At 43.1% G+C, this 144,179-nt stretch overlaps 7 protein-coding genes and 1 long non-coding RNA gene across 10 annotated transcripts; all 8 read right to left on the bottom strand.

Annotated features, from left to right (window-relative positions):
• Nucleotides 1-6,891: 6,891 nt before the first annotated feature.
• On the bottom strand, nucleotides 6,892-103,927 carry LOC115130343 (collagen alpha-3(VI) chain-like). 3 transcript variants are annotated; one of them, XM_029661526.2, is made up of 45 exons: nucleotides 103,663-103,927; nucleotides 76,357-76,473; nucleotides 71,837-72,433; nucleotides 69,296-69,889; nucleotides 68,500-69,129; nucleotides 67,774-68,361; nucleotides 36,150-36,761; nucleotides 32,528-33,145; nucleotides 31,024-31,623; nucleotides 30,244-30,861; nucleotides 29,583-29,917; nucleotides 29,296-29,374; nucleotides 29,044-29,189; nucleotides 28,638-28,730; nucleotides 27,920-27,973; nucleotides 27,524-27,595; nucleotides 27,374-27,400; nucleotides 27,200-27,244; nucleotides 26,830-26,883; nucleotides 26,644-26,706; nucleotides 26,225-26,290; nucleotides 25,931-25,984; nucleotides 25,722-25,757; nucleotides 24,593-24,655; nucleotides 24,196-24,258; nucleotides 23,318-23,380; nucleotides 22,916-22,978; nucleotides 21,734-21,784; nucleotides 21,500-21,535; nucleotides 21,154-21,216; nucleotides 20,791-20,853; nucleotides 20,199-20,231; nucleotides 20,039-20,075; nucleotides 19,313-19,818; nucleotides 18,914-19,022; nucleotides 17,880-18,581; nucleotides 17,472-17,580; nucleotides 16,507-16,562; nucleotides 16,059-16,319; nucleotides 15,546-15,629; nucleotides 13,058-13,243; nucleotides 12,584-12,634; nucleotides 9,067-9,252; nucleotides 8,099-8,215; nucleotides 6,892-7,771 (listed from the first exon to the last, which is right to left on the bottom strand). In XM_029661526.2, the coding sequence occupies exons 2-45, from the start codon at nucleotides 76,445-76,447 to the stop codon at nucleotides 7,731-7,733; spliced, it is 9,015 nt and encodes a 3,004-aa protein (XP_029517386.1). In that variant the 5' UTR covers nucleotides 76,448-76,473; nucleotides 103,663-103,927; the 3' UTR covers nucleotides 6,892-7,730. The 3 variants fall into 3 exon arrangements, with proteins under 3 accessions (XP_029517386.1, XP_029517297.1, XP_029517714.1); XM_029661437.2 differs by having other exon boundaries at nucleotides 67,774-68,364; XM_029661854.2 differs by lacking the exon at nucleotides 71,837-72,433 and having other exon boundaries at nucleotides 67,774-68,364.
• Nucleotides 36,773-44,348, bottom strand: LOC135573951 (collagen alpha-3(VI) chain-like). Its single transcript, XM_065024308.1, is given in 8 exon segments — nucleotides 36,773-38,264; nucleotides 39,964-40,545; nucleotides 40,838-41,416; nucleotides 41,524-42,120; nucleotides 42,258-42,662; nucleotides 42,665-42,856; nucleotides 43,158-43,769; nucleotides 43,877-44,348. Coding segments are annotated over 8 exon segments (3,789 nt in total). The 5' UTR covers nucleotides 44,133-44,348; the 3' UTR covers nucleotides 36,773-37,698.
• Nucleotides 44,288-47,318, bottom strand: LOC135573675 (collagen alpha-3(VI) chain-like). The gene is made up of 5 exons (XM_065023198.1): nucleotides 46,965-47,318; nucleotides 46,231-46,827; nucleotides 45,512-46,123; nucleotides 44,610-45,209; nucleotides 44,288-44,472 (listed from the first exon to the last, which is right to left on the bottom strand). The coding sequence occupies exons 2-5, from the start codon at nucleotides 46,748-46,750 to the stop codon at nucleotides 44,288-44,290; spliced, it is 1,917 nt and encodes a 638-aa protein (XP_064879270.1). The 5' UTR covers nucleotides 46,751-46,827; nucleotides 46,965-47,318.
• LOC135559639 (collagen alpha-3(VI) chain-like) lies at nucleotides 48,583-52,793 on the bottom strand. Its single transcript, XM_065013065.1, has 6 exons — nucleotides 52,569-52,793; nucleotides 51,667-52,266; nucleotides 50,936-51,529; nucleotides 50,217-50,828; nucleotides 49,316-49,915; nucleotides 48,583-49,178 (listed from the first exon to the last, which is right to left on the bottom strand). The coding sequence occupies exons 4-6, from the start codon at nucleotides 50,749-50,751 to the stop codon at nucleotides 48,583-48,585; spliced, it is 1,731 nt and encodes a 576-aa protein (XP_064869137.1). The 5' UTR covers nucleotides 50,752-50,828; nucleotides 50,936-51,529; nucleotides 51,667-52,266; nucleotides 52,569-52,793.
• Nucleotides 53,286-55,273, bottom strand: LOC135572178 (collagen alpha-3(VI) chain-like). The gene is made up of 3 exons (XM_065020767.1): nucleotides 54,921-55,273; nucleotides 54,019-54,618; nucleotides 53,286-53,881 (listed from the first exon to the last, which is right to left on the bottom strand). The coding sequence occupies exons 1-3, from the start codon at nucleotides 54,979-54,981 to the stop codon at nucleotides 53,286-53,288; spliced, it is 1,257 nt and encodes a 418-aa protein (XP_064876839.1). The 5' UTR covers nucleotides 54,982-55,273.
• LOC135573962 (uncharacterized) lies at nucleotides 55,284-56,630 on the bottom strand. Its single transcript, XR_010465043.1, has 3 exons — nucleotides 56,373-56,630; nucleotides 55,639-56,235; nucleotides 55,284-55,531 (listed from the first exon to the last, which is right to left on the bottom strand). It is a non-coding gene; the product is annotated as an uncharacterized LOC135573962 (long non-coding RNA).
• LOC135573956 (collagen alpha-3(VI) chain-like) lies at nucleotides 66,598-67,727 on the bottom strand. The gene has a single exon (XM_065024369.1). The coding sequence runs from the start codon at nucleotides 67,708-67,710 to the stop codon at nucleotides 66,955-66,957; it is 756 nt and encodes a 251-aa protein (XP_064880441.1). The 5' UTR covers nucleotides 67,711-67,727; the 3' UTR covers nucleotides 66,598-66,954.
• LOC135573959 (collagen alpha-3(VI) chain-like) lies at nucleotides 73,634-76,267 on the bottom strand. The gene has a single exon (XM_065024415.1). The coding sequence runs from the start codon at nucleotides 75,621-75,623 to the stop codon at nucleotides 75,009-75,011; it is 615 nt and encodes a 204-aa protein (XP_064880487.1). The 5' UTR covers nucleotides 75,624-76,267; the 3' UTR covers nucleotides 73,634-75,008.
• Nucleotides 103,928-144,179: the final 40,252 nt, after the last annotated feature.

The raw sequence follows: 144,179 nt of genomic DNA on the forward strand, positions 1-144,179 counted from the left end.
AGAACATTAATATCGACGATATGTTCTGAGAACATGGCAACTATGTCCTGTGTATGTTTGGTGGGGTGTAGATGGAATATTCTCCCAACCCACAGAAAACTGGACACATGACTGTTCTTGCAACGTTCCCATTAACATTAATATCGTTCTAGAACATTAATATCTTAAATTCTGAGAACATGGTAACCGTGTTCTGGATAAGATGTATTTGACATTAAGGGGATGATCTCTTGGAAACATTCCTTGCACATCTTGGAAACATTCCAAAGATAGCGTTATTAAATGACCTACTGTAAGGAAATTCCCTCTTAAGGGAATGTTCTCTAAAGTTATGGGAATGCTTCCCAAAAAATTTATTCACTCATTGTCCCGGGTTGGAGCGAGCCGGTCGCATCCGCGCTTCGGTCTGCAGGTTGTATAACTTTTTCATTACATTTCATTACATTTCATTATAGTACAACGGTCTGATTTGTCTAATCTTAGCAATTTCTTCTTAGCTAGCTACATAGTCGTCGTTGTATCAAAGATAATTGCGTAATTATCGTATTTCGTCGTCCTCCTATCTGCCCAACACGTTCACCGTCTACCGTAGCACTGTAGTAACTATCACACTCAACTGAACGACTTGATTAGTGTAGTGTTAGCTAGCTACATAGTTGTCTTTGCTGTCTTCGTATCCAAGATAATTGTGTAGTTTAGAGTGTGGAGTCTTAGAGTGATAATTGCGTTATTATCGTATTTCGTCGTCCTCCTATCTGCCTAGCAGCTAGCCAGCTAGCATACGTTCACCGGCTACCGTAGCACTGTAGTAACTATCACACTCAACTGAACGACTTGATTAGTGTAGTATTAGCTAGCTACATAGTTGTCTTTGCTGTCTTCGTATCCAAGATAATTGTGTAGTTTAGAGTGTGTAGTCTTAGAGTGATTATCTTAATTTACCGAGGTTAGCTAGCCAGCTATTTTGTCGTCCTTAACGTAGGAGACACTCCTAGCTAGCCAACAGCCAGCCAACGTCTACTGAATAGAACTTTCGCATTCCGGTCGCATTCCGCTTCGCTCCACAGGTAGTATCACATTTTCATTTCATTTCATTACAGTCCCAACGGTGTGATTTGTTTGATCGTAGCTAGCTACATAGCTAGCTACATAGCCACCTTTGTTTCAAAGATAATTGTGTAGTCTAGAGTGATTTTCTAGGTTAGCTAGCCAGCTATTGTCGTTCTCCTAACGCAACGTAACGTAACCAACACTTCTAGCTAGCCAGCTAGCCCCCGAAAAGCAGCATTGTAGAAACTTCACAGTCAACGGAATGACTTGATTAGGGTAGTGTCAACAACGCAGCTAGCCTACCTCAGCAGTACTGTATCATTTTAATCATTTTAGTCAATTAGATTCTTGCTACGTAAGCTTAACTTTCTGAACATTCGAGACATGTAGTCCACTTGTCATTCCAATCTCCTCTGCATTAGCGTAGCCTCTTCTCTAGCCTGTCAACTATGTGTCTGTCCATCCCTGTTCTCTCCTCTCTGCACAGACCATACAAACGCTCCACACCGCATGGCCGCGGCCACCCTAATCTGGTGGTCCCAGCGCGCACGACCCACGTGGAGTTCCAGGTCTCCGGTAGCCTCTGGAACTGCAGATCTGCGGCCAACAAGGCAGAGTTCATCTCAGCCTATCCCTCCCTCCAGTCCCTCGACTTCTTGGCACTGACGGAAACATGGATCACCACAGACAACACCGCTACTCCTACTGCTCTCTCTTCGTCCGCCCACGTGCTCTCGCACACCCCGAGAGCTTCTGGTCAGCGGGGTGGTGGCACCGGGATCCTCATCTCTCCCAAGTGGTCATTCTCTCTTTCTCCCCTTACCCATCTGTCTATCGCCTCCTTTGAATTCCATGCTGTCACAGTTACCAGCCCTTTCAAGCTTAACATCCTTATCATTTATCGCCCTCCAGGTTCCCTCGGACAGTTCATCAATGAGCTTGATGCCTTGATAAGCTCCTTTCCTGAGGACGGCTCACCTCTCACAGTTCTGGGCGACTTTAACCTCCCCACGTCTACCTTTGACTCATTCCTCTCTGCCTCCTTCTTTCCACTCCTCTCCTCTTTTGACCTCACCCTCTCACCTTCCCCCCTACTCACAAGGCAGGCAATACGCTCACCTCATCTTTACTAGATGCTGTTCCTCCACTAACCTCATTGCAACTCCCCTCCAAGTCTCCGACCACTACCTTGTATCCTTTTCCCTCTCGCTCTCATCCAACACTTCCCACACTGCCCCTACTCGGATGGTATCGCGCCGTCCCAACCTTCGCTCTCTCTCCCCCGCTACTCTCTCCTCTTCCATCCTATCATCTCTTCCCTCTGCTCAAACCTTCTCCAACCTATCTCCTGATTCTGCCTCCTCAACCCTCCTCTCCTCCCTTTCTGCATCCTTTGACTCTCTATGTCCCCTATCCTCCAGGCCGGCTCGGTCCTCCCCTCCCGCTCCGTGGCTCGACGACTCATTGCGAGCTCACAGAACAGGGCTCCGGGCAGCCGAGCGGAAATGGAGGAAAACTCGCCTCCCTGCGGACCTGGCATCCTTTCACTCCCTCCTCTCTACATTTTCCTCCTCTGTCTCTGCTGCTAAAGCCACTTTCTACCACTCTAAATTCCAAGCATCTGCCTCTAACCCTAGGAAGCTCTTTGCCACCTTCTCCTCCCTCTTGAATCCTCCTCCCCCTCCCCCTCCTCCCTCTCTGCAGATGACTTCGTCAACCATTTTGAAAAGAAGGTCGACGACATCCGATCCTCGTTTGCTAAGTCAAACGACACCGCTGGTTCTGCTCACACTGCTCTACCCTGTGCTCTGACCTCTTTCTCCCCTCTCTCTCCAGATGACATCTCGCGTCTTGTGACGGCCGGCCGCCCAACAACCTGCCCGCTTGACCCTATCCCCTCCTCTCTTCTCCAGACCATCTCCGGTGACCTTCTCCCTTACCTCACCTCGCTCATCAACTCATCCCTGACCGCTGGCTACGTCCCTCCCGTCTTCAAGAGAGCGAGAGTTGCACCCCTTCTGAAAAAACCTACACTCGATCCCTCCGATGTCAACAACTACAGACCAGTATCCCTTCTTTCTTTTCTCTCCAAAACTCTTGAACGTGCCGTCCTTGGCCAGCTCTCCCGCTATCTCTCTCAGAATGACCTTCTTGATCCAAATCAGTCAGGTTTCAAGACTAGTCATTCAACTGAGACTGCTCTTCTCTGTATCACGGAGGCGCTCCGCACTGCTAAAGCTAACTCTCTCTCCTCTGCTCTCATCCTTCTAGACCTATCGGCTGCCTTCGATACTGTGAACCATCAGATCCTCCTCTCCACCCTCTCCGAGTTGGGCATCTCCGGCGCGGCCCACGCTTGGATTGCGTCCTACCTGACAGGTCGCTCCTACCAGGTGGCGTGGCGAGAATCCGTCTCCTCACCACGTGCTCTCACCACTGGTGTCCCCCAGGGCTCTGTTCTAGGCCCTCTCCTATTCTCGCTATACACCAAGTCACTTGGCTCTGTCATAACCTCACATGGTCTCTCCTATCATTGCTATGCAGACGACACACAATTAATCTTCTCCTTTCCCCCTTCTGACGACCAGGTGGCGAATCGCATCTCTGCATGTCTGGCAGACATATCAGTGTGGATGACGGATCATCACCTCAAGCTGAACCTCGGCAAGACGGAGCTGCTCTTCCTCCCGGGGAAGGACTGCCCGTTCCATGATCTCGCCATCACGGTTGACAACTCCATTGTGTCCTCCTCCCAGAGCGCTAAGAACCTTGGCGTGATCCTGGACAACACCCTGTCGTTCTCAAATAACATCAAGGCGGTGGCCCGTTCCTGTAGGTTCATGCTCTACAACATCCGCAGAGTACGACCCTGCCTCACACAGGAAGCGGCGCAGGTCCTAATCCAGGCACTTGTCATCTCCCGTCTGGATTACTGCAACTCGCTGTTGGCTGGGCTCCCTGCCTGTGCCATTAAACCCCTACAACTCATCCAGAACGCCGCAGCCCGTCTGGTGTTCAACCTTCCCAAGTTCTCTCACGTCACCCCGCTCCTCCGCACTCTCCACTGGCTTCCAGTTGAAGCTCGCATCCGCTACAAGACCATAGTGCTTGCCTACGGAGCTGTAAGGGGAACGGCACCTCAGTACCTCCAGGCTCTGATCAGGCCCTACACCCAAACAAGGGCACTGCGTTCATCCACCTCTGGCCTGCTCGCCTCCCTACCACTGAGGAAGTACAGTTCCCGCTCAGCCCAGTCAAAACTGTTCGCTGCTCTGGCCCCACAATGGTGGAACAAACTCCCTCACGACGCCAGGACAGCGGAGTCAATCACCACCTTCCGGAGACACCTGAAACCCCACCTCTTCTAGGATAGGATAAAGTAATCCTTCTCACCCCCCCCCCCTCCCCCCCCCTCCCCCCCCCCTTAAAATACCTAGATGCACTATTGTAAAGTGGCTGTTCCACTGGATGTCATAAGGTGAAAGCACCAATTTGTAAGTCGCTCTGGATAAGAGCGTCTGCTAAATGACTTAAATGTAATGTAAAAAAAAAATCATCCTGTTGTCCCACATTCGGGTAGTGGTCATCCTCGTCAAAAATCGTAATCAAACATGGGCTTGTCTTGAGAGTCTTGCATGGCCCAATCAAAAAAGCGGTTATCTTTTGATACAGCAAATACTCCCAAAGGGGTTCAAGGAACGTTCAGTCAAAAAGTTGGGACGCTGTTGCTTGTTGATTCGAGTTAGCATGGCGATCAACATTAAAAAGATTGGGGTAGTTAAATGCTTTTCCCTCCCTCCCTGATCCAAATGTCTCATTTGCATATGACTTTAGGAACGTAGTTGTGAAGGGTACAGTCCTGTCTTGGCCATCAAAACTACTGCAGAGGCAGGACATCTGGAGATACTGTGCTGAGTTGGAGAAGGGGGCCAGTGACCCCCTAACAGTACTAAGTCCAAATCCATAGTTCACCTCTTCCTCCACAGTCCACAGTTGGAGCTCCTTGGACGTGACTTGTGAATGTTCAGGATATTCTTTGTAGCCAGCATGAAAGTGCAAGACAAAATATGCAGACTTACAGTGTTTCAAAGGTGAGAGACTCACTGTAAATTATTTGGACAATGCCACCATTATCCCTGCCTATGACATGAAAGGGTCAGTGTTGCTTTCATACACACAAAGGGATACTCTGGGATTTTGGCAGTTTTTATCTACTTTCCAGGAGTCAGATGAAGTCGTGGATACCACTTTTATGTCTCTGCGTGAGGATTACTAACTAGCATTTGCGCAGTGACTGGAAGTCTATGGGTATCTGCTCATTGCGCTAATGCTAGTTAGCATTAGCTTGCGAAACTACCTCTAATTTCCTTCATACTGGACACAGAGACAGAAAAAGTATGGTGTACAAGTCCTACTTGGCGAGACAGGTCAAGACAAGTTAATGCTGTAATGAAGAACAATAATAGACCACAGATAAATACTTTCTCGTCACAATGAACGTGAACTTGATCACTTAGAAGATGAATGCATCAACTTAATGAGTACAGTAGTAAGCCAATCATATACATTTACATTTAAGTCATTTAGCAGACGCTCTTATCCAGAGGATGAACGCAGTGCCCTTGTTTGGGTGTAGGGCCTGATCAGAGCCTGGAGGTACTGAGGTGCCGTTCCCCTCACAGCTCCGTAGGCAAGCACCATGGTCTTGTAGCGGATGCGAGCTTCAACTGGAAGCCAGTGGAGGGAGCGGAGGAGCGGGGTGACGTGAGAGAACTTGGGAAGGTTGAACACCAGACGGGCTGCGGCGTTCTGGATGAGTTGTAGGGGTTTAATGGCACAGGCAGGGAGCCCAGCCAACAGCGAGTTGCAGTAATCCAGACGGGAGATGACAAGTGCCTGGATTAGGACCTGCGCCGCTTCCTGTGTGAGGCAGGGTCGTACTCTACGGATGTTGTAGAGCATGAACCTACAGGAACGGGCCACCGCCTTGATGTTAGTTGAGAACGACAGGGTGTTGTCCAGGATCACGCCAAGGTTCTTAGCGCTCTGGGAGGAGGACACAATGGAGTTGTGCATATCACGGCAATTCTATTTTCAACAGTGGAATATAATACTTAAATGGTGCTAGTAGTCCCATCTCAACTTCTTTACTGGTTAGATGATCAATCCCTAAACTCAAGTGACTTCTGTAAGTGCTTTGCTGGACCTTTTCCTACTCCTCTCACAAATGATACAAAATTACCCTATGTTGTGTCAGTATCAGATGCACACACACACTCTGTTAAAGATGCACTCACAAACTTTTGTATAATTTCAGACAGTCGTTTTGAAAGTGGTGCTCACGAGCCAAAACTAGCCCCCTTTATTTGTTTACTAAGTCATCCAATTGTGTACTACACCATTCATTTGGTGTGATATGAATGTAACAATTTGTATGATATCATACAAATTTTGCAATTTGTGTGATATGTTACAAATCCAATTCATGCAATATGGTAGAATTTGTTGTGCTTAAGATCTTCCTTTTTCACTTTTGGCCTTTGTCTCTTTCTTGGTCACTCTGACATTTCACAGGCCCCAAGGAACAGTCAGTACTTTACAAGGGCTTTGCTCTCAAACTGAGTCATGTACCAGATTTCCTTCAGCCTTGCAGCCCAGACCCTGAATTTCCTCTTTTACACAGTCCTGTCCATTTGATTCCCATGTTCAAAAATAGAGTTTCATTGGTTTAATTCCTTCCCTCTGCATTTTCTCCAGTCTTTTGCTCTTTGATTCTACGTTTTGATGTTAGATACACAGCGTGTTGCATAGTTGGTGATTCAAGAGATCAAAAAGAAGAAATTCAATGCTCGAGTTTATTAGAAAGTCTAATTCATTTTTATTTCCCCCGTTCCCAGATGAAACACAAAGTTTAGTAAAACAAAACAAAAAACAGCTTGACAATTACATTCCATATTCAAAAACTGGAACATGTGTTTGAGGCAGTGGTTCCAGAAGTGCATTGACGTTACATGATGAATTCCTTTTGATGCTGAGAAATTGGTTTAACTCATTATATACACACTGCCAGGTAGGACTTGTGTTAGCATCAGCGTGAACTCTGCAACTAGGAGAGTATTTGGCATGGTGAGGGAAAGTAAATTGGGGGATATATCAAATCAAATGTTATTCATCACATGCTTTGTAAACAACATGTGTAGATTAACAGTGAAATGCTTACTTACTTATATAGTGAAGTAAAATAAACCTATGATGACCCTTTCAAAGTCATTGTGGACCTGTGTGTGTGTGTAAATAACGATTTATTGATCATCTCTGTCCCAAGATGGTCATACACATACATTTTAATTATACAACCTTATTCTCATGAGTTTATTATTTTATGTTAAACATATGGTGTAACTGTTGCAGAATGTTTTACATTACAAACACTGGATGTACTCTGCAACTCCATCAGAGAACTAAAAAACACTATGTAGCACCAGTAGGAAAAATCATGCAGCAAATTGTGTTGCTTTCATTTTGTGAAAAAGACTACTTCAAGATTGTTTTTGATCAAATCCTGTTCATGGAATCCAGTGCAGCCACCTTTCCTTTGGTATAGCTTTTCTTTGGCCATTTGAATTGGTTTTCTTCCGAATCTCAGAAGAGGAATATGTTGACAATGAGTCAATGTCCTCCTATGTTCGTATTGCGGCAATGACTCCTTGGTTGACAGGTGCTGTCGGTGAGAAGCAGGAAAGAAGACAAACATGATTTTAACACAACACCAATTCTCCCTGCATTTTGGAGTTTCCCTTATTTGATCTTGTTCTGAGGGCAGGTCTACCTCGAGGGCAGAATCAAATGTGATTGGTTAACGTTAGTAGTGAAATGTGACTGGTTAAGTTTAGACACGTAATCCCAATTGGCTAAGGTTAGGGTTAGGTGTTGGGTTAAGTTTATCAAATAAATGTTATTGGTAAAGGTTAGGGGTTGTGGTAAGATTCGAAAGAGCAACTTTGCATATAGAAACCTTTGTTATGCCCCCATTCTACCACCAACCTACCACCTAGCGAGCCTTTTCTTCTCTTTCCTTTCATTCTCACTCGTCGCTGTGAGTGCCGCTCGGGGTTTGCGCGGCTTTCATCCAACCAATCCCATGCCTTTTGCCCTCGAGGCAGAGCTGCCCTCAGGACAAGATTGAAGGAAAACTCCACTGAGCATTTATTTACACATACAGAATATTTGCAATAGCATGTCTGTCCCTGAGAAATTAGTTTTAGGTGGATTGACAGATGGAACATGGAACAGGTTTTCAGTAAGGCTATTCTACTGCCAATGTTTGTCTATGGAGATTACATGGCTATGTGCTCGATTTTATACACCTGTCAGCAACGGGTATGGCTGAAATAGCCAAATCTACTAATTTGAAGTGGTGTCCACATATTTTTTTATATATAGTGTATATCTAACTACAAGGAGGTGAGTTGACAGCCGACGGTTAAATTACTAGATAAATACACAGAGTATACGAAACATTACGAACACTTTCCAAAAAATTACGTTACATTTTGGGTGGTGGAACAGTCTTGATACACACGTGAAACTGTTGAGTGTGAAAAACCCAGCAGCGTTGCAGTTCTTGACACAAACAGTTGCACCTGGCACCTACTACCACACCCGGTTCAACGGGACTTAAATCTTTTGTCTTGCCCATTCACCCTCTGAATGGCACACACACACAATCCATTTCTCACTTGTTTCAAGGCTTAAAAATCCTTATTTAACCTGTCTCCTTCCCTTCATCTATACTGATTGAAGTGGATTTAACAAGTTCTTAATGTTTTGTATACTCAGTGTATACAGACCGATGACTAAATAGATGGACATATCGACAGTTCGACAGACACCAGCAACTAAATATAATTATTGTACAAATAGACAGACTAGATGAATGAATGGAAAAATAGATGGACAGGCAATAGCAGAGACAGACAAAGACACACACAGATATATATGACTAGCTAGACCCACCTGCTTTTCCACAGGCCTTCTCACACTCCTCTTGAGTTTCGAAGCGATTCTGGTTGCCGCCACAGCCTCCGTACCAGAAGCGTGAGCAGCTCTTGCTGAGTGCATCGTAGTGCCACTTGAGAACAAACTTTGCGCATGCCCCTTCCTCTTTGGGGAGCTGACAGATTTCCACTCCTGTCAAGGCCGCTGTGAGGGAGGTGAGAATAGGCAGGCCAATGAATATGTGTCTGACATGGTTCGAAAACCAGGGTTAAGCCGTTTAGCCAAAGCCTATGCATTGTGCACATAGGAAAGCAAGGACACCGCAGAACACTCTGCTCTGAAAAGGTACACTGTTAGGATATAATACAATGGTGTAGCTAAGGACATGTTTTTGCAGGTGTAGTGTGTACAGAACATGCTTCATGCAGTGGGAATGAACATCGAATGACATCCAACGTCAATAAACATGTTGTCAGTTTTTGTTTGTGGAGACATGTTGGAATTCATTTCAGGATAACACAGAACAGGGACATCTGTTATCCATTGACATGACATCTGTTTATGTTGAATATTTGTCCACGTGTTTTTGGGGATGCCTGTATGATCCAATAGTTGATCCAAATGGATATTAATTGTAACATAATAGAGGGGAAAAATGATATACAACTTGAGAGAAAGCACTCCCCACCACAAGCCATTCCTTCTTCAAACTAAAGATCTCGAATATAGTTTACAGTATTACAGATCATAATAAGAACTCTCTGCTGCCCATTTAGGCCAAGACCTAGGAAAACTAAGTCTGACAGTGAACCACTTAATCAGGCTCATTTTTGCAAAGTTCACTAGTCCAAAACACAATGAACCATGCAAAGAATAGCCCTCTTCATTAATTTGCTCCACGCTTATGACTTGGCCCGGTCTCAGCAAAGACTAAAGTATAACTTTCCCTTTCTCCATGCTTGGCTTTTCACTCATTCCATACTTCATTCAGAGGCAATGGAGGGTTTATAGCCAGACACAAAGGGAATCTTTGTTTCCAAAGTGAACACAGACCGAGGAAATTGTGTTACGCAATGTATATAACCTGCTACAGTAGAGATTATATATCACTGTTTTCAACGGATCTGGGCAAGAGGACTGAATTTAAATCATGTTTCAGTTGAGAGTCAGAGTTGCCTGCCTGAAACCTAGACATGTTGGTTAGGAGGAAATGCTTTCATGTTTATGTCAGCTGAACCGCAAAGCATTTGGATGACGCACTCAACAGCGATCAAAGCCGGTCATATGTTCTACAGAGGTAGTTGGAATGGATCAGGCTGTAATGTATTAAGATGAGAGACCACAACTAAATGTGAGGCATGTTTTTTCCACCATAGTCTGAGAATAGTGGTCCTTTGTAGCTCAGTTGGTAGAGCACGGTGCTTGTAATGCCAGGGTAGTGGGTTCGATTCCTGGGACTACCCATGTGTAAATTGTATGCCATATCGACTAAGTTGCATTTGATAAAAGTATCTACTAAATGGCATATATGTACAACACATTAGGAATATTGTGTTGTACCCACTTTTGGCCTCAGAACAGCCTCAATTCATCGGGGCATGGACTCTACAAGGTGTCAAAAGCATTCCAAAGGGATGCTGGCCCATGTTGACTCCAATGCTTCCCACAGTTGTGTCAAGTTGGCTGGTTGTGGATCTCTACTCCGAATAGCTCGTTCAATCTCATTCCACAGATGCTCAATTGGATTGAGATCTGGTGACTGGGAAGGCCACTGCAGTAATCTGTCGTCACTGTCATTTTCGTGGAACCATTCCTGGACAATCCTAGCGTTGTGGAATGGGGCATTATCCTGCTGAAAAAAAATCTATTTGTAGATGGATACACTGCTGCCGTGAAAGGATGCACCTGGCAATGATGTTCAGATATCCTATGGTATTCAACCGTTGCTCCACTTTTATCAAGGGGCCCAATGTGTGCCATGGAAACATACCCAACACCCTCACACCACCAGCCTGCAATGTTGACATGCGGAATGATGGATGCATGTACTCATGTGGTTTTCTCCATAGCCTAGTCCTCCCATCAGCATGAAACAGCAGGAACTGGGATTCATCAGACCAGGCAATGTTTTTACAAACCTCCATGTCGAGTGTTTTCGATCCACTGCAACTGCAATTCCTTGTTTTTTGCTGAAAAAAGTGGAACTATGTAAGGTCGTGGGCTGCCATACCGCTTTTGTGTAAAGATATTATTTTATGGGTCTTTGGGCACCAATGTTGTACTGGACTGTCAGTTGACTAACTGTAGCCGGTCTGTTGCTTTGTCAGCCTATTTTTTCCTCTTTCATCAATGACCCTCTTTGACTACTGGCCTGCCATTAGCTGGGTGTCCTTTGGGTGGAGGACCATTCTTGATAGCAGATGGGAAACTGTTGAGCGTGAAAATTGGCAACTCAAAAATGTCCACCAGAGCTGTTGCCAGGTAATGTATTTTTAATTTCTCTACTATAAGCCACCTCCAACATCATTTTAGAGAATTTGGCAGTACATCCAACTGGCCTCACAACCGCAGACCATGTGTAACCACGCCAGTCCAGGACCTCCACATCCAGCTTTTTCACCTGTAGAATGTTTGAGACCAGCCACCTGGACAGCTGATGAAACTGTGGCTTTGCACAGCCAAAGAATTTCTGCACAAACTGTCAGAAACCATCATCTGCATGCTCATAGTCCTCACTAGGGTCTTGACCTGACTGCAGTTCGGCGTTGTAACCATCTTCAGTGGGCATATGCTCATCTTCGATGGCTACTGGCATGCTGGAGAAGTGTGCTCTTCACAGATGAATCCCGGTTTCAACTGTACCGAGCAGATGGCAGATGTGGGCGAGTGATGTGGGCGAGTGATTTGTGCCCCATGGTGGTGATGGCGTTATGGTATGGGCAGTCATAAGCTACGGACAATGAACACAATTGCATTTTTTTCAATTGCAATTTGAATGCACAGAGATACCGTGACGATATCCTGAGAACCATTGTCGTACCATTCATCCACTGCCATCACATTATGTTTCAGCATGATAATGCACAGCCCCATGTCGCAAGGATCTGTACACAATTCCTGGAAGCTGAAAATCTCCCAGTTCTTCCATGGCCTGCATACTCACCAGACATGTCACCCATTGAGCATGTGTGGGATGCTCTGGATCGACGTTTATGACAGTGTGTTCCAGTTCCCGCCAATATCCAGTTCGCACAGCCATTTAATAGGAGTGGGACAACATTCCACAGACGACACTCAACAGCTTGATCAACTTTAGGCGAAGAAGATGTGTTGTGTGCTGCATGGTTTTCTTATCCATGCCCCTACCTGTTTTTTTAAGGTATCTGTGACCAACAGAAGCATATCTGTATTCCCAGTCATGTGAAATCCATAGATTAGGGCCTAATTTCCATATATGGACTCTAACTCAGTCAAATCTATGGAATTGTTGCATTTATATATATTGTTTTCAGTGTATATTAATGGCTTTACTTACCGGGAACTGAAAGGATCTCAGTCTGAAGCTGTTCCACTTGTTGCTCAGGTTCTGGTGATGTAGAATAAGAAAAAAAGAGTTTCTGAAGTCAACCTTTTACCAACTGATCTACAACAACCCATAACACTTTAATTGAACTATATGTCATAGAGCTGTTTTTACAGTGTGATAGCATGATATAATAGATGTTGTGTACAGTCATGATAGGTGACTTTGGTGTATGTCACATGAAATAACACTCAAGTAACAATATACAAAAGTACCATGGTTAGCTTATCAGCTAGCTAACCAGGTAACATAATATGCATTTGCTTTCAAAAGCATGACATGAGCTATCAGGACTGCTTAAAACAGCTGTTATTAAGCAAAAGACAGTCAACAATTGGCTACTTAGTTAGTTTTGTCAAAGTAGACCAGTCAGGTGCAAAGAGCCTCTATAAGCTTTCAGAAAACCTGGCAACAAGGACCACTCACCTGACCTCATGCAGCATTTCAAGCACTGGGCTTCAGTCTCGAACCTATTGCCATTGCCTTCACAACCACCATACCAGAACTGGGTACAGATCCCATTCTTTCTGTCAAAGAACCACTTAGCCTGATGGTTTTTGCACGCCAATCCAGGGTCAAAGTCAAGAGAGCATGGGTCTGTGAGCTCGTTAGCTAGAACATGCAAAAACAAGACCAGTCACAAGAGGGGTAAGAGAGAGGAGAGAGGTATTAGTATGGTTATGATGAACATCACCCATCTAAAAGCATATTTGAGTTACTGTGAGCCAGTTGTCAGCCATCACTAAACAGTAAGTCATTAATATGTAATGAAATTGTTAATGGCTAGAAGTGTTTGAAAAGTGAAAGCAGAACATTTGTTAGGAAATTACATTTATCTCATTGCTGGTAAATGAAACTCGAGAAAATCAATTAGTAGGACTATTGCACATTACAGTGGTTAATCTGTAATCTCTAATCTGCAATTAATATTGTGAGTAGTTTTGAACAGTAAATTGTTAATTGTGAGTCGAGTGGAAAAGGTAGAAGTTGTACAGGAGCATAGGTTTCTATTGGTGAATTGTTGAGATGAAAGAACAATAGCCATATTCAATAAACTGTTCTTCCATTAACGATGTTGCTATCAGAGTTCATACATATTAATGTTAGTACATTTTAGTAATTTATTAGGTCTGTGGCTGTGGGATCTCTGTGATATGCAGCGAAACCACCATCTGTACCTAATCCTGTTGAGCCAACTCCACAAGTACCTCTCGGGTAATACTGAGAAAGTACATGAATTGATCCACAGTCTTGGACTCAAGCGAACCTGTCAAAACCACGCTACGATAAAGTCCTTTCTGCTTTGCACATTACATAGTGCTAGTATGGCATGTTCCTATTGACAATCAACACAACAGTTTTCAGCTGTGCTAACATAATATAACATAAGGGTTTTCTAATGATCAATTAGCCTTTTAAAATGATAAACTTGGATTAGCTAACATAACGTGCCATTGGAACACTGGAGCGATGGTTGTTGATAATGGGCCTCTGTACCCCAATGTAGATATTACATAAATAATCATCAGTTTCCAGCTACAATAGTCATTTACAACATTAACAATGTATACACTGTATTTCTGATCAGTTTGATGTTATTTTAATGGACAATTTCTTTTCTTTCAAAAACAAGGACATTTCTAAGTGACCCCAAACTTTTGAATGGTAGTGTATTTATATAATATATACAGTATATATCATATGACATGTACATAGATCATGAATATATACAGTATGTCTATAAATAAAACATCAGCAGTCACTATGACAACTATTGTAGATGACCTCACCTCTTAGCTATTACTACCTTATATTTCTACCATAAGGGAGCGCTTGCAGTGGCCTCACTCCAAGGCTCAACATGTGAGCAATAAATCTTCATCAATGAAGTTATTTTCCACAAGACATGTTAGACTTTGTAAGTTTTGCACTGAAAAATAGACTGCAGATATTGCAAGTTTACAGCTCTGATGGTCCTGCAACCTACTTATTTTAAGACCGTTTTCGGTCTCTCACTGTAAAAGCTAAAGGCACTAAAATAATACTGAAGATATTGTCTGTCAGTGAACAGTTCTGTTGTTTATTAAGTCATATTCTCTGGATTTCTTGGCGCCACACTGAGTATACAAAATATTAGGAACACCTGCTCTTTCCATGATATAGACTGACCAGGTGAAATCTATGATCCCTTATCGATGTCACCTGTCAAGAACTACAACGCTCCAAGGTTTTTCATGCTCAACAGTTTTCCATGTGTATCGAGAATGGTCCACTACCCAAAGGACATCCAACCAACTTGGCATAACTGTGGAAAACATTGGAATCAACATGGGCCAGCATCCCTGTGGAATGCTTTCGACACCTTGTAGAGTCCCATGCCCCGACGAATGGAGGCTGTTCGGAAGGCAAAGGGGGGTGCAACTCAATATTAGGAATGTGTTCCTAATGTTTTGTACATTCCCGTGTATATTAAAAGCCCATTTGTTATTTTCCTTAAGGCCCACTCTGTGATATTTACAGACATATTTCATATTTTAAACTAATTATATATGAGTGGGCTTTTAACTTGAAAATAATGGAGCATCATGTGTGATAAAACTTAATGTGCTTTAAAGAGTGATGCTGCTCCATACTGTTGGATTAATTGTAGTAACAACAATGCTGCCAATGAAAATCCAAACACAATGAATTCTCATTAGAGACCATTAGATAGAAACAAAGGGGAAAGCTTCTCAAATGTAGAGGCTGGCTCTTTTAGAGTTTGAAATGCAAGTTCCCATGGGACAAATCATTTATCCTCAATGCCTAATAAATCAGCTAACTGTTGAAAGAAATCCTGGTTTAAATTACGCCGACCATCTTTCTCGCTCGCTCGCTCACACACACAAATACACACACGACAAGTGTCACTCACCAATCTCTGGTTTGTCCAGTGGTGTAGTGGCTATGATACCAGTCACCTCCATGGGAGAAGCGATCTTATGCTCTGCTGCTGCTTCTGTCCAATCAGGCATTACATAATAATGGTCAGTGGATTCAGTTAAAACAATATTTATGGATGTTGTGTGGCTTTGTCTGCCAACAGGTGACTCGTTTTGTTTTGTCTTACATTACAAAAAGGTACAAATTCCAATGAAATATATGAACGCCAAAAAGACATTGACGAAACAGGAAAAGTCCCTTTAATCATTGCTTGGATGTTCCACAACAATAAACCAATAGTCATTTAATTATCATAATAACAATCATTTTGAAATCTTATTTTTCAGAATAATAAAGGCCTACTGAAAAGTATACACATAACAATCAATCGCTCTGGCGAAACTGTGATCATTGACTATGGATTTCAGGTTGACATCACCATTGCAGAGTAAAACAGGTAACCTAAGCACACCAGACAATCATTGTGGTGTGTTCATGGACTTACTGGTGGTAATAATGCCTTTGTGTGTGGCCGCAACGTGGCCCTGGGCGGTGCGTGTGGTCACCACGGCGTGGTAGGTCTGGGCGCTCTCCAGGCCGCCTACAGTGAGCTCCGTGCCTGTCACATTCCTCCTCAGCACCAGTGTGTGGTCGCGCAGGCGCGTCACCACCACCTCGAAGTAGGCTATGAGCTTGGGGTCTGGGCTGGCCCAGCGCAGGGTCAGGCCACTGGAAGTGGTGTTGGCTACGTGCAACTCCTCTTGGTCTAGTGGTCAAACCGTGTGGTATTAACACACACGCAAAAATAACACACAAGCAGACAATAAAATCACAGTCAATAAACAAAAGAGACATTGACAATTGATTAGTCTTTGAACCACCACAGGAAATGGGGATTGATTTATTGAACTGGATGTAAACCCTGCTATTTCATTTTATATTTCATGTCTTACCTTTGTGCTTTCTTGGATGGACTGCCTGGTGATTTTCATGGTGTTTTTGATGTTTCCTACACATAGAGTGGATAATTGACACAGCATATATAACATTCTACCAGTGGAGGCTCCTCAGAGGAGGAAGGGGAGGACCATCCTACTCAGTGAATTTCTGAAACATGTAATATAATGAAACCTTAAAAAAGTTATCCTTTTAAGATAAAACTATACGAAATATATGTTGCCAAATACCTGATTAAAAGACACTGTTTTGAAATGAATGTCTACAGTAGTCCTCTCTAGGTTTCTTCCTAGGTTTTGGCCTTTCTATGGAGTTTTTCCTAGCCACCGTGCTTCTACACCCCCATTGCTTGCTGTTTGGGGTTTTAGGCTGGGTTTCTGTACAGCACTTTGAGATATCAGCTGATGTACGAAGGGCTATATAAATACATTTGATTTGCTTTGATTTGAGTAGTCTCAACAGCACCCTCTAGGGTAGCACCATGTTGTACCCGGAGGACAGCTATTTTCCATCCTCTTCTGGCTACATTGACTTCAATACAAAACATATATTGCTCATGCTGCTCACCCCCTTCCCCTTCTTCTCCAACACCATCCATCCATGATGAGCCTGTCCTGCACTGAAGCCTCAACACCTCAACCCCTGTACTGGACTGAAGTCTTGCCTCTGAACACCAACTCATGCCTCATACCCTCATTAAATCACCTCTGTGATCCCTTCCCAACACTGTAAGGAGCCTTCTCATTCCCTTTCCCCATTATATTTGACTTAAAATGTCTTTATTAAATTAGACGATTTTCGAAACACGCTTTGTTGTCTCCGTGTGGTCCGCGCCTATGCCGTGGGTCTCCAGCCTCTGAATTCTACCAATACATCAACTATAGTGATTTACATGACAATCATGATGAGCAATGTCATAATATGATACAAATGTATTATGTAACATGATCTGAATACTCACTCTTGGCTGTGGTGTGATTTGGGGAAGGGGAACTTGGGGAATGGCTGGTCACTCTGGTACCAATGACAGTTTTTGGAGACTTCAGGGGACATGTAGAAAGCGTTCTCAACTGCAGACACAAGAGGAAAAGGACAATCTTCACCTATAGTGTCAACCTGACTCAAAGGCCCTTACAATGCGTTTGTAAGTGGTTTCAACAATGTCAACCTGAACGACTGTCAATGTGTTAACAAGTATGTGCATTCAAACTAATTATTGAATTAGCCAGTGAATAAAAGGTGGACATAAAAGGTGAATAAAAGGTGGACATATAAGGTGAATAAAAGGTGGACATAACAGGTGAATAAAAGGTGGACAGGTACTAACAGGTACTCAAAATACGGCAACAGTGTGAAATAGAGCACTTACTGCTGAGATACTTGGGCAGCAGTCGGCCAAAGTTCTGAATGTGCTTGTCGTAGAAGTGTGAGGTGCTGGTCAGCCTCTTGAAGAAGACGTCGGAGGGCTCACTGGCCATGCGCATCATCACGCGGGCGTCCCCAGCACTAAGTTTCTCGCCAACGCCCAGGATGACCAAGAAATAGCCCTTGCACTTGGCATCGGTGGCCACGGCAACCAGCCGCTCCTCATCCTCCTCCACTGGGCCTGTCACGAACAATGTCAGCACCTTGAGGTCACGCTGGTGGGGCGCCCTTTCAAACACCTGCTCCACCGTGTGCTCGATGGCTGCCGCCAGCGCCCGCCCACCCTCCAGTTGGGGCGTTTTGTCCAGGAGGAAGTTGCGGATGTCTTGGGCCGAGCGGTGGTCGGTCAGACCCACGTCCACGCGGATCGGCGAGCCGCTGCTGTTGCGCAGGAACTCGTAGGGTGCCTGCTGGATCACAGCCACACGAGCGTGGTGGATGGATGCCATAGGGTCTGACGAGACTTCAAGTTGCTCTACAATGTGAGCAACATAGCGTTTAATCTCGGTGAAGACAGTGGGGTAGGTGGTCTCGGAGCTGTCCATGACGAAGGCCATGTCAATGTCCACGTCGGTGGTGGAGGACCTCCTGTCTCTCGACTGCTGAGGGGGGACGTAGTCACACATTTGGTCTGGAGCACAGGAGTCTGGAGAATAAATGAACACAGATTGAACACAATTGTCTCAAGCATTTTGGCTTGTTATGGTTTTCATTATGTCTTACTGGATTTTTTTTGGAAAGCTATTTTCGTTTCGTATGTAACTGTCAATGGCACCAAGAGGCAATGTGCATCCAATAAGCTTACAATAGAATAACTATGATCAGAAAGAAAGTTTGGACTAATCAGTTACACCATCATAAATAAATAAAAAATTTAGAACACAAGAACGCACAATGTCTTGGGTGTTGAATATAAATAACAATTCAATGCAGCATTTGTGTGAAGTCAATCTCTGAAGATATGAGAAAAGCTCTTACCCAGGCAGATGTGGCAGCTCATGACCTTTTGGATAGCCGAGTTGTACTGTGCACTTCCGGGATTAGGCAGTACGATCACCTGACCCAGTGCTGACCCAGTGTTGTTCATCTGACACACAGGGAGGAAGCAATGACAATTCAAAAACATGGCCAGGTCAGCTGACAATAAGACAGCTCTGTAAATTCATTTTTAAGTGTTGTACACTGCTTTCAGGAACCAGAGCAATAGCTACATTCCAATATCTATACTTCCACATTGCATGCCAACACTTTCTTCTAAATACTATGGTAGTGTAGATAATGGAGCAAAGCCAAAATTATTCCCTACTTTGTGTTATGGTATCAGAGCAAAACTTTACCCTATGGAAGAGGGGTCTATTTCGGCATCCTTTACATTACCTTCAGGGCTCTGGTAAGCTGGCCATCCTCTTTGTTGACCAGAAACACTGAGGCGATGCCAGAGTCATAGAGACGGAGGGCCGCGGCGCTGACTGCCCGCTGATCCTTCACTGGCCCGTTGACAAAGAATATGGCGACCTTCCTCATGAGGAAGCCGCTGCGCACCCTCTTGAAGGTGTTCTGTGCCAGGAAGTTCATGGCCGTCTCCAGGCTGCGCTGTTTGCGCGTCTGTAATGCCTGCAAGCCTTCCACACGCTGCACCAGAGAGCGGCGCTTCAGCGCATCGGCAAAGCGGATCTCGGTGGTCACCTCGTTGTTGTAGAGGGTGAGGGCCACGCGGGCACCGCGTGGGCAATTGCTCTCGGAGATGGTGATGTTGCCGACCAGGCGGAGCACGGCGTCACGCATGTTGTTGAAGGCAGGCCGACCCACGCCGTCTGAGGCGTCCAGGGCGAAGGCTAGCTCAGTGGGGTAGAGAGGGCACTCCTGTTGACCATAGCAGCAAGCTGAGAATAAAATGAAAAAGAAGTTTAGGGGCATTCGTACTCATATGTCAATAAATGTTGACATTTTGGGGCTAGGGAGGGAGGTCGGTTATGCAGTGTGTATCTGAGGTGGTTTTACATGACATACAGTTGTGGGTGCCCCTACCGCCTCTTCTAGTGCCAATTAATACATTAAATATGGTATATTACATGGTGATCAGTGTAAGCATTTTGTACTTACGACAGTTGTCTCTGATTTTCTTCACAAGGTCACATTGCTAAGGAGAAAACAGACAATTTCAAACCGATGTTAAGACATTGTACAGTACATATTCCACACATGTAAACTTTGGTCAATTTTCCTATACAAAATGACTTCTGTATGATAAATGGATTCCTACCACAACGCCAGGTCCTCTCGGTCCTTTCTGGCCCTGTGGAAAGACAAACAGCAGAGTTGAACAGATGGACACAGCTGGAAGGAGACAAAGCACTAGGCTACTTTCTCAGGCCTGGCACCGCTCCAGATAACAACATCATTATTTGTGTCCATTATATAAACAGTGAACAGTTTGTAATGACGTTATATACAATACATATACTACTTCGCAAACCTCCAAAGACTGTGAATGTTACAAAATTATGTATGGAGATTTTATAATGTGACATTATGTGGGAGGTCAAGATATTTCATTTTATGGGTAAATATTGATAGCCTCTTCCTAGAGCTGAATTAAACTGCTAACAATGTCTTAGACTATAAAGTCATGACTATGAATATCTATACAGTTATGGATTATTATGCAGGGCCAAGGAGAGAATATAAGGTTTATAAAGTGTTGTGAACACATGCGGCTGGTTTCCTGGATCCAGATTAAACCGGGACTAAAACGCATTATAAGTAGAGAATCTCAATTGGACGTGCTTTTTAGTCCAGGACCATGATTAAATATGGGTCTGAGAAAGGGACCCACTGTAAAAGTCAGTACTTACATAAGGCCCGGGGTATCCAACCTCTCCCTTTTGACCCGGAGTACCGATTTCACCTGAAACACCCTAGAAAAAGCAGTATAACAACATTAAAAGTCAGATTTAAAAAGTTGTATGATTTTATTCCAAATGTATGCATCAATTTACCCATACTGTATGGTACACTCTACTTTGATATTTTTACATTTCTATTTGGCAATTTAGCAGACACTCTTAGCCAGAGTTACTTACAGTCAGTGCATTCAACTCGGTTAGGTAAAACAAACACATACCACAGTGCTTGTTTTAGTTATATTATCAGTTAAGAAACACCCATTGCACACAGCACCCCTCATCCCAGTCTCCCACCCCAGCTAAAGCACTCACCCTCTGGCCACGGTTTCCTATGGGTCCTGGTCCGCCATTGTTTCCTCCATCACCTGCCGCCCCCTGCATGGTGACAGAAACATCAGTGTGGGAACTGTCACACGGAACAATAAGACAGACACCTGTCTGAATTTGACCAATATGAAATTGGTGATTTTGAAAATTGGTGATTTTGAAAATGACTAATTTTTCATTTTTGTTGCAAAACAAATTGGAGAGGCTACTCTCTACAGACATTACATTTCCACCTGAGATCCTTTGAATGAAACAGTGCGCTTTTCTTCATTTCAGCAATCCTTGAATTGAACTGAGTAAGCTGTGACGGTGATGATGTACTTGACATTACCTTTGGTCCTGGGAATCCCGGGAAGCCCTCATCACCCTGTAAAGGAAGACATTTGTCAGTTCATTTGAGCATGGGTTGATAATGGCAATTTAACATCATGCAAGCTCATTATAACATCGGACATTGATGTATTGGTTGAATTTGTTGGATATTAGTGATTGCATTAATTATGTAGGTGCAGATTGGACTAGTACATATGAATATGAGGGACAAACAGACATATTGATTATTTACCTTTCTTCCTTTGGGCCCTGCGATACCAAATCCATCTCGACCATCTTCACCCTGTAAGAAGAGAATACTGAGCTTACCGCAAAGCGAATGACCCAATCTTAGTTAACAGTACCATGTGTGCTAAACAATGAACAATGTCACTATGTACAGCTGACCGGGGTTCAAATAGTATTAAAAATCGTTCAAATACTTTTGCTGTGCTTGATTGAGCTTGCCTGGCACAAAGGAACGGTCCAATGGTATGGTTCCAAAAGTTCAAACCCCACCCATCTGGCACTCCAGGCAGACACAAGCAAACACTCAATCTATTTGAAAGCTGTGAAATACTATTTGAACCCAAGTCTAATGTACAGACTGAGATAATAGTTGGGAAGTAGAACTGTATGCACTGATCTAAACTGATCATTCCAGTACCAAGACACTATGCACTAGTACCGTGTACTAAGTCACTGCATTGGGACAGATCATGTATGAGGCTAATGAAATGAGACAGAACGTACGAGCACTTCAGCAAAATTATACCAGTTAAGAGATTAAAGACACATGCTCCAGGTTCTAAGAAGTGAGAGGAGTTCAGAGACAGACATAAATCTTGCTGCTCTTTGAACTGGCCGTGATGATGATGTCCAGATTGCCATCAGAAAGCCCAAGAGACTGGAGCATGTCTAAAGTTGACTACTTGCACATTCCCTCTCATGGATTTAACACTGGACCATGACCAGGTTAACAAAACCAAAGCATGGATTTCTGTCCATAGACTGCTTACAGGGTAAATAAACCAATATATACATTTGTAATTTGGGTGAACTATCCCTTGAACATTGATGGACAATCCCTACAACCAATGTTTATTCCTTACTTACACTATGCTCAAATCTGTAGTGGGGAGTGTGCAAGTGCACACTTCAGGAGAAGAGTAGAGAATCTGTGTCTCACACTGTCACAAGCCTGGGCTCATATGAGCAGAATGTCATAGGGCTACAATAGAAACAATTCATCTCAGAAATGTATCCACTAAATAGGATAAGAATGGGAAAAGATGATTCGAACTCCAATAACATACTGTAGATTATGATGTATTGCACGTGTGTAGTCTACGATCTGATTAATAGTCAGTCTGTTTGTTAATCTTCCCTAGGTGTCAATTGCGTTTAGCTGACAGAATGTGATGTAATGACTTACAGGCTCACCACGAGGTCCCAGAGGTCCCACGATGCCTTTTGGTCCGGGCTCTCCTGGCTCACCCTATAATGCAGATATACAAGAAATGAGAAGCAGAGAGAGGGAAAGAGAGAGAAAGAGAGAGAGAGCACACTTCGAAAAAACATTCCTTCTGAGTCGCGCAGAGATTTCCTCCAGATTTAATTGCATTCACCCCCGTTACTTGAAGTAAATGTGACACAGGGCCTGGAAGTTTTGTTAGGGATCATTCTCTGTTGACTCTAATAGGCCGTGTATGTGTGTCCAGTAACGGGAGAGTGGGAGGCTTAGGCCATTGTGAATATACTGCAACCTAAACAAGGCTGGGATGACTTTGAGGCATAGGCTAGACAAGAGCGTTGCCAATGATGATCAGTTCTGTACCTTGCGACCCAGAGCTCCTCTCCTGCCCTTGTCTCCGGGGGTTCCCTGGGCTCCTCCTGGACCCTGGAATAAAACAAACAAATCAGAGAAAATCTTCTCACCATTGACACCATGGCACTGTCAGGTTACAGAGATGCTGAAGCAACGCGTGTTGTCGTATGTCATGATTACAAAGCAGATTCACTCCTACAGACCCTACATGTGAAATGTGCTCTTAACAGTGTCAGCATTTTTTTTTCCTGTTTGTCACCTGGGAGGCACATGCATTCATTTTGTCTGTGTTTCTTACAGAACATGTGTTACTTCTTTCCAACCGCACATTGCTTGTGTTTACTGTGATTCCCAATTAGATGCCTTTTCATCAAGTTATATGGCGCTGTGCAGTACATCTCAAAGTCCAAACTTAAATGTCAACAAACAAAAAAAACGTCTAATATCAAAGAGGACACGAAACCCTTTTGTGATTCATCACTCTGTGGCACAATCAATTAGGTTAAAGATTAATGATTAGATAGATCTACTATAACTAGGACCAACGTTTTAGGGGCTAATATTGGCACTGTTCGTTTGAGAAGCCTACATATGTCCAATCTTTTGTTGTTGAGAATTTTTACATTCGTAATTTCCACTTTAAAATGTCAGACTTAATTTGCCCTAACGACAAATGTTTCAACCCCTACAAAAAAATGTCCATTAATTATAATCCACATAATAATTCACATTTCCTGTTGCTAAAGGATTATTTTTCTGACTCAAATTAAGATCCTACATCTATCTGTATGTCTTGATACAAAGAAGAGACTGAGGTCTTAACACGCTGCAGAAGCTTCAATATCAGAAGTGTGCCACATTTCAAACGGAGCTGGTAGTTCACTTACCCTTGGTCCAGGGTTTCCGTCCTCACCTCTGGTTCCAGGTGCACCGATTGGTCCAGCTTGGCCCTGAATAGGACAAAAAGCATCACAAACACACGTCTACATCAGAGACGGGTCTCCTGTAGAATCAAAGTGACCAATAGATTTGGTGGATAAAAAATTGTGTTTAGTTACAGAGTGAGTGTGATTTGAATCTGAAGTTGAACTGCCTGTTGGACTTAGTTCAGCCCCTTAGCTTCAGTATAAACATGGCTACTATGAAAGCCCATGTAATGACTGATACCAATAAAAGTGTAATGACAGTAATGGATTTTTTGGCAAGGGACGATAAACATGCACACCGCAAACTACACAATGTTCTGTCAACAAGTCTAGAAACACAGTGTATGGAGGCACTTACTCTGGATCCTCCAATACCAGGCTCTCCCTGCACACCATCGCCTCCGGGTTTGCCAGGGTTTCCCTATGACACAGGAGAAACCCATGTCTCGGTTAAATACGACGTGATTAGACCTCAGTAAACATGATCAGTTTATTGAGATTAGATGAAGTGAGTTTACTGTAGATAATTGAGTAGCGTATTTAAAGGACAGTCGCTTGCTAGATATGCTACGTTTGATCACAGAAAGTAATGGAGAGGGGGATGCTATGTCTGCTAATTATGGTGGCCCCACACTATAGTACATGTATGTGTATTATGGTGGTGTCGGGTTCACCTAGGGGTCATGATAAGGATTGTACCAAAATGTTTGATGTATTAGAATAATTGATTATACTTATGTTGTATTAAGGGTTATAAAACCCCTCTCTCCTTACATTTATAGGGTCCTAGACAGATTAACAATACATATACATTGAGGTTTTAATATTTTTCCACAGTTGTTTTCTAATTCTCTCTCTCTGCCTCATTATAAAGAGGTCCCTCTGAGAAATGTGTGACTGTGAAGAAGGAGCTCTGCAGGGGAGTGAAGGAGATAAGACTAGTCAAACATTCCACAATAAATCAACTTTGGGGAGTGGATGTTTACTGCTAAGTTTTTAGATGGCACTAAAAGCCATTGTTTATATAGCTTGGTAGGCAGGGTTTTGTTCTCAGGAGTAAAAAGGTAGTGACCACCAGGCTAGCCTGAGGGTTTAATAAAACAACTGGAGACCTTTTGTTTGATGCAGAACTTACTCTTAAACATGCTATGCTATGTTCCTGATTGTCCATTTCTGTCTGCAATTGCATTAATAAAGGTTTTTGAATGATTTAATTAAAGATCTTGTCATGATGCTAATTTCACCAATGAGCCAATAATGATTGACAAGAACGAAAGGAAAGAACCCTAACAGTGGCCATGATTTAAGTCTGATGACTGCATGGGAAGTGCTGTCAATGTGCAGATGGCAATGGGTAATTGGGTGTGGAAGGACTGGTTACCCTGATATCAGGCACAGTAATGTAGCCTGGTTATGCAACATTAGGCCTGCTAATGTAAGGCATCAAGACTGGGTATGTTCAGAGGTAAGGTTCAGGGTTCACTTACAGCTTGTCCAGGTGGGCCTCTTCTACCATCAGAACCCTAATACAATCCAAACAGGGAATAAATACATTATACAGACACAGTTATTACTGAGTTACCTCATAATGTGGTGGTGCATAGATAAGTGAACTATTCGGTATAAAGAAATATTCAGCCAAATATCAGATAACACCGTTTTTAGTAATAGAGAAGAAGAGAGAGAGTAGTCATACCGTCCTGCCTGGTTCACCGGGGCCTCCCTTCTTACCATCCTCCCCTGGCTCTCCCTAGGATTCAAGACAAAGTACATCGAAGACAATAACAGGAAGTGACACCAGTGAAAGAAACAGAGTGACGGCTTAAACAGGAAAGGAGGTGTGAAGATGCTCACTCCTACTCACTGTGCAATTGCAAATCAGCACACAAAACGTTAAGAATAGAAGGATACTTGATGGTTAATTTCCTATACAAACACTGTAATCCCCACAGGCAGTTAACACACTAGCTTGGTGAGAGGAAGACATTACCACTGGGCCGACATCGCCTGGGTCTCCTTTAGGTCCAGCCACATTGTTATCTTGACCTGTGGTTCCCTAGCAAACAGAAAGCAAATGGAATCAGATTCAGAATCAGTATGGCTGTTAATGATGTAGTACAAAAGACTTTGTCGACAAATTTGGTTGGTTTCTCTGTTATATCTACCATATGAATCCCAATGATTGGGATTCCTGCTATCATTATAAGGTAACACCAACTGAAGACTGAACCAGTATCAGTTTTCCCATCCCTGGCCCTGAACTAAATCATTCTGTAATGAAAACAAGCACTGATCTGTTGAGCAAGGCACTTAAACCTAATTGCTCCTGTAAATCGCTTACATTACTGAAATGTAAAATGTAATCTGGAATAAGGCTGTACTGTATTTCAGATGTTAATATATACTTACAGGATCTCCTCTGATTCCTGTATCCCCGATGTCTCCTGCATGTCCTTTAGTTCCTTTGGGTCCCTGAACACAGAAACAAACATTTGTGAGTGGTAAGCACATCAGAATAATTCAAATGAATGAATGCATGGAAAAGTAGCCAGAAATGGATGTTTATGAGGTTGCAATGACCACATGAGGACTCACCCTTCTCCCAGAGTGCCCTCTGTCTCCTGGGGGTCCAGCGACTCCACTCTTGCCCTGGTGGAAAACAATACATCAGTCAGCCACACATTCAAGAGTGGTCTAAAAGTCAATCATAAGTCATTATATTCACCTTTACTACTGTGGGTCTGTCTTGTAAGCGTAAGCATTCAAAGCTAGATTGACTGTACATTTTGCTTTGTAAAGTCGTAGATTAAAGGGAGGATTTCAAAAGAACTTCTGATATGAGGCCAATATGTAAAAAGCTGTAACTGTTCACGTAAAGTTCTGTATGACTTAACTTTAGGATACATTTTCAGCAAATGCCATAGAAAAACAAATCTTATTGTAAAATAAATTGTGTTTTTCTTACCTCTTCTCCGTTTATGCCATCCAGGCCGATCTCTCCATATTCCCCCTGACAGAAGACAAGGGTTATTGAGGGTAATGCTCATCACTAACATTTAAACAAGCTATTATGTGATCAATATATTATCTATTATCAGGTGAAGTAAAGTATTGATTTTTATATATTTTTTAAACTCACCTTTTCTCCAGAGTATCCACGACCGCCCTGATCAATTGAGAAAAAGGAGATACATTCTTACATGTTTTATGCAAAAAAATATTACATTCTGTTTTGATTTCACATCAGCTAACCTTTTGATTGATACAGTAGTGCTAAATGGGTACGTACCTTGATGCCCCTCTGTCCAGGACAGCCCTGGAAACCTTGCGTTCCATTGACACCAGGAGGACCTCTGTCTCCCTGTCACAGGATGAGAAGAGAGAGAGAGATGTCCTGTTACACAACATTTACACTATATTGAATAGCATTGAGGTTGATGATGGATGCCGTTCATCACTCTAAGATGCTACACATTGGTGGTGAAATGTGTAGCAATGTGTTACAGCACTTTGAGCACCGGATAGGCTCTATATACTGTAAATCCAACTATTATTATTTTGAAACTTCAGAGCAGGTGCATAGTGTGGCCTGAGGGTACAGTCTTACTAAAGAAGACAGGAAGAAAGCTGAACAGATATTTGTGAGCTTAAAGTTGTTTCAGATATGAACAGAAATCTGACTTACGGGTCCTCCCTCATCTCCGGGATGTCCTGCTCCGCCTGCTCCACCTGGGCTGCCCTGCAAGATAAGAAGCGTATTATGCATAAATCTGCACTGTATAACTAACTCATGACAATAGTCTTTCACAAGGCATTTATATTTCCCAAGACATTTTTACACACTTAAGTACACTCTTAGAAAAAAAGGTACATTTAAAACCAATAAGGGTTCTTCTGCTGTCCCCATTGGAGAACCTTTTGAAGAACTAACTAACTAACTAACAAACTCCCTCACGACGCCAGGACAGCGGAGTCAATCACCACCTTCCGGAGACACCTGAAACCCCACCTCTTTCAGGAATACCTAGGATAGGATAAAGTAATCCTTCTCACCTCCCCCCCCTTAAAAGATTTAGATGCACTATTGTAAAGTGGCTGTTCCACTGGATGTCTTAAGGTGAACGCACCAATTTGTAAGTCGCTCTGGATAAGAGCGTCTGCTAAATGACTTAAATGTAAATGTAAATGAACTATTTTTGGTTCCAGGTAGAACCCTTTTGGGTTGAATGTAGAACCCTTTCCACAGAGGGTTCTACATGGAACTCAAAAGAGTTCAACCTGGAACCAAAAATAGTTATCCTATAGGGTCAGCTGAAGAACCCTTTTGGAACCCTTTTTCCTAAGATTGTGTATTAGTATACCGTAGTTAAGTTCAAGTAATAATAACAAAGCACATTAGTAACCTTGGATCCTCCAAGCCCGACTGCTCCTCGGTCTCCCCTTGTGCCGGTGCATTTACATGGCACTGCACAGCACTCCCTCTCAGCAATGTTGTCCTGTAAATTGGAATGAATATAAAGTTGGAATTTAAGATGGGACAAAACATTTTCTATGTACAGCCAAAATTGGTTGATTATCCACTCAATCCAAAACTGCATATCTGTGACTTTACTACGACGTCAAGTATCTTCCTAATGTTCAACGTGGTCATACTGTACAGTAGATTAGTCCTTAGACTTTATCCAGGTTCTTTCCTAAAAGCATGTGTGTGGCACAGTTGGGTTACATGGCTGAGTTGGACTGTATGGTACAGGTACAAGTACGAGAACATGTACCGTTTCTGTAGTGAGTGACAGTGACAGCACTCACCAGTTCCTCCAGAAGCTCGTAGTCCAGGTCCATGACATTGACTCGGAGGGGTCTGGTGTACCTGAAGCCTCGGCCAAACTCCAGCAGCACAGCCTCCTCAAACCTGGGTACCCGCTCCAGACCCACCAGGATGAAGCTGTTCACACCTAACATGGCACAAAACACATATTTAATTATCTTTGTCCAGGATCTTTCTCAGTAGTTTCAACAGCCATAGCAATCCAATAATCCAGCCATAAGACGTATCCTCACCTGAAATCTTAAGTTCTTCAACTCCTCTCTTCATTTCGTTATACTGGCCATCCAGACCGTCAGTCAGATGGATCACAACCTGTGCATGGTTGGGGGGGGGGGCAATCATGTAATTTAATTTTACTAATAATGAATGGCATTTATTTCAATAAGTTTGCTTCACTCTCAAGTCGAACTTAACCAAAAAAGATAAATTACAGACTTCAATCTACTCTACTCACACCGTTCCCTGTGTGTGAAGATATTAATTACATTAATTTATTAAAAAAAGAGACATGCAGACACACCTTGACTGCGTCTGCGGCTCGGCTTTTGAACCTCGAACCGTATGCGGAAATGGTCTTGGCATTGAGGACATAGGGGCCGCGATTGCGCAGGGCCCGGAATGCCTCAAACAGCATGTCGGCGTTGTCCGTGAACTCCAAGTGGACAGGTTCCGAGGCGCTATCCATGGCCAGGATGCCCACCTGGATCGAGGGGATCTGTCCCGATGAGCAACTGATGCCCGTCATCTTGGTGATCCTCTGGAGGATGGCACCCATCTTGGACTCCAGGATCCTCTGGGCCTGGAAGATGTTCTGCGAGGACACGTCGAAGCCCACCAACACCTCCAGACTGCAGGCTGAAAGAGTGAGAGAGAGAGCGAGAGAGAGAGAGAGAGAGAGAGAGAGAGAGAGAAAATATGGGGAGGTTGATTGGTGGTTGGTGTTTGGAGCTTCACTGTACTATGTCTTGTAATGTAGATGTTTACCAGATGTTTACAATCCATATGCGGTCTGCTATTACCTGAGTCATTCTAAAGCATAGCCATTTTTTTTATCAATGTTCTATATGAAAGTAAAGGATGTAAGTAAAACAAGCATGAGGAATTGACATAGATTTGCCAAGATATGTCCTCCTAACACCAACACTAGGGGAAAGATAGGGTCAAATGTCTGTGATCCTCACCTTTCGAGGGTTCCTGGCTCACGCCAGTGCACAGCTTGATTCCCTTCACCTCGTCGTCCAATGTTTCCAAGATCTGCTCGTTGAGCTCAGAGAGCTCCATGAACGTGCTCGCCCTGGCCACCGTGGAGGCCTCGCTTGCCAGGTTGTTCAACTCGTCCTCAATGTCGCCCACGCCAACGGCGTAGATACGGACACCGGTGGCCTTCAACCCCAGAGCGGCAGTCTTGCCATCGTCAGATGACTTTCCGCCAGTGACGATCATCAGGATCTGGGGGATGCCCTCATCCTTCCTGCTGCCTTTATCTTTGATGAAGTGGTTCTCCTGCACGTGGCGAATGGCAGCACCCGTGTTGATCCTGCGGCCACCCTTGTACTCTGTGCGACTAAGGGCGTTGATGATGTCATCCTTGGTCTTGTAGGTGTTGAGGTAGAAGACGTCGGTGACGTCGGTGGCATAGTGGGCCAGGCCAATCTGCAGGTTGTCACGCTCGGTGAAGAAGAGGTCTACAAGGTTCAGGATAAACTCCATCACTTCCTTGAAGTTGTCCTTGCCAAGGTTGATGGAGCCATCCACCAAGAACACGATGTCAGCAGCCTTGGCTTTCGGGAGTCCTGAAGCTGAGAGAAAACAGAGAGAGAGAGTGACGGAGAGGGATGGAGTGAAAGAGAGGTGCCATGTTGAATCCTATTCACAGAATTTATTTGGCTATTATTCAATATTTTTCAGTACATTTCTTAAACAGAATAAGGCGAGAATGCATTCTTTGTGGTTTCACTTACTTGGGTCATCAATTTCTGTAGGGGCCTCCTCGGGGATTGTCCCATTGAGCCTGGCAATGAACCTCTCCTTAATGGTAGGCAAGCCGGGGAAAGTAGGTACCTGAAGAACATCGGCAGAGCTGGTGGCAATCTGGTTGAGCTGCCTGGAGTCTGCTCCGCCAGCCCCAATGCCAATGCAGTTGACCCGAGAGCCTTTGAGCAGAGGGCCATACACAGAAACGTCAGTGGGGGACCTCCCGCCGGTGAGGACCACTAGATGCTGGGAGGCCTCCGCAAGCCGGACACCCGCTGAGGATTTCAGCTCGTTCCTGATCACATACTCGATGGCTTTGGCTAGATCGGACGATCTGCCACCCTGCTGGCGTAATCTTTTGATGGCAGAGAGCACAGCTGGCTTGTTGTTGTGGGAATTGAGAGAGAAATCCGTCTTGACCTTGTCAGAGTATTGGACAACAGCGATCCGAACCTGGTCAGGTTGCACATCCAGCTGCTGAACGATGTTGAGGATGAAGTCACGGATGTGGGCGATGCCACTGGACCCTGTGGTGTCCGAGCCGTCTATGAGGAAGATGATGTCCTTCCTCCCCATGTTGAGGTTAGCTGAGAAGTAGAACAGAAAAAAAGGTCAAGCAAGTGGGGTTTTACTTTTTATGTTGGCAAAAAAGTATTTAAAAATGTAAACAAAGGGGATTGTAACAGTTGAGGCGATACCATACAAAACATAAAAAACAGGTTTCCATCCAACCTTTTTATTCAGGGAAAAGTACATGTTGGAAAAAACATGTCACAACCGGCCTGATGGAAACAGCTATTTTGTCGCTAGACTTTCCAAATGTTGACAAAACAAAATACGCTAGTCAGGGTGGGATCTTTCTGTGTCTGTAAAATGAACTATTTGAGAAAAGGAGGTGGAAGTTGACCTTTACGCGCAAGTATTGATATAACCATCATACCAAAAGTAAACTTGGAGTCACGCGATTATATGTTGTGTAGTCCTTCCACGACGACTTGGGAAAGCATGTAGTTTATTAAGCTACAGATTAAATAAATGATGATGAACTTCACATGGTGGTGAAAGTACACAGTGATGAGCTTGATGCTCCTTTCCAATAAATATTGAGAGTCTTATTCTGGTGACATGATAATCGAAGCTTTGCTGCCATTTGAAAAATATACCCGCACTGTATCTGGGAGCTGTTGGCTAGAGCGTACGTGCCAAGACCAAAGTGGGCACATTCACTATATAATGCATTTTGTTTTGTTACAAAAAAATACAGCCTAGGATCGAACCAGGGTCTGTAGTGACGCCTCTAGCACTGAGATGCAGTGCCTTAGACTGCTGCGCCACACTCGGGTGTGAACATCTTCATATTGTTTTATGCAGATTTGAGAAAATTCTAATCTGTCACCAATTGGATGGAAACTTAGCTACATTCAAAAATATATTTGATGGGTCAGCACTATTTAGAAACTGCATTGGGTTAAATAATGTAGAATCTCTTACCAATATCCAAAACAGGAGGGACAAAACTAGTGGAGATGTCAGTGGTGGTCATGGTGTTGACTGAAGCAATAAGCTGCTGTTCCACTGTTGGAAGCTGCCCAAAGTTGTTAATGGAGTAGGCGAATTCTGGCTTCAGGGAGATCTGCCTCAGTTCGTTGGGGTCGGCATTCTTTGCCCCGATGGCAAGAGGGGCAACCAGGTTGGTCTTCAGCTGGTTGGCTGGTCCAGAGACGTCGTCGTTGGACTTTCCCCCCGTGACTAGAATGAGGAACTGAGGCACACCCTCCTCGATGCGGCTACCGGCTGATCTCTGATAGATGTTCTTGGAGACCCAATCGAGGGCACGGCCAGTGTTTAGACGGTTTCCACCCCTGCTCTGAATCTTCCTCGTGGCTTGGCGGACCTCGTCTTTGGTGGAGTGCTCGTTCAAGAGGAACTCCGTTTTGGCATCGTCGCTGTACTGCACCACTGACACCCTCACCCGATCCAGACCCACGTCCAGCTTTTCCACGACCCTCCCGATCATGTCACGGATGGCGGGGAACTCGCTGCGCACAGCTGTTGTGCCGTCAATGAGGAAAACCACATCCCTCTTTTCTCCGCCAGTGGGTACTATGACTGTGGGAGAAGACAAGCACATCAAATGTGTTTGTTAGCAACACAAATTGAGCTGCATTAGGGCATAGATATAAACCAAATTCATTATGGTGATATTTTATGTTCTAATTGTACTTCATAATAACTATGTTTTCACCTTGCATCGATCCTTTTGACTACTGATCTGTTTGTATGAGTCAAAAGATATAATCTAGTTTTAATCTATCATTATTGTTAATAATACATTATTAGTGGTAACATTTGAGAAACAGTTTTAATTGATATTCAACTAGACTACAGTATCACAGGTGGTGATGCCGATGACTGAAACCCGTTAACAGTGAATCCGAAATGAAAAACAGCTAGCTCTGTAGTGCTGTTTTGACAAACTCCCCAGTAAAATAACCTGTTGTTTTCCATTTTAACCCACTGGTAGCTAACATCAATCAAAGCTGTAAACACTCTACCACATGAGCACATTTAGCAGAATTGTTGTTTTTGGTCTCTGGAGACTGTATTGCCTTCAAGAAATAGTATTGTACCAGCACTTTGTTTGGTTGAACTTGTGTGTTAGCTAAGAGATAATTATTTTTGTGCCCCTGCCGATACCTCATGAGCCCGTTCTAAACAGATAGTTATCCTGTTCAGAACAAAGTGGCGCCACGTGCAGTAATTAGTGGATTAGGGTTTCCCATGCAAAAATGTAAAACCTCCTCAGCTGACCACCTTGAAGCAATGATTCACCTATATTTGCTATACCGGGACAGAAATCAATAGGATGTATTATGAAGTTATGAGTGGTGGTAAAAAAAAAAAGAATCACCAAATGGTGCAATTTCTGTACTACTCCATGCATGAATTTCACAGTGGCGTTGGCCTCCTCTGTCCGACATGGAAAAACAATACAGCAAAAGACATAAGTAATGCTAAAGTCAGTGTAGGTCCATTTAAACCAGTTAAAATGTAGCATGGATGGTGACATCATTTTGGGGTGTAGTACCACTACTATCCCCTGGAGGGCAGCTAAATTGTATTAATTCGAAGCACAAGACCCAGGCATTTCCAATAATACCTTATACACTCAGATGTAAAGTGTTTGTTTAATTGCTAAAAAATATAATATACAATATGTATATAATTGGGCACTCGTCAATTCAGGCAAATCAAATTGTATTGGTCACATGCACCGAACACAACCCAAATACAACACCTGTGAACTTTACAGTGATATGCTTACTCATGAGGTGTTAAATAGGCCTCTTCTCAAGAAAGTTTGAAAACTTGGCATAAAACATGTTTGATTATGTACAATACATCTAGCCTATTCATAGAAGCTAACTCCCTTTAGCGATTATTCATGAAGACATCTTCTGACCGCATCGCTTGCAGTACGGTTTTGGAAACATAAGGAACGTATCTTTCATATCATTGAGAAATAATCTTTAAAAAACAAAATACTAAATTACACTTTTATAGGTTTAGTGTTCCCACACTGCCATGTTACAGCGTTTGTTTACGGAAGACAGATGGAAGACAGAGACAACCACCTGTGCTAATTAGTTATCTAACATGCTCAAACACCGGTGTGTAAGTGTAACTGGGGAGGAAGTGTAGCGGAAGTGTAGTTTTTCGGATGGAGAGAGACAGCCGTATGGATCTGTGCAAAGCTGCTAAAGTAAGTGTATATTTTTATTTTAAAGATTATTTCTCACTGATATATATGTTTTAAAAACTATCGCAAGTGATGATTATTGATGTTTCTAAATGAGAGTCAGGATTGTTGCTCACATGGCCCCACCGGTAAGAGGTGCTTATAGCTGAGAACCCTTGGGATAAGGCAGATTGCTTTGGGTTCATGAGAGCAACAATCAATCATGATGCTTTTATGACAATTTGACACATACGCGACCTGGTAATTAGCCAACCACAGACGACACACAATTAATCTTCTCCTTTCCCCCTTCTGATGACCAGGTGGCGAATCGCATCTCTGCATGTCTGGCAGACATATCAGTGTGGATGACGGATCACCACCTCAACCTGAACCTCGGCAAGACGGAGCTGCTCTTCCTCCCGGGGAAGGACTGCCCGTTCCATGATCTCGCCATCACGGTTGACAACTCCACTGTGTCCTCCTTCCAGAGCGCTAAGAACCTTGGCGTGATCCTGGACAACACCCTGTCGTTCTCAACTAACATCAAGGCGGTGGCCCGTTCCTGTAGGTTCATGCTCTACAACATCCGCAGAGTACGACCCTGCCTCACACAGGAAGCGGCGCAGGTCCTAATCCAGGCACTTGTCATCTCCCGTCTGGATTACTGCAACTCGCTGTTGGCTGGGCTCCCTGCCTGTGCCATTAAACCCTACAACTCATCCAGAACGCCGCAGCCCGTCTGGTGTTCAACCTTCCCAAGTTCTCTCACGTCACCCCGCTCCTCCGCTCTCTCCACTGGCTTCCAGTTGAAGCTCGCATCCGCTACAAGACCATGGTGCTTGCCTACGGAGCTGTGAGGGGAACGGCACCTCAGTACCTCCAGGCTCTGATCAGGCCCTACACCCAAACAAGGGCACTGCGTTCATCCACCTCTGGCCTGCTCGCCTCCCTACCACTGAGGAAGTACAGTTCCCGCTCAGCCCAGTCAAAACTGTTCCCTGCTCTGGCCCCCCAATGGTGGAACAAACTCCCTCACGACGCCAGGACAGCGGAGTCAATCACCACCTTCCGGAGACACCTGAAACCCCACCTCTTTAAGGAATACCTAGGATAGGATAAAGTAATCCTTCTCACCCCCCTTAAAAGATTTAGATGCACTATTGTAAAGTGGCTGCTCCACTGGATGTCATAAGGTGAATGCACCAATTTGTAAGTCGCTCTGGATAAGAGCGTCTGCTAAATGACTTAAATGTAAATGTAAATGTAAGTGTTGTCCAAATATTCCATAAAATGTGCAAAAATATTGTGAATGAAATTCAAACAGACATTAATCCTATAAAACACATTAATGACAGCAAGAGAGGGCATTACCATCCGGAGTTGGGAAAACAGGACGTAGCCTGGCAATGTCGTCATCGGACATCTCTGTGAGCGTGGAGATCAGTTTGTCCTGGACTGTGTACAGGCCAGGGAGGTCATCCACAGTGTATGCAAAGTTGGGAACATAGGAAACAACCTGAAGCTCCTGAGAGTTTACATCTCTGGTCCCGATGCTGAAGGGCAAAACGCCTGACTTCTTCAGTGAGGTCGCAGGTCGACGGATATCATCTGTGGACCTTCCACCAGAAACGACAATCAGGAACTGTGGAACACCCTCCTCCTTCCTGCCGCCACGTCGAACATTCAGCACTTCACTGCTGACAAACTCCACTGCCTGACCCAGGTTACGTTCCCGGCCACCTCGCTGCCTCAGTCCCTTGACAGCATTCATAACACCCTCCTTGGTTGTGTGGGAGTTTAGGTAGATATCTGCATTGGGGGAGTCGCCATACTGCACCACACCAATCCTGATCTTGTTCTCGCCCACGTTGAGGTTCTTCACGATTGAGCTGATGAACTCCTGGATGATGGGGAACTCCCTTCCAACGCCATCTGAGCCATCAACAAGGAAGACGATATCCTTCTTGGGACCCTGAGACTCAGCTAAAAGGAAGGGAGAACAAACATTTTTAATAAACCACTGCTCCGTTTGTAGTAGGTGGGCTAATACATTTCAAAAGTATTTTTTAAAACAATGTTCAATATCCTTTTGCAAACAATGATTGAACACTTCAGCTGAAGGACTTTGCTTCTAAGTGTCTTACCTCCCGAGCTAATGAATATGGTAGGATCAGGATACCTGGCTTTGACAAGTCTTGACAAAGCAAAAAAGAGCTCTGTCTGGATGTTTTGGAGGTTCCGCATGTCACGGACAGAAAATGTTTCGTTAGGGGAATTTGAGATTGACTGCATCTCCCTATAGTCAGCATTTTTAAGGCCAATACTGACAGGGACCACACCAATACGCTTTAGCGCGATCGCTGAGGGTTCAACACTATCACTAGACTTCCCACCACTAATCAAAATTAGTATTTGTGGAACACCCTCCATGTGCCTGCTGCCAGAGGAAGAGGTAAAGACATTGTCCCTGACATACTGAAGAGCTGCTCCAGTGTTAAGGGGTCTCCCTCCTTTAAGTGTGATGCCTCTGATTGCATGTATAACCTTGTTTTTGGATGCATAAGTGTTGAAATAGAAATTGACCATGGCATCCTTGCTGTACTGGACCACAGAAATTCTGTCTTTGTTCTCATTCACATTGAGCTTCTCAACAGCTCTCAGTATAAAGTCTTGTATAACTGGGAACTCATTTATAATGTCATCAGATCCATCAAACAAGAAAACAACATCCTTCTTGGTGGTTTCTTCAGGTTGAGCTAGAAATTACAATAAATATAGGCTGTGTTTTGCATAACGACTCATGTTTTATTTTCAAATTAACTCATTGACTAACTTTCGATTATTCCATAGTTCTTTGGATGTCACCAAATTGTCTTTCCAATATGAAGAGAATAGACAAGTGACACTTAGAAAAATAAGGTTACTTACCAATACGAGTGGTATGCTTTAAAGTGAACAGTACATCTAATAAGATGTCTGGAAGCTCTCCAAAGTCATTGATTGGAAAAACAAAATCATGAGCAGTGGTGGGAAGACCAACTGAGTCTGTGCCAATACTAAAGCTCAAAATGCCAAGATCTTTAAGTGTTGAAGCCGGCTGCCTAGCACTATCGCTGGAGGGTCCTCCTGTGAGCAGTATCAGTACTTGTGGAACACCTTCAAGATGTCGGCTTCCAGAGATGGTGCTAAAGACATTGTCCTTAACATACTGTAGAGCTGTCTCAGTGTTGCGTGATTTTCCTCCCTTATGTCTTAATGATCGTATCTTGCTGATGACAGTGTCCTTGGATGAAAAGGAACTCAAGTAGAAGTACACTACAGCGTCACTGCTGAACTGGATCACTGCTACTCTGTCTCTGTCTTCGGCAACGTCAAGGTTTTCCACAACTCTTCGTACAAAGTCTCGCATAGCAGGAAACCCACTCCGACTCCTGTCTGAGCCGTCGACGAGGAACACAACATCACGTTGTCCAATCCGCGATTCCACTAGGGAGAATAGTACATGTGGATTTAACAAGATGCAACTCGTCATATCAGTACTAAAGGGGGACAGGGGGTTGACATGCTATAACCATTTGGCATAGCAAAAAAATAACCAGTGAAACAAATGAAGAAATGTTTTTTTCCAGCATAGAGTGGTGAGAGTCAAGCGAGGATTGACACTTTAAAAGATGTGATGCACGAATCTTAAATACGCAGCATTTTGTTTTAAAATGCAGCAAAAAGTCAAGCAAATAAGAAAGGAGCACAGATGAATTACCATCACATGCTATATATTGCAGGCGAACAGAGCACATTGTCCTCTGTGTTGAGGACAGTGGCAAATTAAGTCTCTAAATACACCACCAAGATTCTACAATCTTGTCTTGTCTTAGGGAAAAGTGATATCATCAAAAGAAAATAAACAATTTGAGCCTGCTTTTCCTAAGGAGAAGAAAATTACACATTGTTCTTACGTTGGAGAACAATGCCAATCAACGGTGGGGCAATTACATTATTCACATGGGATTCACGAGTTTCAATAAGTTATTATCTGAAAAGTGTTTCTGACATCCCTTACCCAAAATGCCAGAACATTTCAAAGTTGTGATTCTCATTGAGGATAAAAGCTGATTCTCCAATCTATATAGATCAAAGTATTCTGAAAATGTAACTGCCAAAAAAGGATTGAAAGAAAGAGTTTGCAGCTTTTCGATTTCTGTAGCTGTTTGAACCGATGGTGATGACCATGATACCCTGTTGTTTCAGAGCATGAGCAGCATTGCTAATTGGGTCTCTGGATCTTGCTCCACTTAAAATGACTAAAACCTGTGGAACACCAAGCAAGCGTCTACTTCCAGCTGAAGCAGTGAAAACATTGTCCTTGATGTACTGTTGTATAAGTGTTCAGATAGAAGTGGACCTCTAGATCTCTGCTGTACTGGACCACCAAAATTTGATCTTTGGTTTCCTCCACATTGAGTTTGTCCACAACTTTTTGTACAAAATCACGCATCTCTAGGAATACCCTCCTGGTGCCATCAGAACCATCCAGAAGGAATACAATGCCTCTTTTTGGTACTTTACTTCAAGTGGGGAACAGATATTCAATGAATGTAAATAGAACTTACGAAGGAATAATGATTTTATAAGATAATACATTAATATACTATATCGCTGGTAAGCAACTGCAGCTGATTGAAGCGAATGCATTCCAGAGAGTTGAAGTAAATTCAATTGCTGCAAAAAAGAGACCCTTAGTAAGACTATGAAGAGAAAAATTAAATAAAGAATGAAAAAGTTTTCTAGAAAAAAAGGTGGTAATAATACCAAGCATAAGCATGAATGCAAAGTGAAAGGATTCACTCTGAATATTCAAGAAACATCTTTGAAAGAAAAATGTAGAAGCAAAAATGAATGAGAGAGCAATATGAAAGAAGGGTTAATCAAGATGTAGGATTTGACAAATGAGGTGAGGATGCTATTAAACAATCCATGGTCACCCATTTTCATTGATGACACTTTAATGAATGAGCAGCTTCAAAACTTCTAAAACTGTTAAAATATTTCAACACATTATTTTGTAGAATGTAGCAAACATCTTGCTAGGAAAGAGTAGATGACTATACCAGTAGATCTAACAGATTTTAACATCACAGAGCAATCAACTGGTTAAATAGACTGAGAGAACCAAAAAAAGTTTTACCTATCAAACCAGGACTGGAAACCTGAGCAATTGATGATAAGAGCTCCAGATGCATTGCTGACAGACCTGAAAAGTCTCGTGCCACAAGGATGAGCTGTGGATCAGATGTAATTGACTGCATTTCTCTAGTGTCGGCCTGTCTGATGGCAATGCCAACACTCTGAATTCCTTGACCTTTCATATCAAAGGCAGCTTGGCTAACAGCGTCATTTGACTGTCCACCACTCAGCAAAATCAATATCTGAGGGACACCTTCATAACGTCTGCTTCCAGAGGTGTCTTTAAAGATGTGGTCTTTAACGAACTGGAGTGCTGCCCCTGTTTTGAGGGGTCTACCACCTTTGTGCCTCAGATGTCTTATGCTGTCAAGAATGTCCTCCTTTTTGGTGTATGTGTTCAGATAGAAATGTACCTCTTGATTTCTACTATACTGAACCACGGAAATGCGGTCTTTGTTTCCTTCGACATTGAGATTCTCCACTACTTTGAGTACAAAATCACGCATTGCTGGGAATCCATTCCTTGTGCCATCAGAACCATCCAGAAGAAATACAACATCTCTATGTCCCATCATAGTTTCTCCTAGTAAAACATGAATAAAGAAGTTATTTCTAAGGATTACATTTGTGCCTAATGAAACAAACCTTGATATACGAGATAATAAAATATGTATGACTAGCAATTATGATCTTAAACTAAAGATTTTAAAAACAAAAAATAGCAGTGTAAGGTATTAATAGTTTAATATATGCAGCATTTTAAACAGATTCCCTAGATAAAATATTTCAGAAAAAGACATTTGGTATGTTTTCCAGAATTATTAATATTGCAATTATGAATTTGGCTTCATGTTCATTCATTTAATGAATCTTACCAATAAGACTAATATTGAAAGTTTCAACTCTTGTGAGTAGCTGCTCTTGGATGTTTGGAAGATCACTGAACTCAGACACTGAAAGAGCATAACTTGGATCAAAGGAAATGCGTTGTAACTCATTAATGTCTGAGGCTCGAGATCCAACACTGAATATCATAACTCCCATTTTTTTCAGAGCAGAGGCTGGTGTATCAACATTATCATTGGACCTCCCGCCACTCAGCAGTATCAGCATCTGAGGGACACCATCTTGGCTTCTGCTTCCTGAGGAGGCAGTAAAGACGTAGTCCCTGACATACTGGAGAGCTGCTCCAGTGTTGAGGGGTCTCCCTCCTTTGTGCTTCAGCCCTCTTACGGTGTCAACAACCTCTTCTTTTCTTGTGTAAGTGTTCAGATAGAAGTGGACCTCTGGTTCTCTGCTATACTGTACCACAGAGACTCGATCTCTGTTCTCCCCTACAGTGAGTTTCTCCACTACTCTTTGAACAAAGTCACGCATTTCTGGGAAGCCATTCCTAGTGCCATCAGAACCATCCAGCAAGAATACTACATCCTTTCTGGCGACGCTTAGGTCCACTAAGAGTATCAGAAACAAAACAGAAAACGTATGTCAACATTGCTTCATCAAACCTGAAATATGTGTTTGTTGCTTTAGTTTTCCAAGATAATGCATCCGGTCTTACCTATGACTGTTGGGGAAATGGATGTTGCGCCAACGTGTACAGTAATGAGTGAGGAGAAAAACTTATCCTGGATGCTGGGGAGATCAGAGAATTCAGAAACAGACTGGGAATAACTGGGGTCAGAGGCAATCCTTTGAACCTCTTTGCTAGAATTTCTGTTTCCAATGCCAAAGATCAAGACCCCACTCTCTTTGAGGGCAGAAACTGGTATATCAACATTATCATTGGACCTCCCGCCACTCAGCAGTATCAGCATCTGAGGGACACCATCTTGGCTTCTGCTTCCTGAGGAGGCAGTAAAGACGTTGTCCCTTACATACTGGAGGGCTGCCCCAGTGTTGAGGGGTCTACCTCCTCTGTGCCTCAGACCTCTGACGATGTCAAGAATGTCGCCCTTCGTGGTGTATGTGTTCAGATAGAAATTAACTTCTTGATCTCTACCGTACTGGACCACAGAAACGCGGTCTTTGTCTCCTCCCACATTGAGTTTCTCTACTACTCTCTGAACAAAATCACGCATTGCTGGGAATCCATTCCTTGTGCCATCAGAACCATCCAGAAGGAATACCACATCCTTTCTGGCGGTGTCATGATCAACTGAGAAAATAAATAGATTATGTCAATCATAACTGATCAAATGTGGTGTTTTTGGCCAAATTATATAGTAGTTTCTAAGACTCTGCGGCCATTTTGCTAACACATCCTGACTCTTAATTCACAGTGATAACACATACCTAAAACTGTTGGTGATTCTGGAGTAACATCAATAACCACTGCCTCCACCGAGGACAGAAGTTGCTGCTGGATGCTCGGAAGGTCAGTAAAGTCTGAGACAGACAGAGCGTAACTGGGATCATGTGATATCCTCTGCAATTCTCTGCTATCAGAGCTCCTTGTTCCAATTCCAAAGACCAAAACCCCAAGCTCCTTCAGAGCAGAGGCTGGCGTGTCAACATTGTCAACGGACCTTCCACCACTCAACAGAATCAGTAGCTGTGGAACGCCTTCCAAGCGTCTGCTTCCGGAGGAGGCAGTAAAGACATTGTCCCTCACGTACTGGAGAGCTGCTCCAGTGTTGAGAGGTCTCCCGCCTTTGTGTCTCAGACCTCTTACAGTGTTGAGAATCTCTCCTTTGTTGTGTATGTGTTCAGATAGAATTGGGCGGCTGGATCTCTACTGTACTGGACCACCGCAACGCGATCTTTGTTCTCATCCACACTGAGTGTCTCCACCACTCTTTGAACAAAGTCACGCATGGCTGGGAATCCACTCCTAGTGCCATCAGATCCATCCAGCAAGAACACAACATCCCTCCTGGGAGCCTGACTCTCAACTAGGGAATGTGAAGGTTCAGATAAAGAGTCATATTACATGTGGCATAGGTAAGGGAAAACAGGACAAAGCTGCTTCTGTCACATGAAAGTCATCCCTTTCACTTATCACAAACAACTATTCAAAGAAAGTGACCATTTGTGCATTGCCCTGAGTTATATCATAGGGAACATTGGTACAGAGGTATGAAAAGAAACCACATGAAAGGCCTCAGGGGAATCTACACAAGTGTTCTAAGCTATCAACTACTCTATCCTAATGTAAAAGAGGAAATGGAACAGATCAAAACCATATTTTCTTACCTAGTATTGTTGGTATTAGTGTTGGTGTCATGGTTGTGTCCTGTATAATGGCAGTGTTCATGGCAGAAAGAAGCTGCTGTTGGATGTTGCGAAGGTCAGTAAATTCAGACACGGAGAGAGCATAACTGGGGTCATAGGATATCTTCTGTAACTCTCTGCTATCAGAGCTACTTGTTCCAATTCCAAACACCAAGACACCAAGCTCCTTGAGAGCAGAAGAGGGTTTATCTACATTGTCATAGGACCTTCCCCCATTTAGCAGTATCAGAATCTGTGGAACACTTTCAAGGCGCCTACTTCCAGAGGAGGCAGTAAAGACGTAGTCCCTGACATACTGGAGAGCTGCTCCAGTGTTGAGGGGTCTCCCTCCTTTGTGCTTCAGCCCTCTTACGGTGTCAACAACCTCTTCTTTTCTTGTGTAAGTGTTCAGATAGAAGTGGACCTCTGGTTCTCTGCTATACTGTACCACAGAGACTCGATCTCTGTTCTCCCCTACAGTGAGTTTCTCCACTACTCTTTGAACAAAGTCACGCATTTCTGGGAAGCCATTCCTAGTGCCATCAGAACCATCCAGCAAGAATAATACATCCTTTCTGGCGACGCTTAGGTCCACTAAGAGTATCAGAAACAAAACAGAAAACGTATGTCAACATTGCTTCATCAAACCTGAAATATGTGTTTGTTGCTTTAGTTTTCCAAGATAATGCATCCGGTCTTACCTATGACTGTTGGGGAAATGGGTGTTGCGCCAACGTGTACAGTAATGAGTGAGGAGAAAAACTTATCCTGGACGCTGGGGAGATCAGAGAATTCAGAAACAGACTGGGAATAACTGGGGTCAGAGGCAATCCTTTGAACCTCTTTGCTAGAATTTCTGTTTCCAATGCCAAAGATCAAGACCCCACTCTCTTTGAGGGCAGAAACTGGTATATCAACATTATCATTGGACCTCCCGCCACTCAGCAGTATCAGCATCTGAGGGACACCATCTTGGCTTCTGCTTCCTGAGGAGGCAGTAAAGACGTTGTCCCTTACATACTGGAGGGCTGCCCCAGTGTTGAGGGGTCTACCTCCTCTGTGCCTCAGACCTCTGACGATGTCAAGAATGTCGCCCTTCGTGGTGTATGTGTTCAGATAGAAATTAACTTCTTGATCTCTACCGTACTGGACCACAGAAACGCGGTCTTTGTCTCCTCCACATTGAGTTTCTCTACTACTCTCTGAACAAAATCACGCATTGCTGGGAATCCATTCCTTGTGCCATCAGAACCATCCAGAAGGAATACCACATCCTTTCTGGCGGTGTCATGATCAACTGAGAAAATAAATAGATTATGTCAATCATAACTGATCAAATGTGGTGTTTTTGGCCAAATTATATAGTAGTTTCTAAGACTCTGCGGCCATTTTGCTAACACATCCTGACTCTTAATTCACAGTGATAACACATACCTAAAACTGTTGGTGATTCTGGAGTAACATCAATAACCACTGCCTCCACCGAGGACAGAAGTTGCTGCTGGATGCTCGGAAGGTCAGTAAAGTCTGAGACAGACAGAGCGTAACTGGGATCATGTGATATCCTCTGCAATTCTCTGCTATCAGAGCTCCTTGTTCCAATTCCAAAGACCAAAACCCCAAGCTCCTTCAGAGCAGAGGCTGGCGTGTCAACATTGTCAACGGACCTTCCACCACTCAACAGAATCAGTAGCTGTGGAACGCCTTCCAAGCGTCTGCTTCCGGAGGAGGCAGTAAAGACATTGTCCCTCACGTACTGGAGAGCTGCTCCAGTGTTGAGAGGTCTCCCGCCTTTGTGTCTCAGACCTCTTACAGTGTTGAGAATCTCTCCCTTTGTTGTGTATGTGTTCAGATAGAATTGGGCGGCTGGATCTCTACTGTACTGGACCACCGCAACGCGATCTTTGTTCTCATCCACACTGAGTGTCTCCACCACTCTTTGAACAAAGTCACGCATGGCTGGGAATCCACTCCTAGTGCCATCAGATCCATCCAGCAAGAACACAACATCCCTCCTGGGAGCCTGACTCTCAACTAGGGAATGTGAAGGTTCAGATAAAGAGTCATATTACATGTGGCATAGGTAAGGGAAAACAGGACAAAGCTGCTTCTGTCACATGAAAGTCATCCCTTTCACTGATCACAAACAACTATTCAAAGAAAGTGACCATTTGTGCATTGCCCTGAGTTATATCATAGGGAACATTGGTACAGAGGTATGAAAAGAAACCACATGAAAGGCCTCAGGGGAATCTACACAAGTGTTCTAAGCTATCAACTACTCTATCCTAATGTAAAAGAGGAAATGGAACAGATCAAAACCATATTTTTCTTACCTAGTATTGTTGGTATTAGTGTTGGTGTCATGGTTGTGTCCTGTATAATGGCAGTGTTCATGGCAGAAAGAAGCTGCTGTTGGATGTTGCGAAGGTCAGTAAATTCAGACACGGAGAGAGCATAACTGGGGTCATAGGATATCTTCTGTAACTCTCTGCTATCAGAGCTACTTGTTCCAATTCCAAACACCAAGACACCAAGCTCCTTGAGAGCAGAAGAGGGTTTATCTACATTGTCATAGGACCTTCCCCCATTTAGCAGTATCAGAATCTGTGGAACACTTTCAAGGCGCCTACTTCCAGAGGAGGCAGTAAAGACGTAGTCCCTGACATACTGGAGAGCTGCTCCAGTGTTGAGGGGTCTCCCTCCTTTGTGCTTCAGCCCTCTTACGGTGTCAACAACCTCTTCTTTTCTTGTGTAAGTGTTCAGATAGAAGTGGACCTCTGGTTCTCTGCTATACTGTACCACAGAGACTCGATCTCTGTTCTCCCCTACAGTGAGTTTCTCCACTACTCTTTGAACAAAGTCACGCATTTCTGGGAAGCCATTCCTAGTGCCATCAGAACCATCCAGCAAGAATAATACATCCTTTCTGGCGACGCTTAGGTCCACTAAGAGTATCAGAAACAAAACAGAAAACGTATGTCAACATTGCTTCATCAAACCTGAAATATGTGTTTGTTGCTTTAGTTTTCCAAGATAATGCATCCGGTCTTACCTATGACTGTTGGGGAAATGGGTGTTGCGCCAACGTGTACAGTAATGAGTGAGGAGAAAAACTTATCCTGGACGCTGGGGAGATCAGAGAATTCAGAAACAGACTGGGAATAACTGGGGTCAGAGGCAATCCTTTGAACCTCTTTGCTAGAATTTCTGTTTCCAATGCCAAAGATCAAGACCCCACTCTCTTTGAGGGCAGAAACTGGTATATCAACATTATCATTGGACCTCCCGCCACTCAGCAGTATCAGCATCTGAGGGACACCATCTTGGCTTCTGCTTCCTGAGGAGGCAGTAAAGACGTTGTCCCTTACATACTGGAGGGCTGCCCCAGTGTTGAGGGGTCTACCTCCTCTGTGCCTCAGACCTCTGACGATGTCAAGAATGTCGCCCTTCGTGGTGTATGTGTTCAGATAGAAATTAACTTCTTGATCTCTACCGTACTGGACCACAGAAACGCGGTCTTTGTCTCCTCCCACATTGAGTTTCTCTACTACTCTCTGAACAAAATCACGCATTGCTGGGAATCCATTCCTTGTGCCATCAGAACCATCCAGAAGGAATACCACATCCTTTCTGGCGGTGTCATGATCAACTGAGAAAATAAATAGATTATGTCAATCATAACTGATCAAATGTGGTGTTTTTGGCCAAATTATATAGTAGTTTCTAAGACTCTGCGGCCATTTTGCTAACACATCCTGACTCTTAATTCACAGTGATAACACATACCTAAAACTGTTGGTGATTCTGGAGTAACATCAATAACCACTGCCTCCACCGAGGACAGAAGTTGCTGCTGGATGCTCGGAAGGTCAGTAAAGTCTGAGACAGACAGAGCGTAACTGGGATCATGTGATATCCTCTGCAATTCTCTGCTATCAGAGCTCCTTGTTCCAATTCCAAAGACCAAAACCCCAAGCTCCTTCAGAGCAGAGGCTGGCGTGTCAACATTGTCAACGGACCTTCCACCACTCAACAGAATCAGTAGCTGTGGAACGCCTTCCAAGCGTCTGCTTCCGGAGGAGGCAGTAAAGACATTGTCCCTCACGTACTGGAGAGCTGCTCCAGTGTTGAGAGGTCTCCCGCCTTGTGTCTCAGACCTCTTACAGTGTTGAGAATCTCTCCCTTTGTTGTGTATGTGTTCAGATAGAATTGGGCGGCTGGATCTCTACTGTACTGGACCACCGCAACGCGATCTTTGTTCTCATCCACACTGAGTGTCTCCACCACTCTTTGAACAAAGTCACGCATGGCTGGGAATCCACTCCTAGTGCCATCAGATCCATCCAGCAAGAACACAACATCCCTCCTGGGAGCCTGACTCTCAACTAGGGAATGTGAAGGTTCAGATAAAGAGTCATATTACATGTGGCATAGGTAAGGGAAAACAGGACAAAGCTGCTTCTGTCACATGAAAGTCATCCCTTTCACTGATCACAAACAACTATTCAAAGAAAGTGACCATTTGTGCATTGCCCTGAGTTATATCATAGGGAACATTGGTACAGAGGTATGAAAAGAAACCACATGAAAGGCCTCAGGGGAATCTACACAAGTGTTCTAAGCTATCAACTACTCTATCCTAATGTAAAGAGGAAATGGAACAGATCAAAACCATATTTTTCTTACCTAGTATTGTTGGTATTAGTGTTGGTGTCATGGTTGTGTCCTGTATAATGGCAGTGTTCATGGCAGAAAGAAGCTGCTGTTGGATGTTGCGAAGGTCAGTAAATTCAGACACGGAGAGAGCATAACTGGGGTCATAGGATATCTTCTGTAACTCTCTGCTATCAGAGCTACTTGTTCCAATTCCAAACACCAAGACACCAAGCTCCTTGAGAGCAGAAGAGGGTTTATCTACATTGTCATAGGACCTTCCCCATTTAGCAGTATCAGAATCTGTGGAACACTTTCAAGGCGCCTACTTCCAGAGGAGGCAGTAAAGACGTAGTCCCTGACATACTGGAGAGCTGCTCCAGTGTTGAGGGGTCTCCCTCCTTTGTGCTTCAGCCCTCTTACGGTGTCAACAACCTCTTCTTTTCTTGTGTAAGTGTTCAGATAGAAGTGGACCTCTGGTTCTCTGCTATACTGTACCACAGAGACTCGATCTCTGTTCTCCCCTACAGTGAGTTTCTCCACTACTCTTTGAACAAAGTCACGCATTTCTGGGAAGCCATTCCTAGTGCCATCAGAACCATCCAGCAAGAATAATACATCCTTTCTGGCGACGCTTAGGTCCACTAAGAGTATCAGAAACAAAACAGAAAACGTATGTCAACATTGCTTCATCAAACCTGAAATATGTGTTTGTTGCTTTAGTTTTCCAAGATAATGCATCCGGTCTTACCTATGACTGTTGGGGAAATGGGTGTTGCGCCAACGTGTACAGTAATGAGTGAGGAGAAAACTTATCCTGGACGCTGGGGAGATCAGAGAATTCAGAAACAGACTGGGAATAACTGGGGTCAGAGGCAATCCTTTGAACCTCTTTGCTAGAATTTCTGTTTCCAATGCCAAAGATCAAGACCCCACTCTCTTTGAGGGCAGAAACTGGTATATCAACATTATCATTGGACCTCCCGCCACTCAGCAGTATCAGCATCTGAGGGACACCATCTTGGCTTCTGCTTCCTGAGGAGGCAGTAAAGACGTTGTCCCTTACATACTGGAGGGCTGCCCCAGTGTTGAGGGGTCTACCTCCTCTGTGCCTCAGACCTCTGACGATGTCAAGAATGTCGCCCTTCGTGGTGTATGTGTTCAGATAGAAATTAACTTCTTGATCTCTACCGTACTGGACCACAGAAACGCGGTCTTTGTCTCCTCCCACATTGAGTTTCTCTACTACTCTCTGAACAAAATCACGCATTGCTGGGAATCCATTCCTTGTGCCATCAGAACCATCCAGAAGGAATACCACATCCTTTCTGGCGGTGTCATGATCAACTGAGAAAATAAATAGATTATGTCAATCATAACTGATCAAATGTGGTGTTTTTGGCCAAATTATATAGTAGTTTCTAAGACTCTGCGGCCATTTTGCTAACACATCCTGACTCTTAATTCACAGTGATAACACATACCTAAAACTGTTGGTGATTCTGGAGTAACATCAATAACCACTGCCTCCACCGAGGACAGAAGTTGCTGCTGGATGCTCGGAAGGTCAGTAAAGTCTGAGACAGACAGAGCGTAACTGGGATCATGTGATATCCTCTGCAATTCTCTGCTATCAGAGCTCCTTGTTCCAATTCCAAAGACCAAAACCCCAAGCTCCTTCAGAGCAGAGGCTGGCGTGTCAACATTGTCAACGGACCTTCCACCACTCAACAGAATCAGTAGCTGTGGAACGCCTTCCAAGCGTCTGCTTCCGGAGGAGGCAGTAAAGACATTGTCCCTCACGTACTGGAGAGCTGCTCCAGTGTTGAGAGGTCTCCCGCCTTTGTGTCTCAGACCTCTTACAGTGTTGAGAATCTCTCCCTTTGTTGTGTATGTGTTCAGATAGAATTGGGCGGCTGGATCTCTACTGTACTGGACCACCGCAACGCGATCTTTGTTCTCATCCACACTGAGTGTCTCCACCACTCTTTGAACAAAGTCACGCATGGCTGGGAATCCACTCCTAGTGCCATCAGATCCATCCAGCAAGAACACAACATCCCTCCTGGGAGCCTGACTCTCAACTAGGGAATGTGAAGGTTCAGATAAAGAGTCATATTACATGTGGCATAGGTAAGGAAAACAGGACAAAGCTGCTTCTGTCACATGAAAGTCATCCCTTTCACTGATCACAAACAACTATTCAAAGAAAGTGACCATTTGTGCATTGCCCTGAGTTATATCATAGGGAACATTGGTACAGAGGTATGAAAAGAAACCACATGAAAGGCCTCAGGGGAATCTACACAAGTGTTCTAAGCTATCAACTACTCTATCCTAATGTAAAAGAGGAAATGGAACAGATCAAAACCATATTTTTCTTACCTAGTATTGTTGGTATTAGTGTTGGTGTCATGGTTGTGTCCTGTATAATGGCAGTGTTCATGGCAGAAAGAAGCTGCTGTTGGATGTTGCGAAGGTCAGTAAATTCAGACACGGAGAGAGCATAACTGGGGTCATAGGATATCTTCTGTAACTCTCTGCTATCAGAGCTACTTGTTCCAATTCCAAACACCAAGACACCAAGCTCCTTGAGAGCAGAAGAGGGTTTATCTACATTGTCATAGGACCTTCCCCCATTTAGCAGTATCAGAATCTGTGGAACACTTTCAAGGCGCCTACTTCCAGAGGAGTCAGTAAAGACGTAGTCCCTGACATACTGGAGAGCTGCTCCAGTGTTGAGGGGTCTCCCTCCTTTGTGCTTCAGCCCTCTTACGGTGTCAACAACCTCTTCTTTTCTTGTGTAAGTGTTCAGATAGAAGTGGACCTCTGGTTCTCTGCTATACTGTACCACAGAGACTCGATCTCTGTTCTCCCCTACAGTGAGTTTCTCCACTACTCTTTGAACAAAGTCACGCATTTCTGGGAAGCCATTCCTAGTGCCATCAGAACCATCCAGCAAGAATAATACATCCTTTCTGGCGACGCTTAGGTCCACTAAGAGTATCAGAAACAAAACAGAAAACGTATGTCAACATTGCTTCATCAAACCTGAAATATGTGTTTGTTGCTTTAGTTTTCCAAGATAATGCATCCGGTCTTACCTATGACTGTTGGGGAAATGGATGTTGCGCCAACGTGTACAGTAATGAGTGAGGAAAAACTTATCCTGGACGCTGGGGAGATCAGAGAATTCAGAAACAGACTGGGAATAACTGGGGTCAGAGGCAATCCTTTGAACCTCTTTGCTAGAATTTCTGTTTCCAATGCCAAAGATCAAGACCCCACTCTCTTTGAGGGCAGAAACTGGTATATCAACATTATCATTGGACCTCCCGCCACTCAGCAGTATCAGCATCTGAGGACACCATCTTGGCTTCTGCTTCCTGAGGAGGCAGTAAAGACGTTGTCCCTTACATACTGGAGGGCTGCCCCAGTGTTGAGGGGTCTACCTCCTCTGTGCCTCAGACCTCTGACGATGTCAAGAATGTCGCCCTTCGTGGTGTATGTGTTCAGATAGAAATTAACTTCTTGATCTCTACCGTACTGGACCACAGAAACGCGGTCTTTGTCTCCTCCCACATTGAGTTTCTCTACTACTCTCTGAACAAAATCACGCATTGCTGGGAATCCATTCCTTGTGCCATCAGAACCATCCAGAAGGAATACCACATCCTTTCTGGCGGTGTCATGATCAACTGAGAAAATAAATAGATTATGTCAATCATAACTGATCAAATGTGGTGTTTTTGGCCAAATTATATAGTAGTTTCTAAGACTCTGCGGCCATTTTGCTAACACATCCTGACTCTTAATTCACAGTGATAACACATACCTAAAACTGTTGGTGATTCTGGAGTAACATCAATAACCACTGCCTCCACCGAGGACAGAAGTTGCTGCTGGATGCTCGGAAGGTCAGTAAAGTCTGAGACAGACAGAGCGTAACTGGGATCATGTGATATCCTCTGCAATTCTCTGCTATCAGAGCTCCTTGTTCCAATTCCAAAGACCAAAACCCCAAGCTCCTTCAGAGCAGAGGCTGGCGTGTCAACATTGTCAACGGACCTTCCACCACTCAACAGAATCAGTAGCTGTGGAACGCCTTCCAAGCGTCTGCTTCCGGAGGAGGCAGTAAAGACATTGTCCCTCACGTACTGGAGAGCTGCTCCAGTGTTGAGAGGTCTCCCGCCTTTGTGTCTCAGACCTCTTACAGTGTTGAGAATCTCTCCCTTTGTTGTGTATGTGTTCAGATAGAATTGGGCGGCTGGATCTCTACTGTACTGGACCACCGCAACGCGATCTTTGTTCTCATCCACACTGAGTGTCTCCACCACTCTTTGAACAAAGTCACGCATGGCTGGGAATCCACTCCTAGTGCCATCAGATCCATCCAGCAAGAACACAACATCCCTCCTGGGAGCCTGACTCTCAACTAGGGAATGTGAAGGTTCAGATAAAGAGTCATATTACATGTGGCATAGGTAAGGGAAAACAGGACAAAGCTGCTTCTGTCACATGAAAGTCATCCCGTTCACTTATCACAAACAACTATTCAAAGAAAGTGACCATTTGTGCATTGCCCTGAGTTATATCATAGGGAACATTGGTACAGAGGTATGAAAAGAAACCACATGAAAGGCCTCAGGGGAATCTACACAAGTGTTCTAAGCTATCAACTACTCTATCCTAATGTAAAAGAGGAAATGGAACATATCAAAACCATATTTTTCTTACCTAGTATTGTTGGTATTAGTGTTGGTGTCATGGTTGTGTCCTGTATAATGGCAGTGTTCATGGCAGAAAGAAGCTGCTGTTGGATGTTGCGAAGGTCAGTAAATTCAGACACGGAGAGAGCATAACTGGGGTCATAGGATATCTTCTGTAACTCTCTGCTATCAGAGCTACTTGTTCCAATTCCAAACACCAAGACACCAAGCTCCTTGAGAGCAGAAGCGGGTTTATCTACATTGTCATAGGACCTTCCCCATTTAGCAGTATCAGAATCTGTGGAACACTTTCAAGGCGCCTACTTCCAGAGGAGGCAGTAAAGACGTAGTCCCTGACATACTGGAGAGCTGCTCCAGTGTTGAGGGGTCTCCTCCTTTGTGCTTCAGCCCTCTTACGGTGTCAACAACCTCTTCTTTTCTTGTGTAAGTGTTCAGATAGAAGTGGACCTCTGGTTCTCTGCTATACTGTACCACAGAGACTCGATCTCTGTTCTCCCCTACAGTGAGTTTCTCCACTACTCTTTGAACAAAGTCACGCATTTCTGGGAAGCCATTCCTAGTGCCATCAGAACCATCCAGCAAGAATAATACATCCTTTCTGGCGACGCTTAGGTCCACTAAGAGTATCAGAAACAAAACAGAAAACGTATGTCAACATTGCTTCATCAAACCTGAAATATGTGTTTGTTGCTTTAGTTTTCCAAGATAATGCATCCGGTCTTACCTATGACTGTTGGGGAAATGGGTGTTGCGCCAACGTGTACAGTAATGAGTGAGGAGAAAACTTATCCTGGACGCTGGGGAGATCAGAGAATTCAGAAACAGACTGGGAATAACTGGGGTCAGAGGCAATCCTTTGAACCTCTTTGCTAGAATTTCTGTTTCCAATGCCAAAGATCAAGACCCCACTCTCTTTGAGGGCAGAAACTGGTATATCAACATTATCATTGGACCTCCCGCCACTCAGCAGTATCAGCATCTGAGGGACACCATCTTGGCTTCTGCTTCCTGAGGAGGCAGTAAAGACGTTGTCCCTTACATACTGGAGGGCTGCCCCAGTGTTGAGGGGTCTACCTCCTCTGTGCCTCAGACCTCTGACGATGTCAAGAATGTCGCCCTTCGTGGTGTATGTGTTCAGATAGAAATTAACTTCTTGATCTCTACCGTACTGGACCACAGAAACGCGGTCTTTGTCTCCTCCCACATTGAGTTTCTCTACTACTCTCTGAACAAAATCACGCATTGCTGGGAATCCATTCCTTGTGCCATCAGAACCATCCAGAAGGAATACCACATCCTTTCTGGCGGTGTCATGATCAACTGAGAAAATAAATAGATTATGTCAATCATAACTGATCGAATGTGGTGTTTTTGGCCAAATTATATAGTAGTTTCTAAGACTCTGCGGCCATTTTGCTAACACATCCTGACTCTTAATTCACAGTGATAACACATACCTAAAACTGTTGGTGATTCTGGAGTAACATCAATAACCACTGCCTCCACCGAGGACAGAAGTTGCTGCTGGATGCTCGGAAGGTCAGTAAAGTCTGAGACAGACAGAGCGTAACTGGGATCATGTGATATCCTCTGCAATTCTCTGCTATCAGAGCTCCTTGTTCCAATTCCAAAGACCAAAACCCCAAGCTCCTTCAGAGCAGAGGCTGGCGTGTCAACATTGTCAACGGACCTTCCACCACTCAACAGAATCAGTAGCTGTGGAACGCCTTCCAAGCGTCTGCTTCCGGAGGAGGCAGTAAAGACATTGTCCCTCACGTACTGGAGAGCTGCTCCAGTGTTGAGAGGTCTCCCGCCTTTGTGTCTCAGACCTCTTACAGTGTTGAGAATCTCTCCCTTTGTTGTGTATGTGTTCAGATAGAATTGGGCGGCTGGATCTCTACTGTACTGGACCACCGCAACGCGATCTTTGTTCTCATCCACACTGAGTGTCTCCACCACTCTTTGAACAAAGTCACGCATGGCTGGGAATCCACTCCTAGTGCCATCAGATCCATCCAGCAAGAACACAACATCCCTCCTGGGAGCCTGACTCTCAACTAGGGAATGTGAAGGTTCAGATAAAGAGTCATATTACATGTGGCATAGGTAAGGGAAAACAGGACAAAGCTGCTTCTGTCACATGAAAGTCATCCCTTTCACTTATCACAAACAACTATTCAAAGAAAGTGACCATTTGTGCATTGCCCTGAGTTATATCATAGGGAACATTGGTACAGAGGTATGAAAAGAAACCACATGAAAGGCCTCAGGGGAATCTACACAAGTGTTCTAAGCTATCAACTACTCTATCCTAATGTAAAAGAGGAAATGGAACATATCAAAACCATATTTTTCTTACCTAGTATTGTTGGTATTAGTGTTGGTGTCATGGTTGTGTCCTGTATAATGGCAGTGTTCATGGCAGAAAGAAGCTGCTGTTGGATGTTGCGAAGGTCAGTAAATTCAGACACGGAGAGAGCATAACTGGGGTCATAGGATATCTTCTGTAACTCTCTGCTATCAGAGCTACTTGTTCCAATTCCAAACACCAAGACACCAAGCTCCTTGAGAGCAGAAGCGGGTTTATCTACATTGTCATAGGACCTTCCCCCATTTAGCAGTATCAGAATCTGTGGAACACTTTCAAGGCGCCTACTTCCAGAGGAGGCAGTAAAGACGTAGTCCCTGACATACTGGAGAGCTGCTCCAGTGTTGAGGGTCTCCCTCCTTTGTGCTTCAGCCCTCTTACGGTGTCAACAACCTCTTCTTTTCTTGTGTAAGTGTTCAGATAGAAGTGGACCTCTGGTTCTCTGCTATACTGTACCACAGAGACTCGATCTCTGTTCTCCCCTACAGTGAGTTTCTCCACTACTCTTTGAACAAAGTCACGCATTTCTGGGAAGCCATTCCTAGTGCCATCAGAACCATCCAGCAAGAATACTACATCCTTTCTGGCGACGCTTAGGTCCACTAAGAGTATCAGAAACAAAACAGAAAACGTATGTCAACATTGCTTCATCAAACCTGAAATATGTGTTTGTTGCTTTAGTTTTCCAAGATAATGCATCCGGTCTTACCTATGACTGTTGGGGAAATGGATGTTGCGCCAACGTGTACAGTAATGAGTGAGGAGAAAAACTTATCCTGGACGCTGGGGAGATCAGAGAATTCAGAAACAGACTGGGAATAACTGGGGTGAGAGGCAATCCTTTGAACCTCTTTGCTAGAATTTCTGTTTCCAATGCCAAAGATCAAGACCCCACTCTCTTTGAGGGCAGAAACTGGTATATCAACATTATCATTGGACCTCCCGCCACTCAGCAGTATCAGCATCTGAGGGACACCATCTTGGCTTCTGCTTCCTGAGGAGGCAGTAAAGACGTTGTCCCTTACATACTGGAGGGCTGCCCCAGTGTTGAGGGGTCTACCTCCTCTGTGCCTCAGACCTCTGACGATGTCAAGAATGTCGCCCTTCGTGGTGTATGTGTTCAGATAGAAATTAACTTCTTGATCTCTACCGTACTGGACCACAGAAACGCGGTCTTTGTCTCCTCCCACATTGAGTTTCTCTACTACTCTCTGAACAAAATCACGCATTGCTGGGAATCCATTCCTTGTGCCATCAGAACCATCCAGAAGGAATACCACATCCTTTCTGGCGGTGTCATGATCAACTGAGAAAATAAATAGATTATGTCAATCATAACTGATCAAATGTGGTGTTTTTGGCCAAATTATATAGTAGTTTCTAAGACTCTGCGGCCATTTTGCTAACACATCCTGACTCTTAATTCACAGTGATAACACATACCTAAAACTGTTGGTGATTCTGGAGTAACATCAATAACCACTGCCTCCACCGAGGACAGAAGTTGCTGCTGGATGCTCGGAAGGTCAGTAAAGTCTGAGACAGACAGAGCGTAACTGGGATCATGTGATATCCTCTGCAATTCTCTGCTATCAGAGCTCCTTGTTCCAATTCCAAAGACCAAAACCCCAAGCTCCTTCAGAGCAGAGGCTGGCGTGTCAACATTGTCAACGGACCTTCCACCACTCAACAGAATCAGTAGCTGTGAACGCCTTCCAAGCGTCTGCTTCCGGAGGAGGCAGTAAAGACATTGTCCCTCACGTACTGGAGAGCTGCTCCAGTGTTGAGAGGTCTCCCGCCTTTGTGTCTCAGACCTCTTACAGTGTTGAGAATCTCTCCCTTTGTTGTGTATGTGTTCAGATAGAATTGGGCGGCTGGATCTCTACTGTACTGGACCACCGCAACGCGATCTTTGTTCTCATCCACACTGAGTGTCTCCACCACTCTTTGAACAAAGTCACGCATGGCTGGGAATCCACTCCTAGTGCCATCAGATCCATCCAGCAAGAACACAACATCCCTCCTGGGAGCCTGACTCTCAACTAGGGAATGTGAAGGTTCAGATAAAGAGTCATATTACATGTGGCATAGGTAAGGGAAAACAGGACAAAGCTGCTTCTGTCACATGAAAGTCATCCCTTTCACTTATCACAAACAACTATTCAAAGAAAGTGACCATTTGTGCATTGCCCTGAGTTATATCATAGGGAACATTGGTACAGAGGTATGAAAAGAAACCACATGAAAGGCCTCAGGGGAATCTACACAAGTGTTCTAAGCTATCAACTACTCTATCCTAATGTAAAAGAGGAAATGGAACAGATCAAAACCATATTTTTCTTACCTAGTATTGTTGGTATTAGTGTTGGTGTCATGGTTGCGTCCTGTATAATGGCAGTGTTCATGGCAGAAAGAAGCTGCTGTTGGATGTTGCGAAGGTCAGTAAATTCAGACACGGAGAGAGCATAACTGGGGTCATAGGATATCTTCTGTAACTCTCTGCTATCAGAGCTACTTGTTCCAATTCCAAACACAAAGACACCAAGCTCCTTGAGAGCCGAAGCGGGTTTATCTACATTGTCATAGGACCTTCCCCCATTTAGCAGTATCAGAATCTGTGGAACACTTTCAAGGCGCCTACTTCCAGAGGAGGCAGTAAAGACGTAGTCCCTGACATACTGGAGAGCTGCTCCAGTGTTGAGGGGTCTCCCTCCTTTGTGCTTCAGCCCTCTTACGGTGTCAACAACCTCTTCTTTTCTTGTGTAAGTGTTCAGATAGAAGTGGACCTCTGGTTCTCTGCTATACTGTACCACAGAGACTCGAGCTCTGTTCTCCCCTACAGTGAGTTTCTCCACTACTCTTTGAACAAAGTCACGCATTTCTGGGAAGCCATTCCTAGTGCCATCAGAACCATCCAGCAAGAATACTACATCCTTTCTGGCGACGCTTAGGTCCACTAAGAGTATCAGAAACAAAACAGAAAACGTATGTCAACATTGCTTCATCAAACCTGAAATATGTGTTTGTTGCTTTAGTTTTCCAAGATAATGCATCCGGTCTTACCTATGACTGTTGGGGAAATGGGTGTTGCGCCAACGTGTACAGTAATGAGTGAGGAGAAAAACTTATCCTGGACGCTGGGGAGATCAGAGAATTCAGAAACAGACTGGGAATAACTGGGGTCAGAGGCAATCCTTTGAACCTCTTTGCTAGAATTTCTGTTTCCAATGCCAAAGATCAAGACCCCACTCTCTTTGAGGGCAGAAACTGGTATATCAACATTATCATTGGACCTCCCGCCACTCAGCAGTATCAGCATCTGAGGGACACCATCTTGGCTTCTGCTTCCTGAGGAGGCAGTAAAGACGTTGTCCCTTACATACTGGAGGGCTGCCCCAGTGTTGAGGGGTCTACCTCCTCTGTGCCTCAGACCTCTGACGATGTCAAGAATGTCGCCCTTCGTGGTGTATGTGTTCAGATAGAAATTAACTTCTTGATCTCTACCGTACTGGACCACAGAAACGCGTCTTTGTCTCCTCCCACATTGAGTTTCTCTACTACTCTCTGAACAAAATCACGCATTGCTGGGAATCCATTCCTTGTGCCATCAGACCCATCCAGAAGGAATACCACATCCTTTCTGGCGGTGTCATGATCAACTGAGAAAATAAATAGATTATGTCAATCATAACTGATCAAATGTGGTGTTTTTGGCCAAATTATATAGTAGTTTCTAAGACTCTGCGGCCATTTTGCTAACACATCCTGACTCTTAATTCACAGTGATAACACATACCTAAAACTGTTGGTGATTCTGGAGTAACATCAATAACCACTGCCTCCACCGAGGACAGAAGTTGCTGCTGGATGCTCGGAAGGTCAGTAAAGTCTGAGACAGACAGAGCGTAACTGGGATCATGTGATATCCTCTGCAATTCTCTGCTATCAGAGCTCCTTGTTCCAATTCCAAAGACCAAAACCCCAAGCTCCTTCAGAGCAGAGGCTGGCGTGTCAACATTGTCAACGGACCTTCCACCACTCAACAGAATCAGTAGCTGTGGAACGCCTTCCAAGCGTCTGCTTCCGGAGGAGGCAGTAAAGACATTGTCCCTCACGTACTGGAGAGCTGCTCCAGTGTTGAGAGGTCTCCCGCCTTGTGTCTCAGACCTCTTACAGTGTTGAGAATCTCTCCCTTTGTTGTGTATGTGTTCAGATAGAATTGGCGGCTGGATCTCTACTGTACTGGACCACCGCAACGCGATCTTTGTTCTCATCCACACTGAGTGTCTCCACCACTCTTTGAACAAAGTCACGCATGGCTGGGAATCCACTCCTAGTGCCATCAGATCCATCCAGCAAGAACACAACATCCCTCCTGGGAGCCTGACTCTCAACTAGGGAATGTGAAGGTTCAGATAAAGAGTCATATTACATGTGGCATAGGTAAGGGAAAACAGGACAAAGCTGCTTCTGTCACATGAAAGTCATCCCGTTCACTTATCACAAACAACTATTCAAAGAAAGTGACCATTTGTGCATTGCCCTGAGTTATATCATAGGGAACATTGGTACAGAGGTATGAAAAGAAACCACATGAAAGGCCTCAGGGGAATCTACACAAGTGTTCTAAGCTATCAACTACTCTATCCTAATGTAAAAGAGGAAATGGAACATATCAAAACCATATTTTTCTTACCTAGTATTGTTGGTATTAGTGTTGGTGTCATGGTTGTGTCCTGTATAATGGCAGTGTTCATGGCAGAAAGAAGCTGCTGTTGGATGTTGCGGAGGTCAGTAAATTCAGACACGGAGAGAGCATAACTGGGGTCATAGGATATCTTCTGTAATTCTCTGCTGTCAGAGCTCCTTGTTCCAATTACAAAAACTAACACCCCGAGCTCCTTGAGAGCAGAGGCTGGCGCATCCACATTGTCTCTTGACCGTCCACTACTGAGGAGAATTAGCATTTGTTTCACACCGTCCAATTGTCTACTCCCAGAGGATCTTGTGAATACATTTTCTTTCACAAACTTAAGAGCTGCTCCAGTATTAAGGGGTCTTCCCCCCTTGTGTGAGAGTCCCCTCACAGAATTCAACATGTCATTCTTTCTCAGAAATGAATTCAAATAAAAGTTTGCCACTGCACCGTCACTAAACTGAACCACAGCCACTCTGTCATTCTTTTGTTCCACATTGAGATTTTCAATGATTTTGTGGAGGAACTCCTGAATAGCCGGGAATCCTGTTCTGGTGTTATCTGATCCATCCAGAAGAAACACGATATCTCTCCTACTTCCATCACTTTCCACTGTCCAATACACAATAAAACAATTAATATATGTAAAAACATATGACCTGTTATGTCAATAAACTATCTGGTTCTTTATTAATAATTCTAGTCGGAAATCAACATTTCCAGTATAAAAGTTTAATATTTTCTTACCAACTCTAGGTACCTCCTGTGGTCTTGCTTGAGCAAGATTTGTCTCCAAACTTTGCTGGATGTTTTGAAGGTTTGCAAAATCATGGACTGAATAAGAATAATTTGGAAGAGATGATATTGTTTGCATTTCTTCCAAATCGGTCATCCTTGATCCAATAGCAAATGTTACAACCCCCAAAGTCTTGAGGGCCCTGGAAGGACCTCGAGGAGAATCTCTAGATCTGCCACCAGTCAGAAGCACTAGGATCTGTTCAGCACCTTCATGACGTCGACTTGCAGCATTATTAGTAAAGATATTGTCCTTCACAAACTGGAGGGCCGTGCCAGTATTTAGTGGCCTCCCACCCTTTGGCCTCAGATTTCTGACTGCTGAAAGCACATCATCTCTTGTCTTGTACGCATTCAGGTTAAAGTTCACTGCTGCACTGTTGCTGTACTGCAGAACAGCGACTTGATCTTTTCCCTTGTCGACATCAAACTTTTCCACCACTTTCGCAACAAACTCTCGTATATCTGTAAATCTACTTCTTACATCATCAGATCCATCAAGGAGGAAAACAATGTCTCTTTTCAAACTGGAGCCTTGAACTAGGATGAAAATTGAACTAAATCAGCTAATTGTGCAATGGTACATTATACACATTTCAAGCTACAGTATAAGCTACATATTTTGAAAATGATTGAAAAATAGAACTTCTCTTTTATACACATTTTCAATTCAATTATTTATTATTGTACTCTTTTTCACTCACCTAAGCCCGGTCTTACTGCGTCTTTATGAGAGACAACTGCTGAGAGCAACTGTTGTCTAACAAGAGAAAGGTCCGAAAACTCTCTTAGCAAATATGCGTGATTAGGACTGTATGCAATGCTCTGCAACTCCGCTCCATCTGCGTCTTTGACCCCAACAGTCAAAAGCACTATTCCATCTGCCTTCAGACTCTCAGATGGAACCAGAACATCATCTTGTGATTTTCCCCCACTTATCAGTATCAGTATCTGAGGGATGCCCTCTTGGCGTCTACTTCCTGAGGAGGTATTAAAGACATTGTTTTTAACATAATCAAGAGCTTCCCCAGTGTTGCGGGACCTTCCTCCTTCAAGATTGATATTGGGTACTTCTGCCATGATATCAATCTTCGATGAGTACGTGTTCAATAGGAAATGAGTGGTAGGTTTGTTACTGTACTGGATCATAGCAACTTGTGCTTTGTCTGGCCCGATGTCAAGATGTTCAACAAATTGGCCAAGGAAATCACAGATTGGTTGGACACCTTTTTGCATCTCATCAGATCCATCAAGTAGAAATACAACATCAACCCCATCCACCATCTGGATATCTGATGTCAACAAAGTGGAATTGTCTGAAATGAGCAAAAATAATAATTGCACAACCAACAGGTCCATATATACTGCACATCTGTACTGAAATCACAATTTTTTTTTAATGACAACGCTGCCCTCTAATATTAAGATTTGGAATAGATTCTCAGTGAATGACTGAATTTGTGATTTTAAAAGGCCTTAAGTGATATAAACTTTTATCTTAATAATCTTACCAATGACAGTTGACATTTCAGGTGTTTCCTGAACACCATTTATTACAGCTGTCACTGAAGAGTGTATGCTGTCAAGGTTGTTAAAATTGGAAACAGAAAAAGAGTCTCCTGGTTTAAAAGATATCATTTGTAACTCCAACATATCAGCATTCCTTGTTCCAATGCTATATGTTCTTACTCCATCCCCTCTCAATGACTGTGCTGGTCCCATTATATCATCACTAGATCTCCCTCCACTGAAGACAAATAGATATTGAGGGACACCCTCAGCACGTCTGCCTCCAGCTGAAGCTGCAAATACGGTGTCTCTCACAAACTGCAGGGCTGTACCAGTGTTGAGAGGTCTTCCAACTGTGTGCCTCATGGATCTTATTGAATTAAGCACATCCTTTTTAGAAGAGTATGAATTCAGATAGAAATTGGGTGTGGCGTTCCCACTGTACTGAACAAGGGCCACCTGGTCGCCATTTTCCTCCACATTAAGAATCTCCACTACTTTCTCGGCAAAGCGACGAATCCCCTCAAAACCAGTTTTAGAGTTGTCAGATCCATCAATGAGAAATACGACATCCTTTTTGTCAGATTCTGAAATGAAGGTAAAGAAAAGTTGCAAAGGGAAAGGAAAGGCACTTTTTTTCAGAGAGGCCACAGAAAGCAACTTGCAGTGATATCAAGGTCGTTGCTAGCATAAAACCATTGTCCAACTGAAATTTCAATAATCTTATTCTCTAAAGATGAAATATCTTGGACGCAAGTATATGGTTTCTTCAAAAGACATGCAATAACATAGATAAGATCATTTACCAAAATGCAGAAAACACGTGACACTACAGCAAAATACAAATGGCCACAGCTTACCAAAATGAATGGTATGAGCAGCTGGCTCTGGTTGATGGGATGCTTCTGTTAACAATGACAGCAATTCTTTCTGAATTGTGGGGTCTTCAAAATCAGTAATGGAAAGAGCATAATTGGGTTCATGAGATATTGTTTGCAATTCAAGTGTGTCTGCATCTCCTGTGCCAATACCGATTGAAATGACTCTCATTTCTTTGAGCTTTGTGACAGGAGTTCTGATATCATCAGTAGATCTTCCACCACTCAGCAGTATTAGTATCTGTGGAACACCTTGCAGGCTTCTACTTCCACTGGAGGCAGTAAAGACATTATCCCTCACATACTGGAGAGCTGCTCCAGTATTTAGAGGGCTTCCTCCTTTGTGCCTCAGACCTCTAACAGCATCAAGAACATCAACTTTTGTTGAATGCATACCCAAATTGAAATTAACCTCTGCTGTGTCACTGTACTGAACCACAGACACATGATCTTTGTTCCCATCTACATTGAGTTTCTCCACTACTCTCTGCATAAAGTCTTGAATATCTGGGAATATTCTTCCGGAATCATCAGAACCATCAAGTAAAAATACAATGTCCCTCCTGTCGTCCGTTGTTGCATCTATAACCATTCATAAAATGGGTTAATGGTAAAGAATAACTTTTTAAATATACATATAAAGATTTCAACAAACACCTCTGTGTTTTGGGAAATGAAATACATCAATAAAGTGCTAACTCAAATGACCAACTACAGCATAACTGTTGCCATGATTGCATTCTTACCTATTAGTGTTGTTGGCAAGTTAGGAGTAGTCATTGCAACTCTCTGAACAGCAGAGAACACTTGCTGTTGAATGTTTGGGAGATCATTGTAATTTGGAGCATAGAAAGCATAGCTGGGTTCATCTGAAATAGTTTGAAGCTCAAGCGTATCAGCATTCCTCATTCCCACCACTATTGCCATCACATCAATTGCTTTCAAGTTTTTCACTGCATTTCTGACATCATCATTGGACCTTCCCCCACTCAATAAAACCAGAATCTGAGGGATGCCCTCTTGGCGTCTACTTCCGGAGGAGGCAGTAAAGATGTTATCCCTGACATACTGGAGAGCTGCCCCAGTGTTGAGGGTGATCCCTCCTTTGTGCCTCAGTTGTCTTACAGCGTCAAGAATGTCTTGCTTTGTTGTGTAAGTGTTCAGATAGAAGTGGGCCTCTGGTTCTTTGCTATACTGCACCACAGAGACTCGATCTCTAGTCTCCTGCACCGTGAGTTTCTCCACTACTCTTTGAACAAAGTCACGCATTGCCTCAAATCCATTTAGAGTTTCATCAGAGCCATCCAGTAAAAATACAACATCAAGTTGTTTGGATTCAGTGTTATCTAGAAGTGCACATGAATTAAATGAAATTCTCAGGTAAAATAATCAAGAAAGATCATGTATATTTGTGACTAGCAAATTATACCAACATATTACAAAAGGCATGCCTAAAGCAGTATCATGAATGTGCTGACTTTTCAGCAAGAATGTAGTAACCTGAAATGTAACAGATTAACGTGCATAATGAAGAGAGGTAGAAATATTACTCCTTACCTACTACAGTTGGTTGATACACTCTTGGCTGACGAGGGACCCTTTTAACAAATGACAAAAGCTGCTGTTGAATGCTTTCAAGGTCATCAAACCGAGGGACAGAAAGGGCATAGGAGGGAATATGGGCTATCAATTGGAGCTCTAGAATGTCTGAATTCCTCGTACCAATACTGAATGGTACAATTCTGTCCTGTTTCAAAGCAGCAGCAGCACTTCCAACATCATCTTGAGATTTGCCACCACTTAGTAGTATCAGTATCTGAGGGATGCCTTCTTGGCTTCTGCTTCCCGAGGAGGCAGTAAAGACATGGTCCTTTACGTACTGGAGGGCTGCCCCGGTGTTGAGGGGTCTACCCCCTTTGTGCTGTAGGCTTCGAATAGAACCTAGAACACTTTGTTTTTCTGGATATGTGTTCAGTAAGAAATGGGCCTCTGGAGTTCTGCTGTACTGAACCACAGAAACTCTATCTTTGTTCTCTCCAACATTGAGGTTCTCCACCAATCTTTGAACAAATCCACACATGGCTGGAAATCCACTCCTACTATCATCAGACCCATCCAATAGGAACACTATGTCTCTCTGTGCAGCATCTAATTCAACTAAGAAAACATTGAAGGACCTATTTAATAATAACACCACTAAATATATGCATTAATGCATTCACAAGGGCAGCATATCAATAGAATGTTGTAAAGTAGACCAAAACATTGCAAAATGGTCTGAAATATTCTCCATAATATATTTTAACTACGATGACTATCACGTCATAACATAGCTCTATGCAACATGCAAAGAAATAGTAAGTGAAAGTAAAGTGAGTTCAAATGGTCTCAAATGTCAAAACATTTAAGAAAGTTTGTAGATAAAGAGCTTGAGTTTTAAGAAAAAAAATTGAGATGTGAAATCAAACACTCGTTCCATGAAGAAAGGGGAAGATTGTATGCTGAGATGAGAATCTAAACTAGCTTAAAAATAACTAGACAATGATGTACTGTATCATTGGCTCAAAAAAGAGCTTAAGCTGAAAGGACCAGAAAAGCATAGTTTCCTGATTTTAAACAATCAAGAATAGAATTACATTTCTGGAATGTGGAACAAGAAAGAGAGGATTTGGCATTGTTATGCCAATAGAAATGTATTTGATGCAAGTAGAACAGTAACCATCCCAGCACCAGCTCTGGTGTTTTGTTCATAAAAGTAGGATTATATAGCGTAACCATTCAAAGATGCTGGCCTCTATTCAAAGCAGGCAATTTGAGGGAATGTAAAACTGATCCATATACTTTCTTCAAAGAATGGCGCAGTTACATAAGTAATCAAACCAGTCAAGACCAATATTTGATAGAAGAAAAATTAATGACATCTGGGAAAAGTCAACTTAATTGTTGATGCAGAGTCATGGTGGTTCTTACCGACAATAGTGGGGGGCTCAATTCCCATTTTTGACTGGACAAAGGCAAGGATCTCTGGCTGTATGGACAAAAGTTCACCAAAGACTGGTAGGTTGAAAATAAATCTGGAAGCGTAGGCAATGCTCTGCAGCTCCTCTTGCCTGACATTTTTCATCCCAATGGCAAACGAAAGAACCCCAAAGCGTTTGAGATCAGATGCAGCAGCTGTGACGTCATCACTGGACTCTCCACCAATTAACAAAAACAAAATCTGAGGAACCCCTTCCAGATGTCGACTCCCGGACGAAGCAGTGAAAACATTGTCCCTAACATACTGAAGAGCTGCCCCGGTGTTGCGGGGTCTTCCTCCTTTATGCCTTAGGCTTCTAACAGCGTAGATGACAGCCCTTTTTGTTTTGTGAGCTTTCAGGTGAAAGTACTCCGCAGCGTCGTCACTGTATTGCACAACAGCAACTCGAACATTGTCCCCATCGATGTCAAGTTCATTTGCCATTCTTCGTATAAACTCTCTAATGGCAGGCAATCCATTTCTGGAGTCGTCTGAACCATCAAGGAGAAACACTATGTCCCTTTTGCTGCTCACTGTATCCACTAGGTGATGAAGATAGATAAAAATGGGATACATTGACTAACAATTATATTATAGAAAATGAATGTAACATGTAAAAAACAACCAAACATTGTTAAGAATGTTTGAAGCTGAATATGTACACAAGACAGTGAAAAAATATCAATGACAGAATAAATTAATCCAAGATTATGGTTGTGGTTAGTTGTCTGTATTAATACATATTTGCATGCATATCTGCAAGGGTGAATGAGAAGCTGGAACACTGTAGGCAGGTTTTTGGAGTGCCGTTCTGAGATAGTATCATCACAAGCAGAACAACATGGAACCATCTTTTCAACAAAAATATGTGAAGTTTGGCATTGTTTATCCAAACATGGTTGAGGTAAGAAAGGAATAGAGTTAATAGAGTGAGATAGGGGGAAATTATTTTGTTTTAAGAGAATAAAAAGCCAATAAATGCTCTGAATCAAAGGTTTTCTCAACCATGCAACTAAATACTAGGACCTTTCTATCAAAATGCACAATGTATCGACATTGTAGGAAATACCAGACTGAGACTATGTTGACCAAAGTCTTAGGCATCCATGTATTTATCATGCTTCAATTTCAGCATTGTTCCAAAGAAAAAGAATACGGTATGTTTCTTGTATTTAGCATACTCATATCCAAGTTGGAGTTCTTACCTACTAAATCAGGAATTCCAGGAGCCACAGCTTCTTCTGTGTCTTTTGACAGTCTTTTAAGAAGAGCAACAAACTGTGGATGCATTGAGGGCAACTCAGACAACTCAGAGACCTGGAATGTGAAACCAGGTTGGAAGGAAATTATTTCCAACTCACGGAAATTGGCGTCCCCAACTCCGACCCCTATTGACACAATTTCCAGATCTTTAAGAGCTACAGCAGGGCCCATAACATCATCTCTGGATTTCTTGCTAGTCAAAAGGATCAGGACCTGGGGTACACCTTCCAGTCGTCTACTGCCAGAGGAGGCAGTAAAGATGTTATGTCTCACAAACTGGAGAGCTGCCCCAGTGTTTAGGCTCCTTCCACCCTTGTGCCTCATATTACTTATGGCGTGAATAACGGCATCCTTTGTTTTGTGCGAGTTCAGATAGAAATGGGCCTCTGGTTTATCAGAGTACTGAACCAGAGAAATTCTTTCTCTGTTTTCCTCTACAGAGAGTTTATCCACTACACTTTGAACAAAGTCTCGCAATGCTGGGAATCCACTCCTTGTGCCATCAGAACCATCCAGCAGGAATACAATATCTCTTTTCATAGCATCAGCATGAACTGAGGCTGAGACACAACAATAAGGCACATTTAGAAGAAACAAACAGCACAGCACAAAGAGCATCATCAAGAGCAAAGACAATGACAGGTGTGTCACACAACATAGAACATGAGAAAAGCTTTTGCTTACCTTCCTCCAAGACGACCTTCAGCTTTTCCTTGGAAAGGCTCACATAGCTATTGAGCTTTTGTTGGACCGTACTGAGCTGGCTGAATTCCTTCACGTTGAAAGCAAAGGATGGGTTGTGAGAAATAGCCTCGATTTGCTTAGGGTCTGCATCCTTGACACCAACGCCAAATGGTACCACTCCATCTGTCTTTAAAGCACCAGCAGACTCCTTCACGCTATCCTTAGACTTGCCTCCGGTCAAAACAATCAAAAACTGGGGTACATTTTGAGCCGCCCGACTACCATGAACTGGGGACAGGATGGTGTCCTTCATGAATTTCAAAGCCATTCCGGTGTTCAGACTCCGTCCACCAGACAGTCTTAGATCATTAACAGCCCTTAAAACTTCAGCCTTATCCTTATATGTATTCAGGTAGAAATTGGGAGCTGGCCTCTCACTATGCTGGACAACTGAAATCCGCACTCTATCTTGTCCAATATCAAGAGGCTCAATGACTTTGATGATAAAGTCCCGGATGTAGGGGAAATCTGCTCGGACATTATCAGATCCGTCAATCAGGAACGCAACATCCCTCTCGCCTCCAATGACTGCTGCAAGAAAAGAGGAAAGGGAACACCACCTTCAGTTCTCTCAGTCAATAGCATTATTATGCAGTTTGTTCTATTTAATATCCACTGTTTAACCCAACATGTAGCAACAAAGCTAAAATACAACATAAAGCTCACCAGGTTCCTCGGTTATTTCTATTTCTGTGATGTCTGTATCTCCAACCACAGTAGTCAAAGGAGTCATGATCTGTTCAACAACACTTGGCAGGTCAGCAAATCTGCTTTCATGGTAAGCCAAGTTTGGAACAAAAGCGACCGTCTTCAAGTAGTCCTCATCTGCCTGGCCAGCACTGACTGTGAAGGTCAGTACACCCGCCACGGCCACTTTGTCTGCTATCCTTTTAACCTCATCCTGGGATGGGCCTCCAGTGATCAGGAGAAGCACCTGTTGGACACCTTGCCTCTTACGTGACCCAGTCGAGGCCTGGAACATGTTGGTAAGTGCGTAATCCATTGCCGCTCCCGTGTTCAAAGCAGACCCTCCCATTAGCCTGAGCTCACCCAGGCTAGCCAGCACATCTTGCTTTGTGTTGTGCGTGTTCAGATAGAATTCAATTTTTGGGTTCTCTGCGAATTGCATAAGACCGATGCGCACCCTGTCGGGCCGCACGTCCAGCTGGTTTACCACACTGGCAATGAAATCCCGCACGTACGGAAGGTTGGCACCCCCAATGTAGCTAGACCCATCCACCATAAAGACGATGTCTCTGACTACTCGCTGGGTCTGCACTGTTGTAATTTCAACCACTGACGAAAACAGGGGAGGAAAAAAACAGTCACAAATATTAGATGTCAATGATTTTTAAATGCCTTATGGAGTCTTGGGATAAGAAAATATCACCTTACATGTTAGGGGTAAATTACATTTAAGTAGCTCGTATCAAGCATAGTGACGATAGGATAGGAGCATTACCTGGCTCTGTCGGTCCCTCAATCACCACAACCCCCGATAGAGTGGAGAGGGGAGAGACAATCAACTTGGGGTTGCGGATCAATGCGCGGAAGTCCTTCAGCATGAACACCAAGCTCTCATCAAAGGCAATCTGCTTCAGCTCCTGCTCATCGGCCGTCTTAGAGCCAGCAGCCAGGGTCAGAACCCCCATGCGCTGCAGTGCCTCAGCAGCCTGCCCCACACTGTCGCTGGACTTCTTACTGGTCAACAACAGAACCAGCTGGGGCACGCCCTGCTTAATACGACTCCCCTTGTCAGCCCTCAGCGTATTGGTCCTCACAAAGTCCAGGGCCGCCCCGATGTTCACCACTTGTCCTTGTTTTGGCTTGAGTCTACCCAGGGCTGCACTCAGGTCTTCCTTGGATCCATATGCGTTCAGCTCAATCTCATCCGTGGCAGTGTTGCTGAACTGGGTCACACCCACTTGCACTTGATCCGGTCCGATCGGCATGGTGTCAACAAACTTTCTGATAAACTCACGAAGAGAGTTGATCAATGTGGCACCCATAGTGGTGTCAACGAGAAAAATGATATCCCTTTTTCCCACTTCCAAGGCTGAAAGAGAAAATACAGTAACGTGTTAGAATAATCTATGTAAAAGCTAGCTATTATTAGCTAAATAAAGATACTAAAGCTGTGATATTCTCTTGATGATCGGATTAATTGCATCTGTGCTTAGCCTCTTACAAATGTACTTAATTAATAATTAATGCCATATTTAACATGACTGAATGCATTCACAAAGCATTCCATGTTTAATAAAGGCACTAACAAATTACTTATTTTTCTGACATTTATTCATATTAGTAAAGTTGTAACATCTGAAGAAGTATGAAATGGCATCTGAATTGCTGCAAATTATACAAATACAACTGTGTGACATTCTGGGAATTAGAGAATGGTGCCAATTTGGAGGTGTTGAAGATTAATTGCATTTTATAATACTTGTTTAGGAGAAGGGGGTAACTGTAATTTACTTTAAAAAATGAATAGCTTCTACTTTACAATAGGGCCCACCAATGAAATGAAAACCTGATGCAATACAATTACGTTCCTGCTTCACAGGAAGAGATGAAAAGATTCATAGTAAATCTAGAAAACCGTGTACACAGACATCTACATATAAGTAAGACAGCAAGATAACAAAACTATACCAAACCTACTATATCAGGTTGCTTTTTTGTATGTCAGCAAATTTCATGTCAGCAAATTTAATAAACTATTTTCAGTATTCAGTTCATTTTGTTAGTTTTGTAATGCTTGTGCACTTGTTAGGTATGTTAACAAGCTGGTTAATGTTAGAAATCAGGTCAAGATGCTATCTTGTCTTTCTATTGTTATAACTGTCCTCACAATGCATAGTCCTCACAACATATTTGTGAAATGTTAACCATTTCAATACTAATACAGTATTATATTGAACTATTAGATTGAGATCAACACTCAACCCCCAAATTTCAAGCATGTGCTGTCTTACAATTAGATTAAGTACAATGATTTATTAACGCCTTACTTGAAGAGGGTATACACCTGTATTCATAACGACCAAAACATTCATAACACATCTATGCAAGATGTGTTTTTAAAAGAAAAGTCCATTTCCATTACAGTACAAAAATATTTTTCCTTCAAAATAGATAAATATATAATGAGAACCAAATTGTGTCAGGTAGCCTAAAACCAGTAAGTAGAATGTTGATGGTTCAAATACAATGGCTAATAGGAGATCTTGTGGAAGTGAGCTAGATGTTTGTAGATGTTATATGTGTACCACATTTGGGACTATTCTCTTGGTTCCATTTTGCCAGGATTGCTCAATCAAGCACAACAAAAATATTTGATACATTTAAAGATCCATTATTCAACTTTATGTAGGACCTGACAGACTTCAGATAGAAATGTGAGTTAATCTGTCATTCTCATTGAAAGCAAGTCTGATAAGCAGTAGATCCGTTCCATGTGCAATATTTTAAACTATTTTTGTCTTTTTACTGTCGGTTTTATACACCAGCTTCAAACAGCTGAAAATATATTTCACAGCGGTTAAGATATGACAATGATTCCCTACACTATATACACTATACTATATTGCTTGTTTTGGTACAAACTGAAATCAAGCTCATTTTAGCAACCAGGAAATGGCAGGGCTATGTCTACATATTACACCTTTAAATTACTATTTGTTGTGTTGCCATTTGTGGCCTTGAGCAAAGCAATATCAACGGGCAGCCTAATGCTCTGAGGCTGACCCTGTGCTGCTCTCAGCCTGTTGTGTGTGTGGTGCCAGGGGGTTGGGCACTGCGTCGGTCATTTTGAAAATGTCTCTTGAACAATGATGAATGTGTAATTAAGGTGTTATAAAAGTATCACATATACCCCCTTCAAATTAGGTGTCAGCGATGTATTATTCTTACCTCAAGCATGAAATCAGCTAGAAGACACACTTAATCATTTTTTTCATGAATCACCCACCCAATCCTACCTTGCATTGAAGTTACCTACCTTCTGTGAATTCATTCTGAATGACAATGGTGCGCTGGGCCACTGCATTAACATATGGTAGCAACTGGTCACCCAAGCTTGCCACTGCCCTGAAATCGGGGGCCGACAGAACAAAGCTCTTGTCTGTGGCGATAGTCTCCAGCTCGGCTGTAGCCTCGCCGCCGACCACCACGCCAAACGTGATAATGCTCGCTGCCTTAAGAGCCCTGTCACCCGCACTGAAATCGTCATTGGACGGCCCGGCACTGATCACCACCAGAGCTTGGGGCACCCCCTCCTCTGCCCTGCCCCCTGATGCCGGAGTCAACAGGCTCCCGGCGACATTCTCCAAGGCGGCTCCAAGGTTAGCCTCATCGCCGCCTGTGAACTGAAGGGCCTTCACAGCGTCCAGGACAGCGGCTTTGGTGTCATAGCTATTTAGAAAGAACTGAATCTCTAGGTCCGCGCTGTACAGAGCCACAGCCACCCGAATTGTGTCCCTGCCCACATCGAGGCCCTCAATGACTTTCATAGCCAAATCGCGCACGCGGGGGAAGTTGGCCGCTCCAACGTTCTCAGATCCGTCAATTAAGAGTACAAGGTCAGCTGACTCTTGTGCTTAAAAGGGAGAGAGAGAGAGAGAGAGAAACAAAACAGAAACAAAATGCAACGTGAAAGCGTTAAAACAGAGAAAGAGAGAGAAAGAGAAAGTGCTGGCGCATCATTGCATGTGACATTCATGATGAACACAATCAATCATTAAAAAAACATCACAAAAGCACATTATACTGCATGTAGGCTGAACCAAGGAGTGATTAAATCTGGAGCTCAAAGGATGATGGGTGCAAATTAATCTGAGCATGACTGTGCTGCCATCCTGTTAGAAGGTAACAGATTATTTTATTAACAATGGTTCAATTGGATTTTCATTGTGTTCAATGGTGTTATTTGCCCCCTAGTGGCGCTTTATGGTACTTAGAAAGACTGACGCAAACAGGAAGTACAGAATTTGTTTTGCACGCTTAGAAGCAGCTACAAACAACGCTACGGTGCAGGTCTTTCAATGTAGTTATTTCTTGTCACGCTTCAGCCTTGGAAAAATATTTGTTTGTAAATTCGATTCAAGCATTTAGCTAATGATGATAATCTTGTTATTGATAGAGTTGCTTACATATCAATGTTGGTTGCATTTACTCACAAATTGCAATGCCTTTAATGTATGTCGTTAGCTGTATTACTTTGCTCATGCGTCATGCAAACGAATTGTAAAATATACAATACTGTAGTTTTGTTACTGTTTCTAGTGTAATATGCTTTGTTATTCTACATAGATGGTTATACATTATTAGAGTAATGAAAGGAGCCAATTACCATATGGTTAACAATTAGCTATATGGTTTGGCATCATGCCAGATGCATGGTACCTTAGCGCGTGCTTTGTATTTATGCAACTTGTACTTAATGTATAGCTACAGTATATCGGTGTGAATTGAACACTAAAGTATATTCTTTTCTGTATTTTGCAGTTTCACAACATAAACGTTTTCAATATATTCATTCAAGAAAAGTCACGCCTTGGGAGTTTTATTGAAGACTTAGTTGTTAGCTAATCTGTCTAGTTTTGCATGGGAACGCAACTCAAGGGCAGAATAGTGAAAAAACAAATATTTTTCCAAGGCTGAAGCGTGCAAAACAAATTCTGTACTTCCTGTTTGCGTCAGTCTTTCTAAGTACCATAAAGCGCCACTAGGGGGCAAATAACACCATTGAACACAATGAAAATCCAATTGAACCATTGTAATAAAATAATCTGTTACCTTCTAACAGGATGGCAGCACAATGACCCTGTAGCTTGCTAAAATACCCCACAAATGTATTTTTCTGCTAAATGTGTTATTTATGATTATCTAAAAAAAAAACTGAAGAGCGGTGTGAAAATGAACTACACCAACAGAACATTACCAATTTAGCACTGTACTCATAATATACTCATAGTGTTTTTTTTAACATATGTATAAGACAATGTATAATGTGTATTGTAAAAATGTCAGTTTCTCCTTTTATCTGTCTTATATCAGTTTGGGTTCTATGATAATGCACCTAAACATAACCTCCTGCCAACTCCATTGAGTTCAGCCACCCCATGCAGACTCATGTTACAGACCTCAGAGATAATAAGTACCAGTCATGACCCTGTGGCCCATCCTTGATGCTTAAGAGCCCTTACCACTAATCAAGAGAATAAATAACTATTCTATAACATTTGTTTCATACATTGTGCTAAGCTGTTATCTTTTAAATCTCTCGATCTAGGCTCTGCTGCAAGTCAAGGATGAGTCCAGGGCAGGTTCATCACTGTTTCAGTTGTAGAATAGTAAGCACATATTTGACAGTTACTGATAAAACATAGCCTAAACACAAAACAAACATTAACAAGACACACAAGCAGTGGGTGGGTGGTTAGCCATTGTTAAAAGCTGCGCCGTGTTTCGGGAGGCCGTATTGGAACAGCTTGTCACCGCTATTGATTCGCTTTTTCAAAGATCTAAGCTATAAGGCGCTGATACTTGGAGATTTGTTTAAAATCAGACAAAAGCATTTGTGATTTTTGTAGGGCAAATATAATGGACTGAAGGTGTTTTGCATATCTGTCTTTATTTGATTATAGAGAAAAAAGAGATTATATAATTGAATATCCTGTTACTGTGTCATGTAAATAGATGATAATCCTTCTGTAGCAGTCTGTCACGAACGTTGAATTGTTTGAATATCCTGCTTGTAACTGTTACATAGTCAATGTTGTTGTAACAAACTAAACTGGCAAACGAAGAGCGATATGTCTTTACCATATCAAATAAGCAATGGATATTCCCATTGACTGAGATGGCATGTTCTCAGTTCATGCGCAAGCTTTATAAATTTGGTCAATCTGGCTTGGAAGAGACATAGCAGCCATCAGAAGCCCTCTTCTGAGAAGCATTCAGTGTCAATCACATGCAAACCTGGGTGGTGATCTTAAAGTGTTACGGGCAAATAAAATATGATGAGAAACAGTGATGTTAATGGGTGCCGGACAGTGGATGATAAATGAGGGTTATCGTGTAAAATACCCCTTAATTGTGTTAATAGAGGACTCGATCCAGACATGGCCACACATGTGTAGCTACTTTCTTCTCTTATGATGATGTGGGCATTAGTATGGTAGTGACACAGGCCCCCTGTTATTACCTGTCACGTCTCGAGGCACTTCTTTGGCTTCGACAGCCATCGGGGCGCCCCCGGCCTGAGTGACTGCGCCGCACAAGCCCACCACTAAGTCCTGGATAATACCCTTCAGGGCCTGGAAAGAGTCTACGCTGAATATGTGTATGTCCTGTGGCACACTAGCCATCTCCCTGAGCTCCCAGTCCACGGCGTCCTGCACCCCCACCGCAAACATGCTCACCCCTGCTAGCCGCAGCACCTGCGCCGGCTCAGCCACGTCATCCTGGGAGCGCCCGTCTGTCAGGATCACCACCGCCTGGGCCACACCAACGCCAGCGCGGCTACCAGCCGCTGCGTTCAGGTGGGCCCGGATGAGAAAGTCCAAGCCCAGACCCGTCCGGGTGCCACCCCCCCGGTACGCCATGGCCCGGATATGGGCCAGGGCCCCCAGCGGAGATGGGTATGTGTTCAATTGGAACTCAGTTTTGGGCGAGCCGCTGTACTGGACGAGGGCGAACTGAAATCTGCCACCGCCACCCTCGTGTAGTGCTTTAACCACGCTGTACAGAAACTGTCGGACGTGCTCAAAGTTCTCTTGTCCCATGCTCCAGGACGAATCCACAAGAAAGTATATATCGGCAGCCAGGCCTTGTGCGCAATCTTCAAAAGAAGAAACCTGGTTTTGAGGACTCTCACCGTGCCGAGACAGAGGCAAGTCCAGTGGTATGGCTGTAACCTGTTAATGTACCGAACAACAGTACCGCTGGAAACTAGGCCAATTAACTTGTGCTAAAATATTACACCTTAGTTCACCTCACCTGCCAAAATGCTACCATAAACTAGGCAGAACTGTGAGGCCAGGGCTCCAACATGACACTGGACTTGCATTCTAAGGCAACAGTGATTCCTGAGTAGACCCCTTTTTTCATTCATGCCATGAAAATCCCTCTGAGTTCCTGCAGGGAACTAGACACTTTGACTTGTTCCCAAACGTTTATTGTTTCAAGGAAGGCGGAAACTCAACCCATAAATATCAATACAACTCCAGCTTAACAGCAATATTAGCATTGTCATTCCTACTTTTCGTTAAATGTCTGAAATGTTTTGATAATTTAATTATTTGTGCTGAAACCAACAAGGATGATCCGATAAAAAGTACCCCCCAAAAATACAAAAATAAGTAGGCCTTCCAGGTGCTACTAAGATGAATGGATATCTGAAGTGTGAAACGATACTGAGCATGGCTAAGAAAACTTAATTTTTGAATAGGGCTTAAGAGAGGGCACCACATGGGCCTGCAAGTTGAATTGAAGACAAAAACAGTGAGTCAAGCTTACCTTCCTGACCCTGGGCATCAAGTTTGGGCAGAAGTCCTGCGAACAGGACACCCAGAAGAGCGCACAGCGGTAACAGCCGGTGTTTCCTCATCTTCTACCTAGCACCAAAAAGAACACCTGCAAATGAAATAGAACAGAAAATGTTTATGCTCTTTTCAGCATTACAACAGGTAACAGTATCTATGGCAGGTATAATTCTGAAAATAATTTATATGACATCACAGTAGGGAAAGCGATGAAAGACTTGAATGTTGCAATTTTGCGAAGTAGTGCTAAATGTGTCCGTTTCCCTTTAACATTTCCATCATCAAAACTTTATAACATCAGTATTAATTCATGAAATACAATGCAACATAATAATCCATCATCATTGTGAAATGGGCATATATTTCAAAATGAAAGGACTTATAAAGGCAAATGACTGAGTTATTTTAATTCTGACAGGGACATTATAAAGCTCCTTGAATACTCTAAATTAAGTTGTGACCTTTAGGTCTGGCATAGACCACTAACTCACACACAAACTCTGACACGCACATACCATCCCAAATCAGTTTGAGCAAAGAATTAAGGCTTGTCTGCACTGTCCTTGCCATATTAACATTTGGAAGAAGAACTCAGGGCAATTGAAGCAAACTAAGTGTAAAGTAGTATTTCAGTTGAATTCCATTTCGCCAGCAAATCCAATCTTCCAGAATTCTGGAGTTGCTCCAAATATCCGTTTTACTTCTTGTTTTCGTTCTCCACCCTTTCCCACTGTCATCACATGGTTTGAAGTTAAATTCCTAATGTCAACAGCATGTTTAGAGTTATTTTTACTCTTTAACACACCATTGGAGAAAAAAATACCTCATACTACCATCACATGGAGCTATATGCAGAAATATGTGATCCACTGCTACCACAATGTCAGCTACAGCTTGCCAAGACTCTAACATTGGCGTTTTCAATGGCTTTCTCCCTTAACCACATCAACAACAGGCACTTGCCAGCAAATACCTCCAGTTCAGGGTTCAAATCAACAGCCACAGCTTATGTCTCTCTCAGAGTGGTGTCATTGGTGTTTAATTTCTCTCTGTCCAAATAAGTAGCAGCATGGGCGATATTGAGCTCGAACTGGAGCTTGAACTTTGACTTGCAGAGCCTAGAATGACATGATTGAAACCACCTGTTCAAAAAGCCAATCCACATTAGTATTGATCTACTGTTGTGTTCATAGGAGAGTTGTTGGACTGGAAAGTCCAGTTTCACTTAGGGGTTTGTGTTTTATATTTAGTCAGCTTTCCCCCTTATTGTGATGTTAACGGAATTGGTGTCCCTAAACCTGGACGGTTTTTGCTAACCTGCGCTAATGTGACTAGAATGACGTTGTAAACAACAGCCAACTTTCTGAGGCAGACATTTCTTATATAGGCAGAAATCTTACATTCTTGTTAATCTAACTGCAGTGTCCAATTTACAGTTGCTATGACAGTGAAAAAAGACCATGCTATTGTTTGAGGAGAGTGCACAACAACAAAACACTTTTATCACGGAAACTGGTTTGATACATTCACCTCTGAAAGTAAATAATGTACTTACATTAAGTAATCTTGCTCTGATTTGTCATCCTAAGGTTCCCAGAGATAAAATATAGCATAGCTACATACAACCAATTTTATATTCAAATGTAGGAACTGGGTTCTACAGTTTGAACCCCTGCTGTCTCTGGCCACACACCCACCCTGCCCGGCCAATAAGACATGTGAAGGTCAGTGTCTTTTCTGTAGGGAAGCTAATTATCCATCATGTATGACATTCCTGTGAGTGTGTAAACTTAACATTTTATTATCCATAGCATTTTTGCATGTTCTCTATAGTTATGTACTTGAAAATGTATCAATTGACCAATTTGGCACATTTGGGAAAACTCCTGGCAGACTTGATATAACATATTGTGTAGGGATGTATTTATTCACTGGATCAGTCTGAAACTTTGCACATATGCTGCTGCCAAAATCTAAATCACACCAAGACTCCTGTCTGAATGTATGGCCTTTCTCTTTCATGATGAAGAAAAAAACAAGTTTTTTTGTTTGTATTATCTTCTACCAGATCTATTGTGTTATATTCTCTAAAATTAATGTCACATTTCCACAAACTTCAAAGTGTTTCCTTTCAAATGGTATCAATAATATGCATATTCCTGCTTCAGATCCTGAGCTACAGGCAGTTAGATTTGGGTATGTCATTTTAGGCAGAAATTGAAAAAAAGGGTCCAATCCTTAAGAGGATACGTAACGTCGAGGGAAATGAAAAAGTCACACTGACCGAAACGTTCAATCAAATATTCATAGGAAAAAGTGTGTGCAATGTTCCCTCTAGCTCAATGGGAATGCCATGCAGAAGGAATATCAGTCCACGCAGAGAAGCACGAGAATGACCTGAACATCACTTAACTTTCTAGAGCTTTCCCCATTAGTTAACACCAATCAACGTTTCCTTTTACTGTGATCAAGTCAATGCAATATTTGTCAATTTAAACATACTGAAACAAAACAAATGATCAAGACTTAGTATGCAAAACGAACTATGCAAGAGATTTTGTTGTAGGAGGAACGCATCGTAGTAGCATTGACATGAACACTCAGGCCCGTACTCTACAGACTGGTGCGCCATAACCAATCAGATCTGCAATAGGCCTATATGCAAATAGAACATTTCCATATATGGATCTGTGCCGTTCACGTTGAACTTGACTGTGATTACAGCATGAGCGGTCGTGAGTAGATACACATATTTTGAGATCAAAGCGAGAGCTACATGTAGCGACGTGTGCACATTTGTTCATATCCTTTGCTACAGTGCCTTGCAAAAGTATTCATCCCCCTTGGAGTTCCTATTTTGTTACATTACAACCTGTAATTTAAATGTATTTTTATTTGGATTTCATGTAATGGACATATACAAAATAGTCCAAATCGGTGAAGTGAAATGATTTTTTTTTATTGTTTCAAGAAATTCTACAAAATTAAAAACGGAAAAGTGGTGCGTGCATATGTATTCACCCACTCTGCTATGAAGCCCCTAAATAAGATCTGGTGCAACCAATTATCTTCAGAAGTAATGTAATTTGTCAATGTCCACCTGTGTGCAATCCAAGTGTCACATTTAAAAACCTGTTCTTAAAGGCCCCAGAGTCTGCAACACCACTAAGCAAGGGGCACCACTAAGTAAGCCGCACCATGAAGACCAAGGAGCTCTCCAAACAGGTCAGGGACAAAGTTGTGGAGAGTAAAGATCAGGGTTGGGTTATAAAAAAATATCCAAAACTTCCAACATCCCACGGAGCACCATTAAAGAGACCAAAGATGAACCTGAAGGAGCTGCAAAGTTCCACAACTTTAAGCAGTACACTTCTCAGAGCTAGGCTTTACCGGAAGAGTGGCCAGAAAAAAAGTCATTGCCTAAAGAAAGAAATAAGCAAACACATTTGGTGTTTGCTAAAAGGCATGTGGGAGACTCCCCAAACATATGGAAGAAGGTACTCTGGTCAGATGACACTAAAATGAAGCGTTTTGGCATGGTGGTGGCAGCATCATGCTGTGGGGATGTTTTTCCATCGGCAGGGACTGGGAAACTGATCAGAATTTAAGAAATGATGGATGACGCTAAATACAGGGAAATTCTTGAGGGAAACCTGTTTCAGTCTTCAAAGAGATTTTAGACTGGGACAAAGGTTCACCTTCCAGCAGGACAATAAGCATACTGCTAAAGCAACACTTGAATGGTTAAGGGGTCAAATCCCAGGCCTCAATCCAATTGAGAATATGTGGTATGACTTATATATTGCTGTACAGAAGAGGAACCCATCCAACTTGAAAGAGTTGGAGCAGTTTTGCCTTGAAGATTGGGCAAAAATCCCAGTGGCTAGATGTGCCAAGCTTATAGAGACATAACCCAAGATACTAGCAGCTGTAATTGCTGCAAAAGGTGGCGCTACAACATATTGACTTTGGGGGGAGGTGAATAGTTATGCAGGTTTTGTTGTCTTATTTCTTGTTTGTTTCACCCAAAAATATATTTTGCATCTTCAAAGTGGTAGGTATGTTAAGCAACTCAAATTATACAAAACCCCCAAAAATCTATTTTAATTCCAGGTTGCAAGGCAACAAAATAGGAAAATTCCAAGGGGGGTGAATACTTTCGCAAGCCACTGTAGTTAGTGAGTTATTAGCCCCGTTATAGATCATTTGTAGTTAGCAATGGGGGAGTGATTATTTCCTGCAACAGCACAGGTAAAGAGTTTTTTGTCTTAAAGGGGCAGTGTGGTATTTTGAGACTGGCAGTGAATGAGCTAAGTAGCCAATATACAGAGGGTAGCATAATTTGTCTGGCTTTCTGTAATAATGACATGGTAATAATGATGCCTTTTATTTTGAAAAGTACTTTCTTTTATCAAACAACATATTCATTCACCTCCTGGGTGGATAAACAGGCTAACAGGACTTTCAAAAGTATCATGGAATGTAGGCCAACATTGAACATTGGCTGCTACTGTAGGCTGAATGATAGAACAGCTATTCCATTGTTAAAACATTATGGGATGACCCTCCTGAGTGGTGCAGTGGTCAAGGCATTGCTACTAGAGATTCTGAGTTTGAGTCCAGGTTATGTCGCAGCCAGCCGTGACAGGGAGGCCCATGGGGCAGTGCACAATTGGCCCAGCATCGTCCGGGTTAGGGAGGGTTTGGTTGGCAGTGATATCCTTGTCTCATCGTGCACTAGCGACTCCTGTGGCGGGCCGGGCGCAGTGCACGCTGACACGGTCGCCAGGTGTATGGTGTTTCCTCCCACACATTGGTATGGCTGGCTTCCGGGTTGGATGGGCATTGTGTCAAGAAGTAGTGTGGCTTGGTTGGGTTGTGTTTCGGAGGACGCATGGCTCTCGACCTTCGCCTCTCCCGAGTCCGTACGGGAGTTGCAGCGAAGAGACAAGACTGTAACTACTACCAATTGGATACCATGAAATTGGGGAGAAAAAAGGGGTAAAAAATAAATAAAATCATGGGATGAACTTTCTCCATTGTTTTTGATGCTACGCCACTCTGGTAGGCCTACTGTAAATTATGATCACATAGCCACAGTAGCCTACTTGACCCCTGTTAAAACTGCAACTTTAACTGGTACAGCCTCAGTGTTCACAGTAAGACTAGCCGAGTTAAGTAAAGGATAAATATAAAATAAATAAAATAAAGAAATTTGGTTCCAGGTGGAACCCTTTTTGGTTCCAGGTAGAACTCTTTTGGGTTCCATGTCGAACCCTCTGTGAAAAGGGTTCTACATGGAACTCAACAGGGTTCTACCTGGAACCAAAAAGGGTAATCAAAGGGTTCTCCTATGGGGACAGCAGAAGAACGCTTTAAGGTTCTAGATAGCACCTTTTTTCTGAGTGCATGCGTCTCTAGGCTAGGTCATTATGAAGAGAAGCCGTGACTGCTGTTGTCTCTGTATCGCAGGGCTTAGAAGATTCATGCACACTTGGCTTCTCCTTGTGTTTGCCAGTGATAAGTCATCCAGTCACCATTCTGGCAGACCTGGGTTGAAATACTATTTGACATCTTTCAAATACTTTGAGCATTTGCTCTAACCTGTCTCCAGTGCCAGATGGGCGGTGTTTACCATTTTGTAACTATTATATTGGTCCCTTAAGCCAAACAAGTTCAATCAAGCACAGACAGAGTATCTGAAATGATTTCAAACAGTATTTGAACTCAGGTCTGCATTCTAGTAGCCCATCATGGAAATGCCATGGCTGAAGGACATATGCCAAATTGGCTGAGCTCAGGAATTTATTGGATCTCTGAGAATGTGTTTACAAACACAGTAATCATATGCCTTGTAGGCTGCTGACCAACCCGAGATTCACACACACGCACACATCCCCCAAACAGTGGATAACTTGTCAGAGCACTACCATTCACACCAAGGGTCTCATTTTTGCACCATTCACACAGAGCTGGTGTTGTCGACCCATTACTGTCCATTACTGGTGGCAGGGTAGCCTAGTGCTTAGAGTGTTGGACTAGTAACCGGAAGGTTGCAAGTTCAAATCCCCTGAGCTGACAAGGTACGAATCTGTCATTCTGCCCCTGAACAAGCAGTTAACCCACTATTCCTAGGCTGTCATGCTGCGGACATTTAGGGACAGAAAGAGCTATATAAATTTTGTCACCAAAAAAAAGATCCCCAAAAAAGCTATCGCTTCGGGCTGGCATAGATGGCCCATGACTGGAAAGGTATCCAACATTAACATAATGATGAAGGTGAATGCAGTCATATGCCCTTGGTTGAGTTCTTTTTACAGTCCTAAGTGCCCTCAGACAGTGCTCTGGCAGCAACTGCAGCCAACCCACATCGGACGGCAGCTGAATGATCCACAGATTACAGATTACAGAAGGAAAAGTGTGCGTGAGGATATTAAGAACAATTTAAATGTATTGGTATATAGGGCAGTTACACAATAATGGGGCAAAATTCAGGAGTTGGGGAATTCATACTTTTCTTTAAGTGTGAAAATTAAGACATTTAAGGAAATAATCATATATTTTAGAAGGTCAAACACTCTCACCCCAATCAGATGTGATTTCTGGTTAAAAGTCTGAGCCAAGTCATTACTATTCCCACTAATCATGGACTGACGCCATCCTGACCAGCTGCCATTTTTCCCCCTTTTCTTTTTTGGTGTGGTCAGAAACAGCTTTGATTTCAATGTCCACAGACGTTGATATTTGGTCCTGACCTAATCAAATCTGAACCAATCATAGATTACATTTGACGTATTATGGATGGTTCATTTTTGACACCATTAATTCTGCGTGGTTAGAGGGTTAAAAAAGAAACGACACAAAGGGTTACGCTTAGGTATTAATTCCAAGTGGTTAAGTCCAAACTACCATCAGGTATTGTCAGTATTCTCGCAGGTTACTAGAGCATCGAGGACTACTGTAGCACAGTGGTCTCAGCAGTGCTCTCTGGCTCTGAGCATCACAAGTTCACTCCCAGTGCTGGACAGTTGCTTTTCCTTTTTGTGGTGAGCGCAGAGATAGGCACATCACAGTTCTCGGGACCATAGAGTACATCACAGTACTGTACATTACGGTGATGAAAAATGTATTGCATTACAATACAATAGAATAATGTACTGTATTGATCCCTACTTTACTCTACTCCAGGCTTTCTCAAACTTGTTTTGTGCCAGGGACCAGCAAGGCATGACCTTCATCCTCTATGGACCGCTTTGGTAAAAAATAACTGACAATCACGTTTTCTTAAAAAATAAAAATAAATTTACTCCTACTTTCTACTTTATGTATTAGACTGTCTATCTGTCGGTCTGTCTGTTGAACTCATGGTCGGTCTGTCAGTGTAACAAAAACTATAACAACAACTGAATCTTTATGAACAAATAATCTTTAATTCTTTCAATATATATATTATTAAAAAAATGTAATAGTACATGATTGACTCACACAATCAATGAGATGGGTGTGCCTGTCTCTTGGACACCATCAGGTCAAATCTCGGAAAGAAGGAGGAGAGAGACACTCTCAAGGTGTTTTCAGCAGCCAGTCTGCTGCAATATTTAGATTATGTTGCAGCAAGAAAAGAGAAGCTGGTCTCACATAGAGTAAATAGGTAGATTGAAAAGATATTAACAACTTCACTGCCATCTTGCGGTGTTGCGAGTAATCTCCGATGCTGAACAGCCAGAATGTGGAAAGCTTGTCTCATTAAAACATGGTCACAGACCATGGTCATAGTTCATTCTCAAGAACCAGCCTGGTCTCATAGACTAAACGTAACATAGTAAACATAAATCCGCATCACTCAAATTAGTATGATACAGTATGTTACATTTGGTATGGTTACATAAGACAGATGGTTACTTAAGGCAAAAACAAAAGTAGGGTGGTTGGTCAAAGTGGAGGGGTTGGATTAAAACAAACGTCTAGCAACCCAAAGGTTGCAAATTTGAATCTCATCACCGACATCTTTAGCATATTAGCTAATTAGCAACCTTAACTACTTTTTAGCTATTTTGCAACAACTAAGAATGTTAGCTAACCCCCCCCATAACCATAACCATTTTAGCAAACCTTTCCTCTAACCCTAACACTTTTAGATAACCCTTATCTTAACCCTTTAACCTAAATCCTAAACTAAACCCTAACCCCTAGTCTAGCTAATATTAGCCAACTAGCTGACGTTCACTACCTAGCTAGAATTTGTAACATATCATACATTTTGTAATTATGGAATGTATTTTATGTTTTTCAAATCCGTAACACATAATATGAATTGTAATTTATAACATATCACACAGAATGGGTAATCCACAAATTAAATGAATACATATCATATGAAACATAACATAACATATCACACTAAATGGTTGTCTCAGATTAACATACAAAATAATGAAAAATGCACTGAGACCATGTTGCAAGAACAAGATGAAAGTCTCTTCTGTGCTAGTGAATGAATTACAGTTGAAGTCGGAAGTTTACATACACTTAGGTTGGAGTCATTGAAACTTGTTTGTCAACAACTCCACAAATTTCTTGTCAACAAACAAAGTTCGGCAAATCGGAGAGGACATCTACTTTGTGCATGACACAAGTAATTTTTCCAACAATTGTTTACAGACAGATTATTTCACTTAATTCACTGTATCACAATTCCAGTGGATCAGATGTTTACATACACTAAGTTGACTGTGCCTTTAAACAGCTTGGAAAATTCAAGAAAATTATGTCATGGCTTTAGAAGCTTCTGATAGGCTAATTGACATAATTCGAGTCATTTGTAGGTTTACCTGTGGATGTATTTCAAGACCTACCTTCAAACTCAGTGCCTCTTTGCTTGACATCACAGGAAAATCTAAAGAAATCAGCCAAGACCTCAGAGAAAAAGGTAGACCTCCAGAAGTCTGGTTCATCATTGAGAGCAATTTCCAAACACCTGAAGGTACCACCTTCATCAGTACAAACAATAGTACGCAAGTATAGACACCATGGGACCACGCATCCGTCATACCGCTCAGGAAGGAGACTACAGTTTGCAACTGCACATAGGTACAAAGATTGTACTTTTTGGAGAAATTTCCTCTGGTCTGATGAAACAAAAATAGAACTGTTTGTCCATAATGACCATCATTATGTTTGGAGGAAGAAGGGGGAGGCTTGCAAGCTGAAGAACACCATCCCAACTGTGAAGCACGGGGATGGCAGCATCATGTTGTGAGGGTGCTTTGCTGCAGGTGCACTTCACAAAATAGATTGCATCATGACAAAGGAAAATTACGTGGATATATTGAAACAACATCTCAAGACATCAGTCAGGAAGTTAAAGCTTGGTTGTAAATGGGTCTTCCAAATGGACAATCGCCCCAAGCATACTTCCAAAGTTGTGGGAAAATGGCTTAAGGACAAGACAGTCAAGGTATTGTGGGAGGAACTGAAAAAGTGTATGCGAACAAGGAGGCCTACAAACCTGACTCAGTTACACCAGCTCTGTCAGGAGGAATGGGCCAAAATCCACCCAACTTATTGTGGGAAGCTTGTGGAAGGCTACCCAAAATGTTTGACCCAAGTTAAACAATTTAAAGGCAATGCTACCAAATACTAATTGAGTATATGTAAACTTCTGACCCATTGGGAATGTGATGAAAAAAATAAAACCTGAAATAAATCCTTCTCTCTACTATTATTCTGACATGTCACATTCTTAAAATAAAGTGGTGATCCTAACTGACTTAAGACAGGGAATTTTTACTAGGATTAGGAATTGTGTCAGGAATTGTGAAACTGAGTTTAAATGTATTTGGCTCAAATCAAATCAAATCAAATCCAATTTTATTTGTCACATACACATGGTTAGCAGATGTTAATGCGAGTGTAGCGAAATGCTTGTGCTTCTAGTTCCGACAATGCAGTGATAACCAACAAGTAATCTAACTAACAATTCCAAAACTACTGTCTTATACACAGTGTAAGGGGATAAGGAATATGTACATAAGGATATATGAATGAGTGATGGTACAGAGCAGCATACAGTAGATGGTATCGAGTACAGTATATACATATGAGATGAGTATGTAGACAAAGTAAACAAAGTGGCATAGTTAAAGTGGCTAGTGACATAAGAATGCAGTCGATGATCTAGAGTACAGTATATACATATGCATATGAGATGAATAGTGTAGGGTAAGTAACATTATATAAGGTAGCATTGTTTAAAGTGGCTAGTGATATATTTACATCATTTCCCATCAATTCCCATTATTAAAGTGGCTGGAGTTGGGTCAGTGTCAATGACAGTGTGTTGGCAGCAGCCACTCAATGTTAGTGATTGCTGTTTAACAGTCTGATGGCCTTGAGATAGAAGCTGTTTTTCAGTCTCTCGGTCCCAGCTTTGATGCACCTGTACTGACCTCGCCTTCTGGATGATAGCGGGGTGAACAGGCAGTGGTTCGGGTGGTTGATGTCCTTGATGATCTTTATGGTCTTCCTGTAACATCGGGTGGTGTAGGTGTCCTGGAGGGCAGGTAGTTTGCCCCGGTGATGCGTTGTGCAGACCTCACTACCCTCTGGAGAGCCTTACGGTTGAGGGCGGAGCAGTTGCCGTACCAGGCGGTGATACAGCCCGCCAGGATGCTCTCGATTGTGCATCTGTAGAAGTTTGTGAGTGCTTTTGGTGACAAGCCGAATTTCTTCAGCCTCCTGAGGTTGAAGAGGCGCTGCTGCGCCTTCTTCACGACGCTGTCAGTGTGAGTGGACCAATTCAGTTTGTCTGTGATGTGTATGCCGAGGAACTTAAAACTTGCTACCCTCTCCACTACTGATCCATCGATGTGGATAGGGGGGTGTTCCCTCTGCTGTTTCCTGAAGTCCACAATCATCTCCTTAGTTTTGTTGACGTTGAGTGTGAGGTTATTTTCCTGACACCACACTCCGAGGGCCCTCACCTCCTCCCTGTAGGCCGTCTCGTCGTTGTTGGTAATCAAGCCTACCACTGTTGTGTCGTCCGCAAACTTGATGATTGAGTTGGAGGCGTGCATGGCCACGCAGTCGTGGGTGAACAGGGAGTACAGGAGAGGGCTCAGAACGCACCCTTGTGGGGCCCCCGTGTTGAGGATCAGCGGGGAGGAGATGTTGTTGCCTACCCTCACCACCTGTGGGCGGCCCGTCAGGAAGTCCAGTACCCAGTTGCACAGGGCGGGGTCGAGACCCAGGGTCTCGAGCTTGATGACGAGCTTGGAGGGTACTATGGTATTGAATGCCGAGCTGTAGTCGATGAACAGCATTCTCACATAGGTATTCCTCTTGTCCAGGTGGGTTAGGGCAGTGTGCAGTGTGGTTGAGATTGCATCGTCTGTGGACCTATTTGGGCGGTAAGCAAATTGGAGTGGGTCTAGGGTGTCAGGTAGGGTGGAGGTGATATGGTCCTTGACTAGTCTCTCAAAGCACTTCATGATGACGGAAGTGAGTGCTACGGGGCGGTAGTCGTTTAGCTCAGTTACCTTAGCTTTCTTGGGAACAGGAACAATGGTGGCCCTCTTGAAGCATGTGGGAACAGCAGACTGGTATAGGGATTGATTGAATATGTCCGTAAACACACCGGCCAGCTGGTCTGCGCATGCTCTGAGGGCGCGGCTGGGGATGCCGTCTGGGCCTGCAGCCTTGCGAGGGTTAACACGTTTAAATGTCTTACTCACCTCGGCTGCAGTGAAGGAGAGACCGCATGTTTTCGTTGCAGGCCGTGTCAGTGGCACTGTATTGTCCTCAAAGCGGGCAAAAAAGTGATTTAGTCTGCCTGGGAGCAAGACATCCTGGTCCGTGACTGGGCTGGGTTTCTTCTTGTAGTCCGTGATTGACTGTAGACCCTGCCACATGCCTCTTGTGTCTGAGCCATTGAATTGAGATTCCACTTTGTCTCTGTACTGACGCTTAGCTTGTTTAATAGCCTTGCGGAGGGAATAGCTGCATTGTTTATATTCGGACATATAGTGTATGTCATAAGGTGTATGTAAACTTCAGACTTCAACTGTACACATCCACTGCTTTCCTCAGGTGTGGGGCAGATTGTGATAGAAATTAATCCTTGAATTTGAGGAAAAGTTTGTCTCAGATGTGACCCAGTCAATTTACGCATGTGATCCATGTCCACATCACCCTCGTCAGCCAGAGTTGAGAATAGGGGGAACATGCCTCTATCTACTACGTCTCTCCAGACGCCACAATTTATGCTTGAAATTGCCAATTTTGATAGTTTTTGGGGAAAATGTCACTTGCATGTCCCTGCATAGATAGGTTGAGTTGGTTGAAATGGTCGAAATTTTCAAGTATATCAGAGAAGTATGCCAGTTTCGGAAATCATTCATCATCTTGCATGCAGGTGCAGAGCTAGATCTTATTTCTTTTGGGTTAGAAATGCCTGGATTTTACGCCTCAGTACATAAACCCTGTTGATCAATTTCCACCTGGAAAACCTGTGCACATCTGCATGTAAAAGCAGGTGACAGTGACCTAATCAAATGTATTAGTCACATGCGCCCGAATACAACAGCTGGAATGTGGACTGCTTACTTACGAGCCCCTAATCAACAATGCAGTTTTAAAAAATACAGATAAGAATAAGAAATAAAGTAACAAGTAATTAAAGAGTAGAAGTAAAATAACAGCGAGACTATATACAGGGGGGGTACCGGTAGGTACAGAGTCAATGTGTGGGGACACCAGAAACTAGTGTCATGCCTACTCCAATTCCCTTTCTCCAGCTTTCGAGGCAGCTGGTCTACTAACCTCCGGTCCTGGCAACCCACATAACAATACACCTGGCAACCATCATTACGCACACCTGCTACCCATTGTTATGCACACCTGGACTTCATCATTACCTTGATTACTCTCCCTTTATTGAGAAATCAGTAGCCTCTGTTTTCAGGCAGTATTGGTTTTGTTCACATTCAGTACTCTTCTCCTGTTTTGTTTAGCTGCTTATTTTCTGTATTAAACAGCATGCTACCAGGAACAAAAGCGCATCCATCAGATAATGTGTGTGCAGAACCTGAATGACTAAATAGAACGCCATACTAAATCAGAGGGATTAATATAAATGGTGCAATATCAGCTGATGCCAATACTCAGGTTTCCTGTCTTGATTTAATACCTACAAGCATGAAGCTAAAGAGGAGGAAATTCTGAAGAGAGCAAATAAAGTACCTGAAACTCAAAGTAGGTAATGTGAAGACAGACTTACAGTGGAGCTACTTTTGTTACACAGGAATTTTTGTCCTCTAGTTTAGCACCTATCTCTTTCAAAAGGTTAACATCAGGGTGAGCTAAAGGCTGAAATGCACTTTAAAGAAACCCAAAGTAAATCTGGGCCAAAGTCCTGGAAAACACAGTTTCTATTCTGGCTCTCACTGTTCATGGAAAAAAGTTGCCGTCTTAATTTCTGGACCCAGTTTCCATCCAATCCCACAAAATCTGATCCACAATTCCATTTAAATGAATTGTAATTGTAAAATAGGCTAAAAGACTCCCTTTCACAGAGACCTAAAGCCTAGGTCAGCAGAGTTTTGAATCTAAGCCATCCACAATACCCGGCAATAAGGAAAGCATAAACACTACCCTCTCTTAAAAAAATGCAACACTGAGCGTTGAGGGCAGTATCTGGACGACTTGTTTACACTCAACTTTGCATACTGTTTATCCAGACCCCACTGCATAGTTGACAGTGTTGTCTAACACTCAGTGTTGATCATGTCAATGCTGGTGAACTGGTCAGGTCCTCAAATTAAATCCCATTTTGTGGTTGCATAAACATATTTAGCAGATGTTATTGTGGGTGTAGTGAAAAACTTGTGTTCCTAGCTCCGACAGTGCAGTAATATCTAACAATACACAATACATATGAATCTAAAAAAGTAAACAAATGGAATTAAGAAATATTAGGATGACCAATGTCGGAGTCCGGGGTATGTGTGTGTATATATATATATATATACACTGCTCAAAAAAATAAAGGGAACACTTAAACAACACAATGTAACTCCAAGTCAATTACACTTCTGTGAAATCAAACTGTCCACTTAGGAAGCAACACTGATTGACAATCAATTTCACATGCTGTTGTGCAAATGGAATAGACAACAGGTGGAAATTATAGGCATTTAGCAAGACGCCCCAATAAAGGAGTGGTTCTGCAGGTGGTGACCAGACCACTTCTCAGTTCCTATGCTTCCTGGCTGATGCTTTGGTCACTTTTGCTGGCGGTGCTTTCACTCTAGTGGTAGCATGAGATGGAGTCTACAACACACACAAGTGGCTCAGGTAGTGCAGCTCATCCAGGATGGCACATCAATGCGAGAAGAAGGTTTGCTCTGTCTGTCAGCGTAGTGTCCAGAGCATGGAGGCGCTACCGGGAGACAGGCCAGTACATCAGAAGACATGGATGAGGCCGTAGGAGGGCAACAACCCAGCAGCAGGACCGCTACCTCCGCCTTTGTGCAAGGAGGATCAGGAGGAGCACTGCCAGGGCCCTGCAAAATGACCTCCAGCAGCCCACAAATGTACATGTGTCTGCTCAAACGGTCAGAAACAGACTCCATGAGGGTGGTATGAGGGCCTGACGTCCACAGGTGGGGATTGTGCTTACAGCCCAACACTGTGCAGGACGTTTGGTATTTGCCAGAGAACACCAAGATTGGCAAATTCGCCACTGGCGCCCTGTGCTCTTCACAGATGAATGCAGGTTCACACTGAGCACGTGACAGACGTGACAGAGTCTGGAGACGCCGTGGAGAACATTCTGCTGCCTGCAACATCCTCCAGCTTGACTGGTTTGGCGGTGGGTCAGTCATGGTGTGGGGTGGCATTTCTTTGGGGGGCCGCACAGCCCTCCATGTGCTCGCCAGAGGTAGCCTGACTGCCATTAGGTACCGGGATGAGATCCTCAGACCCCTTGTGAGACCATATGCTGGTGCGGTTGGCCCTGGGTTCCTCCTAATGCAAGACAATGCTAGACCTCATGTGGCTGGAGTGTGTCAGCAGTTCCTGCAAGAGGAAGGCATTGATGCTATGGACTGGCCCGCCCGTTCCCCAGACCTGAATCCAATTACATTTACATTTACATTTAAGTCATTTAGCAGACGCTCTTATCCAGAGCGACTTACAAATTGGTGCATTCACCTTATGACATCCAGTGGAGCAGCCACTTTACAATAGTGCATCTAAATCTTTTAAGGGGGGGGGGGGGGTGAGAAGGATTACTTTATCCTATCCTAGGTATTCCTTAAAGAGGTGGGGTTTCAGGTGTCTCCGGAAGGTGGTGATTGACTCCGCTGTCCTGGCGTCGTGAGGGAGTTTGTTCCACCATTGGGGGGCCAGAGCAGCGAACAATTGAGCACATCTGGGACATCATGTCTCGCTCCATCCACCAACGTCACGTTGCACCACAGACTGTTCCGGAGTGATTTCCATTGATCATTTTTGTGTGATTTTGTTGTCAGCACATTCAACTATGTAAAGACAAAAGTAGTTAATAAGAATATTTCATTCATTCAGATCTAGGATGTGTTATTTTAGTGTTCCCTTTATTTTTTTGAGCAGTGTATATATATATATACACAGTATATATACAGTACCAGTAAAAAAATTGGACACACCTACTCATACAAGGGTTTTTAAAGAATAATCAAAACTATGAAATAACACATATAATCATCTAGTAAACAAAAAAGTGTAAAAGATATATCAAAGTAGTGTCATGACGTGGCCCTTTTTGGGTATAGCTCGTATAGCCCCCCCCCTTTCTCTCTCCTACACCCAGGTTCTGAGGTCATACATTTATTTCTGGAGAAGACTCTCTCCCCCTGGCCATGCAGAAAGAGACACATAGAGAGAACAAAGGATTTCACATGGTGAACTCCTAAATCCACAAAATAGGGATTTGATACAAAATGTCCACTTGTGAGAAGGTGGGAATGGTCCGTGGACACTTAAGGGACAGGTATGATGAGTGTGTTTCATTTGGTGACCTCAGAGAGGACAGGAAACACATATGACTAATCCTCTGAATATGTTTCTCAATTATGGTGTTTGCATCTAATTCTTGTTTAAAATGAATGAGTAAAGATTAAACTATTTGTGAAATGATATAATATGATGTTAAACCTTTAATATGAAAGAATTGTATTCCCTTTAAAGTTTGACTAAATCACTGGCCCGCCACTAATAAGCACAGACATGATCTGGCGTCATGGAACATCCCTTTTCTACTGTTACGAATAAAAAACCCTCCTGAGGAAATTCTCTTCAGACCACGTGTACCTCGATGGACACTGAGGGAACACCTCAGTATTAGCTAAGGTTGTAATGGTTGTCGAATTCCTAACCATACCATACGTGGAGTATTGGCTACATGGCTGGAAATGGTTAAACTCTGAGACTATCGATCCCTACCGAATAAGAACAAATCATAGATAATAATTACTAGTCTGCAGCTAGAAATTATGTCAACCTGGGATGTGAAGACCGACAACCACTGAAACATCTATTCTATGAGAACATTTCTGAATGGTACTCTGAAGGATTAATTCTAACCACCCAAGACTTCAGGGAAGCAGAGAGAGAGACGCAATGAAGAACGGACTCTCCGCAGACTGACGATTCCAACAGAGATCACAACGACACACTGGGCGTAAATATATATTGATTGCAAATATTCCCGAATGAGTGAGCATTCATGTGCAAAGGATTAGCATTTCAATTAATATACAGTTGAAGTCGGAAAATTACATACACCTTAGCCAAATACATTTAAATCAGTTTTTCACAATTCCTTTCATCACATTCCCAGTGGGTCAGAAGTTTACATACACTCAATTAGTATTTGGTAGCATTGCCTTTAAATTGTTTAACTTGGGTCAAACGTTTCGGGTAGCATTCCACAAGCTTACCACAAGTTGGGTGAATTTTGGCCCATTCCTCCTGACAGAGCTGGTGTAACTGAATCATGTCTGTAGGCCTACTTGCTCACACACACTTCTTCAGTTCTGCCCACAAATGTTCTATAGGATAGAGGTCAGGGCTTTGTGATGACCACTCCAATACCTTGACTTTGTTGTCCTTAAGCCATTTTGCCAAAACTTTGGAAGTATGCTTGGGGTCATTGACCATTTGGAAGACCCATTTGCGACCAAGCTTTAACTTCCTGACTGATGTCTTGAGATGTTGAATCAATATATCCACGTAATTTTACTTCCTCGTCTATTTTGTGAAGTGCAGCAAAGAACCCCCACAACATGATGCTGCCATCCTCGTGCTTCATGGTTGGGATGGTGTTCTTCAGCTTGCAAGCCTCCTCCTTTTCCTCCAAACATAACGATGGTCATCATGGCCTAACAGTTATATTTTTGTTTAATCAGACCAGAGGACATTTCTACAAAAAGCACGATCTCTGTCCCCATTGTGCAGTTGCAAACCATAGACTGGCTTTTTTATGCCGGTTTTGGAGCAGTGGCTTCTTCCTTGCTGAGCGGACTTTCAGGTTATGTAGATATAGGACTTGTTTTACTCTGAATATAGATACTTTTGTACCTGTTTCCTCCAGCATCTTCACAAGGTCCTTTGTGGTTGTTCTGGGATTGATTTGCAATTTTCGCACCAAAGTACATCCATCTCTAGGAGACAGAATCAAATCAAATCAAATGTATTTATATAGCCCTTCTTATTTTACTGCTTGCGTCAGTTACTTGATGTGGAATAGAGTTATTTTTAGTCATGGCTCTATGTAGTACTGTGTGCATCCCATAGTCGTTCTGGACTTGGGGACTGTGAAGAGACCTCTTGCGGCATGTCTTGTGGAGTACGCATGGGTGTCTGAGCTGTGTGCCAGTAGTTCAGACAGACAGCTCAGTGCATTCAACATGTCAATACCTCTCATAAATAAAAGTAGTGATGAAGTCATCGCTTTATTATATACAGACTTCTCCCCGTCTTAGCTACTACTGCATCAATATGTTTTGACCATGACAGTTTACAATGTAGGGTTACTCTAAACAGTTTAGTCATCTCAACTTGCTCAATTTCCACATTATTTATTACAAGATGTAGTTGAGGTTTAGGTTTTAGTGAGTGTTTTGTTCCAAATACAATGCTTTTAGTTTAAATATTTAGTGCTAACTTATTCCTTGCCACCCACTCTGAAACTAACTGCAGCTCTTTGTTGAGGGTTGCAGTCATTTCAGTCACTGTAGTAGCTGCCTTGTATAGTGTTGAGTCATCCACATACATAGACACTCTGGCTTTACTCAAAGTCAGTGGCATGTCGTTAGTAAAAATTGAAAAAAGCAAGGGGTTTAAACAGCTACCCTGGGGAATTCCTGATTCTAACTGGATTATATTTGAGAGGCTTCCATTAAAGAACACCCTCTGTATTCTGTTAGGCAAGTAACTCTTTATCCACATTATAGCAGGGGGTGTAATATACCTCAGAAATACGTAATATAGAATAGCATATAATAGTAGTATATAATAGCATACAGTGCACTCAGAAGGATTCAAACCCCTAGACTCTTTCCACAATTTTATTCTAATATATATATATTTTTAATCCTTCATCAGCCTACACACAATACCCAGTAATGAAAAAGTGAAAACAGGTTTAGACATTTTTGCTAATTTATTACAATAAAAAAAACTGAAATTTCACATTTACATAAGTATTCAGAGCCTTTATGCAGTACTTTATTGAAGCACCTACTTAATACATTTTAGTATAAGGCTGTAACGTAACAAAGAATGGAATTAAGGGTTAAGGGGTCTCAATACTTTCCGAATGCACTGTACATAGTCAGCAGCCTCTAAGGTGCAAGGTTGAGTACCTGGTAGTAGCCAGTGAGTAACAGTGAGTAAATTTTAGGGCTGGGTACTGTGCGGAGGCCGGTTAGTGGTGAGTATTTAACAGTCTGATGGCCTTGAGATAGAGGCTGTTTTTCATTTCGATCTAAACAGGATCTAGGAATTCACTGTACTGATGGGTAACAGAAAAGATGAGTGCTTTGTGATTGATGCTTTTTGCTATACATGCGATCTCACAGAAGTCTCATTTGTTATTGTCCGGTACTAGTGATCAGTCAGTACAGTATTCAACTACAATACATACTACAACTACAGTGTGTTCTGAGGCCTTCAGTCAAAGCAGACAAAGTTGTCTAGACAAGGTCAAACACTTCCAACTGTCTATCCTACTCATCTACTACCTATCTACTACCTATCCACTTCAAATAAAAATACTGAGAAAAAGGCTTATAAGCTGCTAGATGGCTGTGCTCTCCATTCATGTGCTGAAGTCTTTTCAGGGTCACTCGAAAGCCACTTCTGTGCCGAGAAGTGTCTCTGCCGAGAAGTGTCTCGGCCGAGACAGCTAAGCTGAACAACATGTCATCACTATGGCTTTCACTCTGCCTAGCTGCACAAAGAAAAACATGGAGCACACTCATTTCCATATTGCACAGGTCATCATGAGCCAGAAACACAACAAGTATAAACAAATATAGAGATAAACAGTGTGGGATATAAAAAAAGCAGAATTATTGCCTTCATTCACAAACCAGTTTCCAAACATGTCTCTGATTCATTCTGCCATGAAACCCATTTTTAGTTCAAAACTGATGTTTAGGGCCTCTACAACTTTTGGCTCATACTTTATCTTCATAACCACTTAACTGACATAATAAGATTGCTCAAATTAGCTTTCAATTTGAGATAAGTGCACCGTATTGTGGAGAGCAAAAAGTGACCTTTCATGTTTTTCAGGATGAGTCAAACACACCTATTTTTCAGTGGCAATTGACTAGACTATAACTGACTAAATAGAAAAAACTATAACTAAACAAAAATGGTTTTATTTAATTTTATTAAAAAAAGAGTTGAGACTAAATTATCTCTGTGACTCAAATCTGACCATTAAATGAACTGGACAATCATTTTTGGAGAGATTGAGAGCTTTACAGTGATAAGCACAATTAATATTAGCAGCTCAGATGCGCTGTGCAGTTCTGTTCAGCAGAGGGAAGGATCCGACACACAGCCTAGCCTACATCAGCTGGTGAACTGTAGGGGAGCAAGCGATGAGTGTGGGCAGACAGGCTCCGTTTCAGCTCTGCCTCTGATTATACACATCGTGCACGCAACTCTCTTGCTTCCCCATAGCTATCCAGTCACCACCAGTCTTCTAGTAAGATTTGCCTGCTTATTAAGAAACACAAGCTGCTTTACAAAATAAAAAAAACATTAAAGATGCACCATGCAGAAATCACTCCAACATTTCCTTGTTGATAAAATTCTAATAGTTTGCCTAATTTCAGTTTATGTGACAAAACAAGCAGTCATTGTACCATCTAATCCGCTGTGGAATATATTTACCACAAGCAAAAATATTGTCTATTCAACCGTTTGAAGCTGGTGTACAAAATCGAAAGTAAAAGACGCAAAAACTAAACTTCTGATCGGGAAGAATAAAAATCGCACACACAGATCTACTGCTTCATAGACTTGCTTTCAACATGAATGAAAGATCAATAACTCACATCTCTATGGGAATCTGGCCTGGTCACCCAAAAAGTTACATACAGTAATGTAGCTTTAAATTTAATAGTAAAACAACCGTCTAGCTATGTTTTTCTCCCCTTTTTGAATTTGTAATCTCGCTCAACCCTTGCACTTTCCCCATTGTATTTTGTAGCCAGGTTCTGTAGCCAACATACTAGCCTAGTCTCCATCTTTCCTCTGAGAAAATGTCTTCAATCTAACTATTACCATAAAAAAAAGTTATTACCCATAATACCAGCAATAGATTTTTGGTCGCATTTTACATTGGCTGGTCGCATTTTACATTCATAAAGCATATCGCGGGCCATACTAAAACTAGGCTAATTGCGGACCAGCCCATTAGGCTACACCTTTTTCAGTCGTGTTACCTCATTAGCTAGCTATAGCTAACAACCTGGGGCTCGTTCAGCAGGATAGAAATATGTAGATAGAAATATGTTATGTAGAACAAACATGCCTTTCTGACATGTTGAATAAGGAATAGTGTCGGCTCTATTCATGGCATTTCTAAAATTAAAGGCCATTTAGTTGACTAAAAGGGCAACACTATTGTGGAATTCAAAAGTATCATTTCCCATTTTTACAGTCTTTGGTATGATTCCGCTGTGGATCGAACTCCCAAACTTACAATCTCAGGGCAGACACACCACAATGCCACTGAGTTGGTTCTATACTAAACTGTGACATGGCCTTTAATTGATTCCAATTACAGGATTATAAATTCTCATACCTTTGTTCATGAAACAGGTTGAAAGTAAAACATTCTGTCTGCTAGGCACAGTTCTAACTGAAACACAGCTTGAGAGGATTTTTCACAGCAATTGTGAACTATTCCACCCTAATGGCTGCTATATTCTCCCAGTTACAGCTGTAGTTAGTCCGAATTTGCTCCTTATATGGGCATTGCAAAGTAGCTTTTGTAGCCATTTGTTTACATGCTCATGTAACTGGTAGGATGTGAACCCCCCCAGTCTCCTGCTCCATAACCAAACGTCTTAACAATTAGACCCCAAAAATATTCCGTCTTTAGCTGAGGGTGGTTTAAGTCGCAGGCAGGGCTACCTCATCAATAGAACATTTAAACTCCCCTCCGCTACACTCATCCCAGAAATGTTACATTTCACTCTGTACTAATTTGAATATACTCTGTGATTCATGGCAAGAAGTACTGTATATGGCAGAAATATATTACTTTTAAAATCAAACATTTATAGGAATGACTTTTTGTAGATTAAAGGTTTACAAAATAGTGGCTCAGGTTGCAGCATTTCAGTAAAATAGCTGATAAGGCCCTCACGGGCCAATCTGTGGTGGCTCCACATATCTGCCTCTGTGCCAAATATGGTGTGTTAATCTGAAAATATGTCTTCTGAACTGCAAATGATAACACCGTCTGTGGCCATTTCATAAAATGACTGCCAAGACCCCCATGGGCCAAATCTCTGGGGGCTCCATATGTCATTTTTTTTCAGGCTATATCAATCTACCTATGTGACAAATGTAGTGTGTTAATCTCAAAAAAAGCCTTCAGAACTCTAAAATTGTATTACCAACCGTGGCCGTTTATGGTGTATTAATCTCAAAATATTCCTTCTGAACTGCAAATTATAACACCGTCTGTGGCCATTTCATAAGATGACTGCCAAGGCCCCCATGGGCCAAATCTCTGGGGGCTCCATGTCTAAATCTTTTCAGGGTCCATAAATCTACCTAATGGTCAAATTTGGAGCCTTTATCTTAAACAATACATCTGAATACCAAAATATAGTAGCTGTGTCCGAATACCCATACTAATATACTGTATACTAAATACTAAATGAGTATACACCACATACTATCATTTTTGTATAATGTAAACAAACAGTATCCTTTCAGTTGAGTGTACTAGCGCTTCGCCTGTCTACCGGAAGTAGATGATGTTGCTAGGCAAAATCTTGCTAGCTTGTTAGCATAGCTAATAAATTACCAACTAGCCATCTTACAACTTCATTAACAATGTCCATTGAGAACACACAATGAATATACAACTTGGCTATGCTAAGAATGACGTGAATAATCAAGTCAATAAACGTTGGGTAGTTAGTTAGATAGCATATACAGTAGTTACAATACTGTCAAGTTTTATATATTAATAGCCAACTAACGTTAGGTATCTAGCTATATTACCGGAACATACCAGAAATTGCTGTAATGATATGCTATGTAGCCAGCGTAGCTAACAATTGTCAGCCAACACAGCATGTAACGTAACTTATTTGAAGTCATTACTTTATTATATTGCTCAACATTTACTTTACATTTGTCATAATTAGTTAAAGCAATGAATTTGTATCCTCTCTCATTGGACTTTGGCTGCATGTTTCCCACCATTTGCTTCAATCTGAAAATGTTGTGTAGTCATTTTCTGAGGATATGCATTATCGGCCCTAAAAGCACAGCAATAGGGTCCACTGCTTGTTTACTTTGGTGAATGTAGTACGACATCCGGGATCTTTTGGCATACTAACTATATCCATACTATGACCAACAAGCATACCACATACTCAATATACAGCATAAATAGTGCAGTTAGTATGGGTATTTGAACACAGCTCTAGTTACAATTTTGAAAAATTGCGGCCACACCCCCTCTGGGGCCAAATCTGGGTTGGCTCCATATCTAAATCTTTTCAGGGTACATACATCTACATTTACAAGTTTGCGCTTTTCACAAAAAAATATGATTGTTTCAGATTTTTGGAGCTAAGCGGCCCACTGGGCTCTATTACACTAAATGGCCATGATCTGTGCAATACAGGGCCTTGCTGCTTGTCTCCCACAAATCATGATGCAAGGTCAATGTAACGTGGGGTTCACACATTAACACTACACCAGCAGCTATCCAAATGTGATCATACTGTATATAACCTATAACTCTAGGACAGAGCCCCATGCTTAATTAGGCCTCTTGAGTTCTGAGATGTACTCTGCTGGCACAATAGAAAATAAAAACTAGAAAAGTTTCAGGTAGAAATTGAGGGTCTAGAATGGACATTGCTACTTTCCAAATTAAATGTCTTCTCTGCATTCTAATACTCAACATTAACCTCAAACTGTGCCAACTAAGAACACCTGAAGTCTGTCCCCTGTGAATGAGCCAATCAAAGGGGCACACTGGCCAAAAGGCCTCTCCAACCATCTGGCAGGATATGACATACAGTATGTGCTGCAGATGAAGTATCAATTAAAGTTAAAAGAGGACAGGCGCCAGGCATGCAGGCAGGCGAGTTTCACACAGATGGTCCCTGTTAGCCTGTCTGACACCTAGCAGATGTGTATCCTAATGCTTCAGGCTTGCTGACTTTGACCCCTTACACCAGCCACTGCTATTGAACAAACTAAGTTTGTACGAGCAATCGTACAAAGTATGATAGAAAGAAACAGTCCCAGTAGGTGATAATCACCAAGAAACTCCATGTTCTTTGCACATTGTCAAAATTTGGGCTCGTATTCCCAAACATGTGAGTAGGAAAGCTAATCTAGAACAAGTTATGTTTTATAGAGATCATAATAGATTAACACACCTACTCAGAGATTCTTTGCCAATACAGGCATTGGCAAATGGTTTCTCAAGACTTTGTGATAACTGCAAAGTTTACATTACAACGACACTCCCTTCCACAAGACACAAAAGCACAGCACATGAGTTCCAAAGCATTGATAGAACAACTAATTAGCCACACATGGATCTAGACATTAACCATTCAGATGAGTAATGGCATCAGTTGTAGTGAATCATGAAGTCATGAAACTTGGAGAAAATGCTCACTCTGAAAGAAATTACCCTTGAGGACAAACTCTTTCATATGTGCCTTAAAAATGGCTCCAACCCCCCCCCCCAAATGTCTGTGCTGCAGCATGGAAAAAAACTAAGACCTTGTTGGAGAGCACAGAGGAGCAATAAAGTACAGCTAGCCTGATTTACAAAGCAACTCCTTCAAAAATATTTTCCTATTGCTGCTCTGCCAGTGTTTAATGATAAGAGCTTCTCCAAAAGCCTGGCTGTGGGAGTACAACTGTGTAGGGAGTACATTTTCGGGAGTGAAATGGAAAAGATTAAGCACTTACAAAAACATACTCATGACTAACTTCACGGACTTCACTTTTGAAATACAGCAATACGTTTTTTCTTCGTGCCTCTGCTGAAATACATTTCGAACAATATCTTGCTTTTTAAATCATAGAAATTGTCATATCAAACAGTCCTGGTGCAGTAGCGCATAACACAACTATTTATGACTATTTTCAGTGTAATTCAATTCTGCATTCACTTGGGGGAAGGAATAAAAATGTATTTTTTGACCATATCCCTCAGCAAGTCATAAAACACTGTGATGAAGGCAGAGCTGAATTCCAGTGTCTACAGTTGGACAGCCATGGATGTGAGGGTAAAGATTAATGATGTACACCTGGTTTTCCCCGACTCTAGATTTCATATGGAAGGACCAAACTCCCCCAGGTTTCTCAGTCCATCTGGCTCATAGTGTGGAAAATGCTCTTTCTTCCCACTTTCCACTATCCCATTTGTTACAGAGGGTGTGGTTTGGAGCTGGAGCTGAAAACATCTCTACACTCAACCGCCACAGATCGGTGGTGTTGAATCGCCAGTGTAGGGACACAATCTATTCCAGTAATAGATTGTGAAATGTACAGTACAGTGTATTTATTTATACTAACAGCTATTGGAGGACACTTATGTTACGCTAAATGGACAAATGCTAAAATAATATGCATATTAAAACAAGTAAACAATGAACAAGTGACTCTGGGACACTTTGACATGAGCTTCTTGGAGAACACATTTCATTCAGTGCTGCTATTGTGATATGCCTGTTTACACAGGGCTCCAATAAAGCCTTAAATGAACACTACATTGGAATTAGGTCAAACACTTCTCAAATACACCACACGTCCGTGGAGGAGAGCGTGACTGCCCAACTTTGTGGAATGCAGTCCCTTATATGTTCACAACTCTGGTCTGTTAAATGATCTGCACTTGGATTTCATCTTGATGCAGGTATTTCAGGATTTTTCCCAAAGTGAGCAACAAAAAAAACAAGTTTGAAACAGGCACTCAATGTCGAGTCGCAGAGATTATGCATTTTAGCGGTTCGGGACCGGTTCCGACTGACATTTTGGTGAACAAAGCAATCTGTGAACGTTGTAGGGTCCTGAGCCTTATAGTGCCAGAAAGATCCATCTGGCTGCTCTCCAGTACTACTCTCTCTGCGGAGCAGACTTCTGAAGTGTCAGGTTTTAGACCACACATTTGCATTGGGAGTGCCATATTTTCTGGCCTATCCAGACAAATAATTGTTTTGCTCTTCCTGTGAGTGATGGAGCCCAGCTTGGGAGACAGCATATGAAAGGTGTCAGTCTAGCAAATCCTGGGATATTCACATCTGGTTCTAGAGCTCTCAACATGAAAAAATACTCAAAAATACTCATTTCATAGAATTTAAACATGTTAACTTTCCCATGGTCACAGATGGACAAAGCTTCAGCTTAAAGCTGAAGTTCTAACGAGTCTGCACACATTTGAAATGTGTCTCTGCTCCACTCAGTGGGCGTTTGGAAGAAAAATATCTGTCAGTTATATGAAATGGTGCCAATATTGTACTGTCACAAAGTATGATCATATTTATTTTCACAGCTATAAGAAAGGTGAAATCTTACAGTAAATTGTTTATAATTGGAATGTTACTATATTTAGAAAGCATTTCAGTCATTTCGAGACCAATTGCTCCACTTTTGATGAATAGAAAAAAAAATCAAATGATTTTTAAATGTTCATAATATTTGTACTACAAACTTGAGCTTGTGTACTCAAAAGTGACTACACCTCAATTTTAAATTTTAAATTTTTTAAATACCAGAAAAGTGAATTCCAGTCTTTTCTAAAACTATTCATCTTTACCAGTTATTGCAGTTATTGTTTATGGCCAGCTCATGAACAATAATTTGTTTGGAATGCTTTCTAAATATAGTAACATTCCAATTATATTTAGACAGAAATCTACATTTTGCCCTATCATTAAAGGGAAACTCCACAACTTTTTCAACCTCATTTTCATTATATATAGCACAACACCAATGTCAACATATGTGAAAATGGAGAATTTCAAAGTTTTGTGGAAAAAATATATAAAGTTAAAAAGTTCTACGCAATGAGATTCACGGTGATGTGGAGAACAAGAAAATAACCCCCCCTTGGGCTGTAAAGATTGAAAATTCACAGTTTTTACTTTTAATTCTACCCTGTGATGTCTCAAGAAAATGTATGACCTTATCTTTTTGACTATAGATCATAGAAAAGCTCTGTTTCCACATATGCAGACACTGGTTTGGTGCAGGAGATGATGAATATGAGGTTGAAAAGTGACGGAATTGCCCTTTAAGCACTTCTCATTTGCCCCACTGTAACTGCAGCAAGTGTAGCTATCACTCTGCCTTCAAACACATGGTGTCTGATATTTATGAGAGATAAACTCAACATGTCAGACAAAACCTATTATTATGCAAGATGTGCTTGAATGCTCACATGTTATAATGAGGCAACCTACCATGGCCAGTTTCAGGCAAACACAAGTTCAAAATTATCACTTACCCTGAGCTGAAATAGCTGTATTCCACAGCCTTTGGTAAAAACAAAAATCTGCAAAATGACAAAGGCCTTTAGGTCATTATCCTCCTGGTATTTCCTCTCTGTGCAGCTGGCTTGTCCAGCTCCCCCGAAGGAAGGCGGATGAGCGTGGTGGAGATGGGCTGATAGACCACAGAGGAGCCTTGGTTATCGGCACACACTGAAACTCAGCACTTCAGAAACAGACTGACACCCTCCCGATCACTCTGCAGAGGAACTGTGGCACTGACTCTAAGGTTGAGATGGAACAAACTCCCAACCTCCTGGAGCACTGCCACCCCTCTTTTCCTCCTCCCACTTTCTCCAAATAGGGAAAAAATGAAAAGATTGAGGAGGGGTAGGGGAGAAAAAAAGGAGTCTTAAACAAGAACCAGATGCACAGCCCTGTTTGATCTAGATGTGATGTCACAAACCTAGAGCAGGATTCTCCCCTCCCCTCCTTCCTTTCTTTTCTTCCTCCAACGCTGCAGGGCCCTTTTGGTTAACCTGGCAACCTGGAGATCTGGATATTTGTTTCAAAAGGAAAAAACAACAACACAAAAACAGCATCATTAAGTTATCACTCTACTCCTTTGTTTTTTCTCTTGATGTCAAAGTTGAGTCAAGTTTGCAAGCAGTTTAAGTAACTGGCATGTGATTTTAATGTGACGCACCCCTAGCGATTCCCTCTCATTTAGCCATGCTAAATGGAATGACAAGGCTCTTTGAAACTTGGGACAGAGTCTTACCTCTGGGTCTTGGTTCAGCTGGTTCTCACTCTGTAACAGAGAGAGGGTGAGAGGGATATGGAGAGAAGAAGAGAGAATAAACAGGTCCCGTGCTGTGAAAATCATTCCAGGGCCATTGACTGTGCACAACATCTCAGAATGTGGATGGATGATTTGTTGGTCTGCCAAGACCTTGGTTTGGAGCCCCCACAAATTAGATGATTACACTTGCTTAGTGTCAAGATGTTCTTCAGGAATGTGCAAGACAGTGTTGAGCACTAATGAAATAGTTTGGCACCAGATGGAAATGCAATACTGCTGCTAGTGAAAGTCTGCTAAAAGAACCATACAATGCCATGGAACTAATTAAAATACAGTCATATACTGGTACACAAGTCCCTGATAATGCTTTGTAAAGTTTTTGTTGCAACTTTTTGAAATGACAGTGCAGAACCTCCAGGGCCCAATTTTGACAATTTAAAAAAGACTGCAATACTCCAAATACTATTTTATAATTTATTCCAACCTCTAATTCTGGGAAGTTTATGCAGGCTGCCAATAATTCATGCAAGGTAAAAGTGCATATACAAAATACATGATATAATGTAACTGCTTTAATTTCACTCTGAACTTGCATTATGAGAATTTAAGCAATTCTCAACATCCCAAAAATGTACGAAATGTTAAAATCTAAGCCAATGAGAAGAAGAAAGCCTAAAAGAGTAGCTGTAAGTAGTTGCCGCAGCTGTCACAACGCCTGGAGTGGTGGGTGCGGATTCAAACGCAGAGAGCAGAGGATACTGGGAAACCGGACTTTGTTTCGGTTTCCAATGCCAACGCCCAAAACAACAGGCGAAATAATCACCAAAATGTCCAACCCAACACAGGGCACAAACGGACAGGAACACTACACGCACAACCTGACTAACAGAAAACAAGCCCACACAAAAACAGGCAGGCCTAACAGGCTTGAATAGTACTGAATCAAAAACCAAATAAGAGACCGTTGCAACCAATAAGACAAAACAAACAGAAAAGGAAAAGGGCAGCTAGTAGACCTGCGACGACGACCCCCGAGCGCCGCCCGAACCGGCAGGGGAGCCACCTTCGGTGGGAGTCGTGTCAGCAGCATGTTTCTGAATATGAGCAAACCCAGGCGTTCTCCCAGTTGTCACTGCACTGTTAAATTAACATTTGTTCTTCACATTTATTTTAACATTGCTGAAAAGTTCTACAAGCTATAAACTAAGAAAAATAAGAAATTCCCTACTCCAGCAGGCAAAATCAGGCACATATCGTGATGTAACTTTCTGGTTGTTAACTGGTTTTCTGGTTGAGAGGACGTCACCAAATTACCAACCCGATAAAGACATAATTTTCTGGTTGCTAAAAAGACATTTACAAAACATAGATTTACAACCAGTATAAAACCTGACCATGACGTCATGAGATCATTACAATCTGTTTTGCCTGCTGGGACTATGCTAACTGCCTGGAAACCTTCACAGTCTGTCTTCTCTAGAGTGCTCCATGATGTGTCTGGGTCCCTGTGCTGTGCTGCAGCCTGTCTGTAAGGTTTTACTAGCACCCCCCAATATGTCCTGCATTGCGTTACACTGTTATGATGGTGCTAGGCAACAGCTTCCCAGAAATGTTGTCGTATCCCACTGAGTTACAAGCTGTGTTAAATTCAGACACAACATGCATATTTGAGTGTGCTCTCCAGCTAGCTAAACTGAAAATGTTACAGTAATGAGGGGTGGCTACATTCTTATAAATGATTTCAACTTTTTTGTTGATTATAAATTGTTAAAGTGCAGTTCAATGTATTAACTGTCCGTGACTTTCCATGTATGCTGTAAAATAGGCCTAGTTGAAAGTCGGTGTCTAATTAAATTCTTCCTGGTTCATCATCTATCACAGCCACTGTTGTCACCATATATTGCATTACCGACAACCAACCCCCCCATATTAAGATAGAAAATACTAATGTGGCCTAATTGGTGCCCCATGTCTCTCTACATAAAGACCAAAAGGTCTCAGAGCAAAAGGAAACATGTCTTACATATTTCACGGTTCCGATGTGGCAAGCACTAATGATTGTTGCACACTATGAATGTCTCCCTCACAACTTTAAGCAACTGACCAACATGTCAAGGCAGAGCTCAGCTGACATCTGTGCTAAGAATCTCATTCAACGCATGTCACCTAAGTGACTTAATTTGGGTGGATAAAAGCATTCTGAGGGTATTCTCATGGTGCTTTTCAGCTCGTTGCGTTCTATAATGAGAGCCAGCTTTCAGATGTAATACTAACAAGCAGGTTGCTGACACAATGCAGACCATGGGACTGATTATTTTCAACTCTACAATGGACGAGGATGCCATTTTCTTTAGCATCCAGAGGATTCTCATCCTGATGATTCTATGGGTGTGGTTCAAATGGTGTTCATTGCCTATATGGAAATTATGAAATGGAAATGTTGTTCTTATTCCTAGTCAAGCCGCAAAGATATGCTCAGTGTGCTGGTTTATTTTCTATTCATAAGCAACAGCATACTGTCTCTGTCATAACCAAAGTATTCACGCTAGTCTTCCTGTTGGTGCCTCTCCTTGCCTTCCCCCATAAACACATTATCAAAAGGAAAAAACCTGACCACCTTTTGGCTTTCAACGGGAAATGTATGTGTCAGTTAAATCAAAGCAAATCAAATCAAATTTCATTTGTCACATACACATGGTTAGCAGATGTTAATGCGAGTGTAGCGAAATGCTTGTGCTTCTAGTTCCGACAATGCAGTAATAACCAACAAGTAATCTAACTAACAATTCCAAAACTACTGTCTTATACACAGTGTAAGGGGATAAAGAATATGTACATAAGGATATATGAATGAGTGATGGTACAGAGCAGCATAGGCAAGATACAGTAGATGGTATCGAGTACAGTATATACATATGAGATGAGTATGTAAACAAAGTGGCATAGTTAAAGTGGCTAGTGATACATGTATTACATAAGGATGCAGTCGATGATATAGAGAACAGTATATACGTATGCATATGAGATGAATCATGTAGGGTAAGTAACATTATATAAGGTAGCATTGTTTAAAGTGGCTAGTGATATATTTACATCATTTCCCATCAATTCCCATTATTAAAGTGGCTGGAGTTGAGTCAGTGTCAGTGTCAGTGTGTTGGCAGCAGCCACTCAATGTGAGTGGTGGCTGTTTAACAGTCTGATGGCCTTGAGATAGAAGCTGTTTTTCAGTCTCTCGGTCCCAGCTTTGATGCACCTGTACTGACCTCGCCTTCTGGATGATAGCGGGGTGAACAGGCAGTGGCTCGGGTGGTTGTTGTCCTTGATGATCTTTATGGCCTTCCTGTGACATCGGGTGGTGTAGGTGTCCTGGAGGGCAGGTAGTTTGCCCCCGGTGATGCGTTGTGCAGACCTCACTACCCTCTGGAGAGCCTTACGGTTGTGGGCGGAGCAGTTGCCGTACCAGGCGGTGATACAGCCCGACAGAATGCTCTCGATTGTGCATCTGTAGAAGTTTGTGAGTGCTTTTGGTGACAAGCCGAATTTCTTCAGCCTCCTGAGGTTGAAGAGGCGCTGCTGCGCCTTCTTCACGATGCTGTCTGTGTGGGTGGACCAATTCAGTTTGTCTGTGATGTGTACGCTGAGGAACTTAAAACTTACTACCCTCTCCACTACTGTTCCATCGATGTGGATAGGGGGGTGTTCCCTCTGCTGTTTCCTGAAGTCCACAATCATCTCCCTAATTTTGTTGACGTTGAGTGTGAGGTTATTTTCCTGACACCACACTCCGAGGGCCCTCACCTCCTCCCTGTAGGCCGTCTCATCGTTGTTGGTAATCAAGCCTACCACTTTTGTGTCGTCCGCAAACTTGATGATTGAGTTGGAGGCGTGCGTGGCCACGCAGTCGTGGGTGAACAGGGAGTACAGGAGAGGGCTCAGAACGCACCCTTGTGGGGCCCCAGTGTTGAGGATCAGCGGGGTGGAGATGTTGTTGCCTACCCTCACCACCTGGGGGCGGCCCGTCAGGAAGTCCAGTACCCAGTTGCACAGGGCGGGGTCATGACCCAGGGTCTCGAGCTTGATGACGAGCTTGGAGGGCACTATGGTGTTAAATGCCGAGCTGTAGTCGATGAACAGCATTCTCACATAGGTATTCCTCTTGTCCAGATGGGTTAGGGCAGTGTGCAGTGTGGTTGAGATTGCATCGTCTGTGGACCTATTTGGGCGGTAAGCAAATTGGAGTGGGTCTAGGGTGTCAGGTAGGGTGGAGGTGATATGGTCCTTGACTAGTGTCTCAAAGCACTTCATGATGACGGAAGTGAGTGCTACGGGGCGGTAGTCGTTTAGCTCAGCTACCTTAGCTTTCTTGGGAACAGGAACAATGGTGGCCCTCTTGAAGCATGTGGAAACAACAGACTGGGATAGGGATTGATTGAGTATGTCCGTAAACACACCAGCTCTGAGGGCGCGGCTGGGGATGCCGTCTGGGCCTGCAGCCTTGCGAGGGTTGACACGTTTAAATGTTTTCCTCACGTCGGCTGAAGGAGAGTCCGCATGTTTTAGTTGCGGGCAGTGTCAGTGGCACTGTATTGTCCTCAAAGCGGGCAAAAAAGTTATTTAGTCTGCCTGGGAGCAAGACATCCTGGTCCGTGACGGTGCTGGTTTTCTTTTTGTAATCCGTGATTGACTGTAGACCCTGCCACATACCTCTTGTGTCTGAGCCGTTGAATTGAGATTCTACTTTGTCTCTATACTGACGTATAGCTTGTTTGATTGCCTTGCGGAGGGAATAGTTACACTGTTTGTATTCAGTCATGTTTCCAGTCACCTTGCCCTGATTAAAAGCAGTGGTTCGCGCTTTCAGTTTCACGCGAATGCTGCCATCAATCCACGGTTTCTGGTATGGGAATGTTTTAATCGTTGCTATGGGAACAACATCTTCAACGCACGTTCTAATGAACTCGCACACCGAATCAGCGTATTCGTCAATGTTGTCGTCTGACGCAATACGGAACATGTCCCAGTCCACGTGATGGAAGCAGTCTTGGAGTGTGGAATCAGATTGGTCGGACCAGCGTTGAACAGACATCAGCGCGGGAGCTTCTTGTTTTAGTTTCTGTCTGTAGGCAGGGATCAACAAAATGGAGTCATGGTCAGCTTTTCCCGTAAGGAGGGGGGGGCAGGGCCTTATATGCATCGCGGAAGTTGGAATAGCAATGATCCAAGGTTTTTCCAGCCCTGGTTGCGCAATCGATATGCTGATAAAATTTAGGGAGTCTTGTTTTCAGATTAGCCTTGTTAAAATCCCCAGCTACAATGAATGCAGCCTCCGGATATATGGATTCCAGTTTGCAAAGAGTCAAATAAAGTTCGTTCAGAGCCATCGATGTGTCTGCTTGGGGGGGAATATATACGGCTGTGATTATATTCGAAGAGAATTCCCTTGGTAGATAATGCGGTCTACATTTGATTGTGAGGAATTCTAAATCAGGTGAACAGAAGGACTTGAGTTCCTGTATGTTGTTGTGGCCACACCACGTCCCATTAACCATAAAGCATACGCCCCCGTCCCTCTTCTTACCAGAAAGATTTTTGTTTCTGTTGGCGCGATGCGTCTCTCCAGTGAGCCATGTTTCCGTGAAGCAAAGAACGTTACAGTCTCTGATGTCCCTCTGGAATGCTACCCTTGCTCGGATTTCATCAACCTTGTTGTCAAGAGACTGGACATTGGCGAGGAGAATGCTAGGGAGTGGTGCACAATGTGCCCGTCTCCGGAGTCTGACCAGAAGACCAGCTTCGTTTTCCCCTTTTTCGAAGTCGATTTTTGGGGTCGCCGGCTGGGATCCATTCCGTTGTCCTGGGTGAAAGGCAGAACGCAGGATCTGCTTCGCGAAAGTCATATTCTTGGTCGTACTAATGGTGAGTTGACAGTGCTCTTATGTTCAGTAGTTCTTCTCGACTGTATGTAATGAAACCTAAGATGACCTGGGGTACCAATGTAAGAAATAACACGTAAAAAAAACAAAAAACTGCATAGTTTCCTAGGAATGCGAAGCGAGGCGGCCATCTCTGTCGGCGCCGGAAGTTCAACATCTGGAACTGGAACGAAAGGCGGCCAAATGAGGTGTTGGCTTTAGGGATGATCAGTGAGATACACCTGCTGGAGTGCGTGCTATGGATGGGTGTTGCCATCGTGACCAGTGAACTTAGATAAGGCGGAGCTTTACCTAGCTTTACCTAGCATGGACTTGTAGATGACCTGGAGCCAGTGGGTCTGGCGACGAATATGTAGCGAGGGCCAGCCGACTAGAGCATACAGGTCGCAGTGGTGGGTGGTATAAGGTGTTTTAGTGACAAAACGGATGGCACTGTGATAAACTGCATCCAGTTTGCTGAGTAGAGTGTTGGAAGCAATTTTGTAGATGACATCGCCGAAGTCGAGGATCGGTAGGATAGTCAGTTTTACTAGGGTAAGTTTGGAGGCGTGAGTGAAGGAAGCTTTATTGCGGAATAGAAAGCCGACTCGAGATTTGATTTTCGATTGGAGATGTTTGATATGAGTCTGGAAGGAGAGTTTCTAGCCAGCCACCTAGGTACTTATAGATGTCCACATATTCAAGGTCGGAACCATCCAGGGTGGTGATGCTGGTCAGGCGTGCAGGTGCAGGCAGCGAACGGTTGAAAAGCATGCATTTGGTTTTACTAGCGTTTAAGAGCAGTTGGAGGCCACGGAAAAGAGTGTTGCATGGCATTGAAGCTCGTTTGGAGGTTAGATAGCACAGAGTCCAAGGACGGGCCGGAAGTATATAGAATGGTGTCGTCTGCATAGAGGTGGATCAGGGAATCGCCCGCAGCAAGAGCAACATCATTGATATATACAGAGAAAAGAGTCGGCCCGAGGCTGAACCCTGTGGCACCCCCATAGAGACTGCCAGAGGACCGGACAGCATGCCCTCCGATTTGACTCACTGAACTCTGTCTGCAAAGTAGTTGGTGAACCAGGCAAGGCAGTCATCTGAAAAACCGAGGCTACTGAGTCTGCCGATAAGAATATGGTGATTGACAGAGTCGAAAGCCTTGGCAAGGTTGATGAAGACGGCTGCACAGTACTGTCTTTTATCGATGGCGGTTATGATATCGTTTAGTACCTTGAGCGTGGCTGAGGTGCACCCGTGACCGGCTCGGAAACCAGATTGCACAGCGGAGAAGGTACGGTGGGATTCGAGATGGTCAGTGACCTGTTTGTTGACTTGGCTTTCGAAGACCTTAGATAGGCAGGGCAGGATGGATATAGGTCTGTAACAGTTTGGGTCCAGGGTGTCTCCCCCTTTGAAGAGGGGGATGACTGCGGCAGCTTTCCAATCCTTGGGGATCTCAGACGATATGAAAGAGAGGTTGAACAGGCTGGTAATAGGGGTTGCGACAATGGCGGCGGATAGTTTCAGAAATAGAGGGTCCAGATTGTCAAGCCCAGCTGATTTGTACGGGTCCAGGTTTTGCAGCTCTTTCAGAACATCTGCTATCTGGATTTGGGTAAATGAGAACCTGGAGAGGCTTAGGCGAGTAGCTGCGGGGGGGGGGGGGGGGGCGGAGCTGTTGGCCGAGGTTGGATTAGCCAGGCGGAAGGCATGGCCAGCCGTTGAGAAATGCTTATTGAAGTTTTCGATAATCATTGATTTATCGGTGGTGACCGTGTTACCTAGCCTCAGTGCAGTGGGCAGCTGGGAGGAGGTGCTCTTGTTCTCCATGATAGAGTAATTTAGCCAAGACCTTGGACATATTTAGAACACAGTCCAAATTAGATGATTAAGGTGTGGTAGACACATATTGTATACTTTTATGTTTTTATTCCATTATTTTTCGTTTAATTTCCTTTGACAATTAGGAACCACCAAAACAGGAGGGGGACTGCTATGATGATCCACAAACCAGGATATCCGATGGTCATTCGTATGGTGGGTTGCAACATGCAGAATCATTCCAAGTTGAACCTACCAGAGGGGGATTGTCATGAATGACCTGATCAGGTTAGGTTACAGGAGACCACAACCCTACAGATTATCTCTCAACCCCAACAGAGGAGGAGAGATCTAGGGGTCTGAAGATGTGGGGGTTTTATGAACCCTCACGCCCCTGGTAAATCTCAGGCCACAGACAAATTCCTTTGTCCTGTTACTATGGAGAACCAGCCTCAGAACATTAAACATGAAATAAAGGGACTTAGGAACAATGGTTTCCGTCAGCCACAATGGTGGTCATGACGATAGATGGTATATGAAAATATATGTCATTTTTGTTTTGTTATTAAAGGTTAATAGATGCCATTATTACGAAAACATTGTAACGTGAAGAGTTTGCCTAGTATATGTTTGATGTCTATACGTTGTACATTGTATGGAAAATATCCAAATCAAAGAGAATGTTTTGGGGAAGATGAAATGTGAAGTTGTCTAAAATTGGATTTGAGTCAAATCCAGACCTTGCCCTCTTAACTTGGTATGCCCAGAGAATTCCCCCAAAGGCGGTTACGCCCACTTCTGACCCACGGGTATAAAACCTGTGAGTAAAGAATTTCCAGAGAAGACTACGTGACCCAAGCTGCAGCCAAGGTCTAAAAAGTCAACGAACCCAGAAAGCAACACAAGTTTGAAGACAAATAAATATTTTTCTACCCAAGCTACGGATCAGTAGCTGTGTCTAAGCGGGTGAATTCAAACCGGACCCCCTTAGCATCCAATCCCAGTGAATCGTGGTATCTAAAAGGTTTCATTCCTATGCTGTGAGCTCTGAGCTACTGAGCTACAGAGCTGTCTGTCAGAAGACCCCTTCAGAAGACCCCTTCCATAGCAAGGATGAGGGAACAGACTCCTAAGCCAAAAGGACACTGACATCGTGAGGACGACCAGAAAGGCGCGCCGGAGAAGTGCATCATCGAGCAGCCTGAACAGTCCACGCGGAGGATCCACAGCGAACTTCCCCACGTAATTACATCATTATATTCTGACCCATAAGAGCGTCAGTTTGGGGCAAGGCTAGGGTTAGAATAAGCATAGCTGACAAATTCACCCAAATGTATATTTCTCTTGTGTACTTTCTTTTTTCTCTCTCTCTTTGAAATCCCCATTTTGGGTAACACGTGCCATAATGTGTTTGCCCGTTATACTAAGTTGTAATCAATAGTCTATAATGTGTTTTGTCAATGTGTATCATCATTTTAGCTTTTTAGTAAATAAATATTCAACTAAGTTTGGTGTCGTATGAACTTATTGGTGAGACACGGGTCCGTGCAGATTCACGGACTATACGACGTTCAGAACGAGATTGTAGAGGTAACTGGTAAATTAGCGGCTGTTGTAAAATCGATATTCTGATATTCTTTGAGTTAATTTGGGAAATAGAAACTCAATAAAAAACTAGTTTTCCCATGGTGCCCCAGGTTAATGAGTTAATAATAGCTTGATTTAGTTAATCACGCAATTAGAAACTTGTAATCATTCGATGAGCAACAGTCGTCATATTAACTAATACAACGTCATGACACATGGGTAGGCAGACCATTCCATAAAAATTGAGCTCTATAGGAGAAAGCCCTGCCTCCAGCTGTTTGCTTAGAAATTCTAGGGGCAATTAGGAGGCCTGAATCTTGTGACCGTAGCGTACGTGTAGGTATTTATGGCAGGACCAAAATGCCTTAACAGGAAGCCAGTGTAGGGAGGCTAGCACTGGAGTAATATGATCAAATGTTTTGGTTCTAGTCAGGATTCTAGCAGCCATATTTAGCACTAACTGAAGTTTATTTAGTGTTTTTTCTGGGTAGCCGGGAAAGCAGAGCATTGCAGTAGTCAAATCTAGAAGTAACAAAAGCATGGATTAATTCTTCGGCATCATTTTTGGATAGAAAGTTTCTGATTTTTGCAATGTTACGTAGATGGAAAAAAGCTGTCCTTAAAACAGTCTTGATATGTTCGTCAAAAGAGAGATCAGGGTCCAGAGTAACGCCGAGGTCCTTCACAGTTTTATTTGAGACGACTGTACAACCATCAAGATTAATTGTCAGATTCAACAGAATAGCTCTTTGTTTCTTTGGACCTAGATCAAGCATGTCTGTTTTGTCCGAGTTTAAAAGTAGAACGTTTGCAGCCATCCACTTCCTTATGTCTGAAACACAGACTTCTAGCGAGGGCATTTTTGGGGCTTCACCATGTTTCATTGAAATGTACAGCTGTGTGTCATCTGCATAGCAGTGAAAGTTAACATTATGTTTTCGAATGACATCCCCAAGAGGTAAAATATATAGTGCAAACTATAGTGGTCCTAAAACGGAACCTTGAGGAACACCGAAATGTACAGTTGATTTGTCAGAGGACAAACCATTCACAGCGACAAACTGATATCTTTCCGACAGATAAGATCTAATCCAGGCCAGAACTTGTCCGTGTAGACCAATTTGGGTTTCCAATCTCTCCAAAAGAATGTGGTGATCAATGGTATCAAAAGCAGCACTAAGGTCGAGGAGCACGAGGACAGATGCAGAGCCTCGGTCTGACGCCATTAAAAGGTCATTTAACACCTTCACAAGTGCAGTATCAGTGCTATGATGGGGTCTAAAACCAGACTGAAGCATGTCGTATACATTGTTTGTCTTCAGGAAGGCAGTGAGTTGCTGTGCAACAGCTTTTTCAAAAACTTTTGAGAGGAATGGAAGATTCGATATAGGCCGATAGTTTTTTAGATTTTCTGGGTCAAGGTTTGGCTTTTTCAAAAATAAATTTCGCATTGTTCCTATTTTCCTCAATTAAGTTGGAAAAATAGGATGATCGAGCAGCAGTGAGGGCTCTTTGATACTGCAAGGTACTGTCTTTCCAAGCTAGTCGGAAGACTTTACAGATAATCCTAATAACCGTGTCATATCGAAGAGCCCTCACTGATGCTCGATCATCCTATTTTTCCAACCTAATTGAGGAGAATAAGAACAATCCAACATTTGTTTCTGATACTGTCGCAAAGCTAACTAAAAAGCAGCATTCCTCAAGAGAAGATGGCTTTCTTTTCAGCAGTGATAAATTCATGAACTTCTTCAACGACAAGGGGCTGTGTATCTCTTAAGTAGAAAGGGGCTGTGTATCTCTTAACATATTCATTAAAATAGTCATGGCCACTAAATCTTCAAACTGCACACTGGACCCTATTCCAACCAAACTACTGAAACAGCTACTTCCTGTGTGCTTGGCCCACCTATGTTGAACTATTGTTTTCACTATATATTCACTACTTTGTAGTGATGTCATTCGGAAACACAATGTCAACTTTCACTGCTATGCGGACAACACACAGCTGTACATTTCGATGAAACATGGTGAAGCCCCAAAATTGCCTATCCTGGAAGGCTGTGTTTTTGGATGGCGGGAAATGTTTTATTTTTAAACTTGGACAAAACATTGATGCTAGTCACTGGCTTACTAGTGATCTTCCATGCCGTCCCTAGAAGGGGTGTGTCACTTGAGTGGGTTGAGTCACTGATGTAATCTTCCTGTCCGGTTATGTGCCCCCTTGGGCTTGTGCGGTGGAGGAGATCTTCATGGGCTATATTCAGCCTTGTCTCAGGGTATTGAGTAGGTGGTCTGTTGATTTTACACACCCTCTAGTGGTGTGGGGGCTGTACTTTGGCAAAGTAGGTGGGGTTATACCTTGCGATGGTTGCCCCCGTCTCAGCCTCCAGGATCTATGCTGCAATAGCCTATGTGCCAGGGGGCTACGGTCAGTCTGTGATATCTGGTGTATTTCTCCTGTCTTATCAAATAAAATACAATTTTAATGGTCACATACACATACATGAATAAGAATATGTACATATAAATATATGGATGAGTGATGGCATAGGCAGATTCAGTAGATGGTGTAGAGTACAATATATACATGAGATGAGTAATGTAGGATATGTAAACAAAGTGGTGTTATTTAAAGTGACTAGTGATACCTTTATTAAGTCTGTTTATTTAAGTGGCCAGAGATTTGAGTCTGTATGTTGGCAGCAGCCTCTCTATGTTAGTGATGGCCGTTTAACAGTGTGATGGCATTGAGATAGAAGCTGTTTTTCAGTCTCTCGGTCACAGCTTTGACGCACCTGTACTGACCTTGCCTTCTGGATGATAGTAGGGTGAACAGGCAGTGGCTCGGGTGGTTGTTGTCCTTGATGATCTTTTTGGCCTTCCTTTGACATCACGTGCTGTAGGTGTCCTGGAGGGCAAGTAGTTTGCCCCCGGTGATGCATTGTGCAGACTGCACTATCATCTGGAGAGCCTTGCGGTTGAGGGCGGTGCACTTGCCATACCAGGCGGTGATACATTCCAACAGGATGCTCTCGATTGTGTATCTGTAAAAGCCTGTGAGTGTTTTAGATGACAAGACAAATTTCATAAGCCTGCTGAGGTTGAAGAGGCGCTGTTGCGCCTTCTTCACTATGCTGTCTGTGTGGGTGGACCATTTCACTTTGTATTTCAGTTTGTCTGTGATGTGTACACCGAGTAACTTAAAACTTTCCACCTCCTCCACTACTGTCCCGTCGATGTGGATCGGGGTGTGCTCCCTCTGGTGTTTCCTGAAGTCCACAATTGTACCATTGTAGTGTCGTCTGCAAACTTGATGATTGAGCCCTAAGCGTGCATGGCCACACAGTCATGGGTGAACAGGGAGTACAGGAGAGGGCTGAGAACACACCCTTGTGGGGCCACAGTGTTGAGGATCAGCGGTGTGGAGATATTGTTTCCTACCTTCACCACCTGGGGGTGGCCCATCAGAAAGTCCAGGACCCAGTAGCACAGGGCAGGGTCGAGACCCAGGGTCTCGAGCTTAATGACTAGTTTGGAGGGCACTATGGTGTTAAATGCTGAGCTGTAGTCAATGAACAGAATTCTTACACAGGTAGTCCAGATGGGATAGGGCTGTGTGCAGTGTAATTGCGATTGAATTGTCAGTGGACCTATTGGGGCGGAAAGCAAATTGGAGTGGGTCTAGGGTATCAGGTAGGGTGGAATTGATATGGTCCTTGACTAGTCTCTCAAAGCACTTCATGATGAGAGAAGTGAGTGCAATGGGGCGATAGTCATTTAGTTCAGTTACCTTAGCTTTCTTGGGAACAGGAAGAATGGTGGCCATCTTGAAGCATGTGGAGACAACAGACTGGGATAGGGATTGGTTGAATATGTCCGTAAACACACCAGCCAGCCAGTCTGTGCTTTCTCTGAGGATGCAGCTAGGAATGCTGTCTGGGCCGGCAGCCTTGCGAGGGTTAACACATTTAAATGTTTTACTCATGTTGGCCACGGAGAAGGAGTGTCCACAGGCTTTGGTAGCGGGCCGTTTTAGTGGCACTGTATTGTCCTCAAAGCAAGCAAAGTAGTTGTTTAATTTGTCTGTGAGCAAGATGTCAGTGTCCGCAATGGGGCTGGTTATCATTTTGTAGTCCGTGATTGACTGTAGACCCTGGCACATAGGTCTTGTGTTTGAGCCTTTGAATTGTGACTCTACTGACGCTTTGCTTGTTTGATTGACTTGCGGAGGGAATAGCTGCACTGTTCATATTCGGTCGTGTTTCCGGTCACCTTGCCATGATTTAAAGCAATGGTTTGCGCCTTCAGTTTTGTGCGAATACTGCCATCAATCCACGGTTTCTGGTTAGGGAAGTTTTTAATGGTTACAGCGGGAACAACTCCTGTCTATAGGCTTGGAGCAACAAAATGGAGGCATGGTCAGATTTGGCAAAGGCAATCACGGAAGTTCGAGTAACAATGATCCAGAAAGTTAGCAGCAGCTTTGGGGTTTTAGGCTGGGTTTCTGTATAGCACTTTGTGACCTCTGCTTATGTAAAAAGGGCTTTATAAATACATTTGATTTAAATTAATCGTGAATAAGGATGAGTGAGAAAGTTACAGAAGCACAAATATCACACACCCCAAAAATGTAAACATTCCCAGTTATTGTAATGGTGAGAGTTTAGCATGTCTTGGGGTATGATATTTGTATCTTTATTTTTCACAATTTATTCAATTCAGGATTATCTGTAATCATAGTATCATCCACATTAATGTAGAAGTGTTAAGAAACATATTATATTCTTATTTTTAAAAAGTGACATTATTTACCATTACTTTCTATTGGGCACAAAATAATCGTTGAACAACCAAAACAAAGATCACATTTATTCAACAAATGTGTAGAATCAAAAGCTTGATGTAGTCATTGCGTGCTATGAATATGGGACCAAATGCTTAACTTTTTACTACTTTAATACATATAAGTGAATTTTGCTCCCCTAAAAGGGGGGCTATGGACAAAAAGTGCTGTAATTTCTAGACTGTTCACTCGATAGGGATTAAAATACCCTCAAATCAAATTTAACCTCATAGTCATTATTTGATTTCAAATTCAAACTTCTGAAGTATAGAGCCAAAAGAAGAAAAAATGCTTCACCGTCCCAATAATTATGGAGGGCATTGCATTTAGATGAAGTGGGCCTAAATTGCAGGTTCTGTTTCTCTCTTGTTTATCTCATGCTATGCTTATCATAATGTGTTATATTGTGTGATCCTAAAGAACAAATCTCTATAAACCAGAGTAAAAAGTGAATGCACTCTTCTACACTGTGTTAGCCTATCCACATCACTCAGCTATTTAGAGGAAGTGTGCCTACATTCCAGCTGCAGTGCAAGGTTTTTACATCCTATTTTATAGTTGTTATTACTAAACATGCATCCTTTGCTTTGTGGTCTCTCTAATACCACATTTTCTCCACAACAAGCAACATTGCCATACTCACATAAGGTCATAAGAATCTGACAGGGCTAGTGCATTAAAGGTGGTTCTGGCACCACATCACACCAATGTATGTGATGTCACAGGCAATTAGGGTCTTTTATTCGATTGATGAGTGTTGATTTTGTGCCTTCTTGCAGTGTCGACTTGAGACTTGACTTTTTGTTCACAGTCAGCTGGCCAAGCTGCAGCCTCTCGGGAATCAACAAAAATGACCCTTATATAGCTTGGACTGTTTTCTCTTCTGTGGATCTTGGGGCAAATTTACAATTTTCCCATGAGCTTCCTTAACTTTGGCCTTGCCTGAGAGGAAAGGTGGTATCTACAACCTGAAAGGGTTCTTCAGCTGTCCCCATAGGATAACCCATCATTTTTGGGTTCCATGTAGAACGCTTTCTACAGAGGGTTGAACCAAAAGGGGTTCTATGTTGTAACAAAAAGGGTTCTACCCGGAACCAAAAAAGGATTATCCTATGGGGAAAGCCATAGAACCCCTTTCGAACCCTTTGTCTGAGAGTGTAGAATCTGCGATTCTATAAGCAACAAAGCCGCCTCCCCACCATTTATTTTGATATACAGCTAAGGGATGGGGCTAAGTAAATCTATCCCCTTTCAAATTCAGTGCTCTAGATGCAGGGACTGACAATCCATTACATCCAAATGATAGTTTTAACCATTTTTTGAAGCTAGACATGTTTTACAAACAATGGAGTAAAACAAGCTTATATTTGGGATTCTGATGGAATAACAGTTGTACTTTGCTCATGAGGTATTTATATGTTATATTCTTTAAGAATCAGTAGCTATATATTATTAATTAGATTTTTTGATGTACCAATTCAAGACTGTAGCTTTAAAGTAGAGGCCATTATGAAAGTATATCTCCGCGGATCCAAGCTGCAACCACTCATGAAATAACAACATTTACCGTTAAATTTGTTTGAACTGTTCTGATATCTTCTTTGGATCTTGGGGCAAATGTAAGACATTCCCATGGTCTTCCTCACATTTGGCCTCACCTGAGGCCATTTGATCAAGCTGGAAAGGACTAAAAGTCAGTGTGCACTAAAGTAGGGGCAATCTCTGTGAGTTCAGATGTCACATATTGCATTTTAGCTTGCCCTGTTGTTCAAAGACATGAACCCTGTACAACCCTTTAGGGCTCTCCTGAACTTTGAGGCCCCAACTGGGGAAAGGAGTGATGAGGCCCACTGCAGTAGAGGTGGATTCTCATGGGACACATTAACAGCTGACTCTCAACACGCTGCTCAATGCCACATTTTGAAAAGATGGCTTCCCCCGCCCCCCTCTGAAAAACAGATGAACTCATACAATTATTTTCCCACTCATTTTTTTTGCTCATTCTCAATGTTTCTGTCTTCCTGCCTCTCAACCTCAGTCTCTCAGTTCTGAGGAGAGAACGATCAGCTCTCAGGAAAAGGAAAGATACACAGAAAGACATGTTTTGGATTAATGAAGTGAGAGAGAGAGCGAGAGAGACAAACAGAGAGAGATCGCTTTTTGTAAGGAAAGTCGTACACTAACTCTGACCAAATTATGAGGTCTCTATGGTGGTAAAACATAGAGGGCTAATCAGCACAGCATAGGGAAAACTTTGCTTGTTGTGGAGAGACCAGCAATGTGGAACGCTCCACATGCGTTCCACATGCACAGCAGTAAAATGGTCCATTAATTTATGTGGTTTGTATGTTATGTTCTGTGGTTTGTATGGTATGTTCCTGTAGGTTTCAACACATTAAAAAGGCTCATGTGCTGTTGTTTCCATAACCACCAACTGAAGAAATGCCTATGAGTCAGAGGTACCTGGGGGGAGGGGGTTCCATCAAGTTGGAAAATTCCAACAATATGTAAGAGGGTATGACATGATAGACACTACCGTTCAAAAGTTTTGGGTCACTTAGAAATGTCCTTGTTTTTGAAAGAAAAGCACGTTTTTGGTCCATTAAAATAACATCAAATTGATCAGAAATACAGTGTAGACATTGTTAATGTTGTAAATGACTATTGTAGCTGGAAACGGCAGATTTGAAATGGAATATCTAAATAGGCGTACAGAGGTCAATTATCAGCAAACATCACTCCTGTGTTCCAATGGGATGTTGTGTGTTTTTTTTAAAGGGTGGATCAGCTTAATATTGCGGAAAGATTGTTGCTTCCATCAATTATTTTCTCCCTCATTTCCAGGCCCAAACCCTACCACCCTTCCCCCAATTGGAGTAAACTAATAATCAATAACACTTCTTCTTCTACCTACAGTATATACATCTTATACACATTTTACAGACACAATCTATTTTATAATAGTTATATTTTGTTTGATTTTAATCCTTCCTCTATTTCCATCAAGTTCTATTTGTAATTGTGCTATTTCACAAAATGTCGGAACCTATATACATTTTACAGACCCAGTATGTTTTACATTGGTTATCTTGTTATTAGTACCATCCTTCAGGTCCATTCAACCCCTCCCATCTATCTCTCAACACCATACATTTTGGATTTCTACTTGCCATATATTTTTCAACTGTGCTGTGATGCTTGACAAAAGTACTGAACCTTTCTATTCTCATAGCTTCTAGAGATTGTAAATTAAAAATAAACATTTTTGCTAAAATAATTATTATATTATTGATTGATTGACTATGGCTTTTCAAATCACCCAGTATTGCTATCTGCAGTGTTAGTTCTAGGCAAATGTTGCAATTCTTCAGCCATGGACAGTACCAAAATAAATGATCTAATGACTCTGCCTCCTCACAGCAAAATCTGCAGAGCTGGGAAGATTCCCCCATATATATAACATTCTATTGACTACAAGAATTGTGTATAGTAATTTAAATTGTAAAATGTGAAGTTTTGAATCCAGCGTTGTTTTGCGTATCAATTCATAAACCATGTGCCATTGAATGGGTACATCGAAAATCTCTTCCCAACTATTTTGCAATTTATATGGCACAGCTGTCCGTTTTTTGGTCCTTAAATGAAATTGGTATATGTTTTTATTCATCACACTTTTCTTTAAACCATTTATGTACTTTAATACAGGGCAGACATACAAGTTCCTTACTTTTTTCCCCTTCTACTTGCCTCTTCCATTTTTGTGGTATTGCTGCAATTAGTTGGTTGTAATTTTGGGTAGAGCAGACATTTCCATATGTGTCACGACTCCGACCGAAGGTGGCTCCCCTTCCCGTTCGGGTGGCGCTCGGCGGTCGTCGTCGCCGGCCTACTAGCTGCCACTGATTATTTTCTCTGCCTCCTTATGTGTTTATTGATTACACCTGTTTTGAGTTGGTTGTAATTAGTTGGGCTTTATTAGTCGGTGCCGTGCTATCACAGCGCTCGGGTACGCCACCAAAACTCCGCCCCTGCGCTTTCTTCTCGAGGAAGCATGATGTGGGGGACCGGGAGTTGTTAGCGGTGATCAGGGCTCTGAAGGTGTGGAGACACTGGCTTGAGGGGGCTAAGCACCCCTTTCTCATCTGGACCGACCACCAGAATCTGGAGTATATTCGGGCAGCTAGGAGACTGAACCCACGTCAGGCAAGGTGGGCCATGTTTTTCACCCGATTCCGGTTTACGTTATCTTATAGCCCGGGCTCCCAGAACGTAAAGGCGGACGCACTGTCCCGCCTTTACGACACGGAGGATCGGTCCACTGAACCTACTCCCATCCTTCCCGCCTCAAGGCTGATAGCACCAGTGGTATGGGAGGTGGACTCGGACATCGAGCAGGCGTTATGGGCGGAACCCGCGCCTCCTCAGTGTCCGGCGTGGCGGAAGTACGTGTCGCTTGGTGTTCGGGACCAACTGATTCGGGGGGCTCACGTCCTACCCTCCTCGGGTCACCCTGGGGTGGCGAGGACAGTAGGGAGCCTTCGGAGGAGGTATTGGTGGCCTACCTTGGCTAGGGACGTTAAGGGTTTATGTCTCCTCCTGTTCGGTATGCGTCCAGATTAAGGCTCCTAGGCACCTTCCTAGAGGGAAGTTACAACCCCTCCCCGTTCCACAACGGCCCTGGTCTCATCTATCCGTAGATTTCCTGACCGATCTTCCCCCGTCTCGGAGGAACACAACGGTTCTGGGGATTGTGGATAGGTTCTCTAAATCCTGCCGTATCCTCCCGTTGCCCGCTATCCCTACAGCCCTACAGACTGCGGAGGCATTATTCACCCACGTCTTCCGGCACTACGGGGTGCCGGAGGACATTGTTTCTGATCGGGGCCCCCAGTTCACGTCCCGAGTATGGAGGGAGTTCATGGAGCGTCTGGGGGTCTCGGTCAGCCTGACCTCCGGTTATCACCCCGAGAGTAATGGGCAGGTGGAGAGAGTGAACCAGGAAGTTGGTAGGTTTCTGCGGTCGTATTGTCAGGACCGGCCAGGGTACTGGGTGAAATACATCCCTGGGCCGAAATGGCCCAGAACTCACTACGCCACTCCTCTACTAACGTGTCCCCCTTTCAGTGTGTGTTGAGGTAACAGCCGGTCCTGGCACCATGGCATCCGAGCCAGACCGAGGTTCCAGCGGTGGAGGAATGGGTGCAGCGCTCCAAAGAGACCTGGAGGGCCGTCCAGGAATCCCTCCAACAAGCCAGTGGACGGCAGAAAAGGAGTGCTGACCGCCACCGCAGTGAGGCCCCTGTGTTTGTACCGGGGGACAGGGTCTCGCTCTCGACCCGAAACCTGCCCCTCCGCTTGCCCTGCCGGAAGCTGGGGCCGCAGTGTGTAGGGCCCTTCAAAGTCCTGAGGAGAATAAACAAGGTGTATTATCGATTACAACTCCCTTCCTATTATCGTATTGAGCCCTCGTTTCATGTGTCTCTCCTCAGGCCGGTGGTAGCTGGTCCCCTGCAGGACAGTGAGGTGCCGGAGGTCCCTCCTCCCCCTCTGGATATCCCCGGCGTACACGATACGGGCCATTCTGGACTCAAGACGCCGGGGGAGGGGCCTGCAGTACCTCGTGGACTGGGAGGGGTACGGTCCGGAGGAGAGGTGCTGGGTATCGGTGGGGGACATTTTGGATCCGTCAATGTTGAGGGATTTCCATCGCCTCCATCTGGATCGCCCTGCGCCTCGTCCTCCGGGTCGACCTCGAGGCCGGTGTGGCACGCTGCGGGAGCCACGCGTCAGGGGGGAGGGGTACTGTCAGGACTCCGACCGAAGGTGGCTCCCCTTCCCGTTTGGGTGGCACTCGGCGGTCGTCGCCGCCGGCCTACTAGCTGCCACTGATTATTTTCTCCCCCTCCTTATGTGTTTATTGATTACACCTGTTTTGAGTTGGTTGTAATTAGTTGGGCTTTATTATTCAGCCGGCCCGCCCGTTTCTTTGTGCGGGATTGATTATTGTAACCCTGGTGTTTGATTCAGACGAACGTGTTGGTGTATGTTTGTATATAGTGCTGGACTGTTTTCGTTCCCCGTGTCTGGGGCATTTTTGGTTTTGAGCACACAGTGTTTAGTGGGGTGGCCGTGGTTCACCGTGTGTGCATTAAAAGAGCACTATATTGAACTCTCTGTTTCCCTGCGCCTGACTTCACACTCACGACACCCAGTACGTTACAATATATCTGTGTTAGCTGCATGTGTGACATAACTCCACCAGTCCTATTTATGATATCATTCACAAAAATACCTTTTTATAACATTGCTTTAAAAAATACATTTTTTTATCAATTAGTATATTTGACTTTAACCACAATATTTGTTGTATTATTTGTTCTGTCTTTTCAGGTGGATTAACCTGAAATTGCAACCACATTTCTAAGGCTTGTTTAAAATGTAATCTGAATACAGGGAAAAGGCCATTATTGAACAAAGGACGAGACATTCCTACCAATTTACTAGAGAACTAGTTTGTGTGACTGATGCCTTTAGTGAGAAGTCTAATGCTTTAATATTTAATCATTTCTGCCCTCTGAATTCATATGCGTTATGTAAATAGGCCCTTTTAATTTTGTCTGGCTTGCCATTCCAAATTTAATTTAATATTTTTTGTGCATATAATTTAAAAAGCAGGCCACTAGGTGTAGGCAAAATCATAAGCAAATAGGTAAACTGTGAAATGACTAATGAGTTAATCAGGATGATTTTTCCATAAATAGACAGGTATTTCCTTTCCATGGTAGCAAGATCTTATCTATTTTTTCTAACTTTCTATAAAAATGTATTGAAGTGAAATCATTTCTTTCTTTTGGGGTTTGTATACCGAGTATGTCCACATCTCTGTCAGACCATTTAATTGATAAACTTCACGGTAATGTTAAATTTGCGTAATATTGGTCATAATTTGATTTTAATCCAGAGAGGATAGCAAAAGTATCTAGATCCTCTATGAGGCCGTGGAGAGATTCTAATTGTGGTTTTAAAAGAAAACATGAATCTTCAGCGTATAATGACACCTTAGTTTTTAAGCCATGGATTTCTAATCCCTTAATATTACTGTTTGATCTAATTTTAACAGCTAACATTTTGATGGCAATAATAAATAGATATGCCAATAGTGGACAACCTTGTTTTACTCTAGATAGTTTAAAACTTTCTGAGATGTAGCCATTATTTATTATTTTACACCTAGAGTTACAATACATAACTGTAACCCATTTGATTAGATATTCCCCAAACTTGAAATATTCTAGGCATGTATATATAAACTCCAGTCGTACTTTATCAAAAGCCTTTTCAAAATCAGCTATGAAAACAAGGCCTGGTGTCCCCGATATTTCATAGTATTCTATTGTTTCCAGTACTTGTCTTATATTATCTCCAATGTATCGTCCATGTAAAAAACCTGTCTGACTAGGATGAATAATATCTGACCATACTTTTTAAATTCTATGCACCAAGCATTTTGCTCTGATTTTTTCATCATATCACTGAAGTGCAAGAGGTCTCCAATTTTTTTAATGGACTGGATCTTTATATATACCAGTTGGGTCTTGTTTCAGTAATAATGATATCAGACCTTCTTGTTGCGTGTCTGATAATCTATTGATAATCCAAGTTCATAATTTTAAAAGGCTAATTGATCATTAGAAAACCCTTTTGCAATTTTGTTACCACATCTGAAAACTGTTGTCCTGATTAAAGAAGCAATAAAATTGTCCTTCTTTAGACTAGTTGAGTATCTAGCTTTTGTGGGTTCGATTACACGCTCAAAATGGCTAGAAACAAAGAACTTTCTTCTGAAACTGGTCAGTCTATTCTTGTTTTGAGAAATGAAGGCTATTCAATGCGAGAAATTGGCAAGAAACTGAAGATCTCGTACAACACTGTGTACTACTCCCTTCACAGAACAGCGCAAACTGGCCCTAACCAGAATAGAAAGAGGAGTGGGAGGCCCTGGTGCACAACTGAGCAAGAGGACAAGTACATTAGAATGTCTAGTTTAATAAACAGACGCCTCACAAGTCCTCAACAGGCAGCTTCATTAAATACTACCCGCAAAACAACAGTCTCAACGTCAACAGTGAAGAGGCGACTCAAGGATTCTGGCTTTATAAGCAGAGTTCCTTTGTCCAGTGTCTGTTTTCTTGTGCCCATCTTAATCTTTTATTTTTATTGGCCAGTCTGAGATATGGCTTTTTCTTTGCAACTCTGCTAAGAAGGCCAGCATCCTGGAGTCGCCACTTCACTGTTGAGACTGGAGTTCTTAATGTTTTGTATACTCAGTGTATGTCACATAAGGAGGGGCTGCACATCATGTTACCACATCCATTGGGTTTAAGCAGAGGGCACTATTTTGAAGCCAGGTGGGAATTTAACAAACACTCCCTCACCACTGTTCATTTCCCTAAATCCACTAAACTTAAATGACCAAGATACATCTGGACAAGCTTGTGACACCCGGGCTTCAGCATGAATATGTCGCACTGTGGTATGATTCAGTTCCCTTTGAGCCTTTGCCTCTATAAACCAGTAGATTAGGAGTTTCATTTGTTGGGACTAGGAGTGTGCCAAAACAGAAGCTCACCTCACATCTTGATGGGTGGATAAGGGTAGTGCGAGCTGGGATGGGAATAGCTCCCAAGGACGTATAGTTACAAATAAACTCAGCAAAAAAGAAACGTTCTCTCACTGTCAACTGCGTTGATTTTCAGCAAACTTAACTTGTAAAGTATTTGTAAATATTTGCATGAACATAACAAGACTCAACAACTGAGACATAAACTGAACAGGTTCCACAGATATGTGACTAACAGAAATGGAATAATGTGTCCCTGAAAAAAGGGGTGGTCAAAATCCAAAGTAACAGTCATTATCTGGTGTGGCCACCAGCTACATTAAGTACTGCAGTGCATCTCCTTCTCATGGACTGCACCAGATTATCCAGTTCTTGTTGTGAGATGTTACCCCACTCGTCCACCAAGTCACCCTCCGATCTAACAGGTCCCAGATGTGCTCAATGGGATTTGAGACCCGGGCTCTTCGGTGGCCATGGCAGAACACTGACATTCCTGTCTTGCAGGAACTCATGCACAGAATGAGCAGTATGGCTGGTGGCATTGTCATGCTGGAGGGTCATGTCAGGATGAGCCTGCAGGAAGGGTACCACATGAGGGAGGAGGATGTCTTCCCTTTAACGCACAGTGTTGAGATTGCCTGCAATGACACAAGTTCAGTACGATGATGCTGACACACCGCCCCAGACCAGGACGTACTCTCCACCTCCAAATTGACCCCGCTCCAGAGTACAGGCCTCTGTGTAATGCTCATTGCTTCGACGATAAACACAAATCTGACCATCACCCCCGTTGAGACAAAACCGTAACTCTTCAGTGACGAGCACTTTTTGCAGTCCTGTCTGGTCCAGCGACAGTGGGTTTGTGCCCATAGGCGACGTTGTTGCCGGTGATGTCTGGTGAGGACCTGCCTTACAACAGGCCTACAAGCCCTCAGTTCAGCCTCTCTCAGCCTATTGCGAACAGTCTGATCACTGATGGAGGGATTGTGCAATCCTGGTGTAACTCGGGCCGTTGTTGTTGCCATCCTGTACCTGTCCTGAGGTGTGATGTTCAGATGTACCGATCCTGTGCAGGTGTTGTTACACGTGGTCCCTGCGAGGATTGTCAGCTGTCCATCCTGTCTCCCTGTAGCACTGTCTTAGGCGTCTCACAGTACGGACATTGCAATTTATTTCCCCGGCCACATCTGCAGTCCTCATGCCTCCTTGCAGCATGTCTAAGGCACGTTCACGCAGATGAGCAGGGACCCTGGGCATCTTTCTTTTTGTGTTTTTCAGAGTCAGTAGAAAGGCCTCTTTAGTGTCCTAAGTTTTCATAACTGTGACCTTAATTGCCTACCGTCTGTAAGCTGTTAGTGTCTTAACAACCGTTCCACAGGTGCATGTTCATTAATTGTCAATAGTTAATTGAACAAGCATGGGTTTAAACAGTGTTTATATCCTTTACACTGAATATCTGTGAAGTTATTTAGATCTTTACAAATTATCTTTGAAAACAGGGTCCTGAAAAAGGGACATTTATTTTTTAAGTTTAGTTCAGGTAAAATGTGCAATGCAAAACATTTCCGTGGGAATATGTGTATAAACTGTGCACAGTAAGTGTATATTCTGTATTTGTAAAATAGTAATATGAAAGTTTCGTTTCCGAAGTTTCCAAAACTGTATTGCACGCAATTATTTTTAACGGTCTGGATTGTTGTACCAATGGTTCGAATGAGAACGCAGTGGCTGAACGTGTTCTCCAACAAGGTGGTTTGGCTCGACTAGGTAATCCTTACAGGCCCGATTCGAGGAGAAATAGAAACAGGACGCAGCTCTTCGGGTCCTTTTCCCAGGAAAATCCTTCTGAGGGTTGACTCAGCAGCTCCCAAGGCTTGGTGGAAAGGGTCCAGGCCAGAGGCGGGTTGCCTGGGCCAGGGGGTGACTTCAATGTTGGTTTTTGATCATCTTGGTGCTTCTGTGCAGCAGCGATCGTCTTGGCACAGATACCGTGTTGGGTCAAAGGAGAGTGGGGTGAAAACAGATAGTTCCGCGGGGTAAGAAGCAGACCTCGGCCCCTAGCTGGAGTCCTGGGGAGGGGGCGTGTTCTCTGGGCCTTCCTTCCCAAGAATTTACTGTGGCAAAAGTGCTCCCAAGTGGCTTGGTCAGGGGACAAGTTACTGCTTGCCAGTCCCTGAACCCAGTGTGGGCCGGCTATCATAATGGCGATAACACATAAGCACATTGTTTCTACCCAATGTTCATCAGTGCTCAGGTGTATCGAGATTGCAGTATCATCCAGATGTGGACATAACTAACACAGTTCCTACCCCACATTCAGAAACACTGTGGTGGAGATGAAAACAAGGATGACACCAAAAAAACGAATTATCCCAGTCCTCAGGGAGACTCTCTGCCCCTTCAGGAGATATGGGAGACTGGTTTAATTTATTGGTTTTATATAACAGAATCCCAACAAATTATATATACATTTACCGGGGGGTAAATGTATATATAATTTGTTGGGATTCTGTTATATAAAACAGAATCCCCCCCCCAAAAAAACTAAATAGGCCAACAATCAGCATTTTATAAGACACTTGTAATTGTTTCTATGGTACAAGTTATTGTTGACCCTAAAAAATATATATAAACTAAAATGTATAATATTTTTTTGGTTGGTGGCTTTGACAGTGGACATGTCTCTGAAATGCTGTTTTCATTTTTGTACTGATACTTATGTAAATAAGGTACAGTGCCTTTCAAAAGTATTCACCACCCTAGGCGTTTTTTCTATTTAGTCCAAATAGTCCAAATTCGTTGAAGTGAAATTTAAATAGTCCAAATTGGTGAAGTGAAATGAAAAAAATTACTTGTTGCAAAAAATTTAACAAAAAAAAAACGGAAAAGTGGTGTGTGTGCATATGTATTCACCCCCTTTGCTATGAAGACCCTAAATAAACTCATGGACCAGGTAAGGAGGGCATTAATCAGAGAGACAACAAAGAAACCAAAGATAACAATGAAGGAGCTGCACAGCGGAGAACGGAGTATCTGTCCATAGGACCACTTTAAGTCGTGCACTCCACAGAGCTGGGTTATACAGAAGTGTGGCCAAAAAAAAGCCATTGCTTAAGGAAATAAATACGCAAACACGTTTGGTGTTTACCAAAGGGCATGTGGGAGCCTCCCCAAACACATGAAAGAAGGAACTCTGGTCAGATGAGACTAAAATTGAGCTTTTTGGCCATCTAGGAAAACACCATGTGCAAATCCAACACCTCGCATCATCCTGAGAACACCATCCCCACTGTGAAGCATGGTGGTGGCAGCATCATTCTCTGGGGATGTTTGTCATCGGCATGGACTGGGAAACTTGTCAGAATTGAAGGAACGTGCTCAATCCTATTTAGCACGTCTGGGACCTGTTGGATTAGAGGGTGAGGGCTAGGGCCATTCCCCCCAGAAATGTCCGGGAACTTGCAGGTGCCATGGTGGAAGAGTGGGGTAGCATCTCACAGCAAGAACTGCCAAATCTGGTGCAGTCCATGAGGAGGAGATGCACTGCAGTACTTAATGCAGCTGGTGGCCACACCAGATACTGACTGTTACTTTGGATTTTGACCCCCCCCCTGTGTTCAGGGACACATTATTCCATTTCTGTTAGTCACATGTCTGTGGAATTTGTTCAGTTTATGTCTCAGTTGTTGAATCTTGTTATGGTCATACAAATATTTTCACATGTTAAGTTTGCTGAAAATTTACAGTTGACAATGACGATTCCTTTTTACTGAGTTCACAGCTCAAAGCTGTGTTCAACAAAAGACCTCTGTGCAAATCTGTGGTAAAACAACTAACATTTACTGTAATTTTTATGACAATTAAAGGGTGACTATAATTAAAGAAATGGGCTTATTGTTCATCAATGCGCATGAAGAAATGCTAGTGGCAATGAGTTAAGGCAAACGAAAGTTGTCTTGGGGGTGTGGTTTGATGTGGGTGTTTCTTGGGTGTGTCTTTGTCATTCAGTCATACAAACAAGGGCAGTAGGGAGGTAAGCTAAGCTAGGTTTGCTATTGAGAGAACTAGATTGTAAAGCCGTCAGCAAGTGCAGTTAGAATTGTAGGCTAAGGAGACGGCTGCCGTTTTAAGATCCTGTAAACAAATGTGCTATTTCGTATATATTTTTTTGCATTGTTTGAAAGTTATTTTTTACATAATGTTTCTGGCACGGTGTCTTATGACCGAAAAGAGCTTCTAGATATCAAGACAGCAATACCTCACCCCATACTGGAGGAATACTTTTTCATCAACGAGTCTGATGGGAAGGATCTACTTTAGACAACCAACAAGGCTCTCATCCCCGTCATTCGCAGGAGAAAGAGACGGAGGTATTGTGGATGAATATCCGGGGTCTGGTTAGGATCCGTCGCCGAGAGGGTAATCTACCTTTATCATTGGTCCTATTAGCCAACGTACAGTCAATCGATAATAAAATAGACAAACTACGATAGCGAATATCCTACCAAAAGGACATTACAAACTCTAATATCTTATGTTTCACCGAGTCGTGGCTGAACGATGACATGAATAACATGCAGCTGGCAGGTTTTAAGCTTTTTTCGGCAGGATAGAACAGTGGTATCTGGTAAGACAAAGGGTGCGGTCTATGTATATTTGTAAACAACAGCTGGTGCATAAAATCTAAGGAAGTATTCTGGTTTTGCTCGCCTGAGGTAGAGTATCTCATGATAAGCGGTAGACCACACTATTAACGAACAGAGTTTTCATCTGTATTTTTCGTAGCTGTCTACATACCACCACCGCACTCACTGAGCTGTATACGGCCGTAAGTAAACAGGACGCTCACCCAGAGGCGGCACTGCTGGTGGCCAGGGACTTTAATTAAACTCTAATCTATTTTACCTAATTTCCACCAGCATGTTAAATGTGAAACCAGAAGGGAAAAAAACTCTAGACCACATTTACTCCACACACCGAGACACATGCAAAGCTCTCCCTCGCCCTCCATTTGGCAAATCTGACCATAACTCTATCCTCCTGATTCCTGCTTACAAACAAAAACTAAATCAGGAAGTACCAGTGACTCAGTCAATAAGAATGTGGTCAGATGAAGCAGATGCTAAGCTACAGGACTGTTTTGCTAGCACAGACTGTAATATGTTTCCGGGATTCTTCTGACATTGAGGAGTACACCACATCAGTCACTGGCTTCATCAGTAAGTGCCTCAAAGACGTCGGCCCGACAGTGACCGTATGTACATACCCCAACCAGATGCCATGGATTACAGGCAACATCTGCACTAAGCTAAAGGGTAGAGTTGCCACTTTCAAGGAGCGTGACTCTAACCCGGAAGCTTATAAGAAATTCTGCTATGCCCTCCGATGAACCATCAAACAGGCAAAGCTTCAATACAGGACAAAGATGGAATCGTACTACACCGGCTCTGACGCTCGTCGGATGTGACAGGGCTTGCAAACTATTACAGACTACAAAGGGAAGCACAGCCGCGAGCTGCCCAGTGACACGAACCTACCAGGCGAGCTAAATTACTTCTATGCTCTCATCAAGGCAAAAAACACTGAAACATGCATGAGAGCATCAACATCATCAACAGAGGAACACCTATGCGAGAATGGTATTCATTGACTACAGCTCAGTGTTCAGCACCATAGTGCCCTCAAAGCTCTTCACTAAGTTAAGGACCCTGGGACTAAATACCTCACTCTGCAACTGGATCTTGGACTTCCTGATGGGCCGCTCCCATGTGGTAAGGGTAGGTAACTACACATCCGTAATGCTGATCCTCAACACGGAGGCCCCTCAGGGGTGCATGCTCAGTCCCCTCCTGTACTCCCTGTTTACTCATGACTGCATGGCCAAGCACGATTCCAACACCATCATCAAGTTTGACGATGACACAACAGTGGTAGGCTTGATCACCAACAACGATGAGACAGCCTATAGGGAGGAAGTCTGAGACCTGGCCATGTGGTGCCAGGACAACAACCTCTCCCTCAACGTGATTAAGACAAAGGAGATGATTGTGGACTACAGGAAAATGAGGACCAAGCACGCCCCCGTTCTCATCGATGGGGCTACAGTGGAGCATGGTGGGAACTTCAAGTTCCTTGGTGTCCACTTCACCAACAAACGATCATGGTCCAAACACACTAAGACAGTTTTGAAGAGGGCACGACAAAGCCTATTCCCCCTCGGGAGACTGAATAGATTTGGCAAGGGTCCTCAGATCCTGAAAAGGTTCTACATCTGCACCATCGAGAGCATCCTGACTGGTTGCATCACTCCCTAGTATGGCAACTGCTCGGGTTCTGACTGCAAGGCACTACAGTGGGTAGTGCGTATGGCCCAGTACATCACTGGGGCCAAGCTTCTCGCAATCCAGGACCTCTATACCAGGCGGTGTCAGAGGAAGGCCCGAAAATTGTCAGACTCTAGCCACCCTAGTCATAGACCGCATGGCATGCGGTACTGGAGCGCCAAGTCTAGGTCCAAAAGGCTTCTTAAAAGCTTCTACTCCCAAGCCATAAGACTCCTGAACAGCTAATCAAAGGGCTACCCAGACCCCTATTTTACGCTGCTGCTACTGTCTATTATATATGCATAGTCACTTAAACTCTACCTACATGTACATATTACCTCAATTAACTCGACTAGCTGTACTGGTACCCCCTGTATATAGCCTCGCTATTGCTATTGTTATTTTACTGCTGCTGTTTAATTATTTTTTACTTTTATTTTATTTTTTACTTATCTATTCCCCCTGTTGGGGATACACGTTCCCATTTAGGAACACCCCCACCCCCTCAGCTGGAATGTGGCGCATGGAACGCAAGAAATATTCCTAAAAATATTTAACCTCCACACATTAACAAGAAAAATAGCTCAAATGAAAGATAAACAAGTTGTTTATCTACCCAGCAAGTCAGATTTCTAAAATGTTTTACGGCGAAAACATAGCACATATTTATGTCAAACCACCACCGCAGACATACCTCATTAGCATAGCCAAGTAGGAAAAAATATGCAATCAACAAACGCAGGATTAAAAGAAAAATAATTTCACTAACCTTTTGAAATCTTCATCAGATGACAGTAATATAACATGTTACACAGTACATTCATTTTTTTTCAATAATCTGCAATATATATCCATAAATCTCTGTTTACAATGACGCATCGTTCAAAAAATGCTACTAAAATGTCAGGAGAAATTAAATAGCTCCGGCAGATAACGTCAGCTAACAAGGAATACACATCATAAACTTTGACTAAATATGCATGTTTTACATATGTATAGGAAGATACACTTCTTATAAATGCAATCGCTGTGTTACATTTATTTTTAACGTTACAGGTTGCGTTCACTAGGCTATACTAGGAGTCGGCGCTCCAAAATTAGCATTATGGCTCCTCTATCTTGGAGTCGACAGAAACCCAAATTTACCACATAAATATTCCCTTACCTTTGCTGTTCTTCCATCAGAAGACCTGGAAGGGATTATACTTACCAAAACAGCGTTTAGTTTTCAAGTCTGTGTCTTTCGGTTCTCAAAAACGACACATTTCGGTCGAAATGTAGGCAAAATTCAAGTGGATGCGCACCAAAACGTCGAAATTACATATTATATGTCGAGAAAACTTGTCAAACTATGTTCATAATTAAGCTTTAACATGTTATAAAGGTGCACAGAAATCGTGAGGACGAACAGAAACACACACGTCGTTTAATCGATCCTGAGGAAAAGACATCACCCGAGCAGAGCTCGCATAAGCGTACCCTTTTTTTTCGCGTGACCGAGACCTTTCGGCACGCTCAAAGTCTCGTGAGCGCGCGATTCTCACAATGAGAAGCCCCATTGAAAGCAGGCTTCGCGCTGAACACGTACAGACTGTTCCCAGAGCTGTAACTGCTTGGGAAGTGCGTATACGATGACGTCAAAGTGGGGCCAACTTTTTCCATGACAAGAGAGACTTTGGGAGAATGCATGCCCTGGGACTTCTGCTTTACATAGAGACAAAATTTAAACGGTTTTAGAAGCTTTAGAGTGTTTTCTATTCGATAATATTTTTTATATGCATATATTAGCAACTTTTGACAAAAATGTATCCTGTTTTATATGGGTACTGTCACGAACCGGCTCAAAGCCCGTAACAAAGGGAGACAACGTGGAGATAATGAGTAGAAAGATATATATTTATTAACTAAAGCAAATAAATATAATATGCAATGGTGTGTGTAATCAGTAATCAGTAGTGTAAGTGAGTGTTTTGCATGCGTGAATGTGATAATGCAGGGTGATGAAAGGTGCCAAAGCAAACAAACAAATAAACGGCCATCAAGAACCACAACACAATCTACAGAGGGTGTCTGCATGGAGAGAGTCTCCTCCATGAATGGGGAAGTGGTGTATTTATCCTGGGAGACACCGGGCCCAGGTGTTTCCCATGTAGCTGACGACCCTCCCAACTCCGCCCACCAGCATCCTAATAAGGAAATAACAGAGAGAATACGGCAGACAGAGTGGGAGGGTCGTCACATCCCCCCCCATAAAACCGGGGACCAACAAGGACCCCGGAACAAAATACCAGTCTCTAAGTTCCAAATTTACACAGCTTCTGCGCCACAAATTGATGAGGGTTTACGTTTTCACACTTACAATTTGCCCCAGCCAACCTCCTCCCCAGACCTCAGCGACCTTCGCACAGGAAGCAACATTTAAGAGGAAAGAAGAAAACAAGACCAGGAGGGAGCATACAGGACAGAGAGAACATGACAATACGAAACAATGGTCAGTCACGTAAACATTAGGAACAGGGCGCACGAGAGAGCGCATCAGCAATCACGTTTTCAGTCCCCGGATGTGCCTCACATCGAGATGGAATGATTGTAAAAATAAACACCATCGCATTATCCTCTGGTTTGGACACATCATGGACCTCAAAAAAGTGAGGGGGTTATGGTCGGTGTAGACCACAATAGGTACTACCCCCGACCCGACATACACTTCGAAGTGTTGTAGTGCCCAAATTAGTGCTAGCGCTTCCTTTTCAATAACCGAATAGTTCAACTGATAATCGTTAAACTGTTTGGAAAAAAAAACTAACAGGCCTCTCAATCCCAGACACATCTGCTTGCAGCAAAACTGCACCTGCCCCCACATGACTAGCATCCACCTGCAAGGTAAATGACAAATCCATGCGAGGAGCAGCCAGCACTGGAGTTGAGGTAAGCAACCTCTTTGCCTCTTCAAAAGCGTGTTGACAACGAGTAGACCAAACATAAACAGCCTTAGCTTTCAGCATATCTGTCAAGGAGCGACCACAGTAGAGAAGTTATTACAAAAACTACGGTAATAACCAATCATGCCCAAGAAACGCATCAGTTCCTTTTTAGTAGTTGGTGGTGGAAAAGCATCAATAGCCACCACTTTAGCCCGAACAGGACGCACTTCACCCTGCCCAACCATTTTTCCAAGGTATGTAACGGTCGCCTGAGCAAACTCACATTTTGCCAGATTGATTGTGAGGCGACCCGCAGCCAGACGTTCGAACAAGGCTTGAATACGGGACAGATGTTCTTCCCAAGTATCTGCATAGATCACTACATCGTCCAAATAAACAGCGCACCCGGTCAGACCGGCGACAACCCTGTTCATAAGTCGCTGAAAAGTGGCAGGTGCATTGCGCAGACCGAAACTCATAACTGAATACGAGTACAGACCAAAGGGTGTAATAAAGGCAGAGATTTCACGTGCCCTACTCGTCAGTGGCACCTGCCAATAGCCTTTTAACAGGTCAAATTTGCTCACAAACTTAGCTGCACCGACTTGATCAACACAGTCCTCCATCCGAGGAAGAGGAAATGAATCTGGTTTTGTGACACTGTTTACCTTACGGTAGTCCGTACAAAAACGGTTTGTTCCATCCGGTTTACTGACCAAGATACAGGGAGAAGCCCAACTGGAGAAAGAAGGCTCTGCTATCTTACTCTCCAGCATGTACTTGACCTCAGCATCCAGACAACGTAGTTTCTCTGAAGAAACTCTATAGAAGCGCTGACGAATGGGGTCAGCACCTCCAATGTCAATATCATGTTCTATTAAGTTTGTACGTGTAGGTGTATCAGAAAACAAACCTGGAAATCTCTGAATCAGACCAACTATCTCTTTCCGCCCATCAACAGGTAGGTGAGTGAGAAGACTGTTTAAAATATCCAGTGTTTCTGAATGTTTCAATCTACCCTGCAATATACAATCGTCAGGACCAGGAACATCTTCCTCCTCATGCACAGATCTAGCACGACAAGAACCCAAGGAAACAACGGTATCAGCCAAAAGAACAGGTTTTACCGTCCTCTGTAGAATCCCACTGTTCAGTCTCAGAGGAACGTGCATAATAGGGTTTTAACAGATTTACATGGCACAGCTGGTGTGCTTTCCTCCGTTCTGGAGTGGCAACTAGATAATTTTGCTCAGTGCACTGGCGCACCACTGTATATGGACCTTGAAACTTGGCTTGAAAAGGAGAACCAACAATTGGCAGCAGAGCAAGAACCTGGTCACCTGGACTAAAGTGACGAGGCTCAGTTCGGCGATCAAATATGCCCTTCATCCTCTCCTGTGAAGATGATAACTTCTCTTTAGCCATTTCACAAGCGGCATACAGCCGTCGCCGGAAATCACACACATACGATAACAGGGACTGAGGAGGCTCGGGAGACTTCCAGTCATCCTGGAGAACAGATAAAAGTCCACGCACCCTATGTCCAAACACAAGGTCATTTGGACTGAAACCTGTGCTCTCCTGTGAAACTTCCCTAGCAGCTAACAGTAACCAAGGCAACCCCTCCTCCCAATCCTTATCCATCTCAGTACAATAAGCTCTCAACAAAGACTTTAGTGTTTGATGGAAACGTTCCAGTGCTCCTTGACTTTGCGCGTGATAGGCGCTAGACAAATTGTGTTTAATATGGAGCTGTTGAAGAACCTGACCAAACAGATTAGAGGTAAAATTAGATCCTTGATCGCTCTGAATGACCTTAGGGATTCCAAACAATGAGAGAAACTGAGTCAAAGCTTTTAACACCGATTTAGTCGTGATAGATCGGAGAGGATAGGCAGCAGGAAACCTAGTGGTCTGACACATCACAGTGAACAGGTAACTACTACCCTTTTTAGAACGAGGCAGAGGACCCACACAGTCAATAATCAGATACTCAAAAGGTTGGCTGAGTACAGGAATAGGAAACAATGGTACTGGTTTAATAGCTTGATTAGGCTTACCAGTTAATTGACAGGTGTGACAAGTTTTGATAAAATCAGAAACATCCCTCTTTAATCTAGGCCAAAAGAAATGTCTTAATATGCGATTGTAGGTTTTCCTCACCCCCATATGTCCAGCCACGTCGCTGTGAGAAGTTTCCAACACCAACTTACGAAGCTTAACTGGTACAACAACCTGACTAATTGCCTCCCCAGAAAAACACTATCATGAGACACCCACTTTCTCATCAGGACATCCTCTTGGAGAAAATAGCCATGGGCGACATCTCCCAACTGTTCTATAGGCACAATTTGATCACGCAACTCTTCCAACGTGGGGTCATCCCGTTGCGCATTGATTAGATCTGAGCGGGTTACAGATAACGGGATAACAGGGAAAACAGTGACATACTTTGTATTATTATCATTAGTCGGCGCAGTGACCAGTTCGCCACGGCTCATAGAACGTGTCACTGCACACGCAGAGAACACCTCTGGGAAACTCTGTACACTCTCATCAGGAATCCCAACAAATGACGGCTTAGTGGAAACCACTAGAGATGGAAACACGACAGGCCATACACGCTCACCAGCCAAGTTATTCCCAAGGATAACATCGATACCCTCAATAGGCAACGAAGGACGCACACCCACAACAACTTCACCCTTCACCAGCCCACAATCCAACATCAGTTTATGCAATGGAACTGACAGAGTGTTCAAACCTATTCCCCTAATTAGAACACTATTCCCCGAATCAGTCTCAGCAGAAAAGGGTAACACAGACTCCAACACAAATGATTCAGAGGCACCTGTGTCTCTCAGGATCTTCACTGGCACTAGGTCTTTACTTCCTAACATAGACACAAAACCTTCTGTAATGAAAGGTAAATAGTCTGGATCAATATGGACTTTCACATTCTCCTGGGCCTGAGGAAATGAGTTATGAATGAACTGATGTGGAACAGGTGCAGCTAATGCAGTAGGCTTAGATTTAGCGTAAGCACCCTTTGACCTGAGAAGTGGACATTCGTTTTTCCAATGCCCTGAACCTTGACAGTAGTGACACTCCTGCCCAAAGTCAGCTTTACCATGGGAGTCAGGTTCAACCCTAGTTGAATAGAACTCTGCCCGAGAACCAAAGTATCTCGGTGAGCGAAGCCCAAATCTATCCGAACGCCCCCACTCTTTCCGAATACGGGGTTCTGCAAAGACACTTTTGTGAGTCAACACATACTCGTCTGCCAAAACTGCAGCTTCAGCAACATTCTTTACTTTCTGTTCATTAATATACGTGGCAATACGATCAGGAATTGTGTCCTTAAATTGCTCTAACATAATCAGATCACACAGCCCTGGGAAAGTCACAACTGCAGAGGCGGAACACCAGCGATTAAACTGTAAAGACAACTGTCGCGCAAACTCAACATGAGTCTGGTTATCATCCCTTTTTAAAGTTCTAAATCGTTGGCGGTAAGCCTCAGGGACCAATTCATAAATCTGTAACACAGCTGTTTTAACTTTATCATAACTGGCACTATCGTGTACACTAAGAGCTGAATATGCTTCCTGCGCTTTACCAGTCAGCACACACTGCAACATTAAAGTGCGGTCAGAATCAGGCCAACTCCTAGCGTCAGCAACCCGCTCAAACAACGAAAAGAATGTCTCTGGGTCCCTTTCATTAAACCGAGGCAATAACCGTAAGTTCCCAACAATATCAAATGTCTCTGGGGCACGACCAAAAGCGGAACTACCCCTAGGTAAATCTGGGACACCTTCCCAAAACAAACTCTCCCCTGAGATCTTTCCTTCCCTAACCAAATCTATACGTTCTTGTTGCAACTTGATTTTAGCACGCTCCATATCTTGTTTAAATGCCAATTCCTTTTCATATTTTACACGATCATGCTCTAGCTTCTCACGATCATGCTCTAGCTGTAACAAAAGCAGTTCTTTCTGCTGTTCAAAAAGAAGGCTACTAGGACTAACCGATGGAATGGCCATTGTAACGTTATGGGGAGACGACAAATCCTCAGCAGAGGCTGGCCCGGTGGTAACTTCTAGAATACCACTCTCCATCAGATTGGCCTTCAATATCAACCTAATAGAATTCTTTAGACGTTTATCACTAATCTCAACCTTGTAGTGTTCCGCGACCTTCAACAGCTGTTCTTTAGTACCTAAATCTAACAATTCCTCTGATGGAGAGCGAATGAACTTATCTACATAAGACGCCATAATCACACAAAAAAAAAAAAAATTCTGGCTCTTCCCTTCTGCTGAGCACACCAGACCACAACCCGAGAATTATAATCACCCTGAGTACCACAGAAGAGAGATGGATACGGAGCTTCCCCAAAACCTACAATAACTCAACCCTAGTCTTCGTGCAGATTTGCGGTGGGAATTTACGCACTGTAGCCCGCTGGCAAGGAAATAGAACTCCCCAGCATGCTGGAAAAATTCCACCAAGCCACGGATGTGCCCCGAGACAACTGCTCAGTCCACAGACACCACACAAAAATAACAAACATTAACCATGCCCAACATATTCCAAAAATGAAACACGTCGCTAAACCTATCAGGGGAAAAAGGCTATAGCTCCGGGTAGCAAGTTTCACTACCCTACCCAAATCTCCCACCGAGGTACACAGCAGACTACTCACCTCAGACTGATGTCCCAACAGAAAGTAGAACAAGAGTTCAGGCTAGGCAGGGCCTGGAAACTAACCATTATAGTCTCTCCAACACAGCACACAAACCAAACAACAAAAGGCAACCAATACTGGGTCTATCAAACTCAAACAAAATATGCAAACCAAACACGTACCTCCACGGTCTCCCAAACCAATAGTTCAAATATCCCGGACGAGCCCCCACTTGTCACGAACCGGCTCAAAGCCCGTAACAAAGGGAGACAACGTGGAGATAATGAGTAGAAAGATATATATTTATTAACTAAAGCAAATAAATATAACATGCAATGGTGTGTGTAATCAGTAATCAGTAGTGTAAGTGAGTGTTTTGCATGCGTGAATGTGATAATGCAGGGTGATGAAAGGTGCCAAAGCAAACAAACAAATAAACGGCCATCAAGAACCACAACACAATCTACAGAGGGTGTCTGCATGGAGAGAGTCTCCTCCATGAATGGGGAAGTGGTGTATTTATCCTGGGAGACACCGGGCCCAGGTGTTTCCCATGTAGCTGACGACCCTCCCAACTCCGCCCACCAGCATCCTAATAAGGAAATAACAGAGAGAATACGGCAGACAGAGTGGGAGGGTCGTCACAGTACCCAATTCCTCCAGAAGGGGCAGTAATCAGGGCTAGCCTTAACAGGTTTTAACACATTTTTCTTCCTAACTTCTTAAAGCAATGTTTGTTAAGGACTTCTATGTAATCATTTCACTGTAAGGTCTGCACCTGTTGTATTCGGCGCGGGTGACAAATAACATTTATTTGATTTGACCTTGTGTTCAGCCAAGCTGACAGCAGCTAGCTAGCATAGCTTGGTGATAGCTGCAGCTGGCTATCCTATTTAGATGATATTACTCTGTCAAATCAGTTATCGCACGATAGCAAGAGCCAATGTCTGCAATGTGTTTCATTTGACACTTGTTCGACAACACTTTGCTACGAAAGAAGCTTACAACATTTCATCACGTCATGTTACTGCGTAAACGGTATCAACTGCGAGTTGAATGCCCGGTTTTGAGTCAGCTCAGCTGTCCTGCAACACAATATTCAATATCTGGCTAATTTTGTCTCATCTCCCCTTATGTCCAGTGATAGATCTTTCCCGGGGTACAAATCCCAGAACTACAAATATCCCTACAACAGGAGTATGCTACATGTGGACATTGCGTAAACATCGCCCAGCTTAAGTGTAGATACATTTATCAACATAAAAATGGATGTGTGTCCACATTCCAAAAACAAAACATTTTATGCTGTAAATATCATAATGATGTGCTAATAAAGAAGGTATGCCTACACTTACTTAGCAAATGAAAATCAGTTGTGTGTAGAGAACAACTTCAGCTGTCTAAGCAGAACTACAGTGGAATGGAATTCTGTTTGTCTATTTGGTCAAATCTAAGGATTTGGCAGTCTTACCAAACACTGACATGCACAGCTCTCTGGGTGAAATTCTGTCTTCAAGTCTCCAGTGGGTGGTGAAGTCCCTTCCATCGATGTAATATATTACAGGTTATGGACAGGTGCAGTCAGGTGGCATATCTGATATTGGCAGAAAGCTTGAATTCTTGTTAATCTAACTGCACTGTCCAATTTACAGTAGCTATTACAGTGAAATAATACCATGCTATTGTTTGAGGAGAATGCACAGTTTTGAATATGAAAAGTTATTAATAAACAAATTAAGCACATTTGGGCAGTCAACATTTTGAACAGAAATGCAATGATTCATTGGATCAGAAAACGACTTTGCACATACACTGCTGCCATCTAGTGGCCAATATCTACATTGCACCTGGGCTGGAATAATACATGATGGCCTTTCTCTTGCACTTCAAAGATGATGGTACAAGAAAATGTTTTTTTTTTCTTTGCATTATCTTTTACCAGATCTAATGTGTTATATTCTCCTACATTCCTTTCACATTTCTACGAACTTCCGTGTTTCCTTTCAAATGGTACCAAGAAAATGCATATCCTTGCTGAAGGGCCTGAGCTACAGGCAGTTAGATTTGGGGATGCAATTTTAGAGGAAAATTGAAAAAAAATGGGCCGATCCTTTTAACTTAACTCATCACACTTACTGTAAGGGATCTTGTGTTGACATTGCCAGCATACAGTTGTGAGAAGTATGTATGGAAGTGATGCAATATGTTACAAAGTAATGTGCAGTAATGTGGTATGCAGTTTAGTGAGCCCATGACTGTTATACTCTCCAGTGTTTAATCTGTCCTCATCAATGAGACTACTTCCTGACTGGGGAGTCTGCTGTCTCCATTATACACTGGAAATGGTCTCCTTGGGCACGTTCCCCTTATAACAACATCCGGAATATGGGGTGTGTGTGTGCTTTGGTTTTCCTATCCTTGTGGGGACCAGACGTGGGGACGTTTATCCGGTTACCACAAGGAAAAAGGCTATTTTAGGTTTAGGGGTTAGGTTTAGGGTTAGAATTAGGGTTAGGGGATAAGGTCAGGTTAAGGGTTAGGGAAAATATGATGTTTAACGGGAATCAACTGTTTGGTCCCCACTGGGATAGTAAAACAAACATGTGTGTGTGTGTTTGTGTGTGCGTCTGTCTGTGTGTGTATGTGTGTTTGTGTGTGTGTTGACTGACACTGATAGCCCACAGTCCAGGGAGGAGTTCTCACAGGGACAAAGTGTGCTGAAACATAGACAAAATCATAACTGATTCACGCACGGACCCCTGAAAGCGTGGAAATGGCAAACACAGCTGACAGGTTTTACACTGTGTGTATAAGTGTGTGTACATGTGTGAGGGGATGCTAAGTTACAAGCCACAGGGGATGGCAAAACTATACAGGCGATTTCCATCGCAGGGCCAACCCAAACCCCCAGCACAACCTTGAAATGCCATTGGTGGAGCACTCAGCTCATCATACGGTAGATCTGTTTAACTTAACTGTAATTATATGTGGGTTTGTTATCAT

This window comes from Oncorhynchus nerka, linkage group LG1 (genome assembly GCF_034236695.1).
Source record: "Oncorhynchus nerka isolate Pitt River linkage group LG1, Oner_Uvic_2.0, whole genome shotgun sequence".
Lineage (NCBI taxonomy): Eukaryota > Metazoa > Chordata > Actinopteri > Salmoniformes > Salmonidae > Oncorhynchus > Oncorhynchus nerka.

Coding starts and splice junctions, on each gene's coding strand:
- LOC135559639 (XM_065013065.1), bottom strand. CDS start 50,751: ATGCGTGACTTTGTTCAAAGAGTAGTGGAGAAACTCACTGTAGGGGAG. Junction 49,916..50,216: donor ACTAATACCAACAATACTAG/GTAAGAAAAATA, acceptor CACATTCCCTAG/TTGAGAGTCAGGCTCCCAGG. Junction 49,179..49,315: donor AGAATCACCAACAGTTTTAG/GTATGTGTTATC, acceptor TTATTTTCTCAG/TTGATCATGACACCGCCAGA.
- LOC135573959 (XM_065024415.1), bottom strand. CDS start 75,623: ATGGGACAAGAGAACTTTGAGCACGTCCGACAGTTTCTGTACAGCGTG.
- LOC135573675 (XM_065023198.1), bottom strand. CDS start 46,750: ATGCGTGATTTTGTTCAGAGAGTAGTAGAGAAACTCAATGTGGGAGGA. Junction 46,124..46,230: donor CATTTCCCCAACAGTCATAG/GTAAGACCGGAT, acceptor TGATACTCTTAG/TGGACCTAAGCGTCGCCAGA. Junction 44,473..44,609: donor AGAATCACCAACAGTTTTAG/GTATGTGTTATC, acceptor TTATTTTCTCAG/TTGATCATGACACCGCCAGA.
- LOC115130343 (XM_029661437.2), bottom strand. CDS start 76,447: ATGAGGAAACACCGGCTGTTACCGCTGTGCGCTCTTCTGGGTGTCCTG. Junction 31,624..32,527: donor CCCTCCTGTTTTGGATATTG/GTAAGAGATTCT, acceptor TCTACTTCTCAG/CTAACCTCAACATGGGGAGG. Junction 28,731..29,043: donor ACGAGCTTCTGGAGGAACTG/GTGAGTGCTGTC, acceptor TCCAATTTACAG/GACAACATTGCTGAGAGGGA.
- LOC135573956 (XM_065024369.1), bottom strand. CDS start 67,710: ATGATGCTCTTTGTGCTGTGCTGTTTGTTTCTTCTAAATGTGCCTTAT.
- LOC135572178 (XM_065020767.1), bottom strand. CDS start 54,981: ATGAACACTGCCATTATACAGGACACAACCATGACACCAACACTAATA. Junction 54,619..54,920: donor ACTAATACCAACAATACTAG/GTAAGAAAAATA, acceptor CACATTCCCTAG/TTGAGAGTCAGGCTCCCAGG. Junction 53,882..54,018: donor AGAATCACCAACAGTTTTAG/GTATGTGTTATC, acceptor TTATTTTCTCAG/TTGATCATGACACCGCCAGA.